The sequence below is a fragment of the Corvus cornix genome, chromosome 3 (genome assembly GCF_000738735.6).
Source record: "Corvus cornix cornix isolate S_Up_H32 chromosome 3, ASM73873v5, whole genome shotgun sequence".
NCBI classification, from domain to species: Eukaryota; Metazoa; Chordata; class Aves; order Passeriformes; family Corvidae; genus Corvus; species Corvus cornix.
The window spans coordinates 90,428,637-90,565,487 of NC_047056.1; the positions used below are offsets into that span (position 1 = coordinate 90,428,637).

General features: G+C 37.5%; 2 protein-coding genes across 6 annotated transcripts; one reads left to right on the plus strand and one right to left on the minus strand.

Annotated features, from left to right (window-relative positions):
• Positions 1-24,260: 24,260 nt before the first annotated feature.
• On the plus strand, positions 24,261-102,132 carry HMGCLL1 (3-hydroxymethyl-3-methylglutaryl-CoA lyase like 1). Of its 2 annotated transcripts, XM_039568753.1 has the most exons (9): positions 24,267-24,440; positions 46,156-46,233; positions 47,201-47,308; positions 50,674-50,769; positions 52,498-52,646; positions 67,498-67,561; positions 72,040-72,228; positions 97,017-97,142; positions 101,285-102,132. In XM_039568753.1, exons 1-9 carry the CDS (start codon positions 24,336-24,338, stop codon positions 101,396-101,398), a joined length of 1,029 nt encoding a protein of 342 aa, XP_039424687.1. In that variant the 5' UTR covers positions 24,267-24,335; the 3' UTR covers positions 101,399-102,132. The 2 variants fall into 2 exon arrangements, with proteins under 2 accessions (XP_039424688.1, XP_039424687.1); XM_039568754.1 differs by lacking the exons at positions 97,017-97,142; positions 101,285-102,132 and adding an exon at positions 77,135-82,682 and having other exon boundaries at positions 24,261-24,440.
• Positions 102,133-107,477: 5,345 nt separating this feature from the next.
• Positions 107,478-135,475, minus strand: GFRAL (GDNF family receptor alpha like). 4 transcript variants are annotated; one of them, XM_039568751.1, is made up of 11 exons: positions 135,387-135,463; positions 133,646-133,764; positions 132,079-132,213; positions 125,236-125,394; positions 123,317-123,754; positions 122,568-122,624; positions 121,619-121,946; positions 119,391-119,650; positions 116,210-116,308; positions 110,691-110,772; positions 107,478-109,677 (listed from the first exon to the last, which is right to left on the minus strand). In XM_039568751.1, the coding sequence occupies exons 2-11, from the start codon at positions 133,653-133,655 to the stop codon at positions 109,590-109,592; spliced, it is 1,656 nt and encodes a 551-aa protein (XP_039424685.1). In that variant the 5' UTR covers positions 133,656-133,764; positions 135,387-135,463; the 3' UTR covers positions 107,478-109,589. The 4 variants fall into 4 exon arrangements, with proteins under 4 accessions (XP_039424685.1, XP_039424684.1, XP_039424683.1 ...); XM_039568750.1 differs by lacking the exon at positions 133,646-133,764 and having other exon boundaries at positions 125,236-125,388; positions 135,387-135,475; XM_039568749.1 differs by lacking the exon at positions 133,646-133,764 and having other exon boundaries at positions 135,387-135,475.
• Between the last annotated feature and the right edge of the window lie 1,376 nt (positions 135,476-136,851).

Genomic DNA, 136,851 nt, shown 5'->3' on the forward strand with positions numbered 1-136,851 from the left:
GTTGTTAGTAGACATATGGGCTTTTATATCAGAATAATGAATGAAAACTAGACACTGTTTGTTTGTAATAAATGCTATTGAGCATCTGAATTAATGAGATGGAATTTATGGAGGGATAGCATGTCCAAGGAAGTAGAAAAACATTACTGCTCATAATTCAACAAAGAATGGCTGAGACAGAATTTTGATGCCTTGCTGGCTTTTTTGTCTCTTCCTGAGAAATTTTTGTTTCAGTAATAACTTCAGCTTTGGAGGAGGGAGAGCAAATATCCACGTTATGAGCATAATTAGAAAGTAGACCAATTTAGGCAAAGCTTCTTTCCAAACATCAGTCTACCTCAGTGCAGATGGAAAAGGGCATCATAGACTGAGGTTCCAGTTGGATGCAGCCTTTTCTGACTGGAGAAAGAGAAAAAGGCAACTGTGACGGAGTTCTAGAGTGACCACATCTGCCCATTAGAGGCTGGATATCCATCTCTCTTTAGACAGAGTTGCCCAGCAGCCATCATTCACATAAAAACTCTTAGTCCATTACCAACAGTTGACCTTGCGAGCTTACATTAAATGCTTCACATCCCATTACTTTCCTCCCAAGTCATCTATTTTCCTAATATTTTACAATAATGCACTTCAGCTTTGTCACACATTTCTGGCTTTAGTTCTGGAAAATGTTTCTGTTCAAGAAAACACTCCACTGTGTGCTTTATTTTGCTTATCTCCTGAAATCAAAATGAAGCATGCTGTTACCGTTTGCTCTCCATAGAGATAGAACGAAAGCACACTTAAAGGCTTCTCTATTCTGGGCTCTGAATGATGGCAGTTATTTTTTCCAGTCTGCTTCAAACAGAAGAACTAATGTAATCATACATGCATTGAAATTAAATCCTAATAAAGGCTCTTCAGAAGAATATTCATGTTCCCAGTTAAAAAAAAGGTTTATTATACTTGTAAAAGATATTTGAAGCATTCCAGCTTTCTAAAGCATTGCAGTATACTTCTGCAATAGCTTGCTACCCATTACGGAATAGATTTAATTATACTTTCTCTGTAGTAGAATTACAGTTACAGATGTTTTTTTGCTACTGATTGGAACGTCAGTAATAATTTAATTAGATATTATGACAGTTTCCATGGCTTATATGTTAACACAGTTAAATTCTCTCTGTAAACTAATTTTGAGAACAAATGTTTCTGTTCAAAATCTTTTACAGTGGAAATGTTTCAGAGGTAGAAAAAGTTAATTACAAGACTTTTTTCCCCCCCCCTTCTAAATCCTCTGAAGGAGCAGGAACATTTTCCATGGAAATATGGTCAGTCACTGAAATGTCAAAGAGGCTCTAACTGAACAGTATACGGAAAGTCTATGAAATTTAAACTACCTCACAATCTAAGTTAAATGGTACTACTTATTTATATAACTAGAGTGACCCTCAGTGTGCAAAAGATATGCTTTTTACTGCGTGGTTTTCATGCATGCAAGAACATTGAATGGCTGTATTATATTTAATTAAAAGCAATAGTGGGCCTACCCAGATGTTAAAAGGGCTTGATCTGAACAGTGTGTTGACATCAGATGAATAGGAGAGGCCACCTGCTAGCTCCACTTTTGGCTTTGTGGATGATTTGCATTCCTGTGGCCTGTTGCTCTGCATGATTGCTCTCAGCACTTCACAGCCCCATGAACTGTTTAATATCATGGATACCTTCCAGCCATGCAGGCTATCTCCTTTTGTAACATCAGTGCAAAAGAAAGAGTGACCACTTGCATGATTCTGATGGGTAGAGCATGATGTTTTCACTTAGCATATACCACATCAAAGAGGAGGAAATGCTTTTCTATAAACCAGATTAAGATAAAAATTAATCCATTCTTGCCTAAGAGTGCTAACAGACCTTTTTTTCTCTTCTGAAAGATGGTCATCATTTGAACCTGAGTACAGTACAGTTCAGACTGTATACTCGTTTTTTCCCTTGAGCACAGAATGTTTCTTGTTTAAATATGTAAAAGTTAAATAATTCAATAAATATGTGTATTGTTTGAACACTGAGATACCCCTCAGTAGCATAAATGTATTTATGAACACAAAGGCAACTATTAGAGTTCATGTGCTTTATCACTGTTAGACTGCCAGTGCATTCCTAATTGCTGTCATCTTTCTGAAAAACTACAAATATTCTAAAGAGAGAGGCAAGAAAAATGTAATTAAAAAGAAAAAGAGATCATTTAACCATTTTCCAGCAGGTAATACTAAAAGACAAAAGAAAAATTTCAGATCCATATTTCTGTATACTGTCCTTTCTTCAGATTATACATGCCACAAGGATCTCAATCCAAGTTCCTTGTAAATTCCCCAGTTGAAGGTTATTGTATCATCATCCAAGGAATGGAAGGATGCCATTATCTAAAAATAGCCATAGTTATTTTCCAGATTCCCTTGTATTTCCAATCTATATTTATTTCTGCAGTGATTAGCTGACTTCATTCCAGCAAGCATTCAGTGACATTTTCTTACAGTTTTATACTTCAGTCCTAAATAATAAAATAATAATATGCTTGCTTTTGTGATTGTGTTTGATGTTTCTTTTTCCTTATTCAGTATAATGATTTAAGGTACAAGACAGAAAAATCAAATGTTAATCCACCACTTACTTATATACAAAATGTGATAATTCACTTCTAACTTGAGGTTAAAAGATTTTAAAAATTTTGAACATTTAAATCAACTTTTTTTTCTGTAACCAGACAATTACCTTCCTGACAAATTATTTAGTTACTTAAGAACTGGGCTAATGGAGATTAAAGAGGAATTTATTTACCTAAATGTCTCTTTACAAGCTTAACTCTAAAGCACAGATTTTCTGACTCCTTACTCAACTAACTGCAGTATATAAAATTCCTATGGATTTAAGCTTATAATTTCAAGGTTGTTCTAGTATCACAAATTTTATTTCTCAGCATATCCACAGACAATTTGGTTTAATGAGAAGAGAGAGCAGAGATTTAATTTTGAATTTCACAGTATACAGTGCACTTATCACTATTGAGAAATGTGGTTTCAGTTCCATCCCTTGGATGAAAGGCTCTGAATCTAACAGTGTTTCTAAACTGCCAGGCTTCAGAGGTTTCAGGGAATAGGAGCTGTCAGTTTCTCCTACTTAATTAATGTTTTCCACTGCCTGATTAAATGTTTTCTAGTCAGTGGCTGTGATTAAGTAAGTCAGTAACTCCACAGCCTACTGATTCATATTGCCCCTGGAAAAATTATAGTGATGGCTAGGGAACTTCTGCAGAGTGCTCAACTCTGGATCGCTACCACTGAACTATGGACTAAGTAGAAGGTATTTGATCTGGTTTCCTTGAAAGAGAAAAATTGCTCTCAGTTTTCAAACTGAAACACCATGAGAGAGAATTATCTCTTTAATCTGTAATTACCCATCCCAAACTTTCAAAGGGATGAAGCTGAAGATAAACTCCTATTTATAGCATTTTAATTTGAGGTGCTCAGGGATGTCCAAGACATCTGTGGCATGTTTGACAGATGTCACAGGGCCTTCAGGAGACTGTCCTCTAGATGGGCATCCAGGGGACTATGCCATATCGAATTTTGTAAGCAGGCATGTTAAATTTAGGCAACTGAATCCCAATAAGGGCGTTTAAGCTGGTGTGATAGCAGTTATCTAATCAGCACAGGATAGAGAGTGATTTAATTCTCTTTGTTCCTGGAGCTGGGAATGGCTTTTCCATCTCCAAGGACTGCATTTGCTAAGTTTTTCCTGGCTGCCACTGGAGCTCATGAGCCTAGCACAAGGAGAGACATTTGCATGTAGATATATTTTTTTCATATATTATTTTGCATATAAATTCAGATGTCTTAATTGTGCACTGAATCTTATAATTAGTTGCCATATTTTCCACTACTTTCACTGTGATCAGTAAAACTATTAGGGTTTAGATAACATATTGCTACAAAAGAAAATGCTGAAAATCACCTAACTCTAAGTTGGCCATGGAAGACAGGTATTGTACACGTGGACTTCCACAAAATCTGCAATTATTTACGCATGTCATCTCCACAGCATCAGGAAAGTGCAAAGAGAAGAGAACACATTGATATTATTCCCCCAGTGAGCTATCTAGCAGCGCTGGGTTCAACCAACAGCTAATAGAGCTCATGTCCACCACACTTCTGGAAGGGCCCTCCAGTCCTAAAAAAGCTAAAGGACTTGAGATTGGCAGCAAATTAAAGTTTAATATGTACTGCAATTTGTATCTTTTAGAATCCTACATCACTTCCCCATCATAATTGTGTGTTAACTGCGATTACATCCAAGTATATGAAGTAATAAATAGGTCCCAACTGCCAAGTAAATGCTAAAAAAAATCTGAGGCATTTCTTCTCCATGTGGGAACCATCTCTAGTGAACTGTGCTTCTGTAAAAGGAAAGTTATTACTGCTGTTCTAAAAGTGCTTTCCTTCATTAGAAAGCTGCCGTGGAAAATGACAAAGAGTTTACTCTTTTGTTGAGTGCTCTGTAAATGCTGTATGCCTTCTCCAGATACTGTATTGCAGAAGGAAATGTTTGAGGTGAGGCTGAATGCGTTACTGAATTGTGACCTGCTATAATGTAAGTTTTCTTCTCAGCCTAATTCTCTCTAGTTTGCGCTACTCAGGTGCTGCAAAACAGCTGCTGGATTAGCTGATCTATGCAGATTTGAATTCTCTTGTGAGTATAAATCCCCATGTTATAGGGATGGAAAAGGAATGAAAAGCTATTTACCAACTGACTCCCAGCCATTAAAAAAAGAAGTGGGTTCTACCTGAAGAAGTGATAGTCTACAGCATTTCTGCACTCCACTGATTCCTGTATCTTTGGCTCTATGCACAGATTTGTGTAATTTTGAAGCAGAGCTAACTTCTACAACAGTCAAAATAGTTTCTGCTGAACCTCAAGAACAGCGAAAGTGACATAAAATCATCTTTCACACCCATACATGACAGAGGCTTGTGTTTAATCAGCACTTAGTAAGGAATTTAAGTAGAAAAGAATATGATTATATAAATTTCACTTTTAAAACAAACTAGATTATCATCCCTTTGACAATATCATGGAGACAGCTTTATGATAGTATCTCCAAATATATCCAAACATGATAAGGAATTGATAGTGGATGTTTTTGTTGTTATAGCAAATGGAGTGGTAAGGCATGATGATAACTGCTGCTAAGCATTGCTATTGTATATATAATGATGGGGTTGCTGGGCACCACACTCTTTAGGGCTTATCTTTGTCTATTTTTAAGCAAAGTGTTAATTGACTGCAAATGTGTCTGAATCTCTGATGTAGAGAACTGTTCTTTGTTGACAGTTCTTAGTCTCTTGATTGTTCTTTTGGTATTGGCCAGCTGTGGTCTTGAGTGATGAGATACCTTAAAATATGAACTGTACCTTCTTCAAAGTATGTACTTTGCCTTCAATATGGTGAAGCAATCAAACTCTAACACATAGCTTACAGGAAGAGAACAACTTTGCTATAATAAGTACGGGGGGGCCTCAGTTCAAGGAAAGAGAGGATGCTGAGGAATGTTAAAAGCAGACACTGTTATCACTCCCTTTGAGTACTGACTTTACCTTCACCTATAGTTGCTTCAGTTCTTCCCCCTCTAACCTTGAAGAAAGCTGTTCACAAATATAGTGACATGATTTATGGAAGGTGTAGCACTGGGGAAGGACAGAAAAGAGAATATCTCCATCTTCTCTTCACAGTGTTTTTAGAGGAAATGTATAGGCAACCCTCTGTATTCCATGTAGGTTTTAAAAGTTCTGCCTTCTGCTAAAAAGGAAAAAAAGGATCTCCCCCTGCTAACTTAGTAGGGGATTAAACCCAGTTTTGCTGACATTCTGTCAGGAGATGCACATCATGAATGGATTCTTTTTGAGAAAGACCCTCTTAGTATCATTCCCCAATTCAAAACCTTAAAATTTCAGGACCTTCCTGATTACAAAATAAATTGTCCCCAACCTTGCCAACACCCTCTTACTCTCTAAATCCTCATCTAGGTGAAAACTGAAAGCCCAGTGAAGTCTATGTCTTCCCTTCATCTGGAAGGAGTCCACTGATTTCAATAGAGCTACTCAAAAGGGACGTGAATTCCAGGACTGAGCACTGTGCACGTGCTTGTCCCATGTAGAGAAAATATCTCTCCCTCTCTCCCAGATACAACTCGTTACTTGTATTTTCTGTTCAGTGTATTCCCTGAAGTACCTCACAATATTTCTTCTTTGTCCTTGAAAAATAAATGTAATGATCATATTTGTGGCTCATGTCTAGTCCCGTGGGATTCTTGCTTCCTAGCTCTTCTGGAATGCTAATCACATATTTCCCACTCTCTGACATTCTCTCTTACCTTCATTTCACATCAGTGGGAGCAAGTGAACCCTTCTGTGACTCTCATGAGGAGCATTTGGTTCCCTCATTCTCTGACTTGTATTTCTTACCTGTTGAAGGCAAGAAAGTTTTTCTCTTCTGACTTAATCATTTTACCAGCTATACTTTCTGCTGTCTTCCTTCAACAGAAAGAGTTGAAGGCCTCCTGGTCCCACACCTTGCTTACTAGTGCTTTGCAGAGATTCACTGCTGTGGGCAGAGTGCAAATGTCAACAGCTGAAAATTGACAGTTATAGGAAGAATTTGGTGCAGTTCTTAACAAACTGAGCTGTGGAAGACAGTTGTTTAAAAAAAAAATTATGCTTTTGAATCAAAAAGCCACCAGATTTGCCTTTTTATTTGCAGTGATCACAGGAATTGGTAAACTTTAAGTTGTAAAAGTCTTTCACATACACAGCACAAGTTTATATACATCTATGAGACTGCATCTTGCACCTGGTAAGATGGTATCAACAGTAATGCTAGGAAGGAGTAGTATTTGATACTTTTTTTCTGGATTTTCTGTAAATCTTTAGTTATGTCATAACTTCAAGACATAACTTGGATAGTTCCCTTGAGATCATGTTTACAGATTTGCTTCTGCTGTTGCTGGTGAAACTCAGTAGGAAACACAATAATTCCACAGGATATAAGCTTGGGTAGGCCATACAGAAATTTCTTGCAACTGGTGACTGGAGAAGGGCAAAGAAGGAAGGAAGGAAAAGGAGAAGGGGTTAGAAATGGAGCATGCTATTCCTTTTCCTTCCAATATGAGATCTGGAAAAACAGGACTACTTTCAAGACTGTGTTTTCAACCTACAGAAAAGAACCTGGACTACAAAAATGAGGGCTGTTTTCCATCTTTCAGCCTCCTGTAATATTTTAGTGAAACCAACACAGGATAGCACCCACCAAAAAAAGGAACTAGTATGGAGTTTGAAAAAAAAGGATTTAAAATTCTGTTGTCAAAAAGAAATGGTATTCCTCAATCACTTCATTTTGCTTAATTACCCAGTAGAAATATGTTACCTTTGAGGATTTGAAATTTTTTCCCTCTCTGGTACTTATATGCACATTAGCAGGTATCCTGAATCTGGAATATCTCTTCTTGTAACATGACTGTAGTTATCTACAGTCTTGAAGCACTGCACTCTTCACAGTTAAGAAGGCAGAGCAAAGGTCAATGGAAGCTCAGCTCATGACTTTTTACAGTCTGGCTTTTTCTTCAGCACACAGTTTGAGGAAGTCCAAGCTGTGGTGTTTCAGTCTCATGAATGTCTTTTGGCTTTTATTTCAGCTTGTATTTAAGGCTGGATAACTGTTTTAAAGGGCACTTGAATTCAGTGTCCTTTGTAGCACACTGATCTGCATCTGTTTAAGAGGTGTTCCATGTGCTTTTGGCAGATGATATTTCCAGCCATTCTACAATGTTTAAAGAGGCCAGTTTTCTGAACTGCCTGCTGATATGCTGTAATTCAAATCTGGGCTTTTGGAGTTATGGATAAATTCAGTATTTTAGATATACTTTGTTGTGAAAATAACAATAAAAATAAAATACCTCTTCAAAATATAAATAGAGGAAAAATATAAAAATATAGGTTTAATATTTTTATGGTTTATCTTTTTTAATTTGGAAAACTAAGTTTTTGAGGTTTTTTGACACTGCTGGCACCCAAAAAAATCAGTTCTCACTGTAGCAATATGGAAGTTGCCAGGCCCAAAATTTATAATTGCAAAAGAACATATTGTTAATTCTGGCTGAACAAAACACTGGGGATGTTTCTCAGAATGAGAAGAGCAAATCTTTATGAGATTATATTACAGATTTTGACACTCCCCACTGCCACATAAGAGACATGAAATCAAAAAGACTGATCAAACAGAAAAGCTGTTTGACCTTGCTTTATTATGCAAAATACATAGCTGAATAAGTAAGATGGGATGATATATATGGATGCCCTTTCTTTCCTTTCTGTTTTGTTCATTAGAAAATAAAAACAGAAATTGTTGTGACAGAGCATGACACAGCCTAAAATCCAGAGGATCTGGAACTGCTTATCTCTTTGCTAGTTTTAAACCACTCGTTAGGCAACTAAGGCTGATGAACAGCCATTCTAGAAAAGCACAGGTCACAGTCCCATGTCTGCCAATCCCACTCAAAGCGTGTATCCTCTCTAATTTTGTCTGTTAGCCTTACACAAATGTCTTGTTAACTACAATGCTTAAAGACATCAGACATCAATGTTTATGAACCTAAGTCACTGCTGAACTAATTGTGAAGAAGCCATAAGGGAAACTGGTCCTTGCAAGTATTTATAAAGTATGGTTCACTGGTTATGTCTGATGCTGCTTTCATGGGTAAACAAGTACCCTGTGTGTAATTTAGATATAGTAAATGTAAATATATCAATATGTAAATATTGGTAAAAATATATGTGAATGATGTGCAAGCTCATGTCTCAATATTAGTAATATCTCCCTCATGTGTGTATGTTCATGCACTTACATGTGCAAATTTTCTCCCTAGAAAATATATTATTGGAAATCCTAATCTAGTACATTTTCACACATACAGAGAAGGTACTATTCCTTTAAACTAAACATACATTATTGATATGCATTATATATCATCTTCTAACTCACATGCTTATAAAATCCAATTGGGATCAATAGGTATCCTTCCTATGTACAAATTGCTACATTGATTTAGATTTCTAAATTTTACTTTAAACACAGGAGCTAATGTTTTTCTAGTGTAACAGCCTAGTTACATAGAACAAAGTAATAATACTGAATCTGCTCAGACACTGGAGGTGTTGAGGGACTTAAGGACTTGATGCTTTTAAGTTTCAATAGCTTTCATATAAAGTTGGTATATAGGATATATGCACTCAAGCTCTGTTATTTTGGTTAATTAGACCTGATGACATATTGATATGTCGTTTTGCCTTGCACTCTTCATTATAAAATATTATGTCTTAAGTTAAGAGTGCTCAGCACCTCACAAAAGAGAGTCCTTAGGCAGCACAGTCATAAAGTTGCATTTCATTATGTTAACATTCAACATTCTTTTCAGAACTGGGATCAATTTTATACTGTTCACATGTTTTGGTGGCTTGCTGTTTTCAGGTTTGTTGCTTTTGTTTTACAGTAAGAGGCCAGTTTACAATGTTGCACAACCAGCTGCATTTTGGTAAAAACAAATATATTGCAGAAATGCTAAGCAACCATCCCTAGTACTGCTTTCCTCTTGCACTTTGCTTCTGATCAGCCACACCAGGATTATCACAGACCTGAGCCTGCCAATTTTGCTGAGTTGTCAAATTTGGGTGGCAAGTCTCTGGAGCATTCATCCAACACGAGGGAGGTTTCATCCATATGGAGGCTTTCTCCTAAACAAAACGGGTCAAATTGAAAGCAGTTATAATTTAGAGTGTAACTCATACATCAGATAACACAACTGAAGTTTGCCTGTCATTTTTCATGAAAAAAATATGCATAACTGGTATTTTGCTGAAAAATACTTAAGTAGACTTTAAATATAAAAGAGAATGGTTGCTTTAATAGAAGACTGGTGTTTCATCTGAGAAAGCATACTTTATCACTAAGATTAATATAGGTATTCAAACCAGTATGGGTCTGCAGAATTCCAGAATTATTTGAAATAAATTCCAGTTGGACAGCAAGGCCCACCTCAGACTGGTTTCCACACTCTGTGACTTGCAGATGAGGGTCTAAAAAGTTTACATCTCAGTGGGAAATGTCCTTTATCTACTTTCACAGCAGGTGAGTCTGTCAAAGGTGAAGAATGATACCAAGAAGATGTTTTCCAGTCCACTTTGTCTTTCAGTCTTGTTTTGCTTTATTAAATTTTTTAAACAGTTCATCAGGTTAGTCACCAAGCTTTATTCTCTATGATTACACTAATTTTAAAATGATACTATTTTGACTGCAGGAATAATGAGAAAAAGTCACTGGGGATCAGCTGTGGATATATTGCCACTCCTTTGCTCATGTTCTCGTGGGGTGGATTAGTCATGTGTTGGTTTAAAACATAGGCAATGTCTTATTGCTTAAGGTTCAGAAATATGAATAATAATAAAACTAGAACATAAGCTATTTAGCTTGCTAGAAATTAAATTTAACAGCTTCAGCTCATGAAACCAGCTGTAAAAGTACATACAAAGCATTAAATTAATAGCAACACATGGAAGTCTATAGGATCATATTCCAGAGGAACCAAGTTTTGTGTTTGTTTTACCAGTTAATCTGGTAAGACTAGACAAAACAGATTTTTTTTTTAATAACATTAAACTTCTTATTCCATTAACAAAATCCTTCTGTGAAGAAACTTGCCGCTGCAAAACAACATTCGTAACTCTGACTTGTCTTTTGCTCATAAAAACACTGAATCTGTCAACTAGTCAACTTCCTTAACCATGTAGCAAGAAGGACTTAATGGACTAGGAAGGCTTAATGTGCCTGATATCATCTTTTTTTTTCCAAATATATTGATGAATACTGCTAAAGGTATTGCACCTGACCAAAAACTTCTGCATATCCTTCACAATCACAGCACTGCTTCTAGTGTTAGCATTTGAGAATATATCCATAAAAACAACATTTAGCAACTATAATCTTGCATCTCAAGAACAAAGTCTAGTCCAAAGTGAGTTTATTTTTTTTCCAAAGCAATTGCTGTTATCGATTCTATATTTGAAGCAATCAAACACTGCAGGAAGAGGCAGCAGTGTAAAATCCCAGGGACAGAGAGTTTCACAGATATTATCATAAGGTATATTTGAGCCTTATGTGGCAGAAGAAGTTTCATGTAGTAAATTTCCGTGTTAAATGATATGACAGCTCTTAAGATAGGGATAAGTAAGGAAGTAGGGGTGACAGTATACTGGGCTTCATAAAAAGGTGAGCTTTGCATCTATTATGAATACTATTACCCAATATGAAGATGACACCAAGCTGGGGGGAATGTCAATCTGCTGGAGGGTAGGAAGGCTCTGGGAGGGATCTGGATGGGTTGGATAGATGGGCTAAATCCAACAATAGGAGGTTTAACAAGACCAGGTGCTGGGTCCTGCACTTTGGCCACAACAACCCCCTGCAGGCAGGGGACAGAGTGGCTGGACAACAGGCAGAAAGGGAGCTGGGGGTACTGATTGACAGCAGACTGAACATGAGCCAGTGTGTACCCAGGTGGCCAGGAAGGCCAGTGACATACTGGCCTGTATCAGAAATAGTGTGGCCAGCAGGTGTAGGGAAGTGATTCTTTCACTTGACTTGGCACTGGTGAGGCCACACCTTGAGTACTGTGTCCAGTTCTGGGCCCCTCAATTTAGGAACAATGTTGAGATGCAGGAGCATGTCCAGAGAAGGGCAACAAAGCTGATGAAGGGTCTAGAAAACAAGTCCTATGAGAAGCAGCTGAGGGAGCTGGGGTTGTTCAGAAAAGGAGGCTCAGGGAAGACCTTATCACTCTCCACAACTGCCTGAAAGGAGGCTGTAGCCAGGCGAGGGTTGGTCTCTTCTCCCAGACAACCAGCAACAGGACAAGAGAACACAGTCTTAAGCTGCACCAGGGGAGGTTTAGGCTGGACATTAGGAAGAAGTTTTCACAGAAAGGGTGATTGGGCATTGGAATGGGCTGCCCAGGGAGGTGTGGAGTCACCATCCCTGGGGGTGTTTAAGGAAAGACTGGATGTTACATTCAGTCTCACAGTCTAGTCAACAAGGTAGTGTTTGGTGATAGGTTGGACTCGATGATCTCAAAGGTCTTTTCCAACCTGATTGATTCTGTGAATACTTGTTGGGGTAGTACAAGAGCAGAGCAAAAGTGAACGTGTGGCAACCTGTCTTCCTCCAGACCCTAGAAGCAACAGCTGTACAAAGGGCAATTACCTTGTCATTACACAGGATTTCAGGACTTCTTATTTTGCAAGAGGGAAAAGGTTCATTTCCTCCTTTTTTCTCCTTTTTCCCTTTGCCTAGGGGCAAATCCTAATTCTGCTTCTGAGGCCAAGATAACTCCTTTTGCATTGCACTTGTACTTTGGCAGCACAGGGCAGGACAACAGACTTTGAGGGTACGTCTCTGTACAGACCAGTGTACCAGTAATGGCTAAGAATGGGAACCAGGCCAATGACCAGCTGCTAGCAAGCTCTCTTCCTTCTGTAGAGTACTGAGTTGTTGCTGCCTGTTCTGATCTTCCCCTCCCAAAGACAAGTGCTCCTGCCCATGTGCTCCGAGCTCCTTTGTTCTAAGCTCCGGCAAAACCAAATGTAACTCAGACTCTTTAGCATTGTCTCACTGGCCGGTCACCCCGGGTCCGCCCCCAGTCCTCCCCCTTCCCCTTCGCCTAATAAAGATGGTCGAGGGGAGGCTCCGCCCCCTCTCTCAGCTCAGCTATCTTCCTGTGAACATCTCTGGTTGTCTGTCTCATTTGAAAGCTTCTAACTGCAGGGAATTGAGTGAGCAGGGAGCTATATTTCTCCCTGTTTGCTTCTGCTGATGGTATTTGCTCTGCAGCTGATTCAGATACCGATTCTAGAGCTACTAAAGTGCTAGATCGCCCGTGCTACCTCTCAAGGCTGCTCGAGGCTTTCTAAGGCATTGAAATACAAGCGCTAGCCGGTATAAAGCTGAAAAGATACCTTCCACACTGAGTGACACCAAGAATAGGATGCTCTGCTTACTTATCCCTCCCCCAAGATGAATCATTATCAAAGTCTTGATTCTTATCTTTTATGAAATCAGGTGTCCCTTGTTGCCTGGATATCCCTTACTGCTAGGCAGCCTTTTCAGGAGAAAGTTGGTTTTATGAAAGCCACATATCCATCAAGTTTTTTGTCTTCTGACATCATCCCTCACTGCTGTTGCTAGGTGAAATTACGATTGAGCATGTGTTGTTCATGTTACCATGGTTATTGTCTTTTCAGCTATTGTATATGGTCTTTTGTAGTGCTACAGATGGAAGGGCTTCCTTATGGTACCATAAAAGGGAGCAATTAAGTCTTTAAAATTATGACCTGATTAGTACCCATATTAAAAACATAACATTACATATTGGTGCACATGATGTGCTTTGTTTACATCAGAAGTATGAATTAAGATACCTTTTTCTGTCCATATTAAGATACAACTAACACCAGCTGTAAGGTCTAGCTAGGAAGTAACCTGTCTCAGGATCTGGAATCCATTGGTTACTATAGGAATTTAAATACTAAAGTAATTTAAATATGCTTCTAAATAGAACTCTCTAATTCCACCTAGCGTCAACTGGGTAAATAATTATTAAATTTTTGAACTTTCTTTTGTAGCTATCTTTTCATGCATATAGACAGTAGTAGTCCTTCTTAGAATTCTGCTAAGCTCTTAGCTTCCAAGATATCTTAAGCAAGGAAAATAATCCCTACAAGTTAAGAATTGCCTAAATATACACTGTACTAAGAACATTTTAATGAGTTTGAAGTGTTCTGCCTGACACAGGATTATGTGCTTGTTTTTAAGTTTTAAGGGAAAATGTGACACATTCAATTTTAACATTGGTTAAAAAAATCATAATTTTCTGATTTGTCATGATGATGTATTAGGAATCAAAGGAATCACTTGTTTTCTTAATGGTATGGGGATATCATTTGCAATTTGTTTTTAAAAACTGAATCACTGTTTTCAGATATTATTCCTAGGAAATACGTTTTCAATTATATCTCCCTCCCCTTTATCTCTCAGACTAGTGACAAAATCCATTTAAGCAAGGTATATTATTTTTTTCATAAAGATTTCTTTCAAACAACATCTTTGCCAAGTCTCCATTTCTTGTTGGAATATGTGGAATAATAAGACACTTATTAAATGCCCAGTTAATCCTGAATGTGCATCTCATTGATTGTGGACTTAATTCACTTTCACTTTAATTTGTATTTTGGAAAGCCCAAATCATTGGTGTTGTTCATAAAGACCTTTAAGGCCCACTGACAATAAAAATTTTATATTTCTTTAATTCTTTAATGAATTCTTTTGTTCCATGTCTGTATATAGTAAGAGCTGCACAATAATTCATGACTGTACATTTTAGATAAACCACATTTTGAATATAATACAACAATTACCGCCCTTAACAGGCCATTTATGTTTCTACAGAACAATCCCAAATCTGTCTGGATAGACTAGAGGATTAATGAGAATAATGGTGGTGAATTATTCATCAGGCAGTGCTCATTGATTTAGCTGATTGCTGCACATTTTCCAGCAGAAAAGACACTTCAGCTATTTTTGTTTTTTCCATACAACTGTTTTCTGGGTGGAGACTTAATCAAATTTATCCCTTGATAATTGATCCCTTGATAATTGATCCCTTGTGCCTTGGTTAGAATTTTAACTCCAACTTCAGAGACCCCCACCTACTGCACTGCTGCTAGAGCTGGCTTTGACCTCTCTTCCATCTGAGAATGGTTGAACTAACTCCCTTCATACCATATCAGTATTCAAATGCCATAGCAATGATTTGTTCAGATATCTAACTATGACAAATAAAAATTATTTCTTGGTTTTCTTAAAATGTTTTTAACAATGCACCCACTTCTTCATAATTAATATGCTAACTCCTAAAATCTTGTCACAGATAAACCAAGAACAGCAAGAGATTCTGTACCCTGCCTATCATATTTTCCTAGCTGCCTCTGTCTAAAAGGAACAGGGCTGGCTATATTTTATATTCTTTTGTCAATGATAGGCTTTTAAAAGTTGCTTTTTTTTCTGACTACCTTTCTTTAACCATATTTCTGTTCTCTGTGGATAAACTGGGATAGGGAACATGTTTTATTTTATGTCTGGATACAGTCAATCTCAAGGGAAGCATGCAAGTGTGGTTATATTTTCATATGTTCATCAATAGCATCTTATACACATTACCTGAATGATCTCTTGCTGGAAATCATTGTTTTAGTAGAAATAAAATAGTCCACAGGTACAACCAAATTCCTTTAGAACTCGCATTCTCTGAATTAGCATTCAATGAACTTTCTATCCATACTATAAAAAACATATGCATCAGATGTGTAATCTCTGAAGCGCAGCATCCTGTCTGTGATGGTAGCCAGCACCAGATGTTTTACATAAAGGTGCAAAATCCCCCTACAGTGGGCAGATGTCGGATTATTTCTCTATTAAAGAGGTCTCATCCTAAACCCTAATACTTAAGAGATTGTCTGAAGCCCAAAAGCATGGAGTTTTATTTCTATTTCCAGAACTTCTCTTTAATGTCTCACTAAGCTTTACTCCTTGAGAGTATTTGTTGTGGAGCAGTGGCAGGAATTGAGTTATGTGGGCTCCAGATGTAGGTTCAGTATTGTTTCCCATGCTGGAATAACATGCAAGAACAAAATCTGCTCAGAGCAACTGGAATATTAAACTGCTTAGTTGTTAGTCTCTGGCAAACATAAAAGAGTAAAACATAGCTAGAAAATCACATTTCTCAACATTTTAGAAATTAAAGTGTGATTCACTGAGACAACAGAGGACATGTTCCTGACTCCAGGCTATACCGCTGCTGAACTCCAAATTCTTGCTACAAGACATGGAGATCTCCTTTTAGAAACAGTTGGACGTACTTTTGTAACAGAAAAGATTTGGCAACTTAAACAGAGTGGTCACTACATCAGGCCCAGATGTACCATGGGTAAACACCACTGTGTTTACAATGAGAACACAAGGTCATTGTCTCATGAACATACGTGGTGACAACACTATGGGAAGGAGCAGGAAATGGATGTTAATGAGGCTGAAGAGCCAAAGTCTCTCTGGGACCAATTGTGAAAGAAAGTTAAAGCTCCCCTTCCTGGCTGTCAAGTACTGGAGCAGTCCTACTGCCTCTGTGGCTGCAATGCTGTCGGTCCTGTCTGTGCTGGGTCTTCTGGCACCCCATGGTGACCTGTTCCACTTCGCTCGTGCTCCTCAAAAGACCCACTAAAAGAGAATTATAAAAACCCATACTACCTCCAATCTCTGTTAGCGCTCTCCTTGAGCTAAGGTAACAAATCTGATTTATAATAATTGAGGCATTGTGTCAAATGATGCTCCTTAACATGGCACAAAACATCTCAAAAATTTTAATTAAAGTTCTGTATGAGCAGAAAGGGACGAAAAGTTTTTACCAAAAAAACCGCCACCAAAACTGAAACCAAAAAAAACCCCAGCACAATAGTTTAAAGTCCAAAAGTCTGTTTACCTGTTGACCTCATGGAAAACTATAGATCTTAAAGAAACTTTCTGCACTAGAACCCGCAATACATAATGCTCAAAGAAAAGTCAGAACTGTAACACTAATGTATTACTATAAAACTTAATGAAATATTCTATGCATTGCTTTTGATTCCTTATCACTCAAATTCCTGGCTGTACAGTGATGCAGTGTCAACATTTGGTTTGGCATTTAGGATTCTCTCCTAGGAGATGGGAAGTGTAGGTCCAATACTCTGAAGGCTTCTCAAACTCAGCCAGGAACTTTGTAGCTATTCCTCTGTGTTTGATGTTTCCTACTGGCCAAAATTCAGTGGCTGCCTGTTCAACATATGCACGTTGCCCTGCCTAGAAAACACCTAAGTTTCCTTCATTGCACTGGAAAAGCAAGTCTGTAGTTAAACTGGAGCAAATGCTTTCCTGAGGGTGGTATGGACACCTACTTTCACTCCACTTACTTCAGAAAAAATGTAGCTTAGGCAGCTTAAATCTCTCTAAAGGCTTATAAATGCTGCAATGTCTAATTTAAGTGCCTAAAGTAGGAGATTTGACTAATGCTGTCCATGTCTATTTTTATCCTCTGCAGTCTCATGCAGATTGTATCTGTTTGTTGTGAGTTAACCCTGGTATGCAGTTGAGTCCTACATAGCCACTTTCTGACTTCCCCACAGTGAGATGGGGGAGAGAAACAAAAGCACAAAAGTGAGAAAACTTGTGGGTTGAGATAAAGACAGTTTAATAGGGAAAGCCAAGCCATGCGTGCAAGCAAGGCAAAATAAGGAATCAACTCAGCACTTCCCATTGGTAGGCAGGTGTTCTGCCATTTGCAGCAAAGCAAGGCTCCATCACATACAGCTGTATGTGACAAATGTCAAAACCCTGAATGTCACCCTGTTTCCTCCTTCCTCAGCTTTTATTAGTACGTTGATCATTTCAGGGTCAGCTGTCCCAGCTGTGTCCCGACTTCTTGCCCTCCACGAGTCTACCACTGGGAGGACATAGTGAGAAACAGAGAAGGCTTTGAAAATGATCAGCAATAAAATAATAAAACATGGGTGTCTTATCACTGTTTACATCACAAATCCAAAACACAGCACCACGCAAGCTGTGATGAAAACAATTAACTCCATCCCAGCCAAAACTAGCACTCTGTCATACTAGGACCACAATAACACTTTGAAAAGCCATTATTTGCAATCAGAAAGATGACAAAACCATGAATTTTCCTAAGAAAATTCTAATTCTTGCCATGTAATTGTGATGCTTAGGGACATGTTTTAGTGATGGACATGGCAGTGCTGGGATGACGGCTGAACTCAATGATTCTAAAAGTCTTTCCAAACCTAAGCAATTCTATGATTCCATGATAATTCTATGAGCTGACACATACACTTTAAAACTCCCAGATGCAGTATGTGGAACAAATCCCTTCTCATCCTGGTATACAAACATCTGCTTTGGAGGTGAATTGTGTTTTAAATTGGGGAAAGAAATAATTAAGGCTAGAATGGAATGGTTGATACTGCAAGTGGTATTCTTGTTATGAAAAAGAACACTGTTCTCTTCCAGAGAATATTACCTAAGCAACACTGTGCGTCCTAGACATAACAAAAGTAAGACATATTCTGCTTCACAATATGACATTAGCATTTTAATTTCAAGGTATTGTAGGTTTTTTTCTGCCCAGATGAAGTTTACAGATAAATTTTGTTAGAAATCCTGTGCTTTTTGTTGCAATTGCAACATGAAGTAGTGCACATCAATTTTTATGTGACTATATCTTGTATTAATGATGAAGATAGCAAAAAAAGATGTAAAAGACCTGACTTTTTACAAGTTTTTTTACTTTATAGTGCTGTTGCTACCATTATGCTGAAAAGGGAATCTCTGAATGTCAATACCATTCCAGTAGTTCCTCTGTCAGTCTTTCTTCTAGCGTTACAGTATTCATTTGCCTGGTTCAGCCTCTACTATTGAAGCCAAAAAACACAGTTCTTTGTCCTAACTTATGCATACACTAAAGAGGATTTTAGATCATAGGACTCAGCTGAAAAATGCAATCTGACTCTGAAGTTAAATACAAACAGAAATGGAGAAAAAATTGATGCACACATCTACTTGATGATCTCAGATTACTTTGCATTATGGCACATGTGATACTTGTTTTTATCCTACATTACACACTATTTCAATTTATTTTTCATTATTTAGTGGTATTTTGCCCAAAAGTTTTTGTTGTGTGGATAATTGAAAAACTGATTTCAGTTACTGTGGATAAACATTTTAATTGCACATTGTTTAGGCAAAATGATATGAAGTAAATTGAAAAACATGAAACTGCCCTATTAAACATGAGCAAACTACCTTGGCAAGCACATCCCTTATGTGCAAACAAAACCCTTGCTTTGTCTCTTCTGTAACAACTCTGCCGTTTTTACTGTTTGGTTGCCAAATTAAGCAAGTTTATACTGCACCAGAAAACTCTCCATTGTTTGGGGATTTTTTTTTGTCCTAAGTTGAGTAATGCTGGTGACAGAAGAATACAAAAATTCTAGTGTCAGACTCGTCACTACACTAGAACTTAAACTGTTACTATTGCTCTGGAACAATTTAATGACAGAGGCATAGCAATCGAAGACATACTGCAAGTAATTTTAGAAGTACAGTTATATGACAAATGACTCAAAAAAACCCCTCAAACACTTATTCTGGTATGCCCACAAAATATGTTTTGCACATTAACTTAGCAATTAGAAGAATAAAATAAAAAAAGAACATAAAATAAAAAAAGAACACTTTTGGATTTGTATCATCTACATACATTTGTGCTTTATTGGATAATGCCTAATTCATTTTCACTTGGTGGACAAGTTTGAAATAGAGAAATTGCGTATGGCTTGTAGAAGATGGTTCATTTGATACTAAAATATATATTTCAAATAAACCAGAAGAATTTCTCCCTAAGAGAACAGAAAAGGTTCAGGTCTTTAACTCTTTTTTCCTGTTAGGACAGCACTATTCCCAGAATGCAGTACAGGTACAATTTTCAGGTGGTTATTTTTTCCTGTTTTGACTAAACTCTGATAAATGCTCTCTACTTGAGAAGCAATGGATATAGCATAAAAGCTGTCCCAGCATTTCTTTATCCAATAAACACTTCCTAAGAGTAATTTGTAGTTTCTCTTTATCCTACATGATGTAATAGGGTCACTTTTTTGAAAAACAAGAAAACTGGCTTCACCGACAATCAGTACTATTTTGTTGTCTGTTAATAACATAAAGAGAGGAAGGAAATCAGAGGTTACTGCATATTGCACCTTATAATCCCTATAAGAAATCACATCAGTATTTATTGGCTGAGAAGACTGGGTGGAGATGGAGATGAAGATACTAAGTGCATTGATATGAAGAAAAGAGATGGAAACAAAGTCTGTGTAACAGCAGGCTCTGAAAAGGAAATATTTTCTTAAATATTATAATAGCACCTTGAAAATCCATTCAGGAATTGGCTCATAGTTTCTACTGATACTGATGAGTGGTAGGTCAGGTCACTGAGACAAAGAAATTACAGTCGAAATGATGGAGTCAGACAAGGGACACATTTGGTTCAACAGCATTTCTGTCAGTTATGGAAATATCTCAAATGGAAAATGTTATCTATAAATAAGCACTTTCTGCTACAATTCTCTGCTGTCCTTGATACGCCTCATAACAATTTTATGTAGCTATGTAGTGCTGGTACTTTGGAGACCACCCAAAGACCCAAAGGGCTGCCGAGTACCATTCTTACCAGTGTAAAAGTCAGCACCCTTTATAAAAGTAAAATAGCATTGCTTATGACATGCCACTTTTTAATGACTGTGTATGGGTGTATAACTATGAAACCAGGTCTAAACTCACAGAATTTCCTTCTTTTCCTATTTGATGCTGCATAGTAGCATGAGAATAAAATTAAAATGTTTCCCTTTTTGTGTTTGCTTGTTTTACATTGTGATCTAGTTGTCAGAAACCCTGCCAATCTGACCAAATTAGTGGAAGAATAGAAAATAACAGGCTTCAACATCTGGCAAGACGTTAACCTGGACTTTCTTCTTGATTGTGTCTGTTTCAAATGCCAGGTGTCTATCACCTGGGATATAGTTTTACTTTGGCAAAGTAAATCTATTACTAACTCTCTGAAGAATGCTGTCTCTGAAAGATGCTGCAGCTAATGGAATACTGATTTACTGCCACAGCTGTAAAGGATATTTTTAAACATTGTGTTACACTTCCCATCAATTTAGATCAACCAGACCTACCATATGTGAGAAGTTATCTACATTTTTGTCCAATAAAACTGAAATGATGAAAGCTTTGCTTTCCCTGAGGTATGATCCAGTATTGGTAGCCCCATTGTTTTTTTTTTTTTTAGCCCTCATCTTTGTCAGGGCTGGAGCATATTATTCCTGCAATGCTTGCCAGAATTCTATGGCTTATTTGTTGTTTGAGACTCACCATATGTGTCTTTGATCCCTGCCTAGTAGGCACTTTGGCTGCTTGCCAGTTTGGCACTTATGATTATCGTCAGTATGAATAGCTCCCTTGCTTCTGATTCTGTCCTTCTTGCTGTCATCAAATCACTCTTTAAACAACTTTCTTATTTTCTTTTAGATGCTTATAAATGATCAACCTATTTTTACCATGCCTTTCTTGGCCAAGGTTTTGTGTCACACTGCAGGAAATCCAAGAGCTTTATGTTTCCACTCCTAATGATCTGACTGCCAACTACCTGTGTAACTGCATGGGAACAATAAGGAGTACAGAAACATCTCGTGTGATAGTGTTTGAAGTTACTCTGCATGTTACACAAATATGCCTGTTCTCCCCATCTGGTTGGCTTGATGGCATGACTTCTATGAGAGATTATTTATTTTAGTGAAAAGCATTCCTTTTAATAAATGTTTTAAAATCTTTGACCAGAATACAGCGTGAGCCAATGACAATGATAAATTCAGAGGAGTATCAGAATGATAAACAGTTTTAAGAGACAGATGGAAAGCCAAAAGCCAGACATGCGCAATTTCTACTCACTATCCTGATATAGCACTAAACACATCTGAGCCCTTCCATGTGTTCTAGTAAACTGAAGTTGTTCCAAAATGCTGTTGATGAGCAAAAGATATGCAGAATCAAAATAAGGCACAGCACAGGGCACATAAAAGTCCAGGCCATGAGAGGCCCACATGCTGTTACAGAAAGATCTGCCAGAAGTGTCCATTATTCTTTACATGATTCTGCAAACCCTTCAATTAGTTAATATACTGGTACTATCACATGACAAGGGTATCTGCCTTCATGTTAACTCATAAAGTGGGGTGGAGTAAGTTTTGTAGCCTCTGCAAGCAAAGAAGAGAATCAAGATGATTTTATGTGCCTAAAACACAATTCTCTTGGAGCTTCTTTCACTCTGTGCTGTCCCATGAGTCTCATGTTTAGCAATAAAAATTCATTTTAGCTCTAAAAGTTCTAACACACAGGGCCTTTTTCAACAGAAGAATTACCACACCCTTCTCCCAAGAAACATGCAAGTTTCAGATGAATGTGTTTTATTTATACATCTCTTGTTTTTGAAACAACTCCTTGCATTTAGAAGGACCAGTTGAAAAATCCAGTGCTAAATTGGCAAGGGTGAAAAACCAAATTCTGATTGCAGGGAGAATGAGAGGTGGAACAGAAAAGAAACAAGAGAAACTGTTTCATGAGAACTGAATTTGGGATTATGTTAGAATGTATCTGTTATATTCTCCTTCTCTGGCCAATGACCCCAGGATTTCAGATAAAGATATTCCTTTTTGGCATATTTGGTGGCACTCTGAGCCTTGAAGCAGGTTTGTGACAGTAAACATTCACACTGGATGTAGGCTGGAAGTGCCCAGAGGTTTTAAACCGTACAAAAACAAAACAGTACAGACATAGAAACAATACCATTAGAAGAGATTTAATGCGGAGAAAACAGCAGTTTGATGTAAAAGCTACCTGCAGAGCATTACAATGCAGCTAATTTCAGAGGTATTTGTAAGAAAGATGATTAAAGGCCATATGAAATTTGACTTTGGAACTGGAGTAACTTGAGAACAGGCGAGGTAGGTAGGAGAACTACACTTTGTTCACAGTCATACTCTAACTTTCTTGTGATTGCAGTTTTTATACTTTTTCCAGCTTGCTATGAAATGTACAGAAAAGTGAAAATGAAATTATTCATCTTAATAAAGTGTCTTTCCCTTTACATATACCACGACTGATAAACTTTCTCTCACTGGGAGACAAAAAAGAAAGGCATGATTTTTTTGCCAGCTTCTCTATATTTTATCCCTAACTTTACAGGTAACAAGACCAAAGCAAGTACCCAGAGTCAGCATTTAATGGAAACTTAGTGGAATTTTGAACTGTGAAAATAAAAGAACATTGAATTCACAAATATTTTACTGGGAAAAGGCAGAAAAGATACTAACTGTATTAGATAGTAGTCAATAAAAAAACCTCCTGGCACTTTTCAGTGGCCAGATTTGCAATTGCACAGGTGACCACCAGCAGTATTTTTAAAATTTTACATTGTATTTTAAATGTCTTATATCTAAAAAACCATAATTATCCTCGAAAAACAAAAGCTTCCCAGCCAATCAATCAGCATCCAGTTTTGGTTTACAATGGCTATGAAAATATAATTTTTAGTTGCCCAGAACAGCAAGCATGAAATGCAAAACTGTGAAAGATGGGGCTTTGAGAGCATCATGTCTATCTGTGAACGACTGAAACAGAGACTTGGTGGTAAGCCTGATAATCTTTTGCAGAAAATGATAGAGGGAAAGGTTAATATATTTAACAAAATATCCCTGATATCCCAGAAAACGAATGATCTAGAAACAATTTTTGCTTGCGAGGAGTTTGGAAAGTTGGCTGGCACGATAAATGTAAAGGAGCTGACAAAATATAACTTGCTGCTGCGGAGAGAGGTCTTAAAACCTGAACAGTATGCCATTTGCTATGCTCTAAGTTTCTGCTACCCAAATAGAAAGCAGAAATGCCAGCGCGTGCACGAAGCCCCGTGTCAGCTGGACGACAGAGCGAGCACGACCTGGTGTATCCTGCATCGTTTGCAAAGTCCCGGGATGCCGAACAAGACACGTAGGCTTGGTCTGGAAGCTGCCCTGTCCCATCCCCTTGCTCCTCTCTTTCCCCCCTGCTGCCTAAAGCCCTGCCAGGTCAGGCTGAGCCCCGTGTCCCGCGGGCGTGCCAGGGAGGATGTGGGGCAGGACGGCTAGCTGTCCCCATGCTCTTCCCTCCCCGCCTCTCCTCAGCGGTTTCTCCCGCACGCACACCCAGCGATTGCAGGCAGCCGCGGTACCGGCCGAACCAGCAGCGAGCTCGGGCACCCCACTGCCGCTTCTCCTCAGCCGGGAAGGCGAGAGGGGCAGAAGGCCAGGGGCGCACAGGGCGAGAGGGGCGGAAGGCGAGGAGGGGCAGAAGGCGATCCCCGGGGCCCGGCGGGCGTGAGGCGGCGGCCGCCGCAGCCGCGCGGGAGGGGACGCGGCGGCGCTCGCGGTCCGCCAATCGCGGGGCTGCTCGCCTGCGGGTCGGGAGGCTGCGCCCACCCTGCGGCGGCGGCTGCCGGGCGAGCCATGGGCACGGTGCCGTCCGCGCTGAAGCACTGCCTCAGCTACCAGCACCTCCTCAAGGAGCAGCTGTGGATCGCGGAGCCGCCCGCGGCCGCGCACCCCGCGCAGGTACCGGCCAGGCGCGGGTCAAGGATGGGACGGGGCCGGCCCTATGGGGCGCGGCCGGCCACCAGGGGGAGGACGGGGCGCTCAGGGCGCCGCCGCCCCCTCACCGCCCCCTCGCCGCCCCTCGCCGCCTCCTCGCCCCTCAGGCCCATCCCGCGCTGCTGCTGTCTGCCCCTGTCCGTGCCCGTGCCGCTCGGATCAGGGGGGCGGGGGGCCCTGCCCACGGCCCCGCGCCGCTGGGCTGTGCCTGGTCAGTGTTTCAGCACTCGGGCGGTGTTAGCGCCGTGTTCCAGGCAGCGCTAACACAGGTGGGCGGCGCTGGGACAGCGGTGAGGCAGTGGGAAACCCACCCAGCAGTGGTCCTCGCCGCGCGTGATCGTTCCCTGTGTGAAAATCATAAAATGGCAGGGTGACACGCATTTGCGCGAGGTCACGGCACTGCCCTTGCTCCATGCAGTTTGTATTGCTCACACGAGTTGCGGCGGGCGCGTTTGCTGTGGAGGGAAGAGTCACTGGAGCCATAGGGGTGCGGAGGCAGAGCCGGGGGGTTGTCACGGAGGGATGAGTGAAGGTGTCTGTCAGCTGTGAGCAGGTGTGGGCAGTGGCTGCAGGGAGTGTAGGTTGGATGAGGAGGCGCCTGGGCACGTGGGCAAAGAAACACCGTAGGCCTTGACTTTCCTAATCATGGCTTTGTAGGGGAAGAAGTGAAGGAAAGTTACCTGCATTTCCTGTCTGAACAGTCATTCATTCCAACTCTAACTCCAGTAATCAATAGGTGCTTCAAGCCTTTAAAAACATGAGCCAAGCCTAGAACAAAATTGTTTAAAATATATTTAAATATATTTTTATTTTTATTTTTTTTAAAGAGCACATCTTGTTGCATTTTTCTTCTGTTTGCAGATATACCGTGGAATCATCTTCCATTTTTTTCCACTACTTGGAAGTGAAATTTAATTATTAGGTAGCAATGTGACTTCAGATGTGGAGAGATGATGAAAAATGCTCTGAGTGATATGAAAACTGGCAGCATTTGAATTTTGCTTCAGATAGTCTGAGCCTCATATCTCAAAAGATGCGTATATAGAATACACAAAGTAACACTGTTGTGAGCATAGGGTTTTGTATAGGTAAGTCCCATACAGCTTCCAGCTATCATATTTCCCTGGGAACAGTGTCTATCCAGCATTAAATTTTGGGGAAAAAAATAAACCTTTTTTTCTTTTTTCTTCTTTTTAAATAAAAGTGGAAAAATATTTTGTTGTGGTAAAGAAATAAAAGAGAATTAAAGGACTTTTATGTATCAGGCCTGAAGCAAAGCACCATAATTCTGTTCATGTGCCCTCTCTATGTTTTGGTGCATCATTTCCTTTTTAAGGATCTGAACATTTTTTAAAAGTTTCCTTCAAAATACCATGATATGCCACTTGATTGTGTCTGTCTCTGTCCCCCTATCGGACAAAGCATTTGAAAGGGCTTTTGCAACAGAGTGGGTTTGCAGTCAAAACCAGTCATTAATATCTTCTCAGAAAATAGTAGATTAAAAAGGTTTTCTTATTTTAATGGATAATTTTACTTAATTTTTGCAGTGCTCTTCTTTCATTTTCATCACTAGTTTTTTTCCTCCAAGGATACAGAAATATGTCTTCATCAGTAAACAGCAAATCTGAGAATCAACAGCAAACATCCTCCCTGTGCACATTGATGTGGCTGTGAGCTGCACAGTGCACTAATTAAATCCAGGGTTGGTCACTGTTCATGTTTTAACATTTGCTTCTGCTGTGATTTTACATGAATCTGTTTAAATTTCCATTTTTCTCATGTGGATTCTTAAACAACCCACAAAGGTCTTTGTTATGTAGGAGTGCATTCCATACCAATCCTGTTCAAGAAAAAAAGTGTTTCTTGTTATGTGATCTAGAAACTATACTAGCTCAAATAATGGTTGTAAAAAGGTTTGTTGGTCTTTTTTTTATGACCAGTGTATGCAAGATAGTTATGGCAGCACCACTACAGTGACATTTATGTGGGTACACTAAGAAATAAAATAGGAAAGGGGGTTTAGGTGCAAGAGCAGTCTCCCGGAAATAATGTTTTCATGGCTGATGAAAATAAAGTTTATTTACTTGCCAAAATATTTTCAGGAGTTCCTCGGGATTTTTCTTTAAACGCCAAGTAAAATGTAAATGTTGCTGCCAGGGCTGTTGTAGAAATAGAATCATTCTATTTTGTCTAAGAACCCCAAATATATAAAAATTTGGTTATATACTGTGCTGACTAATTTGTAAAAGTCCAGGTTTAACCACTTGAAGCTCTACTGCAGGTGAAATAGTAGGTTCTAAAGTGAGTAGTGGGATGTCTTTGTTTTCCCTTATTTTTTCTGTTTCATTTAGCCAACCATTTTTCTGGTATTTTTAGAACCACATTTGACTTTAAAAGATAGAGTTCCTTGAGTAGATAAGTTATTGAAAAGGAGAGATGAAAAGTAAAAGATAATTTGGTTAGGTGGCTAAATAGACAGTAAACAGAATTTTCTACTACCTAGTAGAAAGTTACTAATAACTTCTAGTAGAAGTTACTAATAACTATTTCAGTCTTACTAAGACTAGTCTGCATTGCATCAAAAAATTACTGAACACCTGACTAGTCACTGAGGCACGTCATTCCTGTTGCAGTGTGTTCATCTTTCTCCATATTCTTAATTGCTTAACTGTTTGCTTCAGAATGCTTCTGTAATGCTTCATACAAGGAATACAGTTCAGCTTCATTTTCTTAGCATTGCCCCAATGTATATAGTTTTTATTAGTAGTTCTGATTAACTTAGTATTAAAGGTCTGATTTACTAAATAAGAGCTATAGTCACATGAGAATTTGTTAAAGACATGGATTTATATCAGAACTGTAAAATGTGCTAGCATCTACTAAGAAAGGAGGTGGCCATAGATACTGCAGTGTTAGGGAGATTTCTGCAGCGATCAGTGTTGTTAGTGATGGTGACTCACTGGATTTGACTGGAGTTTGTAATGTACTTTGTGGTCTGTTTTGTGAAATGATCAGGCTGAGCGGCAGGGAAGGTGTTTGCTGCTGGTGTCCTCTGGTGTAGCAGGGACCTTCTTGCTGGAGAAGAGATGGTCTGAGAGTAACTGACACTGGTCTTATCCTGCAGACTTAATCTTATATTTTCATGTAGGCTAGAATGGAATTTTGATGCACTAGGAATATGCTGAGGACACAGCAGGGAAGAGCTGGATGGCTAAAGAAGTGTAAAAGACTGGGATGAAATTCAAGGATACAGAATGATTAGGTGCTTTGAGACCAATAACCCAAAGTAGAAACTTTGACTTTATTATTAGAATAGATTGAAGAAGAACTTTGTAATATTCACAAATCATAGGATGACTATGAGCTGCCAATATAGCTGTTAAAAAAAATCAAGTTAGGTCCTCAGATAGAGTAGATCAACAATTTCCAGTCAAACAGGGAAATGTTGATGCCATTGCAAAAAACTGCATTTGTTCAGTTTTGGTTAGTCATGTTCAAGAAATTGAATTCCAGCTGGGAGAGGTTAGGTCTTGCACCACTGGAATGGTTGGGAAAAGGAAGGTGAAATGTAAATGGCTTGGGTTTGTCTGATACCTAGCGTTAAGACCTGGAGGATGTGCAGGCAGGGTGGGAAGAAGAGGAATTAGCTGCTTAAAATAAAGGAAGATGTTGCTACCCACAAACACACACTTATAGTCAGTCTATATAATAAATATAAAGTAGAAATTTAAAAGCAAATTATCCATTGGTGGCATTCTTTAGGAGCTTTTTAATCACAGTAATGAGGGTAAAGACCCTTTATGATTTAGGTTTACTAAAAGGATTATATGACGTTGTTTCTGTAGTAGTGAAAATTATTTGATTCTTAGGAGCTTTTAAAGATTATATAAGGAATAGAGGACTAGATATTTAAATGTTTTAAAATAGAGAAAATTCCATGTCCAGTTTTTTAATTACATTTCATGGCTTACAATACTTTGTTAAGGTCAGAGTGTCAACTGTAGCATGATTCGTCTGCCACTTTAAAATGGGGAATCCTACTCTGCAAGAGGGTAGTGGCTAAACATAGCTAAATAACAATCCTCTTTTTCTTAACCCTTGAGTTTATGTACTACTATCTAGATGTACTAAGGGGTATAGTAAAATAAGAGTATATTAGGAGTCATATGGTTTGGTGAGGGCTGCCTACACCTACAACAAATAAAGCAAAAATAAGACAAAAATAAGACTAGTCTCTTATTCTGCTGGATGTAGCTGTGACTCTAGGAAGTGTAATCTGTCTAAATAATGCTAATGTGTGCTATATTATGTTGTAGGATTTCTGTCACAGACTTAGGCTGTCACACGGAATGCAATATCCAGAATCATTAACAGTTGTTCAGGATATTACCATTAGAAAGTTTTATTACTGGAGAGGAACACAAATGCTAGGTGCTAAATAGTAAAATAATGAGCAAAAACTTGGATCCTCTTATTTAGACAGCTAACTTCTGTTTCAGAGCTTTGATTGCAATGATTTATATGCTACGTGCCTAAATACCCAGACTGAAAACGCACGGACTAAGATTCCCTCATCTCCTCACTGCATGATACTCTTGGATCAAGAGATGCGCACAAGTGTCTTACTTTTGCAGTTTTAATTTGCTAGTTTAGATTTTGTAACAGATTGTCATGTTTTAAACATATGCTAGAAACCTCTCAAATTTATTTTTAAAGTAACTCAAGAATAACAACAAAACCCACAGTCCATGTGACAATTATATATGTCTTACTTATGTTTGATTCTTGATTCAAATTACAGCATAAAAATGAGACATATGGTATTATGCAACCTGGGAGGAGACAGCAGATCTCTTTTATTTGAGTCTTTTAGCTACACCTCAGAGCAACTGATTTGAGACATACTGTATTTCATGTTCTTTTTATCTCCATGTAATTATATAGTCCTGGAATAAATTAAGATTTGCAGGCTCTCCTCAAATAACTATTTAGGCTATTTTCATTTTTTAATTTAATATACCTAGTTAAGAAGTACTTTAAAAAATTGCTGTCATCAATATTGCAAATTTATTAGTTTACTATGACAATTACAATATGAAAGAAATATATCATTGTTTACATTCTTTTTTTTTTTTTTAAATCTGATTTAAATTGCATATAAGTAAAGGAAAAAGAAGGTAGTTATCCTGGATTTTATGTTGCAGAGTTTTTGGTTTTTAACTCTTTCAAAGGATGGCATTATTTAGAGAGAATTAATGAAACCATTATAGAGAAAGTATATTAATTTCATTGGGCAAAGATCTTTTTTTCCTTCTTTCTTTTGCCCACCATTCTTACCTCATTCTGTGTTTTCATCCTGATCTTCCAAGGTTTTCAGATGTGTTGTCTTTCATATAACCCAAGACCAAATAATTGATCACTAAGAGACTGTGAAATTCCTGTTTTCCAGCCCTTCTGTATTCTTCTACATGCAGAGGCCTTGTCAATCCAGAATTCAGTAGATGGATAATTTCTCAGTGAACACATTACAAGAATGTCCCAAGAATGGGACTTTTTTTTTTTTTGCTTTGTTGCAGATTTCAAGGAACATTTATTTTCTTAATGTTCTTAAGATGTAAAGCATACAAAGTTATTATAAAAATAAAATAAATAGAATAAAGTAGGAGAGATTATAATTTAATGCTAAACTATAGCAATCTATTAAGTTTGTATCAGCATGCTGTGTTTTTTCTTGTTGAATTTGGAAATGATGAATGACATATGATACATGCTGACCCTGAAGGTAGTAAATAAAACACACTCCCACTGAATTTAACTGGAGTAGGGAGAGTGCAATGCTGAGCTTTTTCTAAAATGTTCTTTGAAGTCAAGAGGAGTTTCCCCTTTAGAAGACCCAGTCACTAGACTCATGCCAACTTTTTCAGTCAGGTATTTTATATGCTGCAGAGTAAGATCTCAAGAACCTTGAAGAGAGAAAGTCCAAAAAGGCTGAGTGCTTGGTTTTTTAGGGGTGCCAAACAGGATGTTCGAAGTTAAGAGGCTGATAATAAAGTGTAGGTTTGACCTAAGTGGAGTCACTGACTTTCAGTTTTTGTATACCATTGGCCTGTAAATACTGGATGGATAACAGGAGCTTTTTAGTTGATAGAGATTTATGCTATACTGGGATTATTAAGGGAGTTTAAGATTTTATAAAAAAGATGGAAATATTGTAAAGGATTTGCTTTGCAAATTTGGGAATTAAAAAAATGCACAAGAAGTTTTTCCTCAGACCCCATATCTGCTTTTTGGTGAGATCCCATTTTTAACTTTTCCCACCTCCATCTCCTTCATAACCTAAATATGGGCACAGTTATGTTCATTTCCTCCCATGCCAGCTCAAGGAGGAGAACTGATTTAAGACACCCCATGTGTCAAATCATCGTTTTAAAATTCATGCATCTTGAGATCATTCTTTTCTCATTGCTTTGGCTGGGAGTGAAGATACGTGAATTGCCAAAGATCAATCAGATCCAAATTTAATTCCTACTGAAATAAATGAGTATATCTTTTAATAAGGATCTTATTTACAATTTGTGGATCTTCTGTCTTTTAGTTTTGGTAAGGAAATCTCACCTTAGAAGATTACTGTACCAGCTGGTCAGACATAGAAGTTTCCATAAAGCAAAATACTTGCTGTTCCTAATTAATCAAATTTTCTGCTTTTGAACTGTCTGATGTGATGACTAATAAATAATAGTAACTGTTGTCTCTGTAGTGGCTTGTATCTCACTTTAGGGGGTTTTTTTTCACTTAGAAGGAATGCTGAGTACCTAGAATGGTTAAATGTGGAATTCTGGGTACCTCAGATGAAGTTACACTTATTTCTCTACATTTTAATGTTAGGACTATTTTTTGGTGCTTCTGAGGAAAAAGGTAGCTTCAACTCTTGCAGCACTTGGGTTGAAAGATTCACGTATTTATGAAAGTGTGTGTTTGAATTTCAGTTTGTGTGTGAATATCATGCAGTAGGAAACTGGTGCAGTGTAGGTACAGTTCAGAGGTAAAACTGAGTTCACTCTTAATTCTTTCACTACATAAATATTTCAGGTGTTTAAACAAGGTGATGATTCTCTGAAATTTTAAGAACTGAAGACTATTGAGAATCTTTAATGTGTCAAGTATGAAAGAAGTTATGTTTAAAGAAACTGTGGAGGGCTTCAGAAAAGTAGTTATTTAGTACTTCGGGCTGTGTTGAGTTCTCTTTTTTTGTTTAGCTCTCTCATTCACTTAACAAAGGTATAATATTTTTTGTAGCATTCTTCTTAGCCCCCAAATGTGTATTTAAAAAGATAGATGAAGTATGAAAGAGAAATGTGTATTAAAGATGGGTGTGTGGTATTGTGAAGTTCTGGGGAAAGTGTGCCACCTTAAAAGTTTGCCAGTGCGCATGATAGTGCAGATGTGGACCTTGACATACAGTGTCATGAGGTACTATGCACTCAGTAAGGATCATCAATTAATTGAACCTCAGAAAATGCTAGAACAGAAAAATAATAATTTTAAGAATGAGAATAAAAATCAGGCAGAAATTTGTAGGAAAAGGTTCTCTCTGTCTATCTAATATATCCTTCTGTCACTTAGGAAAACTCATCAGGATATTGAAATTCTGAGAGTAGTTGCTTTATTGGTTGATCTGAAATTTTTGAGATAAGAGCATGACCTAAAAAATCAGACTTTCATGCTGTGCTAAATACCCATAAAACAAATTCAGCATTTTTGGTCTTCAGCAAAAGGGAAATATTTTATTACTGCTGTGTTAATGTACACTTACATAGCCCTTTTGGGGTAGAAATGTCAAAATGGTGCACACACTTTAAAATTAAGCAGTTCAGTAGAGATGAGGGATTTTTTCTATTTTGTAATATGGTGATAGGGACGTAACATACAATGAAGAAGAAAAATTTTATTACATAAGACATTATTAATCAGATACATATTTTATTATCTGGTCTTTTAATCAGTCACTTCAGAGGAACCAGAAAACTGCTAAATGCATGGTTTACATTTCAGAAAAATAATTCCAGGGACAGTTTTAAGGGTTGCTTTTCAAACTTAAGTTATTGCAGTTAGAAGTAATCAGCTCATAGCTTTTCTTTTCTTTTACTGGGTTAGGTATCATATCAATGGTGAAGAATTTGATTAACATTTGGGACAAAGTTCTAATCTTGCAAAAGATGGAAAAGATGCTGCAGCTAATAAGAAGGAAATTATACTTACTGTCGGAATGTTGTTGTAGCCAGTATTATTTTTAGATAATTCCCTTGTTAAATGGAGGTTTATTTTAGAGTTTGGTGTAAATGAATGAAAGTTACTCCAGTTGTGGCATTACATTTGAATTTATTTGGATTAAATATTCTTACGAGAGTCATTCTCACAGCTCTTGTGACAAAAACACAGATTTATTACATGCAAAAACTGCTAAAAGGTGAGCTGGTGAAAAAACTGTGCTGGGTAGACATTTCTTCTTTGTCTGAGTGGGGTTTTTTTGTCCACAGATGTTAGCTGTTTTGTATGGGAATAAAGGTGTTAGTTTATGAGTTTCTTGGAAAAAGAAGTTTAAAGGCTTTGAATGGATGAGATGTGTGGACTGAAGCGCCAGAGGACATTGCTGGAATGTTAGGTGAAACCCATAGGGAAATAATTCAACAGCAGCATCTGGAAAGGAACTGTATGTGGCTTTAGGGCTTACTTTTAATGCAAGTAGTTAAGATGAGATTAAATATGGGTGTTAGTATGTGAGAAATGGGGGAACAAGGTAAGTGATGAAGGTGTATCATGTGGAACACTGGGATTAGGGAAAAGATTTAACAGAATCCGCAGCTGATCACAGCTGAATTTTTAAAACCCTGGAAACATAATTTGAATTGAACTTTGTGCTGGCTTCATATAAACTAAAGCAGCGTACATGACTATTTTATTGGGCAAAGAGAAGACAGAGTATAGGCCAGTTCATTGGCCTTGCCATGTCACTTTTGCCTGAATGGGATGAATGAAGATGATGGAAAGGTAAGCTACTAAGCCAGCTGGCTGTTGGCTATGCAGACAGGAGTCAGCTGGTGATTGAGAATTTTCTGGTCTCCCTGCCATTTTTGGATATTTATGACTTGATTCAATTTCCTAAGTGCTCTTGTATGGTGCCATGTGAGATGCCCTAAGGTAGCTGAGATAGCTTATAGGGTTGGCAGGTATCAAATAGGATTTACAGGAGTCTCATGCTCTCTTGGCACAATGGCTAGAGGTCAAGTCAGATGCATCCCAAATGCACAAGGTGCCTGTAATTAGCCATCTGACTTGTGTCCCTACTGTTTGCTAAGTTGTTTGATATGCTTTTGGCCATTGCTGAGAGTGCTGAGAAGTGGCTTCATTCAGTTGGCCATGCTTCAGTGATGATGCCATTTAAGATGCCCTATAATATCCTCCTTTATCTCCAGCTTCCAAAAAGCTGCAGATCCTGTGTCCTGAATGCTGTGTTTAGGGAGCCTTAAGACATTTTATGTGAATATATACATTGACTGTACAGGGATGCCTAGGACACATGTAGACATAACTGTGTAGATACTTAAGTTCAGGTGTTTTAAAGTCCAGTTGAGTCCTATCATTAAGAACATTTCAGGACCTTTTGAGCTTAATGAGTGGTATGGCTACATTGCCATTCAGTTTATAAATAGTACTATCTATTGTCAGTGTTTGGAAAAATCCTTCAGTTAAGATTATGTGTTGTGGTAAAATGAAAGTACAGCTAATAGTAGTACTACTATATATTTTTTCCTTTTTTTTTTCCTTAGTTAACACTGGTCTTATTATGAATTTTACAACAACATGTGTTTCTTTCTCATCAGTTGAGCACTTTATTATCCAGAATATGGAGGCTTAAAAAAAAAATCTTCCGAAATGTGCAAAGTCTAGAAGTGAAAGCAATAAAAAATTAAGAAATATCATGATTCATTTTGTCATGACAACCCTTAATCTTTGCAAACAGTCTGACGTGTTATGTTCCCAGTTTGGTTTTGTCTTTGTCATAGTTCCTCCAGTACCAGTATATTTTCTTGTACTTGTTCCACTTCACTGTTTTCAGGTTTGCATGATTAGAATGCGCTAAAATTACTATTACGTTACTATTAACTGTAATAAATTGGAAATTTAACCAGTACAGAAGATGCCATGATATATCATTATTATATGAGTATTTTTTAGTAAGGTCATAGAAAGTAATAATTTATTTTAAGTGTTTATTGAAAAACTATCAACTTATATTTACGTATTTTTAAAATTTCATATGAGGAAAATTTTTTATGCCTTTAATTATTTTCAGCAAAATAGGAAGTAAATTATATTCTTTAAATATGCTCACATTTGACTAATTTCATTGTGAAAATGGAAGATTTTTATAACATCAAGAATGGCATAGTGTTCAAGTTATAATTTCCTTACCATTATTGGGAAATTATTATGGTAACACTTTGTAGATGTTATTTTTCTAAAGAGCTTTACAAACTTTAAATTCTCATGAAGGATGAGTTGCCAACAGTGATGAAATAGATAGCCATTAAAATACTGTCATTTTAATTAGTGTCTTTTGGAAAGAGAACTATGGAAAACATAGTGGGGGGCCACCTGTACTTGAATTAATGATTTACTTGATCTTTTAGGCCCAACCTTTGGACACAGAAGGTGATTTTGGTTGCAGTAGTAATTGAGAATGGTTGATTTACTTTCAGCTTTTTATTTTAATTCTTAAAGTTCTATGCATAACTCACTTTTATGGAAAATGAATTATTTAGAGAGACTTATCTGATAGGATGGATGGGCTGAATTGTCAGTATATTCATTCCCATCCACCCCCTCCCCGATATCCCAAAGTATTTGCAAATTGCTTGCACATGTTGGATTTGTAATGATGATCATGCCTCTGCTTTTTCAATGTGTGTGGAAAAACACCACTCTTTCTCCTTTCTAGAATTCTGTCTTTAGTCTTGCCGGTAAAACACCGTACACACCATAATACTATTACCATAAATAATAGTAAAGGAAAGTGTGGGAGGTTTTGGCTCCAGTATCATCAGTATGCTGTTCTCCATTCTCTGTATCCTTTTCATCCAGCCCAGATGGCAGAGTATAATTGCTTTTCCAGGCTTTGACCAAGATAGGGATATGGATATGGATGAAAGTGAGTTGGCTGTAAATCAGCTTGGTTAATGGAGAAATGCTGATTGTTAGCCAAGGGAAGCATTTAGGGAAATAGAGAAAGGTAATGTATACGCCATGTTCTGAAAATACATTTTTAATTTTTGCTAAAGTGACTGGCTGTGTTGGCCTCCTGTTAATAGCAGAGGTCTCTAGTACCATTTGTTATTGATTTCATTGTAACACAAGTCTAACTGTGGTTGCCTACGCCTCTACTACCACCTGACTCTGCTAATAGATTCCTTGATCATTATTTTTCAAGTTATCAAAAATTGTCTGTGACTACAGCACATTTATGTGCTTTTTTAGGTTGTTAGCTCTAATTTGGGTATTCAGATCTCTGTGATTCCACGTACTCTACATTTGTTGACAACAGCAACAAATAGTTTTTAGAAGGTGTCAAGTCATCATATTTAGATAATTTAGATAATTTAGAAAGTTCAGTCTCATCCAGGAGACTGTTATTTGACAAATGTGTCCTATTATTTTTGTTCTGTCAGGTTATGAATGATTTTATGTAAAATACAGATATGAATATTAAAGAAGGTATTTCTTTGTTTTCAAAGGTAGTGAACAATCTTTGGGCTTGATTTTATCTTTCTGAGTGTTTGTCCTGTAATGCTACTTCTTTTTTTTTGAGAGCATCCAACATCATGACAGAGAATTAGACATGGTTTCCAGTTACTCCTAGAGTTAGCTGCTGCTTGTATTAGACACTCAGTCTCCAGTTCCTGAAGTTTCCTTCTTTGAAGAGCTGTCAGAAGAGCAGTTGTGTTAGCCTGCCATATGCCTGTGGAATTTTCTGACCTACTGGAGCTTGCATTTGGTAAATTTTAAGCCATGACCACCAGAGATGTTTGTGTGATTCTATACGTTTGTGTGACTTTATACTGACTGTAATAAGTTGTTGTCCTTGGCCACATAGTTAGAACGTAGCATGGACTGTCATGATTTTGATGATCACAATTTAAAATGTGTAACATATATAATTCAAGTGTTCACAGTTCTTACCTTTGCTTACTAAAGGGGAAAGCTTCTGGGGGTCTGTAACTATCTTCACATCAAAATCTCTTTTATGTATATTTTCCAGTATTGAAGTTAAGAAAATAACAAAAAAAGTCTAAATTATTAATAAATCTTAAATGTTGATAATTATATGCTTATGTTTCCCCATATTTATTTATATTATTTGAAATACTACTAGAAATTGTATTTTATGAATGTTTATATTAATAGATTTTGCTCATGACTATGATGTCAAGTGGGAAATACTGCTTTATTGATTTTTTATCCAACATAGCCTTTACTGTGTCCCTGAAATAAATCCACCAGTTAAGTTTTTTGCTATCATTTCACCATATCTATGCTTTGCACAGTTTTGGGGTTGGAAAGCTATATAGGAGAAGTTACAAAGTGAGGATTTAGTCAGGACCAAAGCTAAAGAATATGGGCTAACAATTCATGGTTTTATATCCTGCTACTCAGAAAAGCACTTGCCCAGCATAGTAGTTCAGTGTAGCTTGTCAGCTTTGGAAGAAACACTGTTAGATTTTGTGTTCTCCTCAAATAATGGAGAGATCAAGAAGAAAATCTAGTTTATGAAGAAACTGAAAAGATCATAAAGAAATACAGAATAATATTGTTGCAAGATCAGTATGGTAACCCATGTAATTTGTGTGACTAAGAGTAGTAGTTTCAGAATGCATTCCAAAGCCAGGACATGGTAAAAATACCAGTCAAGAATCTTTAAGCCTGTTTACTACTTCTGAACTCAGCACTTCCTCCTGAAAGGGGAAAATGAACCTAAGAAGGAACATGAGTTTAGTCTTCAGTGTGATATGAAAAGTACAACAGAAAACAACTTTCATCCTCTCATGCATTTAAAAATGTATTATTATTATATTTTATTCTTATGCTCTTAAAGTAAAAGTAGACACCTCCAAACAGTATTCAAATACATGACTACCCTGTCAATTAAACAAAACAGACAGTGCCAGGGTTTCAGTTTATGTGTGTTCATAGTTCAAGCTGAGTTCACTTCAATTGGTTATATGAGGCAAATTGTGTATTGGAGGCAGCTGCAGGTTCTGGTTTCCCATCCATTAAGGACATCCACTGTAAGCAAAAGAGTAAACTACAAATCATAGAAAATAATCAGCAGGTGTTTCACCCAAAGTATGTGAGAGCTGATCTCTTCTGATCTAATATAAAGAAAATAGTCTGGGAAGTGAGGAATTCCTCCTGTTCCCTCTCTTAGACTCATGTGGACAGAGACTATATTCATTTATTAACTCTGTAGCTCTTTAGAAAATGTGCTATTTTGTGTTTGTCTGAAAGAAATGTTCTTTCTTATAGAAAGGAGTTCCTTATTTGTTTTGCTACATCTCACTGCATTTTGCTAAGACCAGGGAAGTACGGTGCTGTGAAACTGGTTTGCAGACTTAGTACCTCTGTGGCAATTGTCTGCGCAATAGGTGATTTAGCACAATTGCATATTATGCTTCAGTGTTCTCTTTTATGAACATGATTCTGTTTGTGTATCAGACAGAGCTCTTTTACTATTAATTGGATTTTGGTGTATTTTTTCATGTCAAACCCTTGTTTGTTGCTTGAATAAGACATTATTCTTTGGGATTACTGTCATAGCATCTAATGGCTGTAGCCTCCAGTGGATAAGGAGATAAATCAGAGAGAGTTAATACACAAACCACTAACTTTCAGATGTATTTTATGAGTGCTGCTACTCTAATCTGAAAAGTGTGATAATTCTGGCCTCCATCAACAAAGCTTATCCTTAGGGTGCTAGGCATTAACAACTACTACACTTTCATTTTAGGTGCAACTGGTAGAAGGGGGCAGAGAAAGGGAGAAATAGGCTGCATTCTAATCCCAACATTTTTTACTTAGGGGAAAGAAATACTCAAGGAGTATTTATCTAAACTGTGTGTTAAGGGGCATGGTTCAGATATTACAATGAATCCTAGAAAAAGGAATTTCTCTGTTGGACAGGGAGCAGTGAGGGCCAGCAGCTCCCTAAGGGAGGGACCTGAGGGTAGTTACAGGCAGGTCTCCAGGCAGTCCCACCATAGCTAAGTGGGGTGAGAAGGGTAGGCCTAGAGGTGGTATCCTAGAGGGTAGGCCTAGAGAGGGTTCAAGCACAAGTCCAGGTCATTGGGTGAGTTTGTGGTGTTAAGGGAGGTCCAAGGTTACAGCTGGGAGTGCAGATCAGTGAGTCATGGGCGGGATTCGGTCCAGCGGTGGTTAACAGAGTTGGCCATGCAGCCCTGTGCCTGTCAGGCATGTCCATAGTGATGAGAGAGATCCAAGGTCAAACTGTAAAGTCAGTCCATGGGTCTAGGTCTGGATCGATGTGAATGCTCTGTTTACAGAGGAGTCATGGGAAAACAAGGAGGTAAGAATTAAGTTGGTCTGATTTGCTTCTAAGATGTAGTTTGAGCAGAAGAATAGAGGTCATGCCAGTTGCTCCAAAGAGATGCTCTGAAATGACTTAGTATCCTCTTCATTGGACTGGTGCTACCTGAGTATTCATGTGCTATATGATGCATTTCATATACCTGAAAAATTGTTGATACATAAGATATCAGTTGCTGAGAGTATATTTTGGATTGAAATTGTCTGCAACAAACAGTGAAGTTACTTACTTTCTTTTATATATTTATCTGTATTCCAGTTTTTCAGTGAGAAAGCATTTAATGGCAAAGGTGAAATCAGCCGCAGGATGGATTGGGAATCATGTCAGCAAGGAAGGCTGAAAACTTGATTTAGAATGATGGAAAGAATAAATTGCCTACTGAGTTCTTGGAGGAACTCAAAAGAAGTTCCTCTGGTTTCTCTTGGTAACTCATTAGGTGACACATAGTTCATCTGAGGAAAATGTTTGCTTGGGATTACAACATCTGAATGAAAACATAAGTAGGTATCTACAGCATCTGATGTTCCTGTGATAGCCACTGCAGACATAGGACAGGACTCAATTGTCTAAACATAGGTGCCTAATGCCATTTGAAACACAAAGGATATATGAGACATCCTTCTGGGGCAGTGATATTCTACACATTGTAAAACGCGCAAGAGACCTATGCCCTTGTAGAGTGGCATTCAGTTCCTAACAGTTAAACAAACCTGGCAACCAAGATCATCAGCCACTAGGTGTGAACCTTAGGATGACCTGACTTATTCTTTATCTCCATCAGCCATATTGGAGCTTCTTCAGCTGAAATGGCAGTTTAGACATCTGTTATGCCTTCATACACATGCATGGGGGGAACCATTTAAAAGCTCAGTTTGTTGCCTAACAGATGTGTCTAATGCCATTTGAGATGCCCTCCAGTGTAAAGACATCTTGATAGATTTGAAGTGAGACCTGCAGTAAATGGACAAAGTGGGAGCCCTGCCCTTTCTGAGCAGCACTTGGAGGCCAGAAGTCATCCAGAATGACTCCAGGTGCATCTGTTAAGGCGTCATCAATGAGCTGAGGTTTCTTAACCTTGAGCTGAATACCAGTCTTAAACCTTGTCTTCTGTAGCTTTGGAAGACCTATTCTAAAGGATTTTCAAAAGGAATAGAGATATATAGATGGTATTTTGCTTTTTAAGATTTGTAACTATGTCCATGAGTAGTGTAGTTGTGTGTGACTTGAATGTTCTAGTTTTGTATAAGAATAGTATTTTTAACACAGCAACATTTTTTTTAATCTCTGGGGTATTCTTTATTAGTATCATTTGTTGCCAGTTGATTTGCCAGTTCATCAGAATGCCAGTTCATCAAATATCATTTGATTTGCCAGTTCATCAGAACACTTGATGGAGTTATTTTTTTTCCAAATCTTAATTTCTGTTTTCTAAATAAAAGTAATTTTTCTTTCTTTATTAGTTAATATTATTTGTACTTTATGACCTCTGTCTTTACCGTTAAAGTCCTCTTTGTAAACAGGATTAGATCAAACAACTGGCCACTCCAGCAGCATAAGCATTCATAGTTCAGTTTAAAATCATATTTCTTATCTTTTCATATGAATGAGTTTTATTATAAACAACCCTGCAACAATAAGAAGTAGTATACTAGCAGATTATACTGGAATTTAATAGTTAATGTAAATGACAGTAGAAATGTTAAGCCTATTACTTTACCATAGAAATCCCTAGAGTGAATTCTCATTCAGTTCAGACAATCTCTTGATATATGTAAATCACTACTCTTTCATGAGCTCAAACAAGCCTTCTGGGCTCAACAATTATTTGGTTTATTCCAAGTAAGTTAACTCCACACTTAACTAATTTTATTCTGTAATGATTTACTTGCATTTTATATTTTGCCCTCCCATGGACAATCTCCAGTGGATTGAATTATTTTTTGAAGTAGGAAATCACAATATTTCTACTCATTAAGTGCCAGGCTACTGTTTTATCTATGACAGCCTAGTTTATAGCCCAGGATCAGTTTTGCTATTTCATTTTCTTACTTAGTCAGTCAGCATCAGAAACAATATGGAGAGTCCTAAGTGTTATCTTATGTATTGCTTTTATTGAAATGCATCTGCTGTGTCAATGGAATTCTGTACTCTGTTGTAATTGCTTTGTTTGTGGTATATCTGTGTTAACATTCAGGTCATGCATATGAAGTGATATAGTAAGAAAACTTCATTTGATGAAAGATTCTCAGGGGTTGAGAGTTTTTGCTAGTTGTGGTCTGTTCATGGTTATTCTCCCAGTGGTCATGTCAGCAGCATACAGCAGAAGTTCTAGAATGAATCCTCAGTTTATCTTTACTGAGGAATATTCTTCAGGTGCATCCCACTGGTTTTTGAATCTTCTCAATTTTTTTTTTTTTTGCTAGGCTGGGTATTAATATGTTTCATATCTGCCTTCCAGTAGTGTGAACAATGTGAACAAAGATTTTAATTTCTTCCTGTTTATTTTCTCTATGTCTTGTAAAGTTTAGAGTCATCTGTGTGTTCAGAAGATTGACCACTGTTTCCTTTGTTCTCCTTCCAGCAATCATATTATTTATCTTAGAGCCTTCTCCTGGTTTTTGGGCATTTTTCCATGTCACTGCAGATATACATTATGGAATTACGATGCCACCTCCCTGCTGATTCTTGTTGAAAACTGCTTTTCTGAGTAATTCTTTGTATGAGACGGACCTGCCTTTGTTCAGTTGTCCTCTGTGCCAGAACACCACCTTGTGGAAAACAGAGCTTTAGCTTGCTCGGTTAGAAGGATTAAAAAGGCCTGAAGCTCCAGATCCTTCTCCCTTACTTCTGTGTTCTTTCAGTTACATTTGAGAAGCTCTGGGTAATATTTGCCATTGCTGTTTCTGCCCATGTGAATGACCTTCATGGAATAAAAATCAGAATGCTGAAAGAACCTCAGCACCTTTAGTAGCAGTAGTGAAGCAAAGACAGAGCTTTAAAAAGTGTTTATTTAATTTGTTTACATTTATTGTTACATTAAGGAGATTATACTGCTTTAATTAGGAGTTACTAGGGTTTTCTGTAATGAACCTAAATTTGCAGCTATTTATAGTTGAGAGAAAATGTTTCCATACAGAAATTTGGCATTCAATGTCTCAAGCTAAATGGTTTGGTTTTCCTTTTTCTATTTCTTTTAAAAATACTCTTTGGCTGCATTCTGTTTTGAGGGAGGCAATTTTTTTTGTGGTTTTATATGCTTTTTGTGCTTCCTTGGCAAGGCTTGATACATGGAAAAACAAATTTTCCAGGCTCTTAGTCTTTTATGTCAGCTATTTCCTTTTTGATGTTTAATACATGATGCTCTGGTGGTCATTACTTTTTAACAGAGACCCTGTATTATTCAAGAAGCAGTCACCCCTAAATATTTGCCATAACTACTTTTCATATATTGTTTCATAAAAATGGTTCATATAGTTGAATTTAGGAAATATTTTTTCTGGGAAAAAATTGTATATCTGACATGTTTAGTGGTACTAAAATTGGTACTTGTTTATTTCTACAAAGTTCACAATTTCTCATTAATTTAAAATATAAAAACTGTTTTAAATTTTTCTGTTTATTTCTATTTTCTGATTAGTATCTGTAGGCCATTTGATGCCATACTTGAAGGTGTTGAAATTCTCTAAGTTGGTCTTGTTTGTTCAAAAAATCATTCCTTTTACCCAGGGGTGTGGTGTACATTTGAAATGCTCCAGTTGTTAGAGTTTGGGGAAATCAGTCCTTCAATTCATGAAGCCCAAGTCCTGGTTAAGGTCTGATGCCATCCAAATAGTAAACAGAGAAGTATTTAAACTCTGTCTAAGTTCTTACAGACTTCAGTGTGTTCTGTGCATTTGAAGCTTGACTAGGGAGTGCAGATGGCATTGAGCCTGGCACAGAATATGACTCGTGGCTCAGGCAACTTCTTCAGATGTAATTTAAGTAATATCCAGATATTCTGCAAGTGTGGCACTGTGATCAGAAAACTTCCTAGAAAGTGGAGTCTGCTTTTTCTTCCCAACAGCATTGTCAAGTACGTATTTCTTTCTCTCTTAGAAGAATGTCCCAACAGCTAGTTACCAAGTATTCATTCATAGGACAGGTGAGATTCCTTTACTCCTTGGATTCAGCTTGGGCCACAGAATAGAGGAATTAGCTAGAGTCACTTTAGCAGAAGATGATACATATACTCTTATAGTCTTCAATTTGTTTCTGAGTTCTATCCAGCAGCTATGGACTGTAAAATGTATAGATAGTATACAGGGGCCTGAACCTAAGTATTCTGCCTGTCTTTGACTTGCTTGTTATCTGAGCTTCAGCAATGCAGCACAAGAGAAATTACTAGTTATGCTGGGGAGAAGGATGATCAGAACATAATTTGTGAGATGAATAAGAAACTGGCTGAGGAGGAAATAAGAGATAATCTGGAAAGCAGATTTATTAGACTGGAAAGACATTGCTGGTGGAGTTCCTCCATGTTTTTTCAAAACATCTTTCTTCTATAGCACTAATCCAATTTTTTTTAGATAATATATGTTTGTACTATAATAAGGTAATGATGTTAGTCCAAAAGTTTTCACAAGACAGTATCAAGGTAGTAATATCTGCTGATAATAGAAAGAGAGGAGTCATTTTCAATACAACACTGGATGCCACACAGGAGAAACTGAGTGACATTGAAGATAGGAGAGATCAATGTACCATAAATAAAATTAGATTAAATACAATGCAAAGACTCTTCTGGACTCAGAGCCAAGAAGTTTACTCTAAGCTGTTAGTTCATCAGCTTGAAGGGTGTAAGGATTTGTCAGTCTGTAGTACTGCCTTGAGTTTCCAGTATGTGGGAGTCATTCCCTGTGTGGTTCTCAGTGTTGTTCTCACTCCAAGAACGGTGAACTCAGTTTGGGGCTGAATAGTGAACAGGAAGGCTATAGAGAAAATCAGGGGCTGAAAGGCCTGGACTATGGTTCAAAGAGATTGTATATCTGTAATATCAAAGACAAAAAACAAAAACCAATACTTGAATGCCTTTCTGCAATATCCCCTCCAAACTTTTGACCCCTATGAACTCCAAGAGCTGCAGATATCACCTGATGTGACTGCATCTGTTCTGAAAAGACAGGTACTGCTCTTGATTTCCACAAAAGTTTTGCCACAGTAGGCACTAAATAGAATTTACAAGATTTGGCCTAGAAATTGAACATTTTTGCTCTCAAAGTTTTATTGAAATTTTTCATGCTCTAAATTAAGCTTTGGGTTACATAATCTATTTTAGCTCCCTTTTTATTTTCCAGTCACAGCTTCAGTCACAGCACAGCTGTGGCATTTGTCTTGCAACAAGAAGGATCTGATAATCATGAAATAACCCACATTTATGCCTGTAGTACTGAAGCAGTGCCGTATTTGTGAAAATAAATTAAGAGGAACAATATGCAGCAGATGTGAAGGTTTTACCTTCACATTTAAGTAGGTTTATACTGTCAGTGAGTGTGGGCTTAGCAGGGCCTGACAGAATTTCAACTTACCAGATGTTCCATGTGATCAAATAGATGCTATACAGCTGTTTCCCATTCTTTTCACCAGGCTCAGATAAATACAGTAAATGATCTGAAATATATTTATTGTATTTTGGCAACTCCTGCAGAGAATTGCCCACAGGCCCCAAGAATGCAGGGAGAAATGAAGGGTACTCATAGGCATGCTCATTTTCCATTCCTGAGGAGAAATTAGCAGCCATTTGGTTGAAACAACCCTGATGATACCAGTCAGGGAGGAATAAAATGTGAGTTTGGTTGTTGATGTTGTGAGATGAGTGGCTGTATTTACAGAGTGTCTCCGGTCTGGGGGAGCTGTTACTCCCGTGAGCGGGAGCTGTCTCCCTGTGCTGACAGTGTCGCCCATCCAGTGGTGTTAACTCCTGGGAGAAGTGGGGGTTCAGTGGAGCAGCTGTCCTGCAGGTACCTTGTGCTAATAATCCCAGCTCACGCTTTCAACACGGCAAAGGAGAACTGGTTTGGTTTCTGTCCTCAGTGCAATACAGAAAACAGGGTATTTCCAGAGCTCCTGGCAGGGCTGCCTGTGTCCCTCGTGCCCTCCTGGGCATGGACAGAGTGCCCTAAATTAGCCACGGGGTGTGTTTTTAAGGGCACACAGCCTTTGGGGTTCAATCCAGCCAACTGCTCTGAACTGTTTCAAGACTTAAAAGGCCCAGTTTACATTAACTGCCACACCTGTCAACTTGATTCAATAACAGAGCAGCTAAATAATAAAAAAGGAAGTTTCATTTCCCTTCACCTGCTTTTCTGTTCTCATTTCTCCTTCCTCCCCATCCAGTTCCCCATGCTCTCCTTAGCCCTTTGACCTTACTGCTGCCTTCCTTTCCTCCCGTCCCCATCAGCCTCCTGCCTTTCCATAGCTGCTTGCACACCTGAAAAATTCTTCTTATCTACTAGAAGCTTTCCTTATTCTCCTTTAAATCCTTTTTTAAAACCTTCATCTTCAGCCAGAGAAATAACTTTCATTTTTCATTAATAATCTCTTTAACATTTCTTGACTGCTATGTTATTTTCAGATTTATAGCCAAATCTTGCAAATGTTTACAGAGAAGTACCTGCTAAGTTAAATTGAGAACATTCAGTTATAAGTTTGGAGGACTGGATCGTTCATTGGAAAGATTTTTGAAATGGAAATATTTCTCACTGTTAAACTCAATGTTCATTTACGGTTCTATATACATTTTTAAGAAACCTTTGTGACCTCAAAGGAGCAGGGGAACATTCACTAACTTCTGTTTTTAACTTTTATTCCTTAGGTCAAGGTGTGGAACATGTTCTCACAGATTTTTAAATGCCCTGAGCAAACTTAAAGTTGACAATATGACTTTATACCCAGAATCATATGAAAGGACAAGTACAAGCTGTACCTTTTGATCTTGGTTACCTTAATTGTTTTGTTTTTCAAACAATTTGATTTTTATTTCAGGAACCTCAAGCATTTGGACTTCCTGAGTACATAAAGATTGTAGAAGTTGGGCCAAGGGATGGATTACAAAATGAAAAGGTAACTTTTCTCTTTTTCATGTGTGCTTTGACATGGACGTTAGTGTTATTTTCATTGTGTAGAACATGTACATCCTGCTAATTAGGTTTCTTCCATTTTTTACTATTAAATATATCTATTTCTTTTCGTATTGATAACTTTTCTTTATATTAGAATAAAAGTGTATTCCTATTTACACAGCTTTTAAATCATATAATTTCTTTCTATACTTGGCTACCTAGCCTTTCTGTTACTTAACATTTCTTTTTGCTGGAATTTGTCTTGTCAGTCAATAACATTCTGTCATTACATAATTGGTAAACACTATGAAATGCTGGCTATCTTTGTAACTTGTGTTTCTGCTTCAAGTGCTAGTATAGAAGGAATAGTAAAATAGGTTTTATCATGCTTCCTGCTAAAGAGACACGGGAGAAAAATGTTACTCTTTTGATAGCATTATTTGCCTGAAGGGTGGTAGGGAAGCATGGAAGAAGATTGAAAGAGATTATAGGGTACATGTATTGAAACAGTCATCTATTTCCACAAACTGGAGGATAAGCTCACATAGTCATTGGTACTGATACCAGAAATGTTAGTAGTATTAGCAGAATAGAGTTACTCTGCCTCAGCAGTGGAGCTTTTTTCTCCCATTTTTCTCTGGTCGCACTATTAGTATTTCCTTTGTCACTTCTTGCTAGTTTGGTGTTTGGTTAATAACAAATCATGAGGCCAGATCTATAACCAGTTATATAGAAGTGCTTACTTTTGAGATGGACAGAAAATGGAGTAAGATCATGTATACTGCCTAGTACCTTCCTTATACCTTCCTTATACTTCCTACTGTCAGGAAACAGTAGAGTTACGGTAAAATGTGCAAGTGTAGTTCATTATTGAAAAAAAAGGTATTGATTATGTACAGTTAACATTTCACTTACAAAAGTTTCTTATGTATTAAATACTTTGCTAAAGTATGTCTCCATGTCTATAGGTGATAGTCCCAACGGATATAAAAATTGAGTTAATCAACCAGCTTTCCAAAACAGGCCTGCCTGCAATAGAAGTGACCAGTTTCGTTTCATCCAAATGGGTGCCTCAGGTATGTAAAATTATCTCCATTCAGAACTATTTCAATTTAAATGCCATTCCATTTATTTATGTAACATTCAGTTGTAACTAAAGATTTGGGATGGTGACACATCATTAATATAATTTAATGTTGTTCTCACTTCTTTTCTACCCTTCTAAAACTAGTAGTCATTGATGTAAAAAAGAAAAGTAGTATACGTTATTTTCTTTTTCGCTAAGTGAAATGTAATTTTCCACATTTGGAAATGTGTTTGGAAGATCTAAATTTGGGACTTCTGTATATGTAGTAGCAGTTAGGCACATTACTTATTTTGGAGTTCTAGCACTCTATCAGCAACTACGCTTAAATTTTGATGAATCATAATAATTTGCTCATTATTTTTCCAGAATTAATTTTTACATTTGGTAGAATTCAGCAGAAAACCTAACCTTTCTGGAATTGGCAGCAAAACTGCCTTGGCATTAGAGTGCCATGTTTTCATTTGAGATTTAACACTGCAAATGCAGACTTAGTCCTGAAGTTTACTATTTAGCTCCTGTATGTGCAAATTAATTATTTCCTGCAAATAAGAAAATAAGTCAATACTTGTCTATGTAATTTAAACTATTTTTCAAGAAATTGCAGTCTTGTTTGTACAGAAGAATTTGAATACTTTATATTTGATAAGGAGCATACAAGTTATTTACAAATTAAAGCAAGAAGTTACTTAATTAGAGAAAATACTTCAGTTTTAACAATGTCTATCACATGTTTTACATCTGACAAAGATAAAGTTTGTCCATTTTAAATGGAGAACACATCCCGGGCCTGGACTGTATTCTAGGCTTTTCTCTGAGAAAAATATAGTACGGCCATGCTTATTCATGAGTTAGCAAAGCAAACTGTCCAACACTCTGAGGGACTCCTTTGCTTTATCTCAGTGTTCTCAGGTCACCAGGGAAGAGTCTAGAAGAAGGATAATAGGAAAGGGGAAGAGAAGAGTGACAATGCAGAATTTCTTTGGTGTCAATGGAGGGGCACTGATATCTTGTCTGTTAAAAGGGAATAGGTTAAGTTTTTCCAAGTGCCATCACACTTCGTCAGTTACTGCAACAGAGGATAATGCAGTTTCTTAAATGTTAGAAGAAAAAGCCTAAAGCAAAGGTGTATTTCTTCCTTTCTTGTTTATTTCCTTTTCCTGTGAGCCATTAGTACCAAATTTAGCACAGATTTGTCAGTTTAGAAAAAAATGACCAATCCCTTTTTATCTTAAATTCATGTCTGAATAGTTTGTTTTAATGGCTTGTATTTAAAATGTTTTTTATTTAAAAGATAAGATTGTGTTGCTTTGACAGAGTGCAGTCTTCACTTTGTCTTTTCTTTGCTCTTTCTTTCTTTTTTTTCACAGGTCATGGGAATAGAATTTACAGTTATGTTTAGATTACTCATTCACTTATTTCTGTTTTTAGTATTTTAAATTTTTTATGGTTTCCCATCCACTGTTGTTTTTGGCAAAGATTTTTTTACTGAAAAATCTAAAAGAAAAAGTTCCACAGTGACAAGGTGCCATATAAAACAGGATCCCACACCTATAACATAAATAGCCAAAAATTATAAATACCTACTATTAGGAAGCTTATTTTTAAAGAAATTGGGAAAAGAAATATTTTATTACAATTTAAAATCTTATAATATGCAATATGTGCAAAGATGGGATTTTACTTACAGGAAAAATAACAATGGGACAGATTTAATACATATAATATTATTTGGAACTGGCAGGTTTATACTGTTTGAAAAAGTGTCATTTTGGTTTTCCAGTATATTTTAAGCCAGCTATAATTGTGGAGTGTGAATTTAGTTCCAGCATTTGCCATTTAATTTATCATTTGGTTTCAGACATTCTTCTTTGCCCTGAGAAATGTAGCTATTACTTATATTAAATTAAGGAATGAAAAATTGTTCTTAAAAACCTAAGGTGTTAACAAAGGTTTTTTTGTGAGGTTGTCTGACCAATTTAGTTCATATAGGAGCAAATACAAGAAGTTGTTTTGTGCTATCACTTATTTCCTGATAAGAAATGAATTGTGTCTGGTGATAAAACACGTTTTGTACCATACAGCCATATATAGTAGATGCTGGGCTTAAATTTGAAGAGGAATACATGGATTTTTCTGATATTTTTAATCTATTCATTTTCATAGAAGGAAGCCAGTGACAGGAAGATTCCAGGTTACCAGTAGTATTCTTAGTTAATAATGTGGTATAATTTAATACCATGTATTTAGAATTGTGGTACTGCATAGCTATCAATAAGGTATCTGCTGAAAGTAAGGAGCAGTGAAAGCTCTATAGTTCCTATATCTTCTCATATGGTGCTTCTCAAAATACTTTTCACCAGTGTGGAAAGAAACAGAAATCCAATTTAATAGTGTTTGCTTGAGAGATTTGCTTTTATGAGAGCTCATTTTAAAAGCATTTACAATGCACTATTCTTTTTTTAAAACTCAGAATCTTTAAGACTTGAAATAAGGGGATATGTTTTATTCACTGTATTGTTTTCAGGCATTCACACCATTGAAAAATATTTGTTTTCAACCCACTTCTTTTAAGAAAATGTGGTTGTCTAAATCTTCTGCATTTTATTAAATGAGTAAGTCTTTCATTCATCTTCTTGATTAGTACAGGGAGTATATTTAATCTTGAATGTATGAGAAAAACGTAAGAGTATCTTAAAAAGGCAGATTTTCTTTTGTGAGGGGGGACTAAGGAAAAAAAGTGCTCTGATCTTTGCTATAGTAAAGAAGTATTTTCTTCTTTAGAAAGAAACTTCTAAATATATTAAAAAATTACACTATGCAGACAACTGGATTTTGCTGTATTTTTAAGAAAAGATGTATTTAGTCTTTTCAAATGTTCTGATTACAGTGTTGAGTAATACAAGTTCAGTTATGCTTAACATTGTGAAGTTGCATTCATCAGCATGCTGAAGTTGTCAAGATTTGTATGTTTTTTTTACTCTGTTAGTTCCATCTATTGAGTCCAGTGAAGCAAAGTTAAAGTTGCTGTAACAATTCATGTGAACAGCATGATCATGTCTGTCAATTTGTAATGCAAATTATATTTTTACAGATACACACAAAGGAACACTGTAGAAGTCGTAACCCCAGTTCTATATTCATGTAGATCTCAAAAGATTACAATGCAAATAGTCAAAAGTAAAGAAATTAAAAAAGAGTATTTGTACAAAATCAGTTTAACCCCCTTGTTGTTAGACTTTTTGTATGAAATGTAAAAGTAATGAAGGCAAAACCGCAGGCTAAGCCAATTTCTGTTTACATATAAAAAAATCAAAAAATAACTTCTGATCAATACAAATCATTTATATATTTTAGATGGCAGATCACAAAGAAGTAATGAGGGGCATTGAGCGGCATCCTGGAGTCCAGTATCCCGTTCTCACACCTAATCTTCAAGGTTTTCATTCTGCTGTAAGTGCCTTCATAGGTGTTATCCACATTTACCTCTTTTATGTTTCAGACACTTTCAGTTCAGTACCAGAAGCTAGCTATTTAATGTTAGAAATAGGCTATAGTTTTTTTCACTGAAAATGCTCAGTTTTCATTATGAAAAATGGGGAAAATCACAGAGTGATGTTAAACTCTGTGTATTCATATTTTAGTGGAGGCATTGACCAGGAGCTTTGTAAGTTCCTTTAAATGATGTTTGTATATAAAGGGCAAGACAGTTCTTCCTCTTTGTCTTGTTGGCCCTAGAAAAGTTTCTGAAGAGTGTCTTGGTGGAAAGTACTGAAGAAGGATGTGGAAAGACTCATTTAAATGAAAAAGGTTTATAGCAATTCTGGATCTCATTTTGGTTGGGTTTGAAAGTTTAAATTGTTTCAGTTCTTTCAAAATATTCAAAATTATAGACTCAAAGTGTTTAAAAGTGTGAAAATTGAGCAGTTCAGTCTTCTCAAAATATACACATGTCCAGTCAAATCTTTACACTTTTTTTGTTTTTTGAAAATTTTTGATGCTTCTGGTTTTGTCTTGATGTAGGACAAACTGTATTTGGAAAGCACACTACTTGGTGGATATTTGTGGTCTAGTCTATCATTCAGTTCCTATACCGAAATATCTGTTAAAACAGAATCCTGTGCATAGTTGACTTAACTATCAACAGTCATATTATAGTGCCACAACTTCGTCTCAATGGTAGCTTGTATGAGTTGAATTAATTGTGCTTTAATGCTATACTGTATTTAGTGATATAATGAAGGGAAAACAATGAAAAAAATAGTTGTAAATGACTCCTGTATTCTTCCTTGCTGATATTTTCCCTCTGTTTGAAAGACTATTTGTCCCTGTAAGGGTTGTTGAATTTTAGACATTATCCTGCAGAGGCAGAGAGTAAAGGCAAAAGCTCCATACTTTTTCATTGAACAAGAGTATTATTCTGACTGGAGAGTGAGAATTAGTTAATTATTCTCCTAAGCTTAAATGTTTTCCTCTCCTATCAGTTGGCTTTCAGCCTTCTAGTTTGCCTCGTTAGTTGATTTACTGAGGTTCTGTGGTACTGAAAACAAGCTCGGGATAATTGCCCCTTCAGTGAAGTCACCACATTTACACATTTTCTAGACTTGTGTTTGCTCTGAGACTTCTCTCAGCAGACTCTCATGTACACATTTTCCATATTATCCATATCTACTGTGACACCAAGACCAATGGAGCCCTTGATCCTAGAGTTGGCTCTAACAAGGAAATCCCTGTTGGTTATTGTTGCTGCTCTAGACATATGCACACAGAGAGCTTTCCCAAGCATGAGAATGACTTCCTGGTATGCAAGAGGAACAGACATTGTGAGAGTTGTTATATGATCTTTTCCTTTTCTAAGAAGATGAATATAAATATCAATCATTTTTGTTTGTATAGTTGGTCCATGTGATTTCCTACATCTTATTACCTTTATCATTCATCATTTTAAAAACATGTTTAACTAATTGCAAAGAAAAGGAAGAAAATATGCAATGATCTCAAAATTTGATTCAATCTGTCTATATGTGATAGCTTAGAAAAAATGGAATTAAAGTTAGATTTTAGATATGGATGGTATACTTAATGTACTTTAAAATTTTAGAATGTTGTACAGAATTAAATGCTTAATCTAATACTTTAATATAGTGTGATGATTTTGTTTTCTTGAAATGTATTTTTTAGATCGCAGCAGGAGCTACAGAAGTCTCAGTATTTGGTGCAGCATCTGAATCTTTTAGCAAAATGAATATTAACTGTTCAATTGAAGAAAGCATAGAAAAGTTTGAAGCAGTCACTAAATCTGCAAGGAATATGAATATTCCAGTGCGTGGGTAAATATACAGATTCTGAAGTAATACAGAGTTATTTGAGTCATTGTTACAGGGGTAGTTTGGTACCAGTAGGAAAGTTTATTACCAAATTTTCACATTGTAGATGAATTGTAATAATAGTCTTTACTGAGATTTTTTATTTTTAAGATTGAATAAGTTTAGTTATTACTGCAATTTTAACTACTGATGGTGACTCTTTTGCTGTGGAAATTGAAAAAAGAAAGCTGTGTTTATGAGATAACTATTTTATTATACAAATTTATATTTACTACCGCAGATGACAGAATAAAATTTCTTTTGTGCTGTTCAAAATTCGTAACACTTGCTGGAACTTTAAAAATTGCCCTACAAATTTTTATTTTATTGTAGAATTCATAATATATCACTTCATACATTTGTAGCATCAAGGTATGAAAGTGAGATAACAAATTTACTCCTAAGAAAAATCTCATTCTGTATATAAGTTATCTTGAAAACCTAGGCACTGAAAATTTTGAGTCTCCAGTGCATGAAACTCTAGAATTGTCCAGCATTTATTTTTTAGTTTAAAATTATCCTGAATGGTACTCCCTCTTGAACAGTACATGTTTTCATTTCCATTTTCTTTTGCATTACAGGTAAGAACTACTTACCTAAGATTATTTGTGAAGGTCCTTGTGAATGCAGAAGGGCTCACATAGATTCAAGGAGAAACTCAACAGTGAGATTCCTTGAGGATTATTAGTAATGTAAACTACATCATGCTTAGAAAATACCTGGACTTGAAAATAGGTGGAGGTAGATACCTCAAAGACTAAGTACTTGAAAACCTGTCTGGGAATAAATACTGGGTTCTCTCTTTGCTCCAGAAATAGTGATGAGGTAATGCTACTGCACACTTCTTTTCACAACAGTGTGTGGTTGTTTGGGCATTTGCCTTGAGAATGGGAAATCTGACTTCTAGTTATACTTCTGCTGCAGAGGATCACAGAACAGCAGTATGGTTTAGGTTGAGAGAGAGCTCTGGAGATTGTCTTGTCCAGCCCAAGGACAAAAAAACTCAACCTGAGTGCTCACAGCCCTGAAAGGCAGTTGTATCCTGGGCTGCATCAAAAGCAGCGTGGCCAGCAGGGCGAGGGAGGGGATTCTGCCCCTGTACTCTGCTCTAATGAGATGTCACGCGGAGTGCTGCATAGAGTTCTGGTTCCCCGCCATAAGAAGGACATGGAACTGTTGGAGCAAGTCCTGCAGAGGGACTGGAGCATGTCACTTACAAGGTCAGGCTGAGGAAGTTGGTGCTGTTCAGCCTGGAGAAGAGGAGGTTTTGTGGAGGCCTCAAAGCAACCTTCCAATATCTGAAGGAGGCTACAGGGAAGCCGGAGAGGGACTCTTTGTCAGGAGCTGTAATGATAGGACAAGGGGGAAAAGCTTCAAGAGTAGGTTTAGAGTAGATATTATGAGGAAATTCTTTACTGTGAGGGTGGTGAGGCACTGGAACAGGTTGCCCAGAGAAGGTGTGGATACTCCATCCCTGGAGGTGTTGTTCAAAGCCAAGTTGGATGGAGCTCTGAGCAACCTGGTCTATTGGAAGGAGGTGTCCCTACCCATGTCAGGAGCGTTGGAACTAGATGATCTCTAAGGTTCCTTTCAATCCAAACCATACTGTGCTTCTATGATTTCCCCCCCCACACAGAGCCAACCAAGGATAGCTCATAAATGCTTGGGTTCCTTTTCCTTAGCCTGGGTATGTTTCAGGAGGAAAATCACCAAATAGGGAAGTAAGGATGTTCATTGTATTAAGAAATAGTAACTTGTACCAGAGTTTAAATACCATTTCCAGCTGCTAATCTGCCAGGTAGAGTCAGGATTTGCCTCCCTGAGCAACTTCTCGTATAAGAGGTCTGTTATTTAAAAGCTCTCTGCTACCACTTTTTGTCACATTTTTTCTAAAACTAAATTCTGACCTGAGATCATAACCAGAAATTTGAGTTCTCCAGGAGGATTAAGCACAGGGATGCCTGAATTTCAGGTCCCAGGCAGGTGTGGTTAAGGGAATAGGCAGTCAATTCAGAAAAACCAGCATGTGTATAGCAACAAACCTTATGCACTTGTGAAGGTTTTTACACTAAACTTCTGTTTTCTGTTTTTTTTCAGATGTCTAGGCATGTCAGGAGATACTTTCTGTTTCATTTCCCTGTATTTAACTAATAATATTCAACCAAATGGTACAACCATCTGGGAAATCCTCAAGGCCTATGTATTGTAGAAGTTTTTTGATTATTTTTTATTATTATTATTTTTATTATTATTATTGATTTTATTTTTATTATTAATTATGGAGGATGTCAGAAAAGGGGCTTTGCAACTTATCCATAAGATGTAAATTGTAGGTGATGAAGAAACCCCTGTAGTGTACTGTGGATTGATTTTCACCTTAAAATATTAACTTGTCTTCTTTGCACTAATTTTCATATGTTTAAAAAAGTGGCAACCTGGTGCTTTTTTCCTCCCACAGATTATGTCTATTGCATTTGTAACATACCAGAAGCAATTATTCTGGCACTGATACACTGATGTGATGGAATTAACTGTTCTCATGGCAGAGTTCTACAACATTCCCAAACATTTATTGTCTACTGTCTGACAAACCATGTGGCTTTTATTTTTCTTCACACAGAAAAAAAAAAAAGGAGAAAGAAGTCGGACGCAGAAAATGGTAGAACAGAAGAATAGCACAGCAAAAAAAAAATTAAAGTAATAATTTAAAGAACAAATCAAAGCAAAGAGTTAAAAGGGAGGAATATCAAGAACCAGGTAGTGAAGCACACAGAACAGTACAGAGATGAAGGGAAAGGAGATAATTGATCTCAGGGAAAATACAGTCAGATTATATTTTGAAAATTCTTACTTTGTGTATCCAGTACAGATATCTTTAATTTCACTGCAATATGCAAACATAAGATAAACTTCATACAGTACATGCAGGAAAATTTTATTGAGTCTGTCATGGCAGGTGCAGTATATTACAGAACACTTCAAGAGAGGACTGCTTAATATCAGATATGCTGCAAAGTGAGCAGATTCAAAGTTGTGAATGAGAATTATGTAAGTGCACTTCAGCTATAGCTTTCTTCCTTAGGCTTACAGGTCTAGGAAAAGTTGTTAATCATTCAGAATTAAATAGCCATTAACAGAATAATTCAATTTGTGGGGTTGTAACCAAGTAAAAGATCCAAATAGAGAGGATATATATATTGAAGAGAAGCTACATTTCTGTGAATGTCACATGTATCTTCATCACGTTATATTAGTTTGAGAATTAATTTATCCAGTAAAAAATAGAGATTGAGCCACAGGAGATAAGATGATGGTTTAATGTTAGACTTTAACAAATCGAAAAGTTTAAGGGAGAACTGCTGGTATTTTTCCAGGGGGATCTAATACAACTCAATAATAAAGTCGCCAATCTGCTAAAAGCCTGCTGATAATCTAAACTGCAGAATGTGGAGCCTTATTTCATAAAAATAACCCTAACTTAGGTAATAATTCTGAGTATTCACTGAACATGGGTTTTCAGTATATGAAAATGTTGAAAAGAAGGTTTTGAGCACTCTAGTAAGTTAGAAGATAAAAGAGAATTGGTTAACACCATACATTTGGATTTTGAGTGCACTTTTAAAAAAATCCATCCCAGGAAGATTTTGAGGAGTAAAAATAGTAATTAATGAGAAATAAAATAATACTATGGATCAGACTCTAGGCGAATATGCTTTAAAGAGAATAATTACCAAGTATTGTGATATTTTGACTCATGTCCCTCCCTGTTCATACTCATTCAGATGCAGTCCTCATGGGTTGCAGAGTTAAAAGACTATGGGAAGCATTGAGACAGAATGATTTCTCAGAAATAATAATCAAAAGGGTTTGCTTAATGCCCATGTACTTCACTGCTTTCTTTAAAGCTCCAGTGTATTTTCTTGAGTAGAATTCTGAAGACCAGAAAAAAATAGCAGAAGCCCGAATATAGAAATACAGAATTCAGAAGTGATGTCTTTTCTTGGTCTTAAAATTAAGAATCAAACACAGTTAGAAGGGAAAAAGGGATTTTACTTTTGTATTTATTTTAAGGATCCTTAGGTGCACCATGTCCAGGTGGAATGTGCCAAAATGCACATCTCAATGCACACACCCGATAGATCAGGTATAACATTATAGGTCTTACTAATTAGCATATCTATCAAAGATTCCTCAGTGAGAGGCTCGAGTGAGCCCCCCTCCCCAATGAACCTTCCCTTTGGATGGGTTCTATTTTAGTTTACAAAATGTGTTCTGGAGAGGACCTTGGTGTCTGGGGCGTTCTGATCCTTAACTACGAGGCTTCTAAGAGAAGGACTTCTTTTTTTTAATAGTACATCTCTCAGCAGTTGAACAAAGGTCTAGGAGGCGGACTTAAAACTTTTAATTAGTTAAAAAATGAAAAAATGCCCTTAAAGATGAAGCATCAGTTTTGAATTCCAAATCCAGGAAGTAAGTAGATCTGTTTACAACATTTCAGCTGCTTGTGAGGGGGGGATTATAGAAGCAGATAGATATTCCAGACAATTCTAGAAAACTAAACCATGATTTTCTCTGGTAGCAACACCCAAGAAAAGCCTACACTACTACAGGGAATTCATTAGTTCTTGAGAGAAAGTAGTTCATTAGTTCCCAAATACTGCAGTACATTTGGAAGACTTCTGGAGTTTTTCATTGTATTTAATGACATAAAACACTGGGTTTATCACCCTCAATGAAAAAAATTAAAAGATAATCAGAAAGTAAAACTTAAACTGAGATTTCACAGAAGTATTCAGTGCAACCATGGTGACTTTTCCCTGGAAATAAAACAATCAGAAAAGAATTAGCTATTAAAGTCTGTTCAAAAGAAGCTGCTTTTAGTGACAGATAAAACAAATGGCATTTTGGTATCCCGATTCCATCAAAAATTTTTAAATGCTGAGAGAGTCAAGGGTTTGTGGCAAGTTTTTTTGATACTCAGTATTTTGACTAGGGCTCATGGTTTGACTGGTTGTTACTCAATTAAAGAAGATTAGTTTCAGGTTTTTTGTTGTGTGGCTATTATTTACTGACAGTAATTATATGTTGTTTATAACTATGGTAACATGAGGCACATCTGAGCATGACCACAAAACAAGTCTGAGCTTGTCATCCTAAATCTTCTTGTAGTTACTAGGGGGAATTAGGCAACCTTCATGCTGTGGTTTACTGTATGTGCTTTTTAAAAGTACTTTTTTTTAAGTTTCATCTTATCCTAAGTGCCATAGGATAAGATGAAACAGTCTCTGGATGGTCCATCCTTTTGGCTGCAAAGGCGTATAGGTCCATCCAGTGTTGGTCATTCTGTAGGTGACCTGTGTAAGGCTAAGGATGATTATCTCATATATTAGAAGTAAGAGCAAATGAATCCCATCCTACCTGTGCATAGGCAAAGGATGAGGACCTTATAATTTGTGTAAATTACAAGAGATGGAAGAAATGTATTAATAGGCTTTGTGCTGCAAGGTATCACAAAATGAAGCTGTTGACTGTACAGAGAAATATTTTTACTCTGTGGACTTAGTTTTTAATCACCCTTTTAGACACTGGCAGATTTAGAGAACCATAGCCAAAACCTGCAGCCCTTCCTCAAGTAAACTCTGAGGAATACACATTTTAAATTCTAATATAAATTTTGTAGGCTAAATATTTTGCTAGAATTACTAAAGTAATAAAAATAATAGTATGCATGAATTGTATTTGTGTTCATTTCAATACAGAGATTGTTTCCTTTCTAAAGTGCTATTATTTTTTAAAGCGTTATTTATTTGCAGGAAATGGATAATTTAGTGCCTTGCCCTAGCTCCTTATTTAAGCAGTTGAAAAATACTTCCAAAAATAATTTTAAGGGGTTTGAATTTTATTTCCTATTTTTACTGGCAATTTACAATTTATGTAGTGAGCATAAATCATTGGCAATCCTTGAATCTTATGAAAAATGCACTCAAACAGTTGAAACTAAACTTTAAGCTTTTGCATGTCTTACTATTACTACAGCTGCGCTAACATTGACTCCATCATCATCCAGAAAATTTATGTTGTCAGCTGTCACATTTAAAATCTGTAGCACAGTCCACAGTTTCCTAAATGTTTACTAAATTAGTTCAAATGTTTATGAAGAATTGAAATGTTGCATATGGTCTTAGAAGTTAGACCATTTATTAGCATCATAAAGGGCTGGGGTTTTGTTGGTTTTTGTTTGGGATTGGTTTTTTGGGTGGTTTTTTTTGGTATATGCATAAAAACTTTAAATAACATCTGGGACACACTCTGTGAAGACACTGAGCCAAATCAGTTATGAACTGTGTGGTCAGCTAATTACTGTTCTGCATGTTTTACATGTAAAGTGACACAAAATAGTGCTGGTTTTAAATTTGCACCTTTTAATGCATAATTCAGGTACTATTAAAAATCAAAAATTATTCAGTGATTAAAAATTAAGTCTAACAGCCAGGGTTGATAAAAAACGGTGGGAAATGGTAATTGGAAGAGTCACTTGGAGTGTCCCTAAAGATATCATGAATGTACATATGAAGAAAATGTTAAGTAAATTCTGATTAAGCTGGTTTCTTCCAAGTTAATGTATTCCATTAAGCTAGATTCTTTTAAGTTAACGTATTCCAAAATTTAAAAAGACACGGGAATGAATTGCAATTAGTACAGTAGAACAGTAAAGGAAGTAACGACTGGGATTTTTCCCCCTTTTCCACAAATGGTGCTTTGGGTCCTCTGACAATGACATAAAATCAGACTACCTCCCTCTGAAACATTCAGTTCTATATAGGACGGCCTTATTCCTAATAAAAAATGAACAGGGGATATAAGCCTGAAATGTTGTAATATTTTTCCTCTACTGAAAAACCACTTCCCCATGGTCAGCAATTAAAAGCTGTATTTATGTCCCAGACCTAAAAAATTTTCATGTGACTAGCCCTTTTAAGGCCATTTGTGCAAATGTGAATGCCTATGCAAATGTTTAGAGGTTCAGCGTTAGAAAAACAGATACAAATGGTTGATGTAGAATACCTCTAGAAGCATTTCCTTTACAAAGCTGCTGCTTCATAAATTAAAGCACATGTAATCACACCTTAGTTCTAAACTGCTCTATGTAATTCCTTTGTTTATGTCCTATGCCTTTTAAGAATGAGTTGTATGGTACAGTTCACCGTACATAAAAGTATTTTGAAACGTATCAATATTTGACTTATATCTGTGTTTGTACAGAATTCAAATGCTGATTGATATACTTGAAATATAGCAATATTTCTTCCGTGAAAAATAGGTAAAAAACAAACAGTGGTGTGTATTATTATTATTATTATTATTATTACTACTATTATTATTATTATTGTCATTACCACCTCTTATATTATACTATAACAAAACTAACAGGTTGCAACATATGTAATTCCTTGTTGCTTATAGGAAATAATTATTGATTCACTTTGATGCTAATACACATATTAAACAAAATATAATCAAGACTTAAAGAATTGATTTTGTCTTGTGCTAATGATATCTGGATTTATTTTGAAAAAAAAAAGACATGGAAGAACATTTTTTTTTTTATTTTAATATACTTGTAACAATTGGTTTTGGAAACGAATAGTGAACTCTGTTTTGTTTATAAAGACACATCCTGATTATCCAGAACTTCTGATTATCAAGATAATAAGAATTTATAACTCAGTTCAACAATGTTCTTTTTTTTTCTTTTGTTACAGTCCATCCTGAATAACTTGAGAATTTTTGATATGTAATTAGAAATACCATAAGATAAACTCAACAATTCAGTTTTGCAAAAATACATACAGTTCAAAGCTCTGTGTGTTTTAGGAATACAGACAAACTCAGAACTCATATTTTCTGGTATTCTGGAATACTTAGGGCTTGAATACACATGTTTTTTTACATTGCTTTAAAATGCCCATTTTAAAGACTACACTGTGTGGTTTAGCACAGTCACAATTATTCTGATAATATTGTAATTTATACTGTTACCACTTTTCTAGATGGTAAAACCAGTGTAACACCTTCATGTCACTGTAAGTGAGCCTATATTTGGGGTTATGGAAACAACAAAATGTAGATGAGCATGTAATAGACTTGGAAGCAGCACATTTTTGTATGTGAATGGTAAACAAATCTACAGGGTTACGCAGTATTAAGCCAGCTGGAATCAGTGCCCTGGAGAAGTTGACAAAGCCAGAGATTGCTGGGATGTGGGGACTTAGTGAATTTCTCTGTACTGGGAACAGGTTAAGAAAAGGATCTCAGAGCTGTTGTACTAATTCTATCATACTGGATGATTGCACTATGTGAGGTGAGGGGTTTCCCTGAATTTATACCAACTTTTACCCAATGTTTTTGTACCTGCAGAGAGAAAATATTAATAGCAGGCCAGAAGAGCTGTTTAAAAAAAAAAAAAAAAAAAAAAAAAAAAAAGAGGGATCCCTGTGGGAAGTAAAAATGATCCCCATGTCTTCTTAAAGGGTAACGTAAATCAGATGTGAAATGTTAGTATGAAATTATAAGGTAACAATGTGATGTGTTTGCTACTATGTTACTGATTGCTCCACGGATAACTTGAGAGAGTTTTTGAAAGTTAAATGGTTAAGTGGACCTTCATTATTGTAACAGTTTGGTTGTATTTTTAGAGAAGCAGCGGTTTTTTAGAACATAATTCACAATTTAACAGTGGTTTTTGGACATTCTAAAAATATTAACAAATGTTTTTTCAGTAGAAATAATTTTCACTGAGAATAGGATATATATTACTTTTAACTGGGCACTAAGTACATGGAGAGATTTTTTTCTTTCGTTGGGGGGGGTATTGGGGGGAGGTGCTTGGGGATTTCTTTTGGTTGTTTTTTAAGTGAAATGTGGAAAAAAGATCCTGGCCTTATTTACACATTTTGGACTTGGCTTGGAGATTCTGTTTCTGGAAGAATCTCCTTTCTCTCTTCTTTGTGTTTTCTCTCCCTACAGTAAAGATTGGCTGTTTTTAACAAATGGTTTTCTTTGCAAAGAGACAGAATAGATCAACCTTAATATTATGAATTCACCAAATGATAGGCATGTACATTTTAGCACAAACATCCAATAAAAATAAATACATCTGCAGTGAACATGGTAAATTATATGCAAACTTACACTATAATAATAAACAGGAAACAGCAGCATCTGAGTCTGCAACTGGCTTCTCAGGAGGCTTCATGCTTCCAGCTGTGGTAGCAGCTGTGGAGCTGGCTCTGGGACTCCTGCTGAAACAAGCTGACAAAGGGCTGATTACAACATGGAGTTCAGTTTCTGCTTGGATTCATTTTCCTTTAACACACTTTGGTTAAGAAGCGTTTGCTCATTTACCCTGTTTATGGTTTTATATCCTTCACTTCACAGGCATTGCACTGATGTGACTATCACCATTTCTAGTGACCTTGATTATGGGGACCTTATACTGTCTATATCATGTGTGGAACATTGAAATTTGGCATTCTGGAAGAAATTGAAAACTCTCTTCCTCTTCTTTCTCCCTCCCCATCCCCAGAGGCTGTTCAGCACTTTTGTGCAAATTATTACACAGTAAAGTTGTTGTGGGTTTTTTGTTTTTGTTTTTGCTTTTGCTTTTGTTTTATATGCATAGGAAACACTTTAGTAGAGGACTGAGTGATACTCATCTGCAGTGAAATCTGTAGACAGATGAGAGACTGGGTAAACTCTGCCAGGTGAAACAAGTAGAAAACTTCTTTTTATCACTTTTTCTTAGAGGGAAGGATTCTGATTTCATAAAACCTGAGTGAGCAAAACAGCATATACCTGTGTGTTGCTAAAGCAGCTGTATAGATGTGTTCACTTGAAAATCCTTCTTTCCGTCTCTGGCTTCATGGGCTGTTTTCTTTTTTGTGTGCTGAAGATGTAGTTAGGCTATGTCTGGCCTTAATTCAGCGAAGATTTAAGAACATACTTAGAATTAAACACTTCCATTGCAGACTCTACTTTGTGAACTTCCAGATATTTGCTTCTGCGCTCATACTGTGGAGTGTATCTGGTGAATATTCTGAGACCAGGACAGTCTTTTTCCTTATGGTATATTTTTTTCTTTCAGTCCTGCTATCTTTTTAGAAAACAGCTGTATTCTCCAACTTAATTGAATTCACAAATTAAATCCCAGTTGCCTCTGTAATTTATTGCTCAAACTCTTTTTCCTATGCTGCTTTTCTTCACATAGAATCTTGCTTTTTCTCCTAAGAAAAATAGATACCATATTCTTTTCCTTCTGTCCTTTCTCCTCCACTGTCAGAACAGCAGAAGTTTCTTGTCTACTTTCCATCTGTACCCCTTCCACTTGCCCCAGTGACCCCATGTTCTGTTCTTCCTCTTATTTCTTCCCTCCCTTATTCTCTTTCTTAACCTCTCACTGTCCTCTGGCTCTTTTCCACTTGCAATATAAGCAAGCATTCGCCTCTTAAAAATTGCACCTTTGACCCTACTCGGTTCTTCATATCATATCTCATTGCCTATCTCTTCTTCATTCCTAAGCTCATTGAAGGCGCTGTTTAGAATTACTGTCTGGAGACCCTCTTCTGTGATTCCCTCCTATAACTCCTACACTTTGGCTTCTGTTCTTTGCTTGCAACTGCAACAACACTCACCAAACTCCCTGATGACCTACTCGGAAACAGTAGTCTATCCTCATTCTTCTTGATTTGTCAGTAGTGTTTGCTGCAGTTGACCAGACTGTTCTTTAAACTCGTGTCTTCTGTTGCTCTCTGTGGCTGAGTCTTCGTAACTTTCTTCTTTCCAAGCAGTTCTGCAGCATGTTCTTCAAAGTTGTTTCCCCTTTTGGAGTCACATGGGTGGAGGTTTTGGGGCTCTGATGTGGTTGTATTCTCTTGTGATTTTAATGCCCTATGGGTTCTTTCATACCCAAAACTAAAAGAAAAATATAACAGCCAAATTTATCTGCAGATAACAAGCTACCTTTGTAATGAAACCTATTTCCTCGCACTTCCTCTTAATGGTTTGGAAACACACTAATGCAATTAGAAAGCATCCCACTCAGCACTGCCTTAATTCTAGATATCCTGGGAAATACTCAGACCAGACACAATTATCTTCCCTCTTTCACACAGACATGCATGTTTTCTCCTTTCACATGCTGGGCTCTCTGTACCCCACTAGCAGTACTCAGCACTTGTCTGCATATGTTTCAGCTTGCATGTAGTTCTCTACAAATTAACTCAAATTGTGTCTCTTATTTCCGATAAGAATACAGCAAGACCTTTTCAAAAGGAATTCCACAGGGCTTCATCTTAAGCCCTGTGTTCTTCAACATCTTCATAAATGACTTGGACACAGGACTGGAGGGGATACTAAGTAAGTTTGCAAATGATACAAAACTGTGAGGAGCTGTCAACTCCCTCCAAAGCAGAGAGGCCCTGCAGAGAGATATTTACAAGTTAGAGGGCTGGGCAATCACCACCCATATGAAGGGAAGGGGCCAGATTCTGCACCTGGGGTGGGGCAGCCCTGGATGTATGGACAGACTGGGGAATGAGATGCTGGAAAGCAGTGCCTCAGAAAGGGACCTGGCCAATGGCAAGTTGAATATGAGTGGGCAGTGCCCTGGCAGCCAGGAGGGTCACCTGTGTCCTGAGGGACATCAGGCACAGCATCACCAGCTGGGCAAGGGAGGGGATTGTCCTGCTCTGCTCTGCACTGGGGCAGCCTCACCTTGAATATTGTGTGCAATTTTAGGTGTCACAATATAAGAAAAATAGTAAACTATTTGGGGGCATCCAAAGGAGGGCAATGGCAATAAAGATGTTGAAGGGCCTTGAGGGGAAACTGTATGAGGAGCAGCTGAGGTCTCCTGGGTTGTTCAGCCTGGAGGAGACTGAGGGGAGACCTCATTGCAGTTACAGCTTCCCTGTGAGGGGAAGAGGAGGGGCAGACACTGATCTCTTCTCTGTGGTGACCAGTGACAGGACCTGAGGGAAGGGCCTGAAGCTGTGTCAGGGGAGGTTTAGGTTGGATATTAGAAAAAGGTTCTTCATCCAGAGGGTGGTTGGGCACTGGAACAGGCTCCCCAGGGCAGTGGTCACAGCACCAAGCCTGACAGAGTTCGAGAAGCATTTGGACAATGCTCTTGGGCATGCGGTGTGACTCTTGGGGATGGTGCTGTGCAGGGCCAGGAGTTGGATTCAATGATCCTTTTGCGTCTCTTCCAGCTCAGCTTATTTTGTGATTCTGTCCTCTATTTTAGGTCCTCTATTAAAAATGCTTACCCTGATATATGTCTGGAGTGCACTTTACTCCTTTATAGCTGCATTTTAAGTATTTTGCTTTCAAATTTAATGCTATCACCACATCTCTACTTTTTATTCCAACTCATTAAGTGAAAATATTAGATAAAATTCTGCCAAGCTCATTCTTGATGAACTCTACTGAAAATTTGTTCTTTCATTCTCCACAGGACTTTGTTGTCTCTCTGGTAGGAAGTTCTTTTCCTGTCAAATTCTTCAGTAATCCCTATTTTCCCCAGTTTAATATTGAATATCAGATGCCCAGATATATTATATCTACCATATTTTCCTTGTTTAAAATGTCAGTCTAGTCGCAATGGAGTAAGTATGCAGAGTTCATAATCTCAAACAGATTTGTGTATTGTAGTAGGCAGATTCCTCAGGTCACCACATACTTTCATACCCCAGCAGGCCCAGCTGAATTATGTGAGCTCAGGCAAGTTTCTGCTCACTGGTGTGAACCACAGGGAGTATTCCATTGTTCTCTAGATACCTTTTGGCCTGCTTTTACTTTTGTTTGCCCTACTCCATTCCAGATGTCATTCATGCCACATTATCACTACCAAATGCATGTCTTCTTGATCTGACATATGTAGCCATTAGGAACCTGTAAAGATATGTAAGTAAAGGGAACATGTGCACATATGTACTGTACGTTTTGCATTTACTTAGTATTTAGTACTGTTCTTAATCACTTCATAAAAAGGGCTGTGGCTAATATTGAAAATAATTTCAGTAAGTGTATGCAGTCACTAGCTCTAGGCACTGTAGTATTATGTAAAAAGCAATCCTTTGGGTCTGAAGTTTTTCATGCTTAGTTTCATTTGAAAAACTGTGTATGCATAAAAAAAATTAAGGAAATTATCCTGAATTGCTTTTGAGTTATGTGTCACTGAAAATCAGGACAGTGTTTAACTGTTAACAGTAGCTACATTTTTATCTATAATGTAGATATGAAAATTCAGAATTTTGAAATTTAAACAGTGACATCTAAATTGGGGCTGATAGTTAATGAACTCTGTGGCCAAGTTTCAAAAACCTGGTTTTCATAATGACATATAGATAATTGAAATCATGCCTAGTAGGCATCTGGATTAAAATTATGAGCAGGATGTAATGGACCCAACCACTTTTGTGGAAACAAAATTCATTTCCATTTCTTTGTCAGAGCTAATCAAGCTGGTTTTAGATTTGAGGTTTTCTTCATTTTTACTGTTGCTTCTAGTGAACCAGCACTGTACCTTCACATAAGGGATGGAATATGTTCTATGCATTGAAATATGGACATTTTTTTCACAATTTTTCTTTTGCCTGTTACTGATCCTAATATCACATTCTATCAATCAGTTTCTCCTTCAACTGCAAAGAAACAATACATCCTTTACTCCACGGATCTTGACTACATACAAACTGGCATCTATTCAATCCCTTTTGCATTATGCAGTGTATAATTTTGCATTATATCCTTCAGTGTTGAGGAAAGGGAATGATGGGAGATCGATGAAGGCTCTTGTTCTCCTATTAAGCAGTTGAGCAACCTCCCACTGGGACTGGGGCTCTGCAGACCTCTGAATCTGTTGTAAATCCTTTTACGGTCACACTTTTGATTTTGACTGGGTGTTTCTGGTTAGTTTAATCATATTCCTAATCAATTTAAGATAAGCAATTAGAAGTTTAATTAGAATTTCATGCTCTTAATTGTCGTTAAAAAGAGGAAATTTAAACTGAATTCTATGCTAATAGAGCATTAGGGCTGAACAATGGAAGTTTGATTGTGGCTTTCAATTTTTGTGCTTTATGAAGCCAATAGCTGCTTAGGGACACAGTTTGGCTTCTCAGTTTCTTCTTGTCCCAAGGCATACCTAAATTACAGCTTGCAATGGAGCTATAACTCTTCTGGGGCACTGGGGCAGAAATGCCAGTACAGAGGGAAAGAGTGTGAAAGCTTCCTCATTCACCACAGTTCTGATAACTTACATCCTCATCACAGTTCTGATGAGATGGTGGGATTGTCAGAAGTAGTTTGTGTCCATGTGTTGCTCACTATGATCTGGGTAGGTAGTACAAGGAAGAAAGTGGTATCTTCCTCTAAATACCTTGTGAGGACAAGGCAAGGCAAAGTTTGAGCTGGATCTTGCAACTTCAGAAGGAAACACCAAGAAAAACAGTCTGCTACAACATTGTTAACTTGACTGCATTGCCAGTCCTTTACAACTTGTGACATATATTGAGCATAAGTAAAGATATAAATCGCTGTTCTGTGATCTGAAAGGAAAATTGATAAACCTTCAGTTTTCATCTGATGTAATTTTAACTTTTCATTCAAATCTTTATTCTACATTGACTGGTTTAAATATTCAAAATTATATTTAACCTATTTTTTTAATGTAACATGGATGAATACATACATATATATGTATATATATGTGTATATATATAAAACAGAACATTGTGTGTTCTTTTTATTATAGGTATGTGTCCTGTGCCTTGGGATGCCCATATGAAGGAAATGTCATACCAGAAAAAGTGGCAGAAGTAAGAGTGAATTTCTGGCTTGTCTTTTTGATGAATCAAAAATACATTTTAAAATGTCTATAAGTAATTTTCTCTAGTTAATCATAAAAAGATCTTTAATGGGTAAAATTTAAGGAAAACAAGCAAAAAACATAGCTAATGCTAAAATTTGGCGCATAACCTCACTTAACCATATACAGTCAAATGTGAGAAAAATAGCATATTTTGATTGTTATCAGTCATGAGAAAAAAAATATTATGCACTATTTCCTCTAGCAAGAAGGTAAGAAATTGCTTAAGGAAATAGACTCAAGCACATATGTCAGTGAACTATGTTGTACAAGAGAGTTTCCAGCACAATTTCTTGCTTTTAAATCCATTTTATGCTGGAATAAGCATACTGTGTTGTCTTTGGGCTTCTGGTGAGGGTCATGTGATTGACACATGAACCAAAACTCATCCCCAATATGACTTCTTAAATTGCTCTACTGCCATGATGGTGTAAGTTGCACCTTCCCTCCCTGCCCCTTTTTCCCATTTAGAATAAAAGATAAGGAAGAAGAAATCTTAGTCCAGCCTTTTTTTCCCAGCAGAGAGATGAGTGAAACACAAGTGTAAAGTTTTGCAGGAAAGCAAAGAGGGCATCAAAGCTTAAATGGACAATAAAAAAAAAAAGTGGAGCAAAAATTCCAAGAGGCTTAAGGCAGAACATGCTGGCCTTCCACCTAGAGACAGACTTGTCTTCTCTGTTACACTTAATCACATATTTCTGTTGATCTAGCAGAATATCCAAACCATTACTTTTTAATTTGTAGCACTAGCAGCTAGTCAACAATTGTCTGATATATTATGTTCGGTGTGGGTGGTTTTCAGGTCCTGTTCTCCTGCATCTTCTTCTAGTATACACTCCAGATGGAATTTGTGATAATACTTCTCCCATAGCAGCCACACATACTCAGACTCTTTGAAAATAAAAAGCTAATTTGGAAGGTACTCAGTATTTCTAAATTTATTTGTTTTAATATGAAGTGAAGGTTAGAAATGACACAGCTTTAGTTAGAGCAGTGATGACATACTGCTTACCATGTCCCCCAACAGGCTTCTTTACATGTGTTGCTTGTTTTTTACCGACTCTCCTTGCACAGAAGAGCTCCTTCTCAGTTTGCCAGTGGGATTGCTATTTAATGTTCCAGACCTGCAAACTTTTACTCATACTGCTATTTTATTTTCTATCTTCATCCTAGTAAGTGTCTTCTTGCATACCTCTATACCACTGTGGATGTGTTTATGAATAAAAGCTACTGCATTAATTTTTTTAATTCCATCCCTGATTCAGCAAGCACTGATGTACATCTGATGAATTTTATGTAAATACATCCAGAGAATCAGCATTATCAAAATTACTGGCTGAGTTGCTAAACTCTTTCAGAGGGCTGCTGCTCTGGTCATCATCTTTTTGGGATGGGAGCATTTTGACCCCCTTGACTGTGCATTGCAATCAGCAGCTACAATTGAAAGGTTTAGGCAGTTTCTTCTGCAGTCAGTAACAGTGACCGTTTTAATTTTTTTTTTAAGAAAAAGATTTTTTAACTGAAGCAAAGGCAATTAGAAGAGGTGGATTATTTCAGACTACATGCATTATTACAGACTGTTGCAGACTAAATTAATTTATGGTATATTAGATACATAACTGCCTTACACAGTTATCTAGAGTGCAAACTTCAGATGCTTTCAGACTTCTGGAATCTATCAGATATATCTGTATGGTTCTTTTTTTAAAACAAACAAAGAAACAAACAGTTATCATATTCTAAAATAAATTGTATAGTCCTATTTTATTACTCTGCTGATTCTTGAAATGGAGTCACTGCTTAACCATTTATCATTTTGTGGTTTGAGAATTTCAAGTTTAGGCAGCTAAAGCTTGAAAGTTGTTGGAAGCACTGTATAACATCCTTGAAACCAGTTGTGTAATCCATTATCTTCCTGTCATGTGCTTGGCTGTTTTTATCTTTCTGTCTGCTTATTTCTCTCCTTAGCTTCCTTTTAACCTAAAGCAGTGAATTAATTAAATTAAATATTATCCAGGACATATTCTGATCAACCTATAGAAAATGTACCTACTCGTTTGAATATTGTTGGATCATTAAAATTTCCCTTACAACACAAGAACTGCAGGTCTTTGCATTGTTAGTTGCTTAAAATAATCTGTAACTGGATTATGACCTTTTGTATTCACTATAAGAGTATAGTTTTTGATATTATTTCCAGGAGTAGGACCATTCACGTGCCTAAGAGGTTGCAGTGCTGGTTCACCAATTCCCATTTTGATCAATGCTTGGTGTCAAGGCAGTGTTCTCAAGGGGAGTAGCACAAGACTCATGCATAGTAAAACTGCTCAGTGGTGCAGAACACAGCCCTGTTCAATCAACAAAGCTGCAAGCTCATAATCACATCCCAATTACATAGAAAAAACAGTGTGTTCTCTTCTCCCTCCTCCCAAAAATCCACATTGAAAACTTACAAAAACATAACAGGCTGCCTTCTACTATGGTAAAATAGCAATTTCAGTACAAAAAAACCTCCCATTCAGCTTCCAAGTATGCTTATTCTTATTGAAATTAAATATAGATCTCTTTCTAAGGATCTCTTTAAGGTTAGATCATGACAAGTCAGTGATGATGCTCAGCTCATTAGCAGTTTCACCCTCTGTTCTTCCATCTTTCAGAACTCTGTATTCAGGAAGCTGAAAAACCTAAGGACTGAGCATGAAAAAGAAGTTAATGCAATATGATTTCTAGCAGTTTATATAGTCCAAGTTATAACTAAAATGCTCATCTAGAAAAACTCTGAATCATGAATTAAAAAGAATGGGGGGAAAATGCAGTACACTTCTTTGCCCTGATCTTAAAGAAACACTAAGGTTTGAGGTTTAACTGGATATAATCCACCACTAGCTGCAGATGATCCTTTTTTTTCTTACAACAGTAGTCTAGTTAAAATGCCTGCCATGTGTTGATGATATAAAAATATGCTGTGAGATTAATCCCTTTTGCATTCCAGTGAATGTCCCTTTCTTATAACATGTGTTGAATTTATGTGTATATAAACCGGGGAATTTGACTTCAAACCACAGTTTTACCACGTTTGCAATAGTCACAGCACTTCCGAGCCTTAAACAGGATGATCCAGACCATTTGAAGTTCTTTTTCAGCTGTTCTTTGAATTAAGTGAACAGTAATATTAATCCAGCACTTCCGAGACTTCTGGTGCAGCACTTTGTCAGCTTCCTCAGACATGCTCATAGCAATCCCACTGATGAAGTCCTGGAATTGTTTTAACAGCAGACTGCAGTGCAACTGAAGATGTCTTGGAAAAGGGTTGTATTTTTTCATTTCTAAACAGTTAATTTCTAGACTGGGATTTTGTTCCAGTGGAGTGGTCTTTTGGGATCTTTCATACACAGTAGGGAATCCTAAAGGGGACAAACATATTGAGCAGCTGAAAATAAGGAAGAACCTTTCCAAATAAATCCAACAAAAATAAGATGGGGAGTTACTGCATTCAATTCCTGAAGCAATGTTTTCAGTAAAAACATGATTTTGTAAATATCCAACAAATAAATCCAACAAAAATAAGATGGGGAGTTACTGCATTCAATTCCTGAAGCAATGTTTTCAGTAAAAACATGATTTTGTGCTTCTGAATGTGTTTCTCTCCATGCAAAAATTATGGAGCCAGACCTCCGTTCTCAGCCATGCAAAAAACTCCTCAAAGATGTAATTCCTGAAATATTTAGGGCTCTACTTACATAAGTAAGACCTATTTGTATATGGTTTTGTTGCATATTAAGAAAAATTTTAAAATTTAAGGACTAGAGTGGTTAATTAAGTTGCAGTTTTGTTTTCTTAGTATTTTAATGTTTTGATTTCATGAAAAGCAAGTAAAATTAATATTTCAAGATTAGTATTGACTGCAGGATGTTAACATTTCAGTTTTCATTGATTTTTTAAGTGCCAAAAGAAAGAAAAAACAGGCTTTTTGTTAATTATTTATTATCTTAGTTGTCTCTATGTAATATGCAAACAAAAGGACAGGTCTTTACCATGTGCAGTACATGGAGAAAACCAAACAGCTGGGAAGTCTCCAGAGAGAAGAAAATGTTAGGAAAGAGCTTGACAGAAACGTAATTCATAATGTTAAATTTTTGCTTATTTGGATTCTGTGGGAGAATCAGAAAGCAAGTTTTTGATGGATTTGACTTGGTTGGCTGTTCCACGTACAGAACACAGCAGAACTATAATTTTAAAATAAGAGGATCTGTGGGATGTTCTTCAATGGCAGTTTTCAAGAATGAATATAGGGTGTCTGGTAAATAGATCCACCTCAGTAGGTCAAACCTAAAACCTGTACAGAAGTATGCCCTTTATAATGTATGTTCTTGACCCTGTTTATACTCTTTTATCTTGACCTCTTGGTGTTTTTCGGTTTCTAATCAGGTATCTAAGCGGCTGTACAGTATGGGCTGTTATGAAATCTCTCTGGGAGATACAATTGGTGTGGGGACGCCTGGAAGTATGAAAAAATTGTTGGAAGCTGTTATGAAAGAAATTCCTTTGAGTGCTCTTGCTGTTCACTGTCATGACACATATGGCCAAGCATTAGCCAATATCCTCACAGCCATACAGGTAACTTTGTTTCTCATTTTATGTATACAGTAGTAGGATTCTTATTTTAATTCAATCTGCAATTTTAAAAAATCCTGCCATTAAAGAAATCATTAGAAGAGCAAAAAGGCACTCACTAAACTTTAGGAAATTATTGCTCACACATCAGATTGTCTACTGGTATTATTGCTGTTGGTTTTACCAGGAAATGTCAAACCTTATCTATTATTTACCTTCAATTCCATACAAAATCACTAAGAAACAGTGATGATTATTACATTTCACTGACATTAGATTCCAATTTTCTTTGGAACAGCTGTATGTTTTTTTCCATTAAACTAAAACTTCAATTTTACAGGTGTGTCAAATATAAAATTGAACAATGCATAATTACATCTTGATTTCAGATGGATAAATCTAAAATATTGGTAGTTATGTACACAGAATAGTCTAGATAATTTTATCATTGTTCATATGCCTTCATTATTCTTTTTTCTTTATCAATTATACCTTCCAAGTAAGATTAGCAACAACTTTATATCTTATTTAATCAGCTGTGCCTAAATAATCAGAGTTAATTTCCATAACAGATTTTTCCCCTTATGTTGACATATTTTTCAGAATAGGACACAATGCAGAAAAAACAGACTGCAAGTTCTAATGTAGCTTTTGTAAAGATATAATCTTGAGAAATATCTTAATATGCCTTCCTACGGAGAGCTACTTTTACTAAGTGTTACAGAATCAAAAACTGTTTACAAATTGTAGTCCTTTATTGTTCTATTTTATACTTAATGGCATCTTCTGTTTCCTTGAAATTCAGGCAGTCATTCTGAAGGTCAAACTTTCCTTTGTCTGACTTTTTATTTTGGTAGAGCTCATATTATGTTATTTAGATACAATTGTGTCAACAGTATTAGTGGTATAAGCCACAAGAAGGAACAAGGAAAGTTTCAATATGGGAATCTGCAGGTATTCAGTGAAATAAACAATGACAAAATCTGGTAAAAAAGGTTATAACTTTTACTCACAACATTCCCTATTCACCCTTACTCACTTTCACTGTTGCAAATGTGTGTGTATGTACCATGGGATAAATAAATTGCTAATTTCACAGTTAGCTTCAGTTGCAGATGCAATACCTAAAAGCATGAAAACCCCTGAGCATGGGAGGAGTTGGCCATAAAAATACTTGAAGCATTGTTTTTCAAATCCTTCCTTAAAATGATTGCTGTCATGGTGCCTCCTAACACTGAACAATGGCTATGATTTGTTAACTCCAGTATTTGTTGTGATTCTTGTCCCATGTTTACCTCTTGCTCCTATCTTTTTATTTAGTTCTTAAACCAAATGTGTAAAAGCTAAAGGTATAAAAAACCTCTTAGGTACCTAATGTGCAGTTTAGGATAACTAAAATGCAAATTCAAGAGAGCAAAAGACTTAAAAAGAAATTCCTATGCAACCTTCTCAGATTTCTGGGAAGCCAGGGGTGCCTGAGACCCACCAGAAAATTTCCCTCTGTGCTCAAGGTCTCCTACAGTACATGTCTAAAGGTGCAGTGGTTTTGGCTGAACCGAACTTGTCATAGAGTTTGCCAAAAGTCCTTGATGAAGCAGGCATTACACAGTCTCTCTGACTGGCTTTGTGCAAGCAGCTCCTTGGCTCATTTAAAGGAAAGTCCCCAGGCTTTTGGATCCTCAAACAGGTCCTGCACCTCACAGCATCCTTTCTTGTCTCTGGTCAAAAGAACAAGGCAGCTGGCAGTGAATTATAGCTAAGCAATACTCCTAAAACAGGACAATTGCAGGTCGGCTGTGTGGTGAAGTGCTAAAGCCAGTGGATCAGAGTGGCCAGGCCACTTCTAGTCCCTGCTGTTGGGCTTGCCTGTGCTTTCCTTTCTGCCAAAGATACAGGAATGGCAGAGCACTGGAATAAAACCCCTTGTCTTCAACTCAGCTTCTGTTTCCTAAACCAAACGCTTCTCAGAAACAATTCCTTTGCCTTTCCCCTTTATGGCTCTGTGTGACCGACACAGTATTTCATCAAGAGTGAAATGTGTTTGGAGGGTCATAGAAATAATAGGCTACAGTTATTGTTTGAAAACAAGTTTAAAGAACATTCAGCAGACAAATTACATTCTTCCTAAGACATCTCTGAACAACCTCGGGTTGAGTATTGTTGTATTGTATATTGTATTTCCTAAGAATTAATGAATGGCAGCTGGAAAGCCACAAATCACTCTGCACTAATTCAGGCATTGCTTCGATGGGAGATCTCCTAGGAGTGGAAAGAGTTGCTGGTGATTCAGTAAGTGATTTTTTATACAGATCACATTGTTTCATGCAGGATTATACTGCCCAGAATATTTTCTTTCATTTGGGGCTGATCCAAGGTCATTTAGAACTGACAGGCCATATCTGTATAAGAAATTAGCAGGGCAGTAGTCTTGCAATTTTAGTACTCAGTTTTATATGTGTTGTTTTAGCAAAAGGATAGGTAGTGAAAGATGGGAGAGAGATTAGCCAACTTTTAAAGCATAAGTAATTTTTTGAATTGCTGAAGTGAGTAATACAGATAGAAAGGAAATTCACTTTCTTTTATGAAAAGAGTCTGTATAAAAATGTGAGGAACATGAGGTGATGCTTCAGAACAAACAAGTAAACATTTAAAGTAGAAACATGACTGGCTCTTGGTTACATGGCTTAATATAAAACTACCAGAGTGTAGAATTTACCAAAGAGACAATTCAGAAGATGGGAAGTGATGTGGAGATCTAGTTAGAGGTTATGGTATTTTGAGTAAAGTTACATGTGTGGGTTAGCTAATGTGACAAACACATAGTGTAGCTGAAAGAAATAGTAAAACATTTATAGGAAATTGTTACAGACCTCCAAGGAAGTGTAAAAAGATGGGTCGGGAAGCTTCTTTCTGGAGAGGCCCTGGAGATCCTCAGATCTCCACTGATCTAAGGAGATTTGAGTTTCATTGACAATTGACTCCCATTGTTCGTATAGAATGGGTATGGAAGGGAAAGTTTTTGATGGAAGCGTTAAAGAACTCTTTTCCTGTAAAGCTTGTGTAGTTGCCAGAAATAGATTTGTCTGTCTTTATAACATATATTCAAACATAAGAAAGAGTATGCTAAGAAGCAAAGAGGATATTTGTCTGGCTGTGATACCTTAATAAATGAAACAATCACATAGGAGTCCCATAGAATTTTATCAAATTCAAATTGCTATCCTAATTCATTAAAATGAACTGATCCCTACAGTACAGGGATCAAATTCTAACTTAAAGAAAACAAGTATAAAACTCTAATGACTTAGAAGGACCAAGGATTTTTACTACCTTGGGTAATCATTTTCACCTTATTGGACACAATGAGATGAATGAGAGCGATTACTTGCCAAATGAAACTAGTTTTTATTAATTCTTTCTTTTTACAGAAAACATGAATTTTGAAATAAAATCCTTACTTTAGTACCAGAAACAGAATTTAGCAAGCCTTTAATTAAAGTTTCAAGGTTCAGACTGCAAAATCCAGATTTGTGATTACAGGTTTTTATTTCAAACATTATAATATATCCCCTTACAGAGAGTTTAAAATATTTAATAATATTTTATTAATTTCTTTAAGATGCTTGAATTTTAAAGATGAAATAAACTTAAAAGAAGAACAAATCCAAATAAGACTGGCTGACTGCTTACCTCTTCCCCTCATCACTTAACTAAATTGATTCTAGCCTCTTGGTGTATGCTGGAGACACTAACCAAACTGCATATTTTTGTGCATCCAGTTTACTTATGTAGTAAAATCTAGGTTCACTCAAAGCTACTCAGTTTTGTTCTGGCTGTTTTAACTGCCAGAACCAGGAGAGGAATCTGAGCATAGGTGCTGAAGTTCATGGTTTATGAATTTACAAGCATCATTTTGTTAGAGGAATCGAGTTCTCAACACCCAGCAGCACGAAATGGTAGAGCCTAAGTGACTAAAAAACCCCTGTGTTTAAAATTCCCTCCTCTGTGATTTACGTGAATTTCCATGGAAAACATGAGATAAATTTTCCACCCAAAACCATCTCCTAGATGTAGCTGTCCATCTTGTCCTTTTTATTTTTCAAATACAGGATTTGGTTTTTATGGCTATTGAACTTGCTTGAAGTCACAAGCTGTCACGACCTCTTTCAGGTGCAGGTTAGAGGCCAGCTTGTTGCTGAGATCTCTTGTCCAGGAGCTGCTTCCTACTAAGGATCCTCAGCGCAGGCTCCCTCTCCTTCATTTGGCAGTGGCTTTAAACCTGAAGCTCTAGTGCTTGGCCCTTGCCCAAGCTACTCTGCAGTAGCACTGCAATTGCACTTGTACCGTCTTGTACCTCCCTGATTCTCATTCTCATCCTCATCCTCATCCTCACCTGCTGGCTTGACTTACTGGCTTACCCTCAGACCTGGCTGATCTTGTCTGATCCTGGTTATTGTCTCCAGACCTGATTCCAATATTGAATCTCTGACTCAATTTCCTGGCTTTGTTTTTCTGGTGATGTTGCCACCACTGCCTACCTGGCTGTGACTCTTGGCCCCTTGCTTGCCTTCTTTTATGGAGTAGTCTGTCCTTGCTGCTGTTTAAGACAGTCAAGTCTTTAGAGAAGGGACTGGCAACCAATAACTTGAGCTTTAAAGATGGCTTTTAATGGTGGGTAGTGGAGTGGGTGCTAAGAGTTGGCGGGTCTCATGTGCTTGGAGCTCAGCTGGAGGCTGTCTTGCAGAGGCAAGATATTCATACTCCGTTAAATTTAGAAAGCATTTTGTGGTGTCTGGGTGTACACAAAGCCCTAACAGTTCTCCAGTGTCAGCTCTGTTGGTAAAAAAAGACTCAAGAAAGCCTGAGAAATTGGTGTTGGTATCTGACAGCATTTAAACATCTCTTTCAGGTGCCAGATTACGTTTGCGGACATCTTCCTCTTAAGTTTTCAGACCTGCATTTCTGTGACTGACATAAAAGAATATACCTGTAATGCCCATAATGATGAACTTCCAAATAAATATATCATATGTAAGAACATTTCTCTATTAGAAAATTCACTTAACATTTGTATCCTGCAGTCAGTTCTTTCACATTCCATTTGTCTGGCATATTTTAGTAGATACCCTACAAGGATGAGGACTCATCCTAGCTTATGCCAGGGAATGACTAGTAGTTACAGCTAGAAGCCAAGCAAGTTAGAGAAGCTAAATAAAATAGAGAAATGATAAAATAAAATAATGGTAAAATGGCACGAAGGTATGGATAGAAGTGGTGGAAGGCTGAAAGGGAAAAAGGCAAATGCATGTGTATAGTAAATCCAGATAAATTGTTTCAGGGTTTCTGCTGGTGATTTATTACCTTTTTACTGAATTACACATACAAACGTGTACAGTCACTGTTTAATCTCTTGATATAAAAAGAAGTGACAGGATAATTTTCTTGAAGTACAGTTTTACAAAACTATGTTGTAAAAAGTTATAAGCCCAATTCCTTTAGTTTAGTTTTCATGAGATTTATGTACTGATCAAGAAAGAAAAAAAAACCCCAAACAATACTGTATTATTCTTTATTTGTAAGCAATGCTCTTTTTTTATTTCCCTGGAAAGCACAATCATCCAGAGCTATAGTGCAGTACAATGAATTGACACTTCTGTTTTAAGGCAGAGAAGATAGATAAGCAACTATGAAAACATGTGAAGCCTTGCTTGTACTCATTGTGCTAGGAATTTCTCCTATAACAGTGCATACAAACTTTTTAGCTGAGGAAGCCAGTCCAGCCACATTTGTCTGTTGCACAAATCAAAAAAAACTAGTTTTGGGGAGTTCAATAATAACTGACAAAATGAACTTGTAGGTATTGATCTGCCAAAATTCTTGCTTCAATAATGCATTAAATGATACTAGTATTTTGGGGTTTTTTCAGCAGTGTGCTGGGGCACTCACTACCTGGCAATTAAATTATTCATATCTGATCTAAATTTTAACAGAGCAAAGAATAGTCATGACAGTTCAGTTAAAATTTCAACACAGTCTTACAGACTATTTTTCTAAGCTAATAGGGAGGTACTGTATGGAATTAAGGAGGTACAGGAGACAGGAGGCATAGCATCTTGGCTTGGCTTTTTCTTTTTTTTTTTACTTTATTCGTAAAACAGAAATAAGGCTTATCTCTTAGTTTGTGAAATGCTAGAAAAAAACCAGAGGAAGATCATCAGACCAGTACAAATAGTTTTTATGAAGATTTAAAACTAATTTTTGAAATTGGAATTTAAAAACAGAATAGATTTCAAGTTTTGTGTAGAATGTAATTTTTAGATTAAAAAAGCTAAGGTATCTGAATAAGCAAATGATCAAAATACATACATGCCTAATCAAATTATCTGAGCCCTGTAACCTTCCTTTTCTTTTACCCTGCACAACTTGGCACTCTGAAGACATTATGTAGCACAATGTGAGCGTAGGAGAGACTTGCCATATGAAGCATGCACATATTTGGGAATATTGAAAAAAAAAATCAATATTTTTGAGGAATAGCATAGAAATGGAAAGGCTTCAGTGCACCTCACAAATTTGCTTTTCTCTGCTGTTTACAAATATATGCCAGGAAGCTGCAGAAGACTTAACAGAGATCTCCAGAAACTAATTTCAAGGTTCAGATAGGGAAAAGTTACAAAAAAATTCAGCTTGACTGAGAATAGCTGTACAGAATTCAGGAAGGGCTGGTCATGCTTCAGTATTTTGCTGGAATTCTTTGAGGCAATCACTGCCAAAGAAGACAAAGGATGTACAATGGCCATCATATGCTTTGATTTTTCAGAAAACAATTTGAAGTGTTCAGCACTGGAAGTTAATATTAAGGTGTGGAGGCATGTAATAAGTTGAAAGTTGGCTAAATGGCAGGAAAAAAATGGAATTATGAAATGGAATTTCTTTAAGCTGGAAAGCACCCATCAGCAGGGTTGTGGATATATTGTTTTGTGGGTCTTAGGTTTTCCTGCTTAAATGAATACTTTGCAATACCATAATGCTCATGTTAAGGGCAACTGTTTTAACTTGTAGAAATTAAATTTTTTCAAAGTTCAGATTTCCATTGTGAGAAACAGGATAGCTAGCACAATTTCTAAGTGGAAATCTGTGTAATATTCTAAAACATGCAAAAGAAAATATTTGAGATCAAACATAAGAGAATGGGAATACACATAATTTTAGGTAATGCAAGAAACTTTTTTACAACATGCATGTTCTTTTAAATAAGGGTATTCCTAGATTTCTACTTTTGGATTTTTCTAAGAATTAAATTATCCTGGGAACTTACTAGGTATTTTCTGGGTTTGAAAGTACAAACAGTACTTCTGAATTATTTGTTAGCAAACTAGGAGAAGTGTTGGCAGTAAAATAAAATTCTTTAGAAAACATCAATTTGCCTTTTTTTGTTTCTGTTTCCTTTTATTCTCCCTTCCCTGTGGAAATGACATAGCACCTAGCTAAAGCTACCACTTAAAAAAGCAGATGTTGGAGACAAAAAAGTACGTGATATTAGGAAAGAATGTGAGTAGAACTGTTTGAGATTGAAAGCTAACAAGACAGGTGAATAAGACTCTATTTGAAAGCAGATAAGTTGGGGGGGAAATGGCAGGTGAATTATGAAAGAGTACCAGGCTGCAAAGTACACATTTTCTTCCTCTGAAGAGAACTTAAAAAGAGGGTGTCTACTTTGAGAAAGTAGAAAAAAACTTACCTTTGATCGAATAATATTGCTACTGTGAGCAGTCAGCTAGTTACTATTGTAAGTGAAAAAATGTACTGCACAAATGAATAAATCAGACCTACATATGGGAAGAAAATGAAAACATAGGTGTTCATGCTCAAAATCTGACAGATGTTTTCCAGTATTTTGTCTCTCTCCTCTTTTTTTTTTAAAATACATACTAGTTTTATGTTGTTGCCTGTAATATCAGCAAGATAAGAAATCAAGCAAATGAACTGGCAGCTCTACTCCTGCTCTTTTCTCAGATCAGTACAAAAGAATTAGCAACCCTAGTTTTACTCTTCTCTCAGATCAGTACAAAAGAATTGGAAACTGTATTTTTATTGCTTTCTGCTGCTTTTTGCAGAATGTGCATAGTATGCAATTTCTTACCAGCTGAATGTTTTTGACCCCTTTCTTTATGCTTCAGAAAAACTTGACAGTCTGAGAGTCCACAAATAAATTAATCATTGCTATTATTCTAACTGTTACAGTATAATTGGGGAAGAAATTAAATGGTAGGCTTTGTTTTAAGATTCTTATCATTTGAACATTTTAGGATAGGAAGGGGAATATATTTGTTATTGTATATTGAAATAGCAGTGAGAGTTCCTGAGGCAAAGATTTGTTTACATGCATATACCAGTAGGTATTCTGTATGTATGATTTTTTTGTGGGTTTTGGTTTTTATTTGAAATGAAACTTAGCATACTATAAAGGATTAACATATAAGAGAAATCTACATTGTTTTAGCTGCCTGTAATATGCCGACTGGATTCCAGAAACTTTCAGCCCTAGTTACTGAACCAACAAACCTCAAGTCTAAGTCTGTTTCAGGGTACTAATCAAAGAGATCCTTCATCCAGTATAGATTAGTCTCATCTTCAAATTACCTCACTAGAGCTGACTTGGGACAGTAGACACGACTTCCCTTTGGTTTACAATCGAACCTCAACTGTCTTCTAAAATATTTTTAAACATTTGATTTTCACATGCAAATCTATGCATCTTTCTTTATATCTCTGAAAATTCACACATACTTATCACTCTATGTCTAAATGGAATTTGAATGGAAAATCATTGTAGCAACTATACAAATAAAATTTGAAGTGTTTTTTGTTTTCAGTCTTAAAAGCAAAGATCATTTCTGTACAAACATTATTGAAAGTGTGTATTTATAAAAAAAAAAAAATAATTGGGCCCAAATATTTTTAGCTCTTTTTATGTGCTGGTGTCCTCCTTGCATGCTTCTACTTTTTTTTCTTGGAATGCTGTTTTATTGTGTCTTTCCTAATTACATCTTAAATTATTTAATTTCTGAGTTTCCCATCCTGTAAGTGGCATTCATTTGTACATTTTATTCTTCAGTGTCAGTGGTACGTTCCAATTAAGGCTTCATGATAATTTTCTGATTCATTAAATCTAGAATCATTAATACCATACTGATTTGGTTGATCAGTACCTAAAATACATTTCTAATATTGTTTTCATTGCTATGCATCTTTATACTCTTGTGAATGCACTTCTTCCTATGCAAAAATAAACAGATTCAGAGAATTTACTTTAAATGATTCTCTGGTCTTCATCAGATTCAGTTCTGGTGCATCTTTAGTTGTCATATCTGGAACTACAGTATGCAAAAGGGAAAGGAACTAGTATTAATAAGATATGAGGAGACAATTCTGGTTTTTTCACCTTTTACCAGATTACAAGAAGCTTGCAAAATAGTGCTTGCAAACAAGGCTCACACGAAATAGCATAGAATATAATTTAGCTACAAAATTAGCAGATTATAGGTGCTTTTTAGGGTTATACTCCACACAGCCTGTTAGTGTCTACCTCCCCTTCAATTTGTTCTCCTTTGTAATGCCTTTTTGCCATTCTCTGTCTCTGTCTGTGCTTAAGCAGAGTAAATATCCTGCTGGCAGCCCACTGGCAAGAGGAAAGAATGACATGAACAGAAACCATGCTCCTGCATTCACCTAATCCTAATGTTTTCCCTGGCACTTATGTTAATTTTTTTTCTCCCTTTCACTATTTTCCTAGTCATTGTTTGATAGTTGTAAGTCCACATGGCCTGAGCAATAGTCTTTTTACAGACCTCCTTTTATCATCCCAACTGTGTCTTGTTTAACTTGACTATTTAAATGGCTAAGAGTCAGCATCATCCAGTTCTGAAGTGGATTGGGCAGTAATCCAGGTCTTTTTGTTAGAGACAGACATTCATCTCTTTGGACTAGAAACAAATTACTTCCAAATGCTGGAAATGTAAGAAGCCTTAAAAAAAAAAAAAATAAAAGGGTTTCAGGTGTTTATAGAACAAATTAGTATAAAATAGTTTTCAAAATGCTAAGCCACATTTAAAATAAATATTTAGTGCTTTTAGAAGCTGTGAAAATACAGCACTAAAAAACTGAAATCACTGATCTTTAGCATGCTTAAAAAGTATTGTTAGGGCATGCTGGTGTCAAATTCCTCATGTATATTTCTGTTGTGCCTTGGATTGCATGCATAAAAAGTAGTATTTTGGGGTGTTTTTTTGCGTGATCGATAGTGACTGGCTGTAGGTTTCATGAGATGACTTCCTGCAGCAATCAGAAATTGAACTGATAACTGTTATTTTACAACAGTGTTTGATTCAATTCCTAAAAATCAAAGTCTTGATTATCTAGATGACTGGAAAATAAAGACTTTTCATTGGTCTGAAGATTGTTTCTTGTGCCTTATTCAGCATTACATAAGCACTCTCTCATTCACAGAAAGACAAGCTAGTTCTCCACAACTGTTACTTGTCCCTTTCAGTTTTATGGTGTCTTGCTTGTCTCTTCCACACCTTCCAACTTCCACAACAAATGAAATGGGATTTCCACAAATAAGTGTGCTACACAACTGGCTCATCTCAGAACCCATCCTTGCAAGCCCATCCTATTCTTCCTTCTCAGCACCCCTGCCATAACATGCATTTCTTCCTCAATTGCTATCTCATCAGCAGCCATGGTAATTTTAGAGATGAGGTTGTATGTCTGAATAGGGTTTGCATGCCTACAGTTGCTGTATCACTCCTTTAAAATGTTGCCATGCTCAGCACATCCTGGTCTCTCTGGCACTATAGCCAATTGCTTTGTAAAGCTTGCATCCTGAAAATCAAACTCTTACCCTCCAAAAGCCCAGACTGGCAACTATGGATGATCCCTAAATGGTGCTAGTTCCCAGACAGTGCCAGAAATTGCATGGTGGACCTCTGTCTGCCCCAAGGCAAATCTGTGCCAAGGATTGTGCAAGAGTTACACACAGTGGACAATTGAATTCCAGTCCTGATGCCATTTAGGGTTTTGGTCATATATATAGTCACAAAAGAGAACAACTTCCTGTGCATCAGCCACACAAAAGAGAGATTTTGCTGTCGTTCCTAGTACCATTTGTGGTGTTCCACAAATGGCATTCCATAATGATATTAAAGGATGTCTCTGGACATGAGATTTCAGAGGTTCTGGTCAGCTCTGAGTGTGCTGCTGATGTCCCTGGGGATTTGAGCTTGCGTGCTGGACAATAAAAAGGTATGTGGAGCAGTGACAGAAATAGCATACAATATTTCAACATAATTTTAAAAAGAATTGCGAAAGAAAAATTTCAAAAGTGTGGTGAAGATACAATTAAGTACCTTTGAAACCAGGTTTTTTTCACAATTTAATTCCTCATTTAATTTACATGGTATTTTGAAAATTAATTATTTCTGTAAGACTTGCTTGACTTGTTTTTAGAAGTTCTCTCTATAATCATATTGTACTTTAATCTGTACACATCAGGTAGAAGAAATGTCTTTTAGACATATTTATTTTTCTGCTTAATGGGAATGACTCCCTCTCCCTTTTTACCCTAAAGTAGTTTTTCTTCAAAGTTTAATAGCAACTGTAAAAAAAAGGCAGAATCACTACAATGCTTCCCTCCTGGAAATGATTGTTTTCATGACCTTTCATTATTTGTGAGTGTGTGTATTCTAGATTTTTCCTGAAAAAGAAGATATTGCATGGAACCTGAATTTCAGACCTAGGCAAGGATCAGAGTAGTTTGCTATGGCAGGAGCAGACTTGGGAAATGACAAATCCCAGGGTCTTCAGTAGGGAAGTGTAGTGTTTACAGGATGATGCTTCCTTCCTTTTTGGGCAGCTCTGCAGACAGCTGTGCTGAGGGGGTGTAAACCTCTGGCCATTCTTGCATATTTACAGCTCCTCAGAAGGAATTTTATTATCATCTAGCAAACAATGAAGGAGGGAGAGTTACTTCCTATACTGAGATGCATCAAGTGGCTTTAAACAAGATCAGGGTGTTTTCTAAGGTAAACTAAACAGCAGAAAATCTGTAGATAACTGTGACCAGACAGGCTGGAGTTCTGAACCCACTCCAAATGAGTGTGTTGGGTGGATCTTTGTAGCTTGGGAGAACAAGTGAGCATTTGCATAAGTTGAAGATGACTCTTCAGCTAAGACAGAAACCAAAGCTGATGTAGTACTTAAAGTATGACAATCATTTTTTCTTTCTGTGCTGTGAAGAAGCAACACTGAAACAGTCTCCTGAGGCAGATAATTTGTCATTTATCTTTTTTCTTTTGAAATATTGCACTATGAATTGAAACAGCCAGACATTCAGAAATAAAATCTTTTTTCTAATTTTTAAACATAAATGAATGATAGTGTTATACACATCGTATTTTTGCCAGCTTTCATGTTTGTCTGTTTACATTTTTTCTCCTTTGTTGTGTAGTGCAAGTGATATGTGGTAAGATTGCCAGAGGCAAGTGATGTGATTTGCTTCACATAGTCCATTCAAATGCATAAATGCTTATAGAAAGAAAGACTTTTTTTCTCTGATCAATGTTCATAGCAATTAAATTTTGCTTGCACTAAGAGTTGCAACAATAGGCAAGAATTTTTAATTTGATGTAGTATCTTTTCCTCTAAAGAATAAAACAAGTAAACAAAATAAAAGATTTAGCAGTATAACATGCATCTGTAGCAAAAGATAGATGCTAAGTTGAATGTCTTTTTAACAAAAGAAGTGTTGTGGCTTTACTGCTGGCAGATACATTGGACAGACAATTGCAAATGTGTTTTTATAAAAAGGAACTTTCATCAGAATAAGAGAAAAATATTTACATGACATTTTACATTTTTTGGCTCCCCACCTTAATGCTACCATTTAATTAGTCAATGCATTTGAAGGGAAGATTCTTATGGAGGCAGTGTAACATGCTAAGGTACTGTAATGTGATGAACATTATAAAATTGATTCAGCTATAATGGAACAGTAGAAGATGAGAAACTATCACACATTTTAAAAAATGTTTCTTGCATTATAATGAAAGTTGTGATGAAAATTTTAAGTAAAGATTCACTCTGCCTCGGGTAGCTAAAAAATGCCCTTTTTGATTGCATCTTCTTTGCTTATGTTACTGTAATTATTAACTGCATATTCCCATCCTGGAATTCTGCTCAAGACACTGTATTTTGCACAGTGCTACTTCCTTGAAATTATACAGATGAATGACTAAAACATATATTTCATAGCTGTTAAATGGGGGTTTTTTCCTTGGTTCTGAATCTTTGCAGTAGGTGCTGGATTTTCCAACAAGACCTTAGTGGTCCCATTTGTTAAATACATTTGTCTGAGTCTTGAATCAAATAAGGATGTGCACAGCCATTTGCAAGTTCACAGGCTATTTAGCGAGAATGAATTTTAAGAAAAAAATGCCAAAAGAAGTAAATTTTTTCTTGTTAAAAAAAATATAAAGGGAATAATCAAATTGCAAGCAAGCAGAAATATCTAGTACTTTATTATACCATCATGTTTACAAACGTTCTTTGTAATATTGCCATGACTTTTGCTTAACTAATTGGGAAACTAGCCTTTAGTTTCTCTAGAGAATGAGGTGTACAAGAATGAATACATTTGGTTTTGGTTTTGGGTTTTGTTTTATGGTATTTGATGGTGTTGTGTTTTTTTACCCTTGCAATGATTTTTCAAAACACAAATACCAGTGAAAAAAAAAACAACAAGTAGGATAGCTGCTGTAAATATTTTGTAAAATGTCCATCTGAAGCCCCTCAACCTCTAATAATTAGAAGCCATACTGTGGAGATTGACAGGGTAAATTTCCAGTTAATGTTTACACAACAAAACATATGCCCAGTACAATATCCTACACTGATGTTACTGAAACCAGAGTCCGGAAATGTACAGTGGAAACAAGATGTGGTACTTTTCTTGTGCCAACATAAACAGCAATTACAGCACAGTGTGAGAGAAGTCATAAGAAATACTACTGCATATCAGTAGTTCAACAAAGTCAGCACTTTTGTGTAATTGCAGGGGAAAAGGGCTGAAAAACATTGCAGATCTCAGCAAGAAATGGCCCTTTATACTTTTAAACTGATCCTTGATAAAACAATGCCGGGGTCATGAGAAGGCTACTCTGCCAATTTTGCTTCACTGTGGGATCCATTGACATCTGGCTGAGCTGCGGAAGCTGGAAAACTTCTTTAATATTCTCTTGACAGTAAAGTGGACATGTGGAAAACATTCTAATCTGTTAATCTTTGGTGCTCCTGAAGAAAAAGGACATTTGGCTTTATACTTTGTGATGATAAATATTGTCTCCAGTCTAGCTGTAAATAAGTTAAAAGTATTTGAATGGAGGATGCAGTTCTTATTTTCCATATATGGGAGAAGATGGATGTGCACCTGTGCAATCCAGATGATGTAACAAATGCCAGGAGTTTTTTTCTAAGTTTACCATACGTCTCGGAAATCCACTTTTCTTTGTGCTGAGTATGGTTTGTCAATGAATATTGGCGAGCAGAGTCTCTGAATCTCTGTATATCCTACATACTAAAGTAGAATAAAGTATTGTTTCACTCAGGGGATTCTGAAAATAGAATTAAGAGAGATTTGAAATAGTAGTTAAGTCTGAATAAAAAGTGCAGGTTTTATTTAACAGCATGAACTGTACAAACTATTTTTGGTTGACTCTAATATGGAGTGATAGTGGATGATGGAGATATATATATGTTCAGCTTGAGTAGGATGCACAATTGTTCATTTTTGTTGTGAGATTTATCTCCAGAAATGACAAAAGGAGTCTCTTGCATTAGAAAATAACTGCTATAAAATATATTATGTATTCCAAGTACAAAAAATCTATTATGTATATTAAAATAAATTTCAAAAGATACTATGGATTATGTAAAGACCAAACAAGAATTCAAAATTCTACATATCCTTGTAGAACATTCTAAAAGAATCTCAAAATTTGTAACAATGCATGAAGATAGCACTTTTCTACACTTGATGAAAGTTAGATTTCCCAGTTCTAAGTAACAAATTATATCATTGTAGCACATGCACTCTGTTGAAGATTTGTGACTTCTTTTAGAAAACTTTATCTTCTTTTTAAAAATAAGTAGCTTCAGGAATTAACAGAGCTCTTTCTTTTTTTAATTTCCCCCCTGTCCTCAGAAATAAACCCCATAACAATAGTTAAACCTGAAAGCAGACTTTTGTTCTCTGATACAGGCAGATCCCTTTCTTTCTGCCCATTTATTAATGAACTCTGTTATTTCATTTATTGTTATTGAGATCTACAAGATCTATGAACTCGAATTGCAGGTTAGAAATAATAATGATGATGATGATGATGATGATGATGACACAGTCTTGAAGTCCATACCTTTGCTCAAGCAAGCTCCCAGTGAATAATAATTTCAGCAAATTAAGAATTGATGCAAACCACTTTTGTGCAGTTGAGGCATTTCTTGGTCTGTATAAAATGTCATACTCTTCTAACAAGTTGAACTTTGTTGCTAGGAATTTATATCTTGCTTTTATAATCTCCTTGCCTAAAGAGATTGAAAGTGCATCAAAACCAGCTTGAAAATGGAAGGGCTAAAGATGAGATGAAGTTAGTGAGGAGCTTGACTTCTCTGGGATGTGCACAGAAATCAACACCTTCCTGGGGTTTCTGAAAGAGTTCAAAACTTAAGCTCAGCAAGCTCTTCCATTTAGTTTCACAGTACAGTTTGGGTCTCAAATGAGAAAAAATCTGTAGACAGAGTTTTGTGGTTCACTGTCTGGATGTCTCACATTACCCAATAGTTAAAAGTATTTATTTAGAAGGAAGGTGAGGAAAAACCTGAGCCCCAGGCAGGATAGTACCACTGCTTGATTACTCTATGTATCTATGTTTGGATGCATATGTGGAGGTTCTTACCTCCACTGTTGAATCTTGAGTCTTAGAAATCTCAATTTCTAAGTCTGCTGTATCTTTCTGGGATGGTTATTGAGATGGAAGGAAAAAAAGTTTGCCTGTAGCCTAGATATTTTTCCTGTTGTGTAGGTGAAATTGGAAGGAAAATGTTATAATAGCTACAATAGTAACCTGAGCAGCTATCTGGAAAGCATAGGTGCTGACATCAGAGGAGAAGCCTTAGAAACGTGAGGGAGGAACAGTCATTTACTTAAATTCTAATGTGCAACAGATAATTTAATGCATCGTTAATGCCACCATGTTTGGGATAGTAGCCAAAACCTTCAGCAGATGTTCTGGTATGTGGCAGAGACAAGGGAGACTTACCAACCCCTCTCTTGTTTTCTATATCATCTCATCCAGAAGAAGGTGGTATAGGTCTAGTTGACAAGGTATGAGTGGGAACAGTACTAAAAATCACTAATATTTGAAAAAGTCTTCTCAGTCTAAATGTGGAAGCTTGATATACACTTGAGATGGGAAGCACTGGGTGAAACTCATTTAGTTGTGGAAGAAAATGTCCTTGTAGTAGAAATAATGGGCATCAGTCTTAGCATCCATCAACTTAAATTGAGGTCTCACCTTTAGTCTGCCTTATATGTCCTTGGAGAAAGCTAAACAGAGGAAGACAGAGAAGAGGTTGATCTTAGTGTACATTTTCAGACACCCAAAGGATCCATTAGAATTCCTGATGTCATGCTGAGGTCCCTCCACCTATGCTGGTCTTTCCCAGCTCCAAGCCAAGGAGCCAGCAGTGGTTTTCAGACTGTGAAGATATGGTATGGGTGATCACCCCCAGACCTGACACTTCGGTAGGACTCCACAGTACATCTCGAGATGAGCCCTTGGGACATGCGGGAGCTCCCCATTTTTGCTGAGTGGCAGGTGGGTGTGGTTTCAGAGATAATGTGAAAGAATAGAATGAAAGTCAAAACAAAGTGGTTTTCATGGGTGGGTGATGTTCCTGACTCTAGGGGAGGCAGGTGCTGCTGTGTGAAGGCTCAGGCTGAATTGAAGTCAGATGGGATTTTAAATGCTGTTACTGTTTTTTTCCTTTAGATACCCTGATGCTGGTACAATGGCATGCTACTGTGGAATGAAAATAGTTCTGCTCTACTTCCTCTCTGTTTTTATAAATGTTGTCTTTGCTATGAATTTATTTTAAAACAATAGATGTTTTCTGCCACCCATTTATTTTGTTTGCTCACATTGGTACAACGTAGTGTCCACTGCCACTTAGTGCATAATGCTGCAAGTGTTCTGGTTATATGAAGTGAGGGAAATTACACCTTCAGGAACAATTTGGTCACCCAGCTTAAGCTGAAGAGTGACTCAACACAAATTGGTCTTCCAGTAACTAGAAGGGTTGGGAGTTGGCAGAAGCTAACAAGGACAAAAAACCCAGATCGAAAGAATTTGTAGTTTCTTTCTTAAGTACAGATACCAGTAAAAGGGGTACATAAGATAGATCAACTTCATTATGTGTTCCATGAATGTAGGAAAAAGGGGCCTTTTCAAATACTGTGACGTTTGGGTCGTATTTGCCATTTTCATTGATAGATTCACGTTTCACATTTGCCACGTGCACTTCAAATACTAGACCTTTCAAATCAGTGCCTTTCCCTAATTCTTCATAGTAGCACTCTGCCCTTTTCAGTATTGTAGTTCACAGAGAAGTGCACTGTCTGCAGCCTGCATCTCAAACATTGATTTTTACCTATTCTGGCCTTCATTCAGCTCATTCTCAGCTGATGTCCCATATTATGATAATTCAGCCATTTTATTTTAGTGGGCATGTGTCTACTCAGCTTATCCTCTGTGAGCCATCCATGGAAGTAAGTGGATATTTTCTTCTTTCTTCATTGGACCTTGACTGTCAGCAGCTCCAAACATTCTCTGTCCAGTCCCAGCTAAACTTGCCTCTCCCAAAGCTACCCTCGGTAACTTTACCATGGAGTTAAGTAGTCATTTATCTCCCCTGTCCATTCAAAGCCCTCTGTTTATTTTCCAGTTTACTTTTATTCATTTACACTGGCATGTAGCATATGAGAAAAAACCTTGTTACCTGACTACATGTAGGGAACAAGCAATCTGGCACAGCTGTTGCACTTCTGGACTAGACAGCCTACCTCAAAGCTTCCCTTTGCCTTTTCTGTCTAGTTCCCCCTTTCCCTCCAGATCCCAAGATTATTATTTTCTCTGCTCTATTTCATTGGTCTTCTGACTGTGTCCAAACTTTTGTTGATAGAACAAGTATCTCATGTTTATAGGTCTGCTTATTTTATGACATAGTAAGCAGATAAACTGTTGAACCATCACAGGTTTGCTTGAGAGCAGCAACTTCTGCTGAAAGGCATCTGGGGCAGTAGCTACTTACTTTGAGTCAGCAGCAGCATCTGGCAATACCCCGGCTTGCCTGGGGAGGGAAGGAAGGGAGACTGGAAAGTCACTTACTGTTTTGATGATCATTGCGTCTCCATGGGTTCCAACAAGACCTTGGCATGCCTCCTGCTCCCCCTGCAGCTTTGTGATCCTTAGCAAGGGAGAGCTCGAGTTGTGCACAGCCCCACACCAGCAACCCCCAGTGTTTTTTAAATAAAAGAGTGCACATATTCCTGAAAGGAGCACAATAAGCCTGCATAGGCGATAAGAAAAATCATTTGTGACCATCTGTTTCACAATATTAATTGTGTTATGGCATAGGATTTTTATTAGCTTTCCAAAATCTCAAAACCACTCTTGTGTTGAATGGAATTGATTCCCCCTAAACATACATGTATGTTCTCTGAAGAACTGGATCTGCAACACAGATCTCACTGCTCAAGCCCACCAGAGAGGCTTTTTGTGATACATTGTCAGTCAGAGACACAGATTTTCCAACTCAGTCTCAGCAAAATTGCTTCATAGTTCTTTGTTTAGGTTGAGAGAAGGAGCATGGTCAGCTGCTGCTCTCTTGACCCTTGGGCATTTTAACCCCCAGACTGACCAGCTCCTGACAATAAAGTGGAACTTCCCTAAGCTTGTAAGTAAGTCCAGACTGGGATCTCTTAAGATCAGTATCCCCCCCACCGCATTTGAGAGTGCAAAGCTACAAGAATATCTCCAAGAAACTCATGTAAAAATTATTGAATATTAGCATAACAGAGTGTTTTTCTTCCCCAAAACTTGTTCCCGGAAGTGGCCAAGCCCATTTTTCACTAAAACTTTCAAAACAATCCAGTCTGAGGCAGAGACAAGGTACAGAAAATATAAGTTCCAGCAGTTAAAGGCTGACAAAGTAATAAACAACTGAAAGTAGTGCCTTATGATGGAAAGTGTTAGGGAACTTTAACTCTAGATGTCATTGCCAGCTTTGCTTATAATAAATGTGTCAGTAGCAATATGAAAAGATGTGTACAATAAGTTAAAGGAATGCAGTATTAACCTATTTTATGTGGCACGTCTGCCCACAAATTGCTTGCATCTCAATATGTTTTGGGAGAAAAGGATTTTTTTTTTTTTCCCCTGCTGAATGTATTAATTTTCAAACGACGTGAACTGGGAAATTAGAGCTTTTAATGTAACAGTGACACCTTGTGGTCAGTAGGGATGGCGTTAACTCTGAAAAGCACTTTTGTGATGTGTTAACCTTTAGCAAGAGCAGAGAAAAAAAGAAGCAGGAAGGAAATGCGGGTAACTTTCAGGGATTTCCACAGAGAGATGTTATCCCATTTTATTGCCTTATATGTAGAAATTTATGCTTCTAGTTTCTTAAATACCAAAGTAATACTTATTTGCACACATTTATTTTATTGAAATACAGGAGAATGGCAAGCTTTGATTTTAGACAACTTGACTATGTAAATTAGGGAAGGGTCTTTGTGGGCACTGAACATTACACAGCGTTGCTGGCATGGTTTTTTATGTTTCTGTGGTTACCTCTCTGTCTCTCTACAGGAGAGGGTGTTTCTGTCAGTGGCACACCATGTAGTAGTGGGTAGCAGACTGATGCCAGAGAGACACATTAATATGACAGAACCACACCATTCCAAGAGTGCCAGCTAGGCACTGACTGGGCTGCAGGATTAAATAGCTTGTGCTGCCTTTTATGTGGGCAACCTTTGACCTGACATATGTGGGTTCTCCTCTTACTTCTTCCTGCCAGCCTTCTCCCTTCCTTGAACAAATGCTGAACTAATGCAGCTATTCTTTGCCATACCTCCATGCACCTATATCTAAGACATTGGGCAGTGAACTGCACAACACTGTGGCCCCTAGACTTTGTGGCACAAATCTTTTCCTGTTTAATGCATACCTGGTATCCTTGATATTATGGTTTCAAAATCTCATTGTTTAGAAGAAGCCTAATTTATGAAAGACCTGATTAATAGCTTCTGATTTATGCCACATACATTCCTGGAGTTAGTGATGCTGACCTTGCCATTTTTAAGAAAGGAACAAAGTTAAACTTCTGCCAGACAAACCAGGTTTAAAGATCAGTAAGAAAAGAGACTGACTGTCCCAACAAAAAGTTATGGGGAGCTAGTAAAGCAAACTGAGAAACATGAAGCATTTATTATTCACTGGCAATAATGGTTTCCTGTTAAAATTGGCTGTTTGACAAAGGTGATGAATTTAATTCCTTGCTTTCTCATTGGGGTATTAGGAAGTTAGCATAGGACAGGAGCAAAAAGTCCTATGCCTTCTCTAGAGAGAAAGCTAAAGCTAGCCAAATCTAAAGTTTGGAAGGTGTTCAGGGACCACTGTCAGGAATTTAGTGATTATCAAAAAGTGTCAAAAAATATTGAAGTATTGTAGTTTTCCTGGAAGCCAAGTCATTGTTCACCCTCACACATGTCCATATGTAAGCAGCTTGGTGTATGCTTATCTAGGACATATCCTATGAAAGAGCTGCAGTACAACTTCTCAGAAATGTCAGCACAATTTAGTGCCTGTCAGGAAGCGACAGTGAGACTGTTGCCTTTTTAAACATCATATTGACAGTGAATTTTTTGCAAGCTTGGATTGCTAAAACTCATTGTCTCCTGTAAAAGTCTGACAAATATTTGACATGTGATGAAGGAAAAGACCTTGTTTTACTTATTTTGTCAATTCTTACATTTTCTTTTAGACCTGCTTGTGCTTTTAATGGCTGCAAAAGCAGAACAGCTTCATAGCTGCTCAAGTTTGCAGAGAAGTTATTTATTAGGTGCTACTTCAGACTCTGTGTTTGGACAGGCTGGGCTGTAATATCAACCTCCAAATTAGTTAGTAGCGCTGCTGAAGGATGCTTTCCAACATCTGTTTTTAGCACTGTTAAATTGGAGCTTAGAGTATGGATTATTTTAGGATTTTTTTGAATGGGGCCGCACTGAAGATGAACTGCAATGATTCTGCACTTGAGTCAGCAAACACATTATAATTGACTGCACAACATGCATGAGCAGACAGATGCAGCTGACCTTGCTGCTGAAATAGTAGTACCTTGCAGTAGAGATCATATCAAAAGCATCATGAAGAGAACTTTAAAAGACATTTTCTTAAAGGAGAGACACCTTCTCACTGCATATTAAGACCACGGATTTGAAGAACTGTCAGATTTGGAGGTCAGTCAGGGCTGCTGTATTATATATGCCATTTTAAGACCTTTTCTACCACTGGCTTAATGTTCAAATAGCAAATACATCCTGATAGAGATACAATTTTAGAGGCTTAGTCTTTATACACTGTTTCTGGGAAGTAAAGGATTAAGTGTCCTGTGCTAGGGTTAAAGCCAACCACCCAAGGATGCTACCTAAGTGAAGGTGTGATTAGACCTCCTCCATTTTATATTTAGCCATAATAGTCAATGATTTTAAAGACAGAACAATTATCACTGTCAATCAGGTGGAGGTTACTGCTCCCACTGCTTAGCCAGCAGAAGGCATCAGGGTTTTATATGCTCTTGCATCTATGATAAGATAAATTGTCTGAGTTACTCCAGCGTCTGGTGTGGGTACTTTGAATAACTCAGACAAGGCTGCCTGAGAATACAAGGGTGTGGTTAGACAAAGATAGGTGTTTCACATTACCTTCAAGTTGCTGTGATATCCTTTATCTGTCCAAATCGTCACCAGCACTTTCACCAAACAATTATAAGCAACCTGTACCTCACTGTTGCAAGATTTGCCCTGCAAATTCAGAATTACTGTGGTATCACTAGTGTTTGTACAAGGACATCAAGAATTAATATGTATATGTATTCAATGCCTTTAGAAAACATGCCTTTTAATGCTGGAAGGATACTGTTCTTGTTTTTGCTTGCAGTGAGTGCCCTGTGAAGGACTGGAGGAGGCTACTGACAAACCTTTTTGGCTGTTTTTTACCAAATACAATTTAGTTGATATTTCCACCCATTTTTGCAAAAGGATAAGCATTTAATGTGATAATTTGCTGGGATTAGAAAGTGACTGTTTATATGCTACTGAAGCTGTTTCTGAGTCTGCTGATGCTCCTTGGGAATTTAACAGCCATTATGTACCTCACCACATTATTTGCCTATAGCTTTTATCCCCATGCAAATGTTACTGAAAATAAGTACATGAAGAAGAATGCTCTAGCAGTTATGACTTAACCTTACAGATTGGGAAAAACTCCATGAAAGACACTGTCTTTTACCTTTTCATCTCTGAAACAATAATTTCTGATGCAAATCTTAAAATCAGACTGAGAGAGCAGGCTTAGTAGTGGGATCATGCTTGTATCATTACCTGTGCATCCACATGTCAGACACCCTTTTCTGCAGACCTTCACCATACTCTGAATCTTTCCAATAGGAAGCTTTAAGTCTGTCTCTGCATGGACACTTGCAAGCTGAAAGCTGCCACTGTGGAGCTTGGAGCAATGACTTCTAGAGTAAATGCATGAATCCTAGCAGCTAGTACAAAAAGAGACAGAATTTCCAGCTGTCACAAATGCATATCCTCTGTGTACTGGACACAGATGTGCTGTATAACACATTTTCTGACTGATGGGTTACACAAACAAAGAGTGTGACAAGCGACCGAAATGCAAAACGTGCACTTTGGTGATTGACTCTGTAAGTCACAGATTAGTGTACTTTAAGGTACAGTAGCTCTTTTTAGAGACTCTCATTGTGTGAGCAGTATTAAATAGTGTTGTCTTGCCTGTCACAGTTATGCACCTCGACTCCTTTGAGGTATTTATTACAGGCTTTGAGCAGCTACCTAGCTCAAGATAATATTCTCTGTTCAAGAATAGGACCTGGGACAACACTTCATTCTTTATTATTGCTCTTCAGAAATGTTGGACTTTGAAAGAGACTGTAAAGCCAATGATAAAACTATGGAAAGCACCATTAAAACTAGAAGCAAGTACAAAAAAATACTAGAACTAAAAAACCAACTAATAGGTATATTTGGAAAGGGGACTTAGCAACTGCAACATGCAGGACATATCATCGCCTAGCTTGCCAGCTAGTTGTGTGCATGTCTGTGAAGGAGAAGCTCAGGCTTCCAGACCAGCCTGCAGGGACAGGTAGGTTCCTCAGAAGGGAAATCAGCAATCTGTGCAGTCAGGCCTCTAAGCCAAACTTACTGACTTGCATATGAGTAAGAGGCATGGTTTAATCTCTGAATCTCTCTGTACCCAAAGTCAGAGTTTTGAAAATTTATCTATGCATAGGAACTCCTGTCCTGAATTTCAGTCTGCCTGACCTGTCCTTCTACAGTTTGGGGGTATGTCTGTCTAAATTATTCCTGCGGGGAAGGGAACCCTCTAGTGTGCTTAAGGCAGAGAGGAGCTTGTGTCTTTGAAGACCTAATAATTGTTCAGCCTGATTCCCTTGTCTGCTTCTGATTATCTGTAGAGCCTAAATGCCTCCAGAGGCAAGGGGAAGACTGAAGAGCTTTCTCTGACAAGGGAGACCCAGTGTCCTGGCTCACATACCTAACATGTTGTAACAAAAAAAGATTACTTTCCAGTTTCAGCTTTATTTTAAAACTAAATCATAGAGAGAAGAGGATGCAAGAGCTCACTAAACAAATCAGTGGAAGTCACTGGCTCGTTTCTTTTTCCCCCTCCCTTGTAAGTCTCCTAAAGAAGGCTTTATTCTATAGGAAATGTAATATTATGTCCTGGGTGGAGTTGGTAACTGGTTTACTATTTTTTATCATGAATATGCTGAGGGGATCAGAAGAGAGAAGACATTTGAATGCAGCAGGAAGAAAACAAAAAGCAAAAAATTATGAATTTACAACAGCTGATTGTTTTTTCAAGCCTTGATTTAAGGCTAGTTTAAATGAGAAAACTTAACACTGTGCACCAACTATTGCCTTAAAAATATTCCAAGTAAAGCTCAGAACTAATGTGTATCTATGGAGAACTTCCATTGATTGTTTTTTTGCATGAAAGCCTTTGCAATACTAGATGCAGGTTATTTATAAACATCATATTGAAAGATAAAGAGAGAAAAGACTTAAACCTCAGTTTGTCTCTGAAACAGCAATCATCTTATCTGCCAAAGTCACATGTAATGGACTGTTAGTTCTTTGTTCCATATCCTGTGTTTGAAAAGTCTTACCTTATAAAGATGTCAGGGCTAAAGCCATTATAAGGAATTTCCTTCAAGGAACACATCCATTTGTGGAGAAATGCATATTTTATGCATGGTAACTAATACATATGGCCTGCCATTTATGAAAAATTATAAATAATACTCTGTGCTGATGCTTGATGCTTCATTTTTGTGTTGTTATTTTCCAGATGGGAGTTGCTGTAGTGGATTCATCTGTTGCAGGACTTGGTGGTTGTCCCTATGCAAAAGGTGCTACTGGAAATGTAGCCACAGAGGATGTGATATACATGCTGAATGGTCTGGGGATCAACACAGTAAGATATTTTTTATCTTTCTACTTAAGACTTTAAGGAAAACAAAAATATTTTTCCAGGAAATGTACGATACATACCTGACAATAACCTATGCTGTACAATAAAATATTGAGGGCCCATAGTAGTTTTTGCAAACTCAGTGCTTTAATATGGCTTGACATGTAACAGGAATGATGTTGTTTTCATTAGCAGTTTAGAGTAGAAATGGTTTGTGCATTTAACATAGTTTTAATAATCCCCTTCTTCTTACCTGGAGCTATGAGGAACTTAGTAGCAGCTGCTTTGTGTCACTGCTCTGCCTCAGTAACCACAAAAAATTCAGTACTGTAGACATTGCTCAAGAAGGCTGGTCATCTCTGCAGTGGAAAGACTGAGCAGACTTCAGTTTCTGTCACAGTTCTGGATTTGGCTCATAGTGCTTACTAATTTGTTGTCAATTTTTCTGACTTAAAAGTTGAAAAAAATTGTGATGTTTGGAGCCCAGGCACAGGACACGGATATTTCTCAAGTATCCACTTAATATATTTCAAAATTGTAAAGAACCTGTTACTGGCTAGGAGGCTTCACAGTCATTTTTATTACTAGCTCTGTTCTTGGAGGAGAGAGCAGAGCAGCTTATCTGCACTGAGCTGCACTTTAATGAACCTTACCAGTGAGAATCCACACTTCAAGAGCACACATTTAGTACCCCTGGCTTGGTTGGCATGTTAATTATTCTGTATTCCTACTGCCTTCTTCAATAAATGTGCTCTTTGGTCCTTCTGTCGGTCACCATTGTTCTGAATATGTGGCATAAGAAGTTTGTGCTAACTCAGGCATTGCAGTAACTTTATGTTTAATTTAGACATAGACTTGGAGAGTCAAATTCAAAGAAGAACATATAAAAAACTGCCAAAACTACAAAGTGTGTGGTTTGCATTTAAACTACTGCAGAAAGAAATATAAATGTCTGATGTCTGAAATAGTAAGATTTGAATTATTGAGGAGCTCATTGGAACTTATCACTTGCTTGTAGGCTGCAGTTCTGTGTGGTGTACCTGCTGATGGAGTTCCTTGACATGAAAGGATTACATTTCTGAATTGCACATTTTCTGGGTACTGTTAAAGCATATTCAGTGCCTTACAGAGTTCCCTGTAAGCACTTATCTGCTCTTACTTGCTTTTTAGGGAGTTCAGGGTAGATGTCAGACACATGTTTAGGAAAGGTTCTATCACAAGTGTCCACTGTATGAGTGGACTCTGTTTTGAACCGTTTGTACACACTTTTCTTCATGAAGGAGATGTTTATTCTTTTGTAACAACACTATTCTTTGAAATAAGGAGGAGAAAGCATGCATTTTACTTTACATTGCTGTGCACCTTAGACTTAGGCTTTCAGTGTAGTCTTTCCTTGGGCAAAATACTCATTGACCTTTCCAACTGACTCATAGCAAAAGGAAGCAATTAAGCAAAAATAGTCTGATTACATGAAATATACTCTGTCCCAGGCTTCTTGATAAAATTGATTAATCTGTTAACAATCTGGTGGCCAAGAAAGAATCCAGCTTGTCCTAAAGGCTGACACCAAATCCCATTGAGACAATCTCACCATCAAATGCTTAGTTCTTCTTTTGTTTGGTTTGGTGGTGGTTTTATTTAGGTTTTGTTTAATTTTAGATTTTAGATTATGCAATAGCAAAACACAAGGCTTTGCTTTTTGAATCCTTTCTGGCTCATTAAATGAAGAGTGTTTTACTGCATGAGAGACCTGGAGCCTCAAAGTTATTACCATAATATACGAGCTTTTGTCTTTATAATGTCTTTATTTATGTCTTTGGTTGTTTTTGGTACTGTTGCCAATTCTGTGAAATCATTATTGCAGAAAACTATTAATATGTTTCTTTTTTGTGTAATGGCACAAAATGAAATTGTAATTGCTAATGTTGTCCATTTGCAAGGAGCACTTTCTCATGTTCATTTCAACTATCCACTAAAGTTTTCCGTTTGTTGACTGAACTCACCTTAAGTGTCAGGCAATATTGGACATTATTTAATCATACATTATTTTAGCTCAGGTGGTCAGAGTTGGTTATGGTGCTCATAACACCAAAGTAGCAGGTTCCACCCCCATATGGGCCATTCACTTAAGGATTGGACTCTGTGATATCTGTGAATTATTGAGTTCAGATTGACTAGATACATCAAAATAATAATTGATGCTTTTTCTATACTGTTCTTCAGAACACATAAACAAGAAGTGACCTGTGAAATGAATCTTTGACAGACTAAATGTGAAATAATTTTTAAGTCAATGGGAATGACAAGATTTTGCCTTCTTGCAGAAGCTTTTCTGATTTAAGGCACTTATCCAAGTTTATAAATAATATTGGAGGCAGTTTTGAGTTATTTTGGGGGGGAAATTCATTCCTTGGTGTGAAGGAGTAATTCTGGATATATGGAATGATTACCAACTATACTTAGTAAGCATATTCTGGGTATCTGAAGACACATTATTTTGTGGACAACCTTACAAACACCTATTCCCATCCCATTCCCATCTGTGAGTCACACTCCTGAATGCTGGGTTGTGTGCCCTCATGGTAATCCTCTTTGGTTCACAACACTTTTATTGAGGAAGACAGTATAAAAAGCACAGATACATGTATTCCATTTAATGAATGTGAACTGTGAAAGTATGTTTCTTTATCAACACATATCACATTATGCAGTATCACAGTGATGAAAACATGAATATTTTGTAGTTTGGGGAGTTTATTTTGACATCTTCCATAATCTAACTACCAGCTACATCTGTGGGGGTATGTTGCTCATTTCTTCCTTTTTAAAAACACAGATGGATTAAAATTTTTTAGATTATGTTATGTGCAATAGCACTTTACAAACTAAACCTAAGTAATGGCCCATAAAGGATAAACAGAATAAGCTGAAATTACCCTTGTTATAACTGTATTAAAATGAGATAGTTATAAAAGGATGTCTTTGAATTATGTAGTTTAGATGGTGCTAAATATTAGAGCTGATTGGAAGCTCCAAAACATTTTTTTTTCAAATTAAAAATGTTTTTGATTACATTTCTGCTCAGTGATTTCTATTCTCATTAACATTTTTAGCCAATTCCAAGAATGAAAAAAGCAAAGTTTACCACAGAACATGGAAATAAGTGCTAGATCCAGTTTAAGAATTAAGTATTTAAATCAGGTTTTGGTCTGAACATTAGTACATCAATCTGGGAGTGTGATGGAAGTGTATTTCTGGTGCAATACAACTTGTACTATTTAATGGAGAGTGACACCCTTCTCCCAGCTTTGTATGACTGCTCACTGTATTGGTACTTCAAAGTCCCCTATTGCATCCTTTCTACAGGAACTTTACTGGCTTCTACATTGCAATCTTTGGAGCAAGTACTTACATCACTTATATGATCTAACTTTAAAAATTCTACTATACATGAGAAATAAAGGAGACATAATGAAGTGGGTTTGCCTCTTTAATCAGTGATCTGATTTAATTTTAGCAATCAAGCAGCACTGATACGTACCTTAGTTACAAAATAGTTGCTCAAGGGACATGTTTTTTTGGCATGGGCAGATCAAGCAGTTGTGAACTTTTGCTCAGCTGTGCTATCACTGTAAATTGTAATTTTGTATTGAAATGGACTCCTTCCAGAAAGAGATTATAGTTATTCAAGACAATACAGGAGCCTGTTTCTCCTGCATTCAGTTGCCAATGCAAGTGTGTTTCCTCCATTTTCCTGAGCTGCAAGGAGGGTACTTGCAAGCATGAAGTTTTATAGTGTTGGATGATAAATAAGTATAGCATATATTTAGACACTATATTTTTCTTCTAGCTTCTAATTGTAATTCCAGTCCTTTATTCCAGATTCTTTTGGGGTTGAAAGATATTACTCCAGTATTTTGTCCACTGCTGATGGACACTACTCTCGATGTAGTAGAACCTTTCAAACAACTGGAAGCTGTAACTATCTGTAAATCACTGTAGCTTTACTGATCCCCATTACTGACCTATAACATGAATCAGGCCCTTTGTTTGCAAAAATTAGACCCTGGAGCAAAAAACTTGGAGTCTAAGCATTTTCAACATGTGCATTTATTATTCTTCACATTTTTCATCTCTTTTTTTAGGGAGTAAATCTTCATGCTGTGATGGAAGCTGGAAACTTCATCTGCACAGCTTTGAACAAGAAAACAAACTCAAAGGTTGCACAAGCTTCCTTCAGTACTGGAACTATCAATTAGATGGATTTTTCTTTTTGCAGCTTGATTACATTTCCCATTTACCTTGAACAAGGGCATTTGCATCAGGAAAAGAAGCAAGAAAACCATTGCATCAAAGAAGCAAAATCGAACCCATACATAATTTTTTTTATGGGAAGAGTTATTGTACTGTACTGTCTTGTCAACAATTGTTTGATATGTCAGTAAGAAATAAATGACTGAAGTACAGAATCCCGTATGTGGTACTTCTACAGATGAGAAAAATGTATAAACACCAGGACATTTTACCATGTTTTAAATTGAATTTTTAGTTCTTTTCAGGAAAACTGGGTAGAAGCAGTGAGTACATAGTTAAATTTTAATCAAGATGATTTCAGAACAGTACAAGTATTTTCAGTAGTTTATGAGATCTCACACAATATGTGGCCATTCTATTATGTATTTTATTTATCTGAATTCTTGCTTTTCATTTGTCAAGTCACTGTTATGAACATGGAGCCAAATCTGAATTCACTGTAAGAATTTTTTAGCAATAGAACTTTTTAAAAATTTTGTTTAACATCTGTTAAATTATGGATAACTTTATCTTGTTCCAAGACATTGTGGTGAATGGCACTCTGCCAGATCCTTCAAATCCTCCTGCAAATTTCCTTATTTGTTACATATGTTAAATTTGTTGTAGTTTCCTTTTTTGGTCAACTTATTAAAACCTAATTATATGAAACAAATAAAAATCAGCAAGTTTTTCAACATCATTCAGGTTCAGAGTAGTGTAGAAGGGGCTACATTTTCATCCAAGGTTTCATCAATTAGATTTTTCATTCTCTAGGCTATGAATTGATATTCTCATTCATAAGTCACGAGCTTTTTAGGGTAATAGTATTCTGCTGGACTAGCTTACACAAAGGAAACCACTTACAATTTTTTTCTGTGCTCTGCTGATAATGACATTGTTCTTTTAAATGCCTTACTTCAACAAGATGCCAATGAACTGCACTGTCATTTTTAGATCAATAATGGGGAAATGGACAAATTCAAAGAGCCTTATCCTATTTATAAATGTTCAAGTGTGCCATGAAAATACTGTCATTTTTTTCAGCCTGAAACATCAGTCCTGTTGCTCGTTGGTTGTGCAGGGTCTGTCTGTACTTCTCTGTGTACTTAACCTTGATCTATGTTTTTTCTGAGCATGGCCTGTTGACATGAAAATCTAAAACCCTGGACTATGGTCTTCTTCCATATTCTCAATTTTCCTCAAAAATATGAAATCTTGTCAAAAGGTAAGATGAAAGAAAGATAACACATAAAAAAAGAAAAGGCTGAGTCTTTTTTTGTCTGGAACTTGTCTGCCAAGTTACATCTGAGTCTCAGTTTGCCTTTGAAATTCCAAAGTGAATTTTTCTGAGATCTTTTAGTCAGTTGTGTAGTTTAGAATTGGCATAGCTTAAGAAAGCCAAATTTTGTATGCCAGGCAACACAAAGCCATAAATTTGACATAATACCTCTATCCTCCTTATGCCATAATGATAGTCAAAATTAATATAAGCTACTTTGTTTCACTCTTCTCATGGTAAAAGTCAAAGGATAAACAAAGAAATGTGTTCAGGTGAGGCAAGAAATATCTTGCCTGTCATTCCAAAATACTGAATATTTTCCTGCAGAGTCTAGTAAGAAGACTTTCAAGTACTTCTGAAGGTGTGAACCCCCTGATTTGCTTGACCTGGCCTGGATGCATGGTTGGGTCACCAGAAAAAAGCTCTTCCTCTTTTACCCATGTTTCAGCTGGGGCTTGGCTATTTAGCAGCCACTATGGCTCATATATCAAAACATGAACTTAAATAAAACCAGGTCTTGAACCATTCACAGACTTAAAAATTCTGTAATGAATTAGATCCAATGAAGTAGTGAGGAAACTGAAGCAGTACTTAGACTGTACTCAGTCTAATAATTAGTAGTTTAGCATAAACATGGTGCCAGAATTGACATTTTAAAAACTCCTTAATTTATGTGCCATTTACCCCTGAAGGTGACTAACCTTACTGCAATACTCTCCTATTTAATAATAAATTTTCCTTTTTAGTTTTCTCTGTAGGTACAGAATTGGCTCATTTTGAGCTGAAGTATGAAGTTTTCATGTAGGGCCTGATGAATTTTCTTCCATCCAAGACCCTCTGAGCAAGCATGTTTAATTGACATAAACAATATTGAGCTTCTCAAAGACTGAAAGTGAAGTCAGCCCTTGAAAAAAAAGCAGTTGTGATGCAAACCTGAATGTGAGAGTAAACAACTAAACTGAGGCTGAGCTTGCTGCTCAGCCTGGGGAGATTCAAATGTGCACCCATGACAGGACCCAAGGGAATGGCCTGAAGTGGTACTGGGGAGGTTTAGGTTGGATATTAGAAAAATGTTCTTCACCCAGAGGGTTGGGCACTGAGCAGGCTCCCAGGGAAGTGGTCACAGCACCAAGCCTGACAGAGTTCAAGAAGCATTTGGACAATGATCTCGGGCACATGGTGTCACTCTTGGGGATGGTGCTGTGTGGGGCCAGGAGTTGGAATCAGTGATCCTTGTGGGTCCCCTCCAACTCAGCATACCTGAACTGAAAAAGAACACACTTTCTAGTAAACCTGGATGAATATGTGCCACTGAGTAGAATGGAATTAAAAATTCCGAAGACCAGAAAGATCCCAAGAAAAGAATGTTGTAAATGTCTCTGCAACAGATTGAAGGGTTCTGTTCCTTGAAGGTGGTGGTGAGGGCTTCAATTATCGGCCAGGTTAGGAACTGAACATAGGCTCCATTTTTATGCCTCTGTGCACGGTGCATCATAGGCTTCTCAGCATCTGGGCTGTCTGGTTTGCAATTCTAAGGCTCTTAACTCTCCCTATGCAGTGAAACAGAGTACCTATTAAATCATGTGGATGAACAACCTAAAATGTCTCCGTTCTTTATTGGGTCTATTTTAGAAACTACTTGGAAGCTTGTGGAGAGCCTTAAATGCAGGTCTGTTATTCTGTAATGATGTGAGCATTGGAAAAGATGAGCAGTCACATCTGGAGCCCGTACTTTACCCACATGCTCAGCTTCAACCACTTTGTGAGTTATAGTAATCCAGGGTGGAGGTCACAGACAAATAGATTGTTTGTCAGGATTGTTACAAGAGAGAAAGAAACATGGAGCCAGAATAAAAAGCAACCTCCAACCCAGTGTTTATGTGCCAAAATTGCCACCTGGGATGGATTTAGGTCTGTGGGTCCAGGTGAGCAATCCCTATAAAATCCTTGTTTACTTGCAGTGTGACTGAGAATCCTGAGACATCTTATGTTCTGCCTACTGACATTTTTTAGGTGTGTTAAATGCTGCTGCTCTGCTTTCCTGGGCTGGCATAATTTTTGACTGTGCAGAACATTTTGACACCTAATGTCTGGCTTCAAAAATAAGCATGTCTTGCTCTTAAGATCAAAGGCTAATCCAGTAGCTATTCCATGAACATGCATCAGTCACACAGGCAGCATTGAATTCAGCATATAATAAAACAGCTGAGACTATACCCCTTCAAAAACATGTTAAGACATGGGATGATGCTCTCCAGTGCTTCTGACTTCCTAAATCTTCATGCTTATATTCAGAGTAACCCATCACTAGTGGTGTCTGCTCTTATAGTCCCTATCAGTGCCCCCAGCTAAGTACACTGCTGTCACTTCATTCTGAAGTAGCCCCCTGGATGTGGAGGACTTGCATCCAGGTGTTTGGCATCCATGAGCAGGTGTTCTTAACGCTATGTCATTATAAAAATTGCAAGTCAAGATATTACATTGTTAAAGGCATCGCTGGTGTTCCTTGCTGCAGGAGAAGTTGATCCAGTTTCATTAGTATGGGCATAATCATTCTTCAGTGCCTTCCAGAACACAGCAATGTCATAGATCCCATACAGTTCTAATGTCTTTCAGCAGCAGCTTGCTTTGTAGTTTAAACTTTTATGTATTAGGACAACTTGGCTCTGGACCAGCACTTTAATGCTTCATTTTCATGTGTATCCAGAGCTTATGAAATAAGAACTAAATATTCTAGTATTGTGAATAAGTCCAGAGAGGCTTTGGCTAATTTTCCTCTTTTAATAGTGTCATTTGAGTTCATAAAACTTTTATTATTGTATTAAGAAGTCACAAAATGAAGACTGCAAGTCTGCGAGGTAAAATTCGTATGTTTGGGATCAGTGCTCTTGAAATGAAATAATACTTATACAAAGAGTTAGTTTGAATGTATAAGATCGGCCTATTTTTTCACGGAGTTGTTTTGAAGGGGTAGAAATAGTTACTGTGATATTAGAAAATCAGTATTCTCTGCCACTGAATTTTTCTATGATTCCTGACACTGCCTTAAGTTCTCTTCAATGATTGTGAAGTATCTAGAAAAGTGGCAAAACAGATAGTCTGGAGAAGTAAATGAATTCCAGTTCTTGACTTGCTGATCAATGCTTTTCTTTTGTTATATTTTCGAAGATTATTTTTCTCTACAGTCCTGCTGTAATGCAGTGTTGATCTTCATTGCTGCAAAAACACAGCAGGCAGAAGGACTACAGCCAAAGTCAACTTAGTCCTTTGAAACCAATGTCAAAGAGACGATATGTTTGTTAAGGAATTGTCATGTATCTGCCTGGTTAAATGCATTTGTGATTTTGCAATACATGGTGTTAAAGCTGAAATAAAATCTGTCTCGGTGTTTATTGAAACTGATATGGTCATGTATTATGCCAGATTCAGCAGCTCTGACTAACCAGCTCATGCATACAGCATTAGCAAATATAAGCTGTCACTGACGTGTATGCCTGTGTTGACTTTGTTACCTTGTAATCCATTTTGAGTGCTTTTTCTTAGGATTACCTTTTAATATGGTGTTCCTGTGTGCTTTTACAGCAGACAAATCTCTTTTAAGTTACTGGGGAAACATTTCTTTCGTCCATTAACTAAACATTAAAAGCTACAGGACAGAAATGGAGGTAGGAGTTGAAAAAATTCAATGAGGCATTATCTAACTTCTGATGTTCCAATGCAGGGTAGAAATCCGTGCCATCTAAGTGATGTCTCAGATTCCCTACACACTTCATGGGAGACTGAATGACTTCAGCATGTGGTCTGAAACATCAAAATGTTGATGAGGGAACTTTCTTGGCAAAGTCAACAGCAAAATTCCCTAACCCCATGCTACTATTGAAGTGCCTCAACATGAGCTGCAGTTAGTTATCTTCACTAGCTTGAACATAAGGGTTAGTATTTTCCTTGGTGGAAAGACAGCCACAGCCATTTTTTAAAAAGAACTGAATGCTGTTCTCTGTTTTATGGCACCACCTTCTGGTGTTGGTGCTGCTTCCATCCATCTTCTGTGTTACTAGCTTGGTCTGATACGTAGCTCAGAGTACCTGGATGTGATTCCCACACCAGCCTGAAAAGGCTGAGCCCATGCCTATCCAAGTAGCTCATTCTTTTGACCACACAAACAGGTAAGACAGCCAGGGGAAAATGTTCCTTTTTAAGACTTCAAGACTCACTGTGGCAAGACAGGAGAAGTACAAACCTGGGCTTTACAGCCTTGTAGCTTCACATTGCAGAAGGAAGAGCTAATCCTGCGTACTTGTCTCAAAAACTCTTCACACATTTAATTTGAAACAATCATTAGACAAAATGCATGAACAATTTTCAAAGAAATACTGGAACCCAGTATTCTCCCTTTCAGATGAGAGTGCTGTATGGCAAAAATTAATGCTTTTTCCCTCTAGTCCAATCAGACTTCATTTCTTCACTTTGGGATGTCCCAGCTCCAGTGGAAAGAGGATGAATGCTACATCCTTACCCAAAATTATGTGTGTCCTGGGAATCCTGTCATCAATGATACTTAATTTCCCTCATCTGGGTATTAGATGCAGATCTCATACTTCAGGGGAAAATATTTTAATAATGAAGCTCTTACAAAATACTGCTTTTTCTTCCATCATGGTCAGACTCAAAGATCTTAAAGTTCTCTTCCAAACGAACTGATTCTATGATTCTCTGGTCCCAAAACTGTTTGTGAAGCAGTTAGAGTAAAATCAGTATCACAGGAATACAGATCATCCCAGCAGAAATTCCTTTATTTAATAACTAACACCTAGATACAATTGACAGACTACTTTTCACATGTAGAGTGGAGGAAATGTACTTTTCCCATTAAGCATTTAAGTCATCTCTTTCAAGAGAGAGCCTGTAAAACTGCATAACACCACAAGAGCCACTAAGTGTCCTGCTGTCTTTCAGAGTAACTCACACACCCTCCGTTTCAAATACATTTTACATACTTGTGAGTGTGTGTGTGTGTAAGCACATATATGAGTTGGGTTTCTAGTGTCTAAATATAAGACAATTAGAAAACAAAAAGTTTCTAAGACAGAAGGTAAGTTTTTTGTTGTTGTTGATTGAGGTTTAGTTAAATCTGAATTTAAAAGAAGCTCTTCAAATTTTGTGATATGGAGGGTTCACTGGTTTTTGAAGTCAGACTGAAAACCAGCGCAGGTTTCATGTCAGAAGTACATTTCCTGCATAAAGAAATATTTTTATCCAACATATTCTCAACAGTATTTTCAGTTTGAAGTCTTCCCACTTCACAGTTTCAAGATGAAGAATATGAACTTTGGTGGGAGGTAAGGCAGACGCTGCAAATTGCTGGACTGCTAAAGGAGATATTTTGATTAGCAAACTAACTGCACTTTTCTGTTTCTGGATTTTTGTCCAAATGCTGATTTAGTAATGACAGAACACTTGACTGCAAAACAAAAAGGACTTCGTTTGGTTTTGTATTATGCATGCAGATAATAAAGACAGAGAAAATCCATGTTGTAATAAGTGTATCAGATTTCTAAGCCTCTCCCCAACAGAACTGCACACTAAGATTTTGCTCTCACACTAATAATTTCACAAGCTACCAAAGCCAGAAGCAAGAGTCACATTGAAGAGCAGAGATTCCTGCCTTTCTGATCACAATAATTTCTAGACCTAGATCTGTTATCTAGTCCTAGATGTAGCCTTAGATTAGTCATCTGTCATGGTCAAAACTGGAGCTGAGTTACACTTAGTGATAATTCAGACAAAATTAAAACTAATCACATTCAAAATAAAGTTAATTAATCAGATGCTATTATAACAAGACAATACATGTGCTATTCCTGGTAACAGTTGAATAAGAAATAGCAGTCCATTATCCTGTGCTCACCAGAACCAGATTGTTACAAAGGTTTAACAAAGACAACTCACTGGCAGTAAATACAAGCTTAAATCTAGCAAAAAAACTCAACTATAAAGAGAAATCCAGGGCTCATAGCCACAAAGTGGGATCCAGAATGGTGTTCAGGGACCATGACTCCCAGTACATGGCAAGGGGACAATTAGGCACTTTGGGTCTTGTCTAGAGACAATGAATAGGAAACACAGCTGATGAGATGGGTCATAGCTTCTCTCTTGAGACGCAGGCACTTCAGCCCCAAGCAAGTGACTTTCTCCACTGGGCATTCAGACCAAAAAATTCTTTCTAAAGTTATTGTATTCAAAGTGGCAAACCTCATTCATTTCTTTTAGAAACATATTGGGGGAGAAGTTAAAAACAGTTTCGGCATTTTGGAGACAAAGCAGATAGTAATTTTAGCTCTGAAAGGGGTTGTAATCCTGATCTCCTCCTACCCTACAAGTGCTCCACCATCAAACTACAGGCAGCTTATCTGTGACTGCTGCTTGACAAATAACTGCATCAGGTACTTGGTACCTGGGAGCCTGCTATACAAAACTGCCACATTTGTGCTCTTTATCAGGTCTCTAAAATGTTTCTGAGTGGATTTTTTTTATTTCTTCCAGATGAGTTGAGATCAGAAGGGTGGGCTTCAAAGATTGCCACTGTTGATACAGCATTTATACCAGTGTCATGTGCAGCTAAAAAAGTAGGAATTGTGCAGCTCAGGAGCGATCTGGCAATCTACACAAATAAGAGAGAGCACAGTTTTACCTTTTTTTTACCCCTTTTTCAGCTTGTGAAAGGTTTAAAATAATCTAATAAATATAAAAATATTTTGTATGCTTAACTACAAAATTCCATAATTTATAGTGTTTTTTTAATATATATTTTATTATCGCATATGTACAACAGGCTGGCGTTCAGGAATAGCCTTGAAAAGCATAAGCAACAGAGTAGTTCATCTGTGACTTTTATAATGGGCCATAAATGTTTCAGAAGAATGATCTGGCGAGGGACTTCTTGACTCGTATTTTGTTCTGCAGGCTCTGAAAACAAAGAATGTGCATTTATGTAACAATAAACTATACAGCTTTTGGTTTGAACTTTGGCTTAATTGAAATCAGTGGCAAAATTCCCCTCTTTTTATGATGAACACTGTGGTATAAAATAATCCCCTTCATTGTTATTAATGCATTGCTCTTTCTTCCATCTTCTGTATTCTTTAAATCTGAATTTTCTTCATAGGCTGATATTTCTGTAACTGCAAACCTAAAGAGAAAGCCTCTGTTCCCATATATCCTTGACTTGCCTTTTGCATTTTTCTATGATTCCTCTTTGATCTGCCTCGGAATTTAATAATGCAATTTGACTCAATATCCCTCCCACTATATATAGCTCCTGCTACATCATGCTCTGTTACCTATCATCTGACAGCGTAATTCTTGAAATCTGGCCATTTAATTTGGTCCAAGAAAATGTATCATTTAAGAAAAGGCCATGTTCATTTAACTAAGTGAATGCACATTTCTGTTTTCTTACCAAGCATTGGTGTATGGGCAGTTTCTCGTATGGAGGGAGGGAGAGAGGGGGGAGAAGGAAAGGATGGCAGGGATGGTGGGTGTTGTTTAAAGACTCCTATGAGCAAAAATGGCATTTGGCAAGAATATTAACTACAATAGCAGCATTCATGATTTGGTTTCTAAATACGTTATAATGCTGAATATTCTCATTTCCTTTTTGCATTACCACTGCCTGCTATGGGGCTAGGAACACAGTCTCACAGAATTTCTGAATTCAGATTTCACCTTCCCCTGCCATGGGACAGGAAATGAAACCTCCCAAAGCCTGGGATCTCTGCATGAATGGAGGGCATTGTAGATACATATCATATTTCACTCCTCCCTGCTGACACCCACAATGTCAGTTCTTTCCATCACTGGGACATGCTGGACTGTTTTTAAAGACAATCACAATGTCCACCTTTTAACTAAGTCAAAACGTTTTATTTTCTGTTTTTTCAATTTCCTAGAACCAGTGATTAATATCCCTATCAAATTACCTGATCTTTAGGAGGGTCAACAGGACTATTCCTAGGATGAGAGCTATGCAGGAGGAGTAAGCAATAATGTAGACAGTTTCACCTATAAATAAAAACAGAAAACAGAAATTAATCATTTACTTTTTTAGTAATAAGAATCAAATTTGAGATCTGTGTTGGAAAGCATACATATGTAAACTAAATTAGCTATCAATTTTGACAAAATTAATTAAAAGGAGGAAAAAGACCTAGATGTATGTCAGTGGTAGGAATAACTCTTCCTTTGCTATGTGATACTAGGTAATTTTCTTTTAGTAAATACCAGCTCCAATAGTGCTTCATATGTATAGCAGTACCTTTCACTCTGCTTCAGGGGAACAGCTTGTTACTATGATTTTTGCTTTGGAGTATTCTCCCTATTGATTTTAAAATGTTAATTTTATTCTGTGTATCAGAGCAGACTTGGCTCTTATCTACTAGACTTATTTTCCAGTTTCACATCTTACAGTAATTACAGTGTGGAGCAATACTTCACCTAGAATCAAATTAATGTAAAATGGGATCTAACACTGTTTTTCTGGGCCCCATTCCCATAGAGTTTCCTCTTTCTGTTAGGCTTCTCACCAAAAAGTCACTTAGGTGGCTTATGTGCTAAAAATTCCAACTGTTGAAAAACTGGGAGCTGTTTCAAATTTTCTTTTCCAAATGAGGAGCAACTTATTTTTCCTAAAACTCTATTGCTTTTGATCACATATTCTGGAGGAAATGTTACAGTTGAGAGTGTTAATGTAAGCCCAGGACATGGGATGGAGAGGTGTGGAAGTTAGATGACAAGAAGGCACAAATGCAGAGCCACAAGCATAAAACACAAGACCTTCCTGTGACTTTCCGGTTGCACTGATTCTGTCATCTTCATACAATCAATTAAGTTTTGTTTATATAGGAATTCAAATGCAGAGGGCCTTAGCTGCTCCCGAGCTTCTCTATCTTATGTAACCAATGGAACATTCACTAAGGAAGAGATGGATTCCTGGACTCATCACTGAGTCAATGAGGCCATTTCTGGTCTCTGAGTAAGTTATCAGTTACAGTATGTTCCATGTGTTGTCTATGTGCACACACAAACCCTAAATGAAGCATTTCTGTGTACACTGCATATATGCAGCAGGTGTAGAGTGTCGTGTAATACAAGCACAGGTGGTATGGATGCTGGAGCAGCCCTGGGCAGAGAGAGTGAATATGTGTTCCACAGCAAGGAAAAAAATGAGCTGAGCAGGGGGCTGGACCTGCCTGGCTTTCCTTGTAGGAGGGTCCTCACTTTTCTCAAAAAACTATCCCAAGTTCAAGTTTTCCAATATAAGGAAATGAAAGCAATGATCAAACCACCACAGTTTGCACAAATGGAATGAACATTCCATTTAATCCAGTAACCTACTGAAAGAAACTTAATATGGTGAATATTTGAAGAAAGAGGGGTGAGGCCTATCTTAGAGAAGGACTGCTAATAACATATATTAAAAACTACATCAGCAGTTGGCCTAGCTCTCAAGTTACAACATTTCTTTAAGATGATGGGTTTTAGCAAAAGAGTGATTTGTAGGCATTTTTTTCAGTTTCTGAATCTTAATTGTACATGCAGCTACCTTTGAAAACTTTTTACAAGTGAAGGAGCAGTTGTAGGGGTAACAGTTTCTTACTTTTTTGAAGTGGAAAGTGACTTTCACACATATTTTAGGCAAATGGAAACTTTTAAAGTACGTCACCACAAAAAATATTGTATCTAACAAATTCTATATTATAATTACAGTCATGGATGTTTAAAAATGGGCTAATAAACTTTCAGCAGAGCATGATGATCTTTTTCTTATAAAATTTCTGAAAGGTGCTTCATTTCAATCAAACAAAACACTTTGAAATGATGAAGTGAAATCATTTTTTTCTGTTTTTTTGACAAAATCTGAAAAAAATGCCACGTTTTTGATGAACTGCTGGTAAAAGAGATGTTGATTCAGTTCTATTGGGAACAAAGAGGGATTTCAGTGATGGGATCATGCTAGAAACCATGTATTGTCTTACACCTGCTGAGAAGTGAGGAAATTTGTAAGGCTAGGACAGGGCAAAGTTTTGTGGCTGAAAAGCCGATTATGCATTTTATATATTTTTTTGTGGTTTAACCACTTGAACGAGTAAGGAGTGCAGAGACCGAACGGACGCAAGCGAGAGCCGGCATTTCCGCAGGGCTGTGAGGTGCTGGCAGGGCTGCTCTGTGCCACAGAGGTGGCCAGCGGCTGTGAGAGACTCCTGGGCCTTCTCACCGCAGGACAGGTGTGGAGCAGGGCCACCAGGGCTGCAGGAAGCCTGTCTTGCCCTGTGCAGGATGAGCTGCAGACCGCAGGGACCCGCCGGCAGGGCTGCAGGTACCGCCGGGGGCGGTCTGCAGACAGACACACGGACACTCCCGGCTGCGGGGCTTGCGGAGGGGAAGTGGGCGCTCAGCTGGGGCCGACAGCTGGAAGCATGGGTGGGATTCCACTCTACTGCAGAGCTACCTCCTTACGTACACCGAGCGCAGATTCATGGGACGGACTAATCCCAGCTTGGGCTCAGAGGCTTCCTGGCTACCTGCAGCTTGTCACAGGCTTTCTTCTACATTTATAAACCTGTCAGACTGACAGTGTTTGACACCTGACAAATTAAAGTCACTGAAGCTGAATTAATCTCAGTTCTGGCATACTTACAGATAAACCCTGCCAATTATTTGTTTATCTAAATACTCAGAACTGCAATACTCCTCAGTAGGAAATATATAAAACAACAATTTTCAACAGTTTTGGGTCAAGCCCAATTTTATTGTATCTCACAAGAACAAGGTAAGTATTTCTATCTTTCTCTTCCGTAAAAACCCCACAACTTAGCTCCAAAGTTCCATGCTGATGAAAGTAAATCCTTATCTTCCCACATGAATCATTTTTCAAATTAAAGTGCAGGAAGCAATCTTTCCAATTATGTGGCTCTGTAAAGTCATTGATATAATTTGCATAGGATAAAGTCAAAACCAGGCTGAAAATGCAAAATTAGGTACACATATTAGAAGTTTGGACAAATTTTATTTATCACTTTTTGATATTGTTTCCAGAATAAGATCAAATTCTGGCCCCATCTAAGCTTACAGGAAAAGTCTCATTAACTTTTATATGGTTCTGACTCTGCCCACATCACATCTTGATAACAGAGTTGTATCAGCCCACAGATGACTCTGTGGGCCTGTTCCCTCCTGAGATTGTGAATGTGTTTAAATCCAGTCAAGATTTTTACATAATCCTGGTATCACATTTTTACACCAAAAGCTGGAATAATATTTCAACTTCCATAGTTCTATTTATTTGCAAATATATTTGAATATATGTATATATGTTTAGATTTATTATTTATTGTGAAAGACTCCTTCTATTAAAGCAATCTTATCCAATGGGATGACCTGCAATGCTGCTGAATAAAATAGAGAAATTAACTGTTTTTTTGAACAGTAAACTATATTTTAGAGTATAAAACTAAGAAAAAGCTGAAGACATACTGAGTTTCTTCTGAGCATGTTCATCCATAGATGGCCATTCATTTCATCTAGTGAAAGAGTTCCGTGTCTCTTTCAATGACAAACTAAGTAAAGGATTCTTCTGAGATTTTAATGTAGAGACATCAGCAGATTTTATCTCATGTTTTTCAAGAAGAAAATAGCCAAGAAGAAAATGTCTTCGAAAGTCTTCACACATGTGAAAAGCTATATTTGACAACTTAACAGTTTTGTCTCTGTGCCCTGAATTCTTCTTGGGATTTGATTTCATTAAAGAGAAATATTTTGTGAAGACAGTAACTCCCCTTGCAGCCTGAGTAATGCACATTTATTAGCATATGAATCTAGGACACTGGGTTAGATTTTTGGCAGTGGGATTTATGAAACAATATGCAGTATGGTTTTTACCATCAGGCAGATATCCTGAATCAAATTTTTCCTCTTGACCTGTTTTTCTATGAGACTTTTATGGCTTAAGAGTTCCCATCTAATGTACATGACAGCTACAAGAGAAAGAATATTTTATTGTATGGTTTAGGCTGGTCAGCATTCTTTTTATTCTAAGGCCATCCAAAGTTCTGTTAAGACTTCAAGGAGAGGTTTTTGGAAAGTATTCAGACTTCAATGTGAACAGAATTAACTGGATGCAGGCTGCTTCTTGCAAATATTTATCTGAATCTCCGAGTTAAATTTATAATGCATTTTACCCACTGAAAGGATCTTCAGTTAGAACTAGTCACAAGGGTGAAGTATCTCACATTTTGCATTTTCTCACTTAGTGCAGTATTTCTTGTATTATGACTTGCATTATTTAACCACTAGAGTCTTGCTCCAACTAGGGATTCAGGCTCCCTCTGTAATTGGCAAGGAGAAGTCAATACTTTCAGAAATGCAGTCCAAAAAGATTAGACTACTCTTCCTTAGAGGGTCCCTGACTTTCTTCTCTGGCTACACAGAGCACTTGGATGACATGCATGATTCTTAAGTAATTTTAATGCTAATGCTACAGCCAAATGCTTAATTATGCACATACAGCTCTCAGGAATCCCATTCCCTTAATCCATTTTTATACTTCCCAGGTTGCCCACTTCAGCAATAGTTGAAGGATGGAGAGGTTAGAAGTCACTTCATTTTCTATTGCATGCAGAGATTGAATTATTTTTTTCACAGTTGAAAGTGTTCTGTATGAACAGTTCTGGGAAATAATTTGTAGTAATGTCTGGAGAATTGTAATCTGCCCTGCACAAGGTAGAACAGGTCATTCTCATTAGAGGTGGTATCTGTGCATTAAGCTCTTTAGTGTTCTCACTCTGTAACTGAGCCCCTCAAAAGGAAATATAAAATAATATTATTTCAGCAATGAAAACATCTGTATATTAATTCAATATCCTTTAACCTTATGTTGCTTAATTTCTTAATTTTAATGCATGGAAATAAAAGCAGCTGCAGCTCTTCAGCCCATGGGATACTGTGTGCCCTTCTGTTGCATGAGAAGGTAGAGTCTGATGGAGTGTAACACAAGCCCCTTCTCAGACCACCATTTACTGTGACTTCTAATTTTGTTGCTGTAACTACTACAGAAAGCTAAGAGAGATAGAAGTAGGTGTGACATCAAAGCTAATAATTGTATTACACATTATGACTACTACTCTCTAATGACTGTACAGAGAGTCAGGCTCTGGCAGGCTTAAAAACCTAATTTTCCCCAATTATAATACAGTGATTGTGAGACATCTATTTCAAAACCATTTATCAGAGTAATTGGTTCAGTCTGATTAACTTTATTTTGTGGATATATAAGCTAAGCCAAACAGGTAGGGAGATATCCAGACTGAATGGAGGAGCAACAGGTCAAGCTCACCTGCCTGAAACCACCTGAGGGACCCAACCTTTGGCCTTTTCTATCCTACATGAGGGATATTTCAAGAGTAGCTCTGTGGAAATCATGGAGTGACTTGCCCAAACTCACCATTAATTGCAGAAGAATGGAGCTGTGCTCCGGAATTCTTTTCGCCTGGCATTTCTGTATTTACCCAGTGAAAACCTTTCTTCTGAATAGAAATTCGACCTGAATATTGGAAAGAAAATATCTATACTTTAAAATAGTTATACAAGTGAATATTTTTTGGTATTTTGCTAACAGCCACAGAATTTATAAAGGGAGGTATTTAAAAATACTGTTTACTGATACTTGATGAACAAATTGAATGAGTGCAAAAGAGTTCTTCCTTTTCCATCTCAGTTAAACCTCCCCTGTAGTTTTTCTTGCGGGTGCCAGGCATGCTTTGAAAATATTCTCTGTCACAAAACAGCTTAAATTCTCTTTTCACATAAACTGTTTTAAAAATAGGCCCATCAAAAGAATTGGGTCCACCAAACCAATACAGAAGTGGAGAGAAGGGTAGTAGTCTGAAGTAATTTCCACAAGGCAGAGTTTATTCTCCAACTGCATTGCTAGACCTCAACAATTTTTTTCACAAAGGCCTGTCCTCTTAGTAGGCATAATTTCATTAACATATCTGAAAATACACATCTTCTGTTGAAATGAAAAATAGAAGGTTTACTTAAGTAGCATAGTTTACAGAGCAGGAGGCTAAACCATACCAGGGTACATCTGGTCACACACATGAATGGCAAGACATGAAATTTTTATTCTTTTGTAATGAAAACAACATAAGAAAGGCATATAATCTGCAGCCTGGAACAGTCCATTGTTATTGTCCAAATAACAATGGACTAAACCTACCTGTAATTTGGTTTTTTTCTGTGAGACCCAAAAGTACAACCCAGAGTTAAAGTATTTTGGAAACTTAAATTTTTTCTTCTCCTCACCGACATTTTTGCTTATTCCTGTTGAGACACTGATCCTACAATGGCAATGATCCACACTGTCCTTCTGCTTCATACAGCAGCAGTCAGTCACAGTTCTTGCCTTTTACTGAGTCTGCAGCAAATGCAATCCTGTGAGCACAGCCTCGAGAGCAAACACTTGTAGCAAAGGCAGCGCCATGCAAGAGTAGGAAGATGAGATGGTGTAAACACTGCTTGTGGGTCTGTTCACACCAGTTCTGGAGGCAAAGATCCCTTTTCCAAATTCTGGGTATTTGCCTATTCAGAAAGGTCATTGCCATTGTAAGAGTGGAAGTCAGCCAAAGATCACCACCAGGCCAGAGGGATAAGTCAGCAGATGGGGTTGGGTGCGCGCTGCAACAGAGTAGTCACTCCACATCTCTGAACTGCCATGCAGAGAATGGCATTAAAAACATGCCTTATAATAAAACCCATAATCATCACCATCATCAGTTTAGCTACATTACAACTGGCATCTAGACAAAAAAAAAAGCAATATTAACAATAACCTGCAAGTGTTCTGTAGAGCAGGTACTGATCAACCAAAGGCTCTGGATCCCCAAATTCTTTTTGCTTAACTGCCAGGGAATTGTTGCACCACACAAGCAACATAAGCTTCTCTTCTTTAGTCCCAATTAGGTTAGGGAAGTTTCAATCACAAAAGCCCTCAAACCATTTTATCCTGAGACTGCTTCAGGGAATGGCGAAAGCTCGTCAGCAATTATTTGATTATTCAGACATGAGGATCATCTTTTTCTTTTGTAGGTTAAGAAATAACTAACACGATGATGTGTTCACTCATTTGGACCATTAAATTCAGCCATAAAGCAAACAAGTAAATAATATTCATCAGCAAAATCACTGCTAGAAATCTCAACTCTAAGCGTGTTCCATTATCCTTGTCCAGGGGAGTTATACAATTTTTAGTATTTTCTCGGAGTCTGGATTTGAATAGTGATTAACTAAATTAAGAGCAGTGTTTCAGCAACTTGATTTTAATTTTTGGGTAGCCTTCGAGTGACACGAAAAAAAATTACACCCTTATCATTGGTACCATTTTGGTTGCTAGAACTAAAAGAGTAGCTACTTTATTCAATGAAATGCATGCACACAATCCCTATGTTTTCAAAATACAGTCCATCAGATAAAACTATGAAAGAGCCATTTCTTTTCATTGAAATCTTTAGATATTGTTTGCTCTCCCAAGTTAGTTTAAGAATATATATAACTCTAGAGTATACATGTAGAAGGTAACTGGCATAGGGCATGATGCACTAGTGAGTAACATATCCTAAGAGGATTTATATTGCAAAATAGTTGGTGTAATAGATCAGAGATTTGAAGAGAAGAGAATACTTTGGTCTTTGATGTGGTTGATGGACCAGATGTCTGCATGCAGCTGGAGCACTGCAGAGGCTGTAGATGAACCTTTAGGTTCAGTTTTATGCTGCAGGAGACCAGGACCCACCCTTTGACAGAGAACCACCCTGTGATGTGACCCATGACACAGTAAGTGGGGACAAACAGGAGGTTTGCTTTGAAAGCACATTGCAGATTCAGACTAAAACACTAATATTTGCTCCCATATTGCCACTTATTGCATTAACAATTCTCTTAACCAAAGGCTTGGCAAGGACATGTATATTTAACAAAAATAAGTTGATTAAGTTGATAAGTTGATAAGCTGATTAAGCACATGAAAGCCATTACTGGTTCTGAGAAAGTACCTACCTACCTGAATTACACCCAGTGCTTTTACTTAAGACAAAATCCTAAAGCCTTCATTCCTATTTAACATCCTACTTAAATAATTGAAGTTATTTTTTGTGGAATTAAGTCTGTTGCTAAATATGTGTAAGGCTTACCAATATTTAGACTCCAAGAAGAAAAGAAAGAAAAACAAAATGCTACTTCATATTATTTCCAGAAACAATGTATAAAAGTACAACATTAGGCCAATGACAGGAAGACCTTGGACTTTTTAACTCTGCATATTGATATAGACTCCAGAAATTATTTCTTTATTTCAGAAAATTCAAGTAATGAGACATGTAGTCAATTTCATTGGTTTACTACTATAATAAATTTTTTCTCCAAAGCAGAGGAAGAAAACTGTATGTCCAGTTTTGTGACAATAGCGCTACAACACAGTTTGTACTTTGATTTGGATTTTAAAAAACCCACAGCTATAGATCTTGCTGCAACCAGTGGTAGCAAAGATGTAGTAAAGATTTGGTGTAAATTAGCATCTTAATTCTCTTTAAAACTAATTATTCTGTAAAGCTGTATGTGTTACTCACGTAGGTCACTGAAGCAGGATTTGCTGTGCAGCATGTGGTGGAAGAGCTCGCACAAAGGCTGCTCCAGGGGAGGCAGATTCTGGCAGGTGCACTCCATGTGCAGCATTGTGCCCCAGTTGCTGATGTAGGCTGCTTTGCAATCAGCGTTGGCAGAACAGGGCATGTCATCTTTGATTAAAGTTTCAAGACAAGCTTCATCCTCATAGCATTTTTTTGTCACATGTCTCCAACACTTTGACTGAAAAGTTACGTATTTTTTCCTGGTAGGGGAAAAAAAAAGGAAAAAAAAAGAAGTATGCAATGACATTTTAACAACTACAATTGTGATTTCATAAAAGGGGATTTAAGGAACACCACTAAAAGAGAGTGTAATTCCAAGGCACCACTTAGGCCTTAAAAATGGCAATATTCAGAGATGGCTGCCAGAAATTCTACTCTGATTTTGAGAAAAAGCAACTGCACTTCTAATCAGCACCTGCGGAGATTTTTCCAGAGTCCAGTAAAAAACAGTGTGAATTCCAACAGTCTCAGATACTCAGAGAAGAAATGTGAATAGAGGAATCAGACCAGCCACCACAATGAAACCACACCAGGGGCCGTTCCAGTGGATCAGTTTTTCAGTAGTGTGAAGGAAGAATAAACATTCAACTTATTTTACATTAACTAATCAGCATCCAATGTCAACCCCTCGGCCCTGCCGAATGCTAATAAAATACGAAATGTCCAAGGCTCAGGAAAAAGTAGAAGTAATTCAGTTCGACTTAAAGACAAACTGATAGCAGAGATTACATGAAGAATTACATGAAGAATTAACTTGTTTCCCAGTTCAATAACCTCAAATTATTTCCATTTATTTGCTGTTAGGATGGAATAAAATTGGCCTTCAATGCACTGTATATGACAATAGAAAATATCCATTATAAATTAACTAAAAAATATGTGGATATTAATTAAAAAAAAATCTATCACATTAAATCTTAGGGGTTGATAAAGGTAAAGTCTTTTATATTGTATAATATATAGGTTAATACAACATTAAGGTATTAAAATATTCTTCCTTAATCATAGAAATAGGTTATTAATTTGCTCTTGATATTGCGTAGTAGCTACAAGCATATCACATGGAAAAGCATGGACTGTTGCAATACTGGCTAGAAAATTTCTGCAAATATTTTCATTACCAAACAAAGGTTTCAAAGCAGATGCCACCTCTGTTCTAATGGAAGTATTTTTATTCACCTCCTGATTTATGGATGTGACTAGCCATAATTCACAGACTAATTTTGGTAATTTTATGCACTTATTGTCAGTGCCAGGAAACATTAATGTTCCCAGAATGATGGGGAATTCAGCACTTTTCTATTATGAAATTACATGCCTATACATGTATGGACATACATTTGTAGCCCAGTTCTTTGTCCATTCTCACTGACATCAATCTGAATAATCTGCACAAAACCAAAATCATCTCCTGGCCTTGTGGTTTGTTGACTGAAGGTTAATTTGAGCACAGCTTTGAGGTAAAATTCAGATCCAATTCACAAGCTGACTACACTGAAAACCAAAGTGGGCCAACTGACCATCCATAACAGGTGCCAATTAAGTTGAGCTACAAACATGGGTAATCCTGTTGCATGTTTTACAAATATAAAACGAAACTTTGAGAAGGCATTATCCTTTCTGAGTTTGATGGTCTGTGCATGTTTCAGGCCAGCTTTTTGAAAGCTTTTGGAAAGTATCCTTGAGACGAAGAGAACAAGACTAAAGTTTTTTGAACAGGTCAAGTTGGTTGCATGGATGTTGGGTACAAAGGGTCAGACTCTGCCCTCGAAAGGTAATTACGTTAACCAAACAAACTTTGTCTGGTCTGCTGCACAACTTGGGCAAAATGCTAGAGGGCAAAGGTGCAGACACGCAGGTGTTATCTGAAGAAAGTGGTTATGAAAATATGCAATAACAGAGTTTGTCCAGCATAATGGTGTTAAGTGTCATAATACAGGCGTAAGAAAAGCCCACATTAGATTCAAGACCCTTCTGAAAATTAATCATTTCAGTTTACTCTTGGAATTACGTCTGGAATTACCACAGCTGATGCAAACATCTGTGAAGATGTCAAACAAAGCAGATAGTGCAGAAAATAATTTTGTTATAGATGAGATATAGAGTATATATAAAAATGGTTTCACCAAATCATTATTCACTTTACTGGACAAAATACTTCTACTCACCTGCACAATTCATTCTCTTCACACATGTGGATTACATTCAGACATGATGGGGGTGGAACTGCAGTAACTGCACAGGGCTTGCCATGGAGAAGTTCCTTGGCTCTGTGGCAGGATTCATCATGATGGATACAGTCACAAAATATCATCATTTGGGCAACTTCAAAAGGCATGTTTCGATAGAAGAACCTTATGGCTGCTTGACATCCTTCCATGTCGCACTTCTTATTTACTAAGCAAACTTTAAGGTACAGGGACAACTGTTTGTTACACACTTCATCTTCAACACACTCCCTGTTCACATCCAAACAGCTTCTGTTTGTTGTGTACACTAAAAAGAATAACAGTTTTTAAAATAAAATCGCAAGAAAATTTTTCTCAAGTGATGACTGGTAGGCATGCTGTCTACAACATTCCCAGTAAATCAAGCTTGACTCCCAAAACTCTGATCCAGCTCTTCCAGCATTGCTTCTTTTAAGCCTACTGAGTAACCTTCACACTTCTGTCTTGCACCTGCTTGGCCCTCATAAGAAACCCTCCTGAAACTGCTGAAATCTCCTTATGCTAGGCTATGAAATAAGTAATGAAGAGAATATAAATGGCATTTTTGTGCTTTTAACATCAGTTTAAATATTTCTAGACTGTGAAATAAACCTTCCAAAAATATCTAGAAAATTCTGACCCTAAAATGGTTATGGGATAGGATTTGCCTCTGTAAATTTAACAGGATCATGACTGTTAACCTGATTTACATTACCTGATTGTTACCTGTTACATTTTTGGATTCTTCTCTACGCAGTACCTTAACTGAAAATATGTTGGATCTATTAACTCTCTGATCATTCATTTGAATGAAAAATATTCATTTTTTATCTGGAGGTACATTGTACACTGTCCAAAAACTGAGCTAAAATTATTTTTCATAAGTATTCATAAGTAAATTCAGACTTACCTTGTTTGGAGAGAGCAGATAAGCCCCATTGTAATTTCGTTTCCGTACTAATATTGTCTAGAAGAAAAAGATACAGATACAGACATAAATGATAAATAATGTCTTAGCTTTTCACTTTAAAGGATTGTCTGTCTTGCTGGCATAGTGCCTGTAGTAAAAACAAACAACAATAAAACAAATTAGCTTGACCAAATAGAACCCATTAACAATTTCTAAACCCACTATTACATATATTCATAAGTTTTGGGGCCAAAGCACAGTTTCTCAAAGGCTGCTGCTAACATTTTTACATAATTATAGATCCTATGAACTCAAGAAGAGTTTTTTAGAGCTTCTCAGTGCATTATAAAGTCAGGTTTCTTGTGAATAAATAAAAGCCAGAGGCCTTAATGTGTTTATCGGTGGACCAGTTTTCAACTAACTGCTTGTCATGATCTAAAGTCAAGGCAAGCAAATAATTCTTGCTATTAGAAAATTATTTTTATTGGTCTTACACTGTTTCTAGTTATAGTGAAAAACTAAAACCGACTGATTTGGATCAGGTTGTATCAAATTAACGGATTGAAGAACAATAGTACTTGCACTCAGGCTATCATTTTCTGTCAGACTGTGAATTTATTTATAAATAAACCTCCTAAAATGATCATTTTTTTGATGTTGAATTACAAGTGGGCAAGAAAAGCTTTTTCACAGACTGTGCACAGTCCTGTTATGTATGAAAGCATTCAGACTGCTGGAATAGCACTAACCTGTGTCAGTGACCGGATTTTTCTCACCATCAACATCAGCATTATAGTCACCATCGCTGTAGTCATTTTCACCTGCTGCTGAGGCTTGGCTCTCCTGAGAGTATTGTAAACAAGGGTTGTCAAATATTCCCTTCCATATTTTAATGCATCTCATCTGAAGCGGCTCTGAGCATGAGCACTTTCCCAGAACTGTTTTCCTCAGCTGTCTCCAGGCTAACAAACACTTTCCAGGCATGGGGAACCTGCACTTGGCTGCAGCTGCCTGGCACGCCCGCTGGAAGCTCCTGTACATGGCAGAGCACTGAGGCTCCTCTCGGCAGCGCTGCTTGGCAAGGCTGCAGTCAGTCTCCAGTTCTTCAGAGCGCCTTTGCTCTTGAGGGTTTCTGCGTTGCCTAATGCTCAGTTCAGTGTCTGACCTTGGGAAAGACTCCAAATAGTCTGTAGAAATAGGTACAAACAGAGTTATAAATCAAATGGACGATGGATCATCATCACAGCACAAAAACTCAGGAAAAGGGTACTTGTCTTAATGCATTACACTGAATGAAACAGCCCTAGTTTAATTCTGAGCTGTGTGTAAACACGTAATAGTTTCACAGTCTTACAGACTAACAAATCTTCCTCAACTTACTGTCTGCTGTTGGCTGTATAGTACAGTCCACTCTAACAGTTCAGCTGCAAAACTAGTAAAAAATCCTCACTAAAATTACTGCACAAAGAGTTTAACTTCACATAATTTTAACCACCTACAGCTTGGACATATCATGGATTATCATCTTAAGAGAATGTATAATTTTTAAAGAGAGAATGACAATTCCAGAAGACGGCTGATTGATTACATAAAATAGTAATTTAAGTTAGACAGGGAGAATTACACCTGAAAGTGTCTACCAACACCATATGCTATCCTTTGCAGGTAAACTCAACATTAGTGTAAGTCCATCCAAACTTCTTTCTGTAGTGAAGAGAAATGTAATCTCAGTTGGCAAAAAAATATAAAATTATGTCATTTTGCTAGAAGCAAAAGCAATTGTTCCAATGACATCAACATCAGGTTTTAGATACCCATCCTTCTCGTTTGGGGCAGACCAGGATGTTATTACTTCCTCTGCAATACGGCCATATATTCTAGTACTGTATGATGAATGCTGTTTGATGCCAGCAGAGATGCCAGCAGTGGCCAGGAATCAGCTTTGAAACTCACTTTGCACACTCTCATTCACTGGCTAATTTTACCTCTCTTGTGTCAGCTTTGCTAATCATTATGCCAGGACACTTCGGACCAGAAACTGCAATTTTTGCATGGTACCAAGTAATTCTCAATTACAAAGATAGGTTTTCTGCAGGGATTAGAGTTCTCAGAAAAATAAAAAATAGATTGAGGGGAGCTGGGCCCATTGATTAAACAGAATTTTTAAAAGATGCATTGTATGTACTATGTACAGCTTTATGAAAGTGGTAACTATTTCCCACATACAGTAATCTCTCCTAGATGTAGTGAAGGCCCTCCTGCAACTGTGTGACACAACTGCACCACTGTGCATCCCCATTCACTCCCAATCCCATTTATAAGGTACTGGATACGTTTCTCCATACACGCAACCTAGATCCAGTGGCTCTCAAACCTCCATAGGAAATGAGTAGGCCTCAACACACACTGTGTATTCACTCTTGCTTTTCAGTGGATTCAACAAGAGCTTTAGAAACCGTCTGACTTTCTCACATGCATTTTATTGCTTTTGTTTGTGGCATTTCTTTCATTTGCATGCTGGAATGTGAATATCATAGAAAAGACAAAACTAATTTTTTTGGGGCATTTATCAGACTTGAGGAAATGCAAAGAAACTTGAATCCACTTAAAATGGTGGTTACAGAATTACTGGGTTTGGTCTTCATAATTAAAACTTTACGTTAATTACCTTTCCTAATGCCGCACTGTTTCCCAAGCAAAGTTGTGATGCTACAGATATTGTCTGTAGTGCAGACACAGTTTTTGAATTCTGGGTATTCGTCAGCCAGGACCTGGATTATTCTATTACATCCAACAGTGTCTTCTGCCTTGCATCTATTACCTAGATCTCATCATTAAAATTGTAATTTCATTAATGATTATTAATGCTTAAGGGATATGGTTACATAAAACAATTCAACTGAAGCACAAACATAATATGCATTGCCAAGAGAAGATGGTTTGTCACATTTTACAAATTTTAAATAATATTCAAAGTAATATAAAATTGTGGATACAATATTGCCTTCTTTTATTTGATCTGATCCATTGCCAGAATATCTGCTCTCATTTACAAAGTACATAAAACCTCAAACTCACACCTTTTGTTTTAGGCAGGTAAGGCACTGAGACCAAACTAAAAAGGTGCCCAGGGGTGGAAGGGACACAACCTGAACTGAGAGACTTATCTTGGTCCTGTGTAGTAGAAATGAAGTGCCTGGTACAGAGACAGGAACACACAGTGCAGGCTAAGGCATTGCCATGGAATGGAGTGAGAGGACACAGAAGGCAGACCCAGCCCTGTGATAATGGTGATGATAACCCCACACTGAGGAGATGCCAGCACTGGGTCAGATTCTGTACTCATGTGAGGATCGTGTGAGCCTACAAACGCCACTTGGATATTCCCTTGAACTACTACCCTACAGAACAACTTCACTGCCTAAGTTTGAGAATGACAACAAATTTAAAGTAGCCCAAGAATAGTCTGATTTTTTAGGGTTTTTATAATAAAAATGAGGGAGAAGTTAAAACAAAAAAATAAATGTGCAGAAACCTTAGTTTGCTGGCCCAGTTTCAAGTCTGTTTGCATGTGCACTCGGACTCAGTGACAAACACACACCGGATGTCAGGTCATATTTTCCTTGTATGTGCAGTGAAAATAAAGAACATGTACTAGTTTGTGGTACAAAGGTACATCAATCAATCATCTACTTTATGACCTAGAAGTTTTTCAAAAATATTATTATGATGATAGTGGGATTGAGCACATCCTCAGCAAATTTGCTGATGACACCAAGCTGTGTCATGCAGCTGGCTTGTTGGAGGGAAGGGATGCCACCAGAGGGACCTTGACAGGCTTGAGAAGTGGGCCAGTGCAAACCTTGCAATGTTCAATGAAGCAAAGTGCAAGGTCCTGCACTTAGGTCATGGCAATCCCAGATACATCTGCTAGCCGGGTGGAGAAGGGATAGAGAGCAGCCCTGCAGAATTAGACTTGGGTGTGAAGGTTGATGGAAAACCCATCATGAACTGACAGTGAGTGCTCACAACCCTCAAAACCATGTGTGTGCTGGGCTGCCTCAAAAGCAGTGTGGCCAGCAGGTTGAAGGAGGTGATTCTACACCTCTACTCTGCTCTCATGAGACCCCACCCGCAGTGCTGCATCCAGTTCTGGTGGCCCCAGCATAAGAAGGACATGGAACTGTTCCAGCAAGTCCAGACTGAGAAAACTGGGACTGTTCAGCCTGGAGAAGAGAAGGTTGTGTGGAGACCTCACAGCAACCTTCCAGCATCGGAAGGGGCCTACAGAGAAGCCAGACAGGGACTCTCTATCAGGAACTGTAGTGACAGAACAAGGAGTAGTGGGTAAAAATTGGAAGAAGGGAAATTTAGGCTGGGTATTAGGAAGAAATTTAAGGTGATGAGGCACTGGCACAGGTTGCCCAGGGAGGCTGTGAATGCCCCATCCCTGGCAATGTTCAAAGCCAGGCTGGATAAGGCCTTGAGCAACCTGGTCTAGTGGGAGGTGTCCCTGCTCATGGCAGGGGCATTGGGACTAGATGATCTTTAAGGTCCCTTCCAACCCTTAACATTCTATAATTCTATGATTTATTATTGCTTAATAAAGTTACACATTACTTAAGAATGTTACCTGAGAAGCAGTTCAATATAATTTAAGAAAGCTTTATTTTGCGAAAGCCATGATCTACATTGTCAAAACAGGTATGTAGGTCCCCAAACCAGCACAATTCCTCTCCTTACCTCACAGATATTAAATGTCTCACAATACGTAAGAGAAGCAGTATGTGGCTCACAAGATCCAGGCAGGTCACAGGGCAGCATGAGGACTGCTTTTAGTCTATTGAGCACATAGGCTGATGTCTCTGCCCTGTGAATGGTGCTGTCTGGCTTCCTGCCTTGCTGCTTCCCCACTGGCGTGGAGCAGCAGAGACCGTGCGCTCCAGTAAAACTGCGAAGCGAGAAGAAGTCATGTGTCCCCAGCCATGGGCAAACTTTGATGAGATCAGAGTTTTAAAATCACTTATATGTGGTTGATACAAATAGCAGTGGAAGGCAATTGAGGCAAAGCTCTGCAAGAGGAAACAGTGCATTTTGCCTGTCCCTGAAGGAATGAGAATCAGCTATTCCAGACTTCACATCCCTGTCCTGACCCCCCTTTTTCAAACAGTCTCTGCATTATCCTTTCTCCAGTTGCTGTTGCTGACTAAGGAGGGCTTGGGGAGTATATCAAAAAATACACTACTGGAGAGGAATGTCATGGGCCAGCAAGAGCTGCACTTCCCAGCTTCTGCTCCCACTCCACTTCTTGTGTCAGCAAGGAAGGAGGTGATGGTGGCTGGGATTGCCCGTATTACTCCAACCCCATCTTCGACTTTCCTTCTGCTTTTTCAGAAGTAGAGCATGCCTTCGACCATTAGCCCTCACAGTTCCAGTACTCAAGGAGCTCAGGAGATCTGTCGAAGGTCACAGACATAGGATACTCCCTGACCATAAAAATAGGTCAGAAAGAAAGTGGTGACATGGACCATGAAGATGAGTGTGTGGATATTCTACTCCATATTTTATCAACAAAGTAAGGGATAATAAAAGAATTTAAGGAGAATATATTCCAGTGGTAGAAAAAGAGCAACAAAGATCAGGATCAACAGCTTATTCACAAAATTTATGACTGTCTTCTTCAAGGTCTAGAGTACACTTCAAGAGTGGAGGTGAGTGGAACTAAAAGAATAAAACCCCATACCCCAGCCTCACTTAACTCACCTATCTTCATGACACTGACAAGTCATGGCCAGGGGTCAGGGGCTGCGTTCAGTGGCCCCCCAGGGATGTTCTGTGAGTGCACTGTGCTGAGTCAGCACCTGACAGGCGGGGCTGGAGGGCAGGTTGTGGGGCTACGGACATGCAAAGGGCATAGACAGAATCAGGAAGCACATCACATTTATGGGGCTCCCTTGCATGGCTTCTTGAAAACTGTGTAGAAATAGCCTATTATCAGTAGTGGTCTGTTTGTACATGGTATTGATTCAGCTGTGATGAACAGCAGAAAATATTTTATTACTGGTTTTCAATTACTGTTGCTTTACCAGAGATTAGTTCTAGGTAATATATTTTATCTTATACATATGCTTCCAAGGCATTTACAAAAAAAAAAATGCTCTCTTGACCTGATGTTTGGCAGCCATTATTTATAATTTGATTTATTTATAGGTACATAATTCATGTACACAAGACCACAGAGAGAAGCATGACAGAGTAGAAGCTGACATTTCCAGAGTGATAATCTCTTTTTTTGCTTAGTCAGCTGTTCAGTTGTCTCAGTGGGAACTGAATTTGAAGACTGCAGAGGAAAATCTGGGGTCTTCCTGTCTAGCAGTGGTGAGACCACAGTCTGGATAGATCTCTAGAGATCCTCCCAACCTCAGTGATTCTGTTATTCTAAGAAAAGTAAACTCATCCAAATCTAATTCAAAATGTGATTCCTTAAAATTTAAGTGATATGAATTGATTTTTTTTTTCCTTTTGAACACAGCTGCTTCCCATTCAGAAAAATTAAGAAGATTTGTACTTATGGTTAAATCAGAGCTCGTAAATGTCTTTGTTTTTTCAGTGAAAAAACAGAAGGAAAACAAACAAACAAAAACCAATCCCACAAACAAACCATAAAAGCCCAAATCTTAAAATCTCCATTCTGCAGTGCTGAAACTCTTTTGATCTTTTCAAAGGGAAAAATCTTATTTCATCAAAACTTAATATTTCTATCTTTTCTATCCTGACCTGGAAGATGATTCATAGACATTTTCACACCCTGTTTTTTCTTTCCACCATATTTTGGCCACAGAGGTGGATGGAAGAAGGCTCTAGAAGAGGACTCAGAAGACTATGTCTGAGACTCTGGAAATGCTAGTAGTGGGGAGGCAGTGATGGAAAGTTTGACAGAAAAGGAGTGACTTAGGCAGTAGTTTGGAGAGTGTTCCCAGACCCGCACTGCAAAAGATGGAGGTCTTCAGAATGTACACATTTAACTTCGAGGTTACGGTCTGAGGGACTGAGTTGTTGAACTCATATCCCAAAGAAGGAGTGTAATTATAATTTGTAGTTAGGTTTTGCATAAAGAATCTAACAAAACAAATATTTCCCCCATTGTCTATTGCCTCCGAGTAGTGTGTTTGTGCTCAAAGGACCTTTTCCATTCCTACAGCTCATCCATGATGTTTCTAGACCTGCACATGACAGACATTACTCCTACTAATTGATTCCTACTAAGGATGCTGCTGGTAGATTTTCTATCACTGTTTCTGTGGGCTGTCTGAGAGGTACCATCAGCTGTCTGACTCGATTTACATGCTCTGGGATCATGGTACCTAATAAGCACATTTAGTATAATTTGTCCTAGACCCGACACAATATCTGAGTGCTCTGCAATGCTAGAGAGTCCTTGCCAAGAGCTATTATCCTAAGGAAACATACAGATGCAAATCCAAACAAGCAATCACAAGAATAATTATTTTTGGAAGGTTTCTCTGGCCCAGTTACAAATATCATTAATATCAGTGAATAAGTACATAGGACAATAAGAGAGAGAAACGTCATATTATAGCACAATGTACATCCAAAGGGGGAACCACAGAAGTAATAATGCTGGCCCACTTCATTTGGCTGCAGGGTATCCAGATTAATAGGCTACAGCACAAATATTGATCTCTGTGGCAAATAGTCTTGGTGCTAATGTCCTCATGAATTATATGAGAGAAGCAAATTCAGCTTGTTCTGTTTTGGTTCTAGAGAGCTCATCTTTAGGTCACTTTAGCCAGAAAGTACTGCATATTCCAGTATTTTTTTTTTCCAAACAGCAGCCATATCTTTTGAGACTGTTTCACCTCACATGAAATATTTAACAGATCAACAGAACACGGGCTGAAGCCCAGTTGCTTTGGGGACTGCTGCAACTGTTAAATGATCATGTATTTTTCATTTACTCCATCTGTTCTTAAAAGTATTCAGCCATTCTATGCAAAGTAGGTAAGTATCTGGAAAAGGACACACTAAGAAAGACCCCTCAGAGAATTTTCTGCTCTAGTTATTTTAAATATTGCCTTGTGACATGGGATATTTGAGACATCAAATGTATGCAACAGACAGACAGAGGCATTCATTCAGGTAGCCCACACTGCAGGTTAATGTTTTAGCAATGGCTTATTGACCATGAAGCCAAGCAACTTCTGCTGCCTGGCTTCCCCCACAGGTCAGACTGGGTCCTGACATCAAGACAGAGGAACATTCACTTTGTCAAATCTGCTGCAGCTGAGGCTCAGAACAGATTATGGCATCACAACACAGCTTATTCTGTTCAAATAATGTCATTATAAGAAGAAGGGAGATTTCCACGGAGATGTAGATAACACTGATTCACCACTACACACTGCCCCATGACAGGTAAATGCAATCAGAAAATAGTCCCTGGCCCTTATCATTTGCTAGTGATGATGTAGTTGCAGATCACTTGATACTTATCAATCAACAAAGGTGTCAATACTAGCTTGGTCTAATGACACTAGCAGACTATAGAGCCACTCTTCTTCTCCCTTCCATATTCACAGTGCCTGGAAAGTGGATTCTCATCATTTAACAGCAAAGTCTTGGAGGGATTTAAAGAAAGATGTGGTGAATGACACCCAAGATTTGTTCAAGAAGACAAGATGTTTTCAGGGAAAGGAATATTTTCATTTGAATAACCACAGAGATTAAGATAAATTTCAGGTCAAACTTATAATACCTGGTCTTTCCCTACTTAAAACATTGATTATTTGGAAGTGAAGCACCAACTACTGGAAGTGCAATAAACAGACTAATTTTCTGCTTTCATTTACATGAGAATCTGTTTAACAATTCAAGGGAGCTTAGTCATGTCATAATGTGCACTTTATCATACCACCACCCCCTGCAAGTGAATCTCTGTGATGTGTTGGTACTATTCACTGAATAAATACAGACTACAGAACGGCTTAGGTTGGAAGGAACCTTAAAGATCATGTAGATCCAACCCCTCTGCCATGGGCACGGACACCTTCCACCAGACCAGGTTGCTCAAAGCCCCATCCAACCTGCCCTTAAGCACTGCCAGGGAGGGGGCAGATCAACTCCTCCAGATTGTGTAAAACAAGGTTGGAACTTCTTTTCCAGCCAAATGCTGGCTTTATTTAACAGGATCCCACAAGAGGCTGATTTCTGCTGAATTTAGACTTCTTGAGTTGGTTCAGGCTCTGACTTTGTTCATAGTGCAGAAATTTCATTTATCACTTTCTTGAAGAGACAGTATGTCTGTTACTAAAAGTGGCATTGGCCATTGTAAAGGATTTCAGAAGCTGACTGTCTTTTGCCACAATTTTTCTCTTTTAAATCTCACCACCTTCATTTAGTTACCACAGCATATATGTAATGAACTATGATTATGCAACCATACAAATTCAAAGCAATTCAAAATAAAGCCGTGTACACCATACAGAATCACCTGAAATATTGCAGGCATCTTCAACCACATTCCAGACACTCTCACATCCGTTTGCAGCATTTATACATTGCTCCCTCAAGTGCAGACAGTCAGTAGTCTGGACAGTAGATATACATGTGAAGTAAATGAACAACACTGTAAAAACAGAATATAATGACTATTTAATGCAGTAGATACTGTACTGACCTTTTTCCTTTACACATAGATTGTAAAAATACAATTTAATATAGTTTTTCTATAGATTCAAATTTTCTATCAAATTAATTTTTAGCAGAACAAAGCTTTTCCTCAGTTTTGCAACCGGAAAATTAAATTTAAATGTTCAAAGTTTCAGTGTGGCATATTTTGCATTGGTTTTACTCCAATATTATAACATCAACCATAGCTATATATGACATCAGTGCATAGATATATAGAAATTGCTGCAGTTCTGAGATACATAATAAATTACAGAAAAGAAGACAGGATAAAATTCAGAGAAAACAGCATTTTATTCGTATGAAATCTCACCAAGCTAGACTATATAGTAATTCCTATGAAGAGACTGTGTGAAAGAGATTTGACAAGTACACAACTGTTAGATAATAAATGTGATTTTATATTATAAATACAATACTCTTCACCCTCTTTATTTTTACTTCACAGATGCATCATTTCTTGAAAGCAACCCCCACATTTATGTCTTTATCTGCCTTCCTGAGTGCATTGAGCCTGTTAATTACATAAAAAAATTCTGGAGGTTTCAAGGTAAACAATTTTAAAGCAGCACTGCCTGTGATTTATCAGTAGAAAATTAAATTGCCTTGCTAAGAAAAGATAAATCAGCTGAGGTTTAGCTCTTTCATTAACATTCCCATGGTAAGACAACCTCTAATTTGTAATCATGTGTCTTTATTTTCTATAAAATTAAGTTTCAGTCACTGATTTCAGGCCTTATCAAACTACCTGATGAACACCTGCTATGAGTGTTTTCTTTAGTTGGTGAAGGACACAGCATCTTCCAGACAAAATATCTTTTTTTCCCCCCCTCATGTTCAGGTAAGAGTTCATATGGAATTTGAGTAGTTTCCAGCATTGTTTAGTCACTTAAACATCATGTGCAAGAGCCAGGAAATTTTGCTTCAGGATTTGGCCAGACCCTATCCAAGGAAATTAAATTTTTCCAATTATACATTTTAGAATAAAAAAATTATGTATCAAACATCCCTCTTGATAATCTTAAAAGAGTCACTACTGATGAGAGGTGATGCCATCCCTTCTGGAAATTATTTACCTGTGATATAACAGTGCTGCTGTAGGGAACACTTTTTGAATACATGTTGATAAATATGAAGCAATATTTAACACTTTTTAACTGACAGGTGCAACAGCATCTAGTGTGCCTATGAGACAAAGAAGAGGCCACACGTGCTTATTATAGCTGGTGCTAATCCTTCCTCAGTTGTGCATATTCCCAGCAGTTCTCAGATCTGTGCAGGTGGTGATTTCAGTGAGTTCCAGCCTGAAACGCTCTTAGGCTGTGTCTGTTCATCAGCCTCGAAGACATATTGATAGAAACAGCTCCTACCTCTTGACATTGAGGAATGTGCAGCTGGTGCTATCCATAAGGACAATTTTGGCTTATTATAACAACATTTTAGTTCTGGGACTGTCTCCAAAAGGTCTTCCTTATTGTGAAATTACTCTCTATTTATTCAGATGACAGAGAAAAAAGTTGTCAAATACCTTACAGGTGAAAATGACTGTATATATAAAACAATACAAAATTATAAACCCACAAACTTATTAAGAAAGGGTATTTTGCTGGATGACCATTTACCTATTTTGTAGATTCTAACACAACAGAAAATTTACACATCTGACTAGGATTCACAGCACAAAGACTCTGTGCTGTCTTCCTCCTGTTCACACAGTTTTCAAGGAGCAGTGGCTGAGACAGTCAAAACAGGACTGACTGCACAGCCTTCCTGTTACTTTTTAAGGAGTATTTCCCACTGTTGCTTATTTTGAACCTACCTGGAAAATGCCCACAAAAAAGGACGTGATGTTTTTGCAAAATAAAGAGCTGAGCAGCATAATCTATGATTGAAGGCAATTCAGCCTAAGAAAGGACTTCTTTAGGTCTAATGACATATTATGGATGGGTCTTTGCTTCCTTACCAGTACAGAGGGGGAACACTGCCAGAAGCCTACATGAAACAAACTGTCCTACATGATTTTAGAATCCAGGGCACTGTAGCTTATACAATTGCTTAAATTGACAGTTATTACTTCAGTCACTCACTTTAATTATTTATTTCTAATGTTTGTAATACAATGTGATTTTTACATAGAAGAGTTCAGGGCATCTAAGAGCTAGTAGCAAAAACTTTTAGAGGGATCCATATTGACAAGAAGACACACATTTAAATTTCTACAGATGTCTGTACTTTTATGCAAGAGTCTACTGATTCACTGAGTAGGTGTAAAATTCTTGCTTCTGTGTAGAATTTGGTCAAAAGCAAGGAAAGTCAAAAGCAAGAAAAAAAAGGAACATTTTAGCACCTTCACGTTGAAGATTGGGAGCTGAGGAATGGAGGAATTACATTTCCCAATTCTGCAATCTTAAAGTAATGTAAATAAGTAATAATGAATATTGGGAAACCAAGCTAAGGTTTCCATCCAATGTCAAGGGCAGCGAGATAACTGGCTCCTAAGGCAAAATGGCAAACTACAGCTGAATAGACTTTGAATATAGTCGAAAAGTGATAAATGACAACTTTATTCTAACAAAACCTGGGGCAGAACTACCTACAGAATACTTTTAACACAGGAATATAAGTCTGGAGTAGTGGGGAGTTAAAGAGAGAAGCAGCGTGTATACAGTATGTAGTGAGTAGAAAAGGAGAGTAACAGAAATGAAAACATACTTGACCCATCCTACTCTCCTGTACCAAATCCTTCTGTGCCAGCTTTGTTGATTTTCCCTTTTCCTCCACTCAAACCCAAAGTGTCAGCAGCCCTTTGTGCAGCACTGCCAGCACCCAGCGCTCCCCAGCCAGCAAACAAGTGGCTGCTCACTCAGACAAGGCGTCCCAGCCGGGGGTGTCCCCGCCGCTCCCACTCCTTCCCGCCGCCCGGCCCCAGCCCCTGCTGCGGGGCGCTCCCGGAGCTGCCCGAGCCGCGGGGCCGAGCCGCCGCCGCGAACCCCGCCGGGCACCTGCGCCCCGCCCGGAGAGCCCCGGGAGAAGGCGCCGTGAGGAGGGGAGCGGCCGGGGGCGCGGGAGGGTCCCGGCGCGGCCGGAGCTCCCCCGCCCCGCCGCACTTACCGCTGCCGAGGAGCGCGGCCATGGCGGCCGCGGGCGCTGCAGCTCCGCGCTCGGCGGGGCCCAGGTGCCGGAGCGGCGCCGCCCCTCAGCACCGGCCCGGGGACAGCGCCCGGCCCCGCCCCGCCCCGCCCCGCCCGCCGCGCCGGGGGGCACCGAGCGGCACCGGGCGGCACCGGGCGGCACCGAGCGGCACCGAGCGGCGCCGAGCGGCACCGAGCGGCACCGAGCGCGGCGCACGGCGGCGGGGGCAGGCCTGACAGCCGCCCTTGCGAACGCCGTCTCTGCCCACCTCCTCGGCCAGGAGCAGGCAATAGAGCTTCGCACCCCCGTGAGCGGCCTTTGCTGCCACTGTCACACCCCCTGCTTACATTTCTTCTCTTGCCACAAGCGCTAAGCGGGACTGTGTCCAGATGAGACGCATGAGTTCTTCGGCATCTTCCACGGGATCTGGCACTCCCTCTGCACTTAGTTCGCACTTGATCTCCAGAGAAACTAACAGAGCAGGTCTGTGGCTGCTGCCTAAAAGCTCTTTGGAAAATGCCTGTTGCTATGTCCGATCACCTTCTGTAAGCACTTTTCAACACATTTTAGAAGTGAATTTGTTTTCATCTCAGATGTGGAATAGGATCTTCATCAGTTAAGGAGAGAGAAGACCTATGGAATATGTTGGACAGCAGACCAGGGGAATAAATAATTGATCTATAGTCTAGACCCAGACTGGACTATGAGTGTAACCTCAGGTGTTTCACTAAAATACGTCAAAATGTGTGGCAGTTTTCCATACAAAAGTCAGCAGCTGACTTGGTACTTAACACTGAAGCAATCAACCATAAAGGATGCAATCATACACCTGCTGGCTTCAGTGTGTGCTCTTTGCTTTTGCAGTGGAAGGAGGAGGAAGCAACAGATCCCTATTGATTTCTCCATGCTACTCATGAATCTTATTTTCACAAATGGCCTATTCCATACAGAACATTTTTAACTGTATTTGATCCTTAAATGCCTAAACTAAAAGATGTCATAAAATTTACAGCTTAGCTATCAGAGACGGATATAGTGGTTGAAATCCTGTCCCTACTGACAAATCAAAACTTTACCCAAAGTCCAGATTTTGCGTATTTTTCTTAGCTCAGGAAAAATCAATCTTGCATGTAATTTCTCTTCTTTTTTACACAGATTTTTAGCTTAGTTTTTTTAAATTGCATTACTTATGTAAGCTCTTAATGACAAAATTACTAAATATTTGTTTGTGTTTTTTTTAATTGTTCCATAAATAATGTATTACTTCAGCCAATATATCCAACAGCCACAGAAAAACCTAATTGTCAAGTAGAAGGAACAGCCTGAGAGATTAACATAATTTTAGCTGTGAGACAGATTTTAGGTTGGAAAGCTAAATTTGCCTTTGCCTTAAACCACTGTAACATGCAGCAGTAGGTTATGATACATCATACAGGGAGGGCTG

Coding starts and splice junctions, on each gene's coding strand:
- HMGCLL1 (XM_039568753.1), top strand. CDS start 24,336: ATGGGCACGGTGCCGTCCGCGCTGAAGCACTGCCTCAGCTACCAGCAC. Junction 46,234..47,200: donor ATGGATTACAAAATGAAAAG/GTAACTTTTCTC, acceptor CCATGTCTATAG/GTGATAGTCCCAACGGATAT. Junction 50,770..52,497: donor TTCAAGGTTTTCATTCTGCT/GTAAGTGCCTTC, acceptor TGTATTTTTTAG/ATCGCAGCAGGAGCTACAGA.
- GFRAL (XM_039568749.1), bottom strand. CDS start 135,408: ATGGCCGCGCTCCTCGGCAGCG. Junction 119,651..121,618: donor GAAGAGAATGAATTGTGCAG/GTGAGTAGAAGT, acceptor TTCCCCTACCAG/GAAAAAATACGTAACTTTTC. Junction 116,309..119,390: donor ATCCTGCTTCAGTGACCTAC/GTGAGTAACACA, acceptor TCCAATATTCAG/GTCGAATTTCTATTCAGAAG.